Source organism: Fundulus heteroclitus, chromosome 23 (assembly GCF_011125445.2).
Source record: "Fundulus heteroclitus isolate FHET01 chromosome 23, MU-UCD_Fhet_4.1, whole genome shotgun sequence".
NCBI lineage: Eukaryota > Metazoa > Chordata > Actinopteri > Cyprinodontiformes > Fundulidae > Fundulus > Fundulus heteroclitus.
The window spans coordinates 9,529,916-9,674,094 of record NC_046383.1 but is presented as its reverse complement, the minus strand read 5'-3'; the positions used below and the strand labels follow the sequence as shown (position 1 = coordinate 9,674,094).

Sequence of the window (144,179 nt, the reverse complement as noted above, 5' to 3'; positions counted from 1 at the left end):
TCCGATCTGCCTTACAAAACCTTGGACAGCTTATATCAAGACACTCACTGTCTTACGTAAATATTTAGTAAATATGTTTGTAAATTAAAGCATAAAATATAGTATAAATGAAATATTAAATATGATAATCTGTGGTATTGTCAGAACCTGTATTTTCAAAAGCAAAAGGCTTTAGTGAGTTTTAGAAAATCCGTTAAATGGAGCAAAATTATTGCTTATTTAAAACTACATGCTAGACTTTTATTAGCTTTAATGAAAAATGATTTGAAAAACTTTCATTCCTGCAACAAAAAAATATATACATATATATGCTTTTTTATTTATATGATTTTAAGTCTTGTGAAATTTATTAGCTTTGAGCCATAATCTTCAAAAAATAATTTAAATATATGATATCATTCTCCATGTGACGAATCTATACAGTCCATAAAGGTACCCTTTTGGGGATTGAATTACTGAAACTAACATTTTAATGATATTCAAATTTATTGACAAGCACCTGTCAATAAAGGAAACATAAAGTGAAAGGAAATAAAAAATAAAGCAAGAATATGTGTGGGTTTGATTTTTGGAAACACCAAATTATGTCCACGGTTTGTATTTGCCTCCAAAATTCTTGTTGAAAGCAAAATCTTCTTTATTTGCCAAGATTGTGGCACCAGCCAGAATATTGACTTCAGTTTAACAGTCTCATAAATTCTAGAGGAAAATAAAAGACAAAGAAACAATATGAGCATGTATGTATATCCAATTATTCTTTACATTATATCACAGCTATTTAAAATCACTTCTTTCATACTGACAAGCCAGATTGTGAGCATTTATCATTTTAGAAGCCTGGCCACGATGGGACATTACAAACTGGTTCCTCACTCAAGTTAAGTCTTGAATCCTCTCATGCTGATTCATTAGTTATTGAACGGCAGCAAATTATAGTCTCACGTTGGCGTGGACAGACCTTTTCAGTTTATGACTCATCAGATAAAAGGCACTGACTTGTTGGTTATTCACTGTATAATGAAGCACCGTCTTAGTATCATTTTTAGAACAAATATAGTTGCCCACAAAATGACTCCAAACAACCTGTTTTATTGTGTTGGGGCTGTTTTTTTTTTTTGCAATTTTCTTTTCAGTTTTTTGATCAACATAACAATGACCAATGTTATCAATTCAGTAAAACAATGTAAATCATTGCATCGCCTCCATCTCCATCTTAATGCCTTCTTTGTGCAACACTACCTGCTACCTCACGTGGACAGCCATGACTTAATTGGTTCGCAAATGGCCTCAGTTGTTACATTTTGGAATGATGGATTGAATAATGGGGTATTTTTAGATGTTTAAGAAGTAGGAAGTTGCTTTATAACATAACCCAGTTTTAAACTTGTCTGGAAACTTCTACCTGATGTGTCTGGTGTGTTCCCCTGTATTCACGGTGCCATTTCTTCACTTGATTCTCTAAAATCCCTTCATAAATGCAACTGTTCTGTGAAGACAAAACAGTTGCATTTATGCTGAGAATAAATTAAATACAAGTTACCCATTAAGTGGCTTTTGGTGGCATCGGGTTTACTTTAGAGGTATCGGAGAACTAAGTACAAATTCTAGCTTCACTTCAGATTCTTTATTATTTTTATAAATTATTTTTTTTAATTCCTGTGTCCTTTTCCTTCTATTTAATTTAATTTGCAAATCTTTGTGCCTTTGTTTCACTTAAAATGCCACCAGATGATTTATCCTAAAATCCTCCTAAAAGTAAAACGGATTATGTGCATATGCTGATTACAATATTAAGGATGACAAAAAAACATTTTATACTCCAATAAGAAAATCCATGATGGTTATTTTGAGTAACTATAATGTTCTTAACACACTGTTGCACTTCTGTTGCTGCAGAGGTGAAGCTCTCCTTGCAAATATCTGGAGCCAGTGTTGAGAAGGAGCTCAGTGAGACAGGCGTTCAGGCTCTAAAGGCTTTAGACAGCACATCTTCTCGAGTCTCAAAACTCAACTAGAATACTAAACAGTATTCTTTTTACATCCCTTGGCCTCTAACTCAGAAAAAGTATGGCACATCACAAAAGGTCTGATTCACACTGAAGTATAAGGTAACAAGCAATGCTGGTGCTGTGTTCTCTTCCAATCTTTTTATTTTGTAAAATAAAAAATAATGATCATTTCTTGCAGAATGATTTAAGAGGTAGGCCACTTTATTTAGAAACAAAAGCATTATTTGTCTACTAGAAGATTCCTGTTTTCCACATACACACTGAAAGCAAAATGTAGATCAGTCTGTGCCCCTCCTCCTGCTCCTAAAAGAAGTAACACAGTGACCTCCAGGTTCTTCTGACATTTAAACTCTACATGTGGATCATTTGCTCCAAACCGCCAAAACAACTTCAAACAATACTATCTCACTACCTAGTCCCCTTTGAATATTTAACCACATTGAATGCAGGGTTTATATCCAGATTTGTCTGCTTTAATGCCATGTAAAATGCTGCCAAGCTGCTCTGCCAGCGTCAGGGATTTGGGATGAACTGGAGGTCCCACTGGTACCGATCAGCAGCACCCACAGCACACATGAATCTTTAAAGAGGACGGTTTGCTTTGATGTTCATCAGCGACAGTAGGATGACTCCTCTGTGCATTTCAGTCAGGAGTGGATTTCCTCTTCACACCCAGAGATTGCTGTAACCAAAAACAACCCGGTTCTTTTATGTGCTTGTAGCCAGCAGATAAAGATAAAAACAACCCGGGGTCCAAGTATGCATGTTTTCTAAAATAATCTGCATAGATTAAGACCTGTGAGAATAAAAGATATAAAATAATAATAACAATAAAAATAATGCATTTTATTTCAACGCCTTTCAAAACACTCAAGGACACGGTACAGGTAAAAACAATAAGTGGTAAAAGCAACATCTTCATAATTAAAAGAAAATACACAAACTTCACACAGGAAACTAACAGAAAACCATAATGAAAAGGCAAAATTATATATATATATATATATATATATATATATATATATATATATAGAGAGAGAGAGAGATAGATAGAGATAGATAGATATAGATAGATAGAGTTTTTACACACACATTATCTATCTTTCTACTGGGAGTGAAATACAAGCACGGAAGCCTGATTATTTAATGTCACTTTGCAGAAATCAGCACTTGCTACTCAATGCTAGTCTCACACAATCCCCTCTGCACATTTTTGCCTTTTCCTGATGAAATGTCACATGTATTTCCAAGTGGAAATAATCTGCCTATTTCTTTAGTTTAAAAGATGCTCTGACCCATCGTTTCCCATTTCTGCTCCTGCTGCAGTTTCTCTAAGCTCCTTATGTGATGCACAGGAGGAGCTGTCAGCTGCAGTTCAGTTTCAGGAAGCAACGATTACTGAACTCTGACTGCAAGTTAAAATAGTGTTGCACATACTGACCGAAAAAGAGGATATTCAATAATACAGAGGCCAGTATTAAACATAGCGCTTCAGTATGCAGCTTGGTGGGACTAAAATGTTGTTCAAGAAACCATAAGATGGATTACTTGTGAAAAACAGTTCCAGAAAGGTTGTTTGCCAATGTGTCAGTTTATACCTTTAGTTGATTTCCATGCAAATAATACAAAGGAGCACACCATCTGCTGTTATAGGGTTTCTTCTGCTGCTAGAGCTTTTAATGCCTGAAATAATCTAATGTCAAAGGTGGATGTATATGTCAGACCCAGAGCGCCTATAGGACATTTTCCCAACATTCCCCAATCAGACTTCAGTTCCTCGTGTCTAACAGCACAAGTTGTTTTTACCCAACATAAAACAGTAAAAACAGTAACTTCTAACTCTACCAGAACGTTTCGAGAGACACTTCCAATTGTCCATAATTTATTCCAGTTTAATTGGGAATCATAATTATTTTAACAGAGGATGTGGATTTGGCAATATTGTAATGGCAGTTTTAGTTATTTTACTGAAAAGCAGTTAAATTTTATTTATATAGCGCCAATTCACGATACATGTCATCTCAAGGCACTTTACAAAGTCAAATTCAATCAACTGATACAGATTGGTCAAAAAGTTTTGTATCTAAGGTAACCCAGCAGGTTGCATCAAGTCTCTCCAAGCAGCATTCACTCCTCCTGAAAGAGCGTAGAGCCACAGTGGACAGTCGTCTGCATTGTTGATGACTTTGCAGCAATCCCTCATACTGAGCATGCATGAAGCGACAGTGGAGAGGAAAATTCCCCTTTAACAGGGAGGAAAAACCTCCAACAGAACCAGAACCAGGCTCAGTGTGAACGCTCATCTGCCTCGACCCACTGGGGCTTAGAGAAGACAGAGCAGAGACACAGAAAGTACAGAAGCTCACATTGATCCAGGAATCCTTTCTATGTTAGATGGTAATAGCAGATGATCTGCCTCCCCTGATGATGTCACAGCTAACAGAACGCCAGACCAGGCGTTCTGTTAGCTAACTCTTTCCCTTCTGACCTTCCTTCTCACATTTTTTTGTTGATTCTACCCAATTAAGAAACCACGTGGAGACAATTTATAGTTTAAATAAACACTTTATATCATGTACCTCTTTGACAAATTATTTTCTGGAACATTACCTACTCACCAACCATTTATTAAACAGGAACCAAGAAATCAAATGTTTTCCTTTATTCCATTTTCTGTTTGGGATCTTCAAAGGACTTTAATGACACTTGATCCTAAAGTATCATCAGGCACAGACAATTTATCTCCTCATCCTCAAATAATAGAATACATTTTCCTTATTGGCTGTCTAATGCATGTGGCCACAGGTTCCCAACGATCATCTTTGTAAGCAGTAGAAATGCTTACACAAACAAAAACAATCCAAGTGTCATGATTTAAGTTTTTGCTTATTTGTTTTGGACTTTTCTACAATCAGCCCTGTCACCTCTTAGCTACCATCCTATCAGCTCTGTCCACTCCTCAGCCACCAGTTATTATCCAATCAGTTCAGTCTCCTTCTGGCCACTGTTGATCACATCCACCTGCTGACACTAATTAGAGTCAGCTGCTCTCTCGTGTTCACATACCTGCATCTTTCGCTGTCTGTGTGCTGCACAAGTCTGCTCTGTCTTCCTGTGAGTTCCAGCTGATCGCTCTGCCCCTTCTGCTGGTTTCTCGGTCTGGATCACCAGATCTGGTCAGCTTCTGCAGGTCTGGTTCTGCATGCCTACCTGTTTCATCGGCCAAGTCTGTTTCTGTCTTGTCTGCATCTTCATCAGCCACTATTCATCCATTTTAATAAACCTTTTTAAATGTTACTCTGTGTGAATATCGGGTTCACCAGAAGTATTCATTACACCAAGAGAGAAAAAGAAGAAAGAAGATTCTCTCAACTGATGTGAATCAAACCTGATCAAATGGACACATCTTGAAGGCATCGTGCGCTTTTGGTTCGTCTTTGTAGAGTTCCTGCAAGGAGCTTTGTCTTTTTTCTTTTCTTCCCTGCCGCTTTGTGCTCAACACCGCTCAGTAGCACCACTCCAATGGAGTTTATACTTCTGTGCGTTGATGAGGCACAAAATCTGTCATCTTGCAGAATTGGCTTTAATTTGGAAAACACAGCAATGTGGGATATCACAGTCTGCTCTTATGATTTATGAATGACCAAAGGAGTATATGACAGAGATTTTACACTATTCACAGCATAGCAGCTTAATAGCAGCTTAATGTTATATTCAAAATGTGGTAGAGTGATAGGGTAGTTCTGTGAGTATTCGCACTCATAGAAATGTATCTATATGGAGCTGTTTCATGTATTGTCTGCACAGTGGTGCGGTTGGCAGCAACTGGGTTGCTGTTTCTGGTAGAGCACTCGACTGGTTTAAATCCTACTTAAAGGACAGGGACTATTTTGTGTCCATAGGTAACTTTTACATCAGAGACGGAAAAAAAAAATCACATGTGGGGTTCCTCAAGTTTCCATCCTGGGTTCCCTCCTATTCAATATCTACACGCTCTCTCTAGCACAGATCATAAAAAATAAAACACCAGTTACCAAAACTACGTAGAAGACGCATCGCTTTACATCACCATGTCATGAACACATTCAAGCTCTGAGTAAATGCTTAGAAGAAATCAATGCATGGATGTTCCAAAGTTTTCTTTAGTTGAATAAAAGCAAACTAAAGTAATAATTTTTGGACCAACAGAGGAGGGGATCAAGAGTTAGCACAGAGCTTCAGTTGCTTCAGCTGGTAACACTGATCAGGCAAGAAATCAATCTGGATGTAATGATGGACTCAAACCTCAACCTTCTAAGGCATCTCAACAAAATTACGAAGTGGGCCTTCTATCACCTGAAGAACAGTTCCAGGATTAAAGGACAAATGTCTCAGCAGGATCTGGAAAAACTAATACATGCGTTCATCTTTAGTTGAATCGACTACTGCAATGGTGTTTTCGCAGGACTGCCTAAAAAGTCTAGAATGCTGCTGCCCGCCTCCTCACTAAGACTAAGAAAGTAGAGTACATTAGAATAGAGTTTTAAAAATACTTCTGTTAGTCTATAAATCCCTGAATGGCTTAGCACCTAAATACCTCACAGACGTGTTATCAGTGCATCAACCCTCCAGACCACTAAGGTCTCCTGACTCCAGCCTCTACATACCCAGAACCAGTACCAAACATGGAGGAGCAGCTTTCAGTTCCTATGCTCCACTTACTGTATCTGGAACAACGGGAGAACTGTAAAAGTGTTGAAACAATGAGTTCCTTTAAATCAAGGATAATAACCTATTTGTTTAGTAATGCCTTTAAATGTTAATGCTCCATTCAAACTGTTCACAGAAATGGTAAATGGCTTGTACTTGTATAGCGCTTTAACTAGTTTGACTACACCACAGCGCTTTAAACGACAGTCATCCACCCATTCACACACACATTCACATCCTGACAGTCACACACTGAAACATCATTAGATTAAGTTTTAATCCAGTTTATCTTGACCCGCTGCTACCATTTCACAGCAACATACTTTCCTCTGTATGCTTTCTTTTCTTATGTTCTGTTCATGTATAGCACTTTGAAGTTTCTTGTTACTGAAATGTGCTCTACAAATAAACTTACCTTGCTTTGCCTGCGAACCTGCACCTCTGTGTTGTTATATTGTTCATTAGACTGTCACAATCCCCACGTCTTTGATTATTTTTCAGGCTCCTGGGGATTATGCGGTATGTTAGTGTCTTCACCTCTTCAGTATTGTTATTTGTCTCTGGATTCGGTTCCTTCCCTCTTGTTCCTGTCATTAGTTAGTTTTCTGCTCATCATGGATTTAGTTTATTCTTGCTTCAGTTAGATCTTTGTTCTGCTGCCTTTTTTTCTGTTCAGTTAGTGAGTTTATTTTGTCATTGTCTGTTATTTTCTGTCTTCCTCCCCATCTCCTGCCACCTCATTCCTCTGCCTCTCCTTCAGCTTAATCACTGTTACATCTGTCACCTGTACTGATTATGCTTACCTGGTGCTCCCTCTGTTCTCTCCCCTATTTAACCTGTCAAGTTTCTCTCCATAATTTTTTTTTCATTTTTCAACAGAATGTTTTTGCGTTTAATTAATAAAAGATTTTGCTAGATGTAAAATATCTCATTAGTCATCACTTGTTTAAAATATTCAACAGTGTAGCTCGCTGATTAGATTGACTCCCTCAGACTGATTTGTCAACAGATATGAGATACATTGATTTTTTTAGAAACAGATTATTCTTAATGTGACTGAAAAATTCTTGACACGATAATATTGTTAAAATTAGCACATCATCACTTGAAATAAATGACTTAAAGAAGCTGGGAACAGCTCTGTTTCTTGGTTTTGTCGTGAAACAAAAAATGCAGGTGCATCATGGCTGTGATATCACCCTCTTCTCAGCCACTGGCAGAGGACACTTGAGCTGGAAGCCAGAAAGCCAGGCAGCCGAGGGAGACGATGAAATCACACAAAAAAGAAACAAGGTTTATTGTGGCGCTGTGACAATTCAATCAGAACACATTTTTGGAAACAAGCCTCTGATGGACCACGCAGCAGCTGTGTTTAGCTGTCTCTTTGCAAATGTCAGGGATGAAGCAGAAATGCCAGGCTTCTGTGTGTTTCTGGCTGCCTCGTGTCCTGCAGCAGGACAATAGGACAGATTTACATAAACACGGTACCAATATCTGCCGCGAACAAAGCTTGGCAGCATCAGCCTTAAACAGCAAAGACCACATCCATTACAGACAAAAAAAGGACTTTAGTCATTTCTTTAAAAAGCACGTTTAGCACTCTGATCTCAATCTCGTTAGGTGTTCAGCCGTTGCATGGATCTATCGGGAAAATAGGTCTGTTTTTATGGCACCACAGCATTTTGTCTGCTTTCAAAGTAGGACTCAATTGTGAAAGTTAGTGAACAGATATTCCCAATGAAGCGAATACAAGCAACAAACCATTCTATTGTATGTTTTCTACGTTCCTGTGAAGCACTTCTTATGTAAACTTTTACTCAGCATAACATGACCTCTAGTATGTTACAAAAACACTGTATTTCTTCATTGATGTACCTTACTGATGCAACTTATTGTCAAGTCTTAATATGCTAGTCTAATTTACATCTCACATTCATAGGGAAGACTGCTAACTATACACTTTTCCAGCGGACTCTCATTGACGCTGTCAAAAAGAAGGGTAAGCTACAAAATGTTGCTAAAGAGATTGGCTGTTCAGAGCACAGTGTCTAAGTATATCAAAGGAAAGTTGAGTGGAAGAAAAAAAGGTGGTAAAAAATGGTACACAGGATTGACAGCCTTGAGAGGGGTGTTCAGTAAAGTCAATTAAAGGAGTTTGGATGGTATTAACATGGCATTGTCTGTAGCTGGAGTCAGAGCTCCAAAATGCATGGCTACACAGATGGACATGGGCTGCAACTATCACATTATCTCAAGCCACTCTTAAACCAGATACAATACAATAGCCTTCCTCTGTTTGAAATTATTTATGTTTATCTAATTCTACTTAAGCCTGCCTTCCAGGTTGAAACACGTGTTGGTCTTCATACCAACCCCAGATCCTTCCAGCAAATCTCTCCATAAAGATCATTCTAGGATGTCCATCCACTCCACAGTTGTCCACTGCAGCTTCACTATTTCCAGGCGTCACCTGCCCGCTCGCTCTCCAAATTCACTGCCCGACTTTCGAGTCTCCATCTGCTCCGCTTTCATTGGAATTACTCCTGGAACAGAACTGAATTACCGAAATAAACGCTTCAATAATGTTCTAATCTGTGATGGACTGACGATCTGTCTGCCTCTCACTCAATGACTGCTGGAGCCACTGGAGATTGAGATGCAGCAGTATTAAACTTGGGGAACTGCTGGATTTTTCTGGACTGTAAAACCACAACATTTGTGATTATTGCATCTTTTAAAGTGTATATTCAGGCTTGACAACACATAACTGCTTACTCTCTGCTAAACAAATGGTACTCTCTTCTCATGACAAGGGTCTAAAGTTAATCAGAGGTTTGTCTGTCCTAGAGCTTTATTTGGTAAAATACAAGAAGTTAAGACCCTCCAATTAGAGAAATGGGTTTTCTTAAAATAAACAGAATAATCTGTTACTAATCTGTTAATAAACCTTTTTAATCTGTAAGAAAAAAAAATCAAAACGGAGAAAGGTTTAGAAAACCTAAAATGTATTTCTTCCTTTGGGCAGTCTCGGTTGAAGAGTCCAGGAAAAGCGCAATTTAAATTCCTTTTAGGTAATAAAACTTTGCACATTGGAAATATGTTTTTTGTTTCCTGAAGAGTTTTGGTTTGAATATTTTGAAAGGTGCTGAGCCTGAGGGAAATTTAAAGAACTGAAAAAAAAAATGTCTTTACTACTTTCATAGGACCAGCATCGCCACCCCATTGCTTTAGAATCTCATATCTTAGAATCTCAAGTGATCCAGATGAAATTGGTTACCCTCATCATTGTATTTAACTCCGTGCAACAAATATAGACTCAAGCTCATCTCTACCTCATGGGAGGTGTAAATGAGCTTTGTTAAGATACTCAGTAATGGACAGTCAGCAGGCTTTTACAAAACCCTGTCTTAATATGACTAATCCATCTTTCAGTTTGACATGCATTGAGTGTTTTAAAGCCTGGACCATTCTGATTGCTGCTGCAGAGGGAACCACAATGATTGACACTGATGGACATGTATTTTACATACCCTGCCCTTTACGCAGCATCACTAGATATTTACAACCAAAGCCTGAGGGAGTTCATGTTCTTGAGAAATGTTGATTAGTTTAATTCATGCTTTGGGTTGCTGAACTAACTGCATGAAGTTGATTGATACTACGTAACTGTAGGAAGAAGGAGATTCTTAATATAGGCATACAGTTTATTGCATAAGTATTCATACCTCTTGAACTTCCATGTTGTTACATTACCACATACCTTAATGCATTTTAATGGAATTGTATTCAGTAGGCCAGCACAAGAGTTGCACATAATAATGAAACTGGAACAATATGTATGGTTTTCCAAATTAATAAGAAAACTGGAAGTTTGGCATGCATATATGTTCAACCCCCTTTACTCTCATACCCCTAAATAGAATCAACAATTGTGCATTGTGATGATGTAGCTCAGCCCAGTAGGAAAATCAAGCACAAAATTGGTAATGGTTCAGATTATCGGGGTGCTTTTACAAGCACAAGTATGAGTACTTGACACTGGTATTGGGCCGGATACTGAAACCAGTATCGATATCGGGACACCACTACAGCAGTCAAGGGAATGAGAGGTGGGATACATTCTGTACAGGTTGCCAGTCCATCACAGAGCAACACAGAGATTTTTTTTTTTCTTTTTCATTGGCTGTTACCTTGGATCCTGGTATGGTGCTCTGAGTTTACGCTTTAGATTTGAGAACCTAAATGATCACAAGGATTTTAAAAGCAACATCACTGTAACGGTTTGACAGAAATCTATAGAATGCCCTGTTATGAAAGTATTTATGACACAACAGGAAATGTTTGTCACATTCTGTTGAAGTTTACTTTAAAACACTACTTTAATTCTTTCTAATCAGCTTTTTTTGCCTTTGTTCTATTCATTCACTAACCCAGTCTGCCAAAAACTGCATTCTTATAAGGTGAACAAGACTAATTAGAAGGTTGGTATGAGAACAGATTATAAATTATCATCATTCTTAAATCCTTTATGTATTATTTGATTGTTTCCATTCAAGCAGAACCAACAACCTAAATATAACATTTATTTTAAGCAATTACTTTTCATTGCTGTTAAGATCATCCTTTAAGGGCAGATAGTCTGCCTTTTCTTTTGAATTGCCTGAAGGAAGCCAAGCATGTCTTTGATGTTTTTTTTCCTGTTTCACATTTGAGCGGCATTAGAGGGAAAGGAAGAAACCAGAGAGGTAACAGTTTAAAAAAAAGAAAAAACACCAAAGAGACTTATAAGTTTGGTCAATAACATGAGAGCAGATTTTTTCATTTTAATTATTATTATTATTATTAATAAAATAAAATAAAAATATATAAAACAAACAAACAAAAAAACCAAACAAACATGAAAACAGATTTAGGATATGAAATAAATTATCCTACAAAGCCAAATCCTTCAAAATTTGTAGGAAATACTGAATCATGAGAATGTCCTTCAGTATTATTCCTAAATAAAGAAGCTGGAAAATTGTCATATATCTATAACCATAGTGAATTGAAGAGAACTGTCTCTTTTCTCTTCAAAATCAGATATTTTTGCATTTAAGATGTTGACTTTTAAAATTTCTAAAAGAAATTCCTGCATAAAAAATATTTTTATTGATGTCTTAGCTTCCTTTGTTTTATTTGTACCCCAATGTTAAATAAAGAGTTAACCTTAAGCACCCATCTAACAGAGCTACTGGCATCAAACTTTAATTCTGACTTTATTCTTTTGCATATGATGAATTGTCCAGCTTTTAAATTCTTAAATTACAAAGCTGTCGCTTCATGCTTGCTCGGTATGAGGGATTGCTGCAAATCCATGGACAATGCAGACAACTCTCCCTGTCGGCTCTACACTTCTCCAGTAGTGAATGCTGCTTGTCAGGACTTTGATGCAATCAACTGGTTGCCTCAGATAGGAAATTTTTTGATCAATCTGTATAATCTGATCGAACTTGATTTTGGAAAGTGTCTTGAGATGACATGTTTCATGAATTGGCGCTATATAAATAAAATTAATTGAATTGAAAAAGCGATTGAGTAAGGAAGTTTCCGTTTGAAATTTTTTTAACAGTCCAGATAAACCCTAAATCTACACTGTTTTGTTTTTCAAAATGGCCACTGGGGTCAAAAATGTTGGTAATTCTTCTCAACACAGTCATAACTTGTTTAGGAATGTTTTTTTATTCATTTGTATTTAAACCAATTTAAGTTTTTATTAGGGATGTTCAAAAAAATTGTAGGGTGATGGGACATATTTCAGCAACATATTTATAAATATTAAGTTGTAGCTTTAAGGATTTCGCTAATGTATGAGTAAAAATAATTAAGTATTGAACGTTAGTGATGCAAACTTGTTCCAGTGAAACTACAGAAGTCTAGTCAAGGATTTACTTATTGATTACAATGAAACAAAATGAGTTATTGTAGTTGCAGCTTTAGAAAAGTTGGACACAATTACTGTTTATTTCTTATTATGAATAGAAACGATTAAGTAACTGATTTTATGCTTTTCATGTCCAGCACTTTAATCGTCTTGTTACTGAAAAGTGCTTTATAAATAAACTTTCCCTAACTTGCCTTGCCTACCAGTGGACACAAACGATGTCAAAGGTCATTCAAAAGAAATTGTATAATCTGCAGATGCATGTCTGCTGATGATTTAGGCTGCTACAGGGAGTGAAACTTTAATAGATATCAGGAAGGCTAAACAGAGTAAAGCAACGTTTCTTTTTAATTATATCCCTTTGAACTTTGTTCCATCTGTTTGCAACAGGCTGACTTAAGAAATGTTTTCTGCCTTTTTGGAAAACTAATAAAGCAGAAGGATCTGCATTCTGTACACAGAAACCGATGTTTATCTGAATGCTAACAGTGCAATGCATGATAATCTTAAATATAAGATGCTAAAGACAGTTTAAACATTAGCTCTGTCATCATTATATGCTTGTTTTAAAGTAATAACAAAACATTATTGTACACTGACTCATCTTTCACACAGTACCATATTGTAGCCTCTCCTCTGGATGAAAACAATAAGTCCTCAAAACAGAAATGGGAGCAAAGCCCATTCTGAATGCTGTTCTGAGCTTTATAAAACCCCCAAAAAGATTTTTTCATCATAGATTTTGAATGCAAATGCAAATCTATTAAAGAGCCTTAGATTTTCTAAAGTATATAAATGTGACACACGTAAACACAGTCACTAATCTTCATCTCTAATATCTTATCCAGAATTGTCTGCGTTAAAAAAACAACAAAGACATAAAGTACAAAAATGTATGCAGATATTAAGTAGATTATTCTTGGTTACAAGATGGAGAGAAATGAAGAGCTGGACACCAGTTCAGTCGAAACTCCATCCATCCATCCATCCATCCATCCATCCATCCATCCATCCATCCATCCATCCATCCATCCATCCATCCATCCATCCATCCTCATGAGGGATTGCAAGACATTCCCAAGGCAGTGGTGAAGTACTCTCATCAGGCATAACATTGTGACAGCTCACAGGTGATGACAAAAAACACTGATTATCTCATTATCATGGCACTTGTTAGAGGGTGGCATAAATTAAACAACATCCTGCTCTCAGAGTGGATGTGACAGAAGGAGAAAACAAGGGCAAGTGTAAAGATTTGAGCAAATCTGACTGCTTCTTAACAGTGATGGTGAGCCAAATGGGTCAGAGCACCTCCAAGACTGTAGTTCATATGGTCTATTTCCAGTCTGCAGTCTGTAGATTCTGTCAAATGTGGTTCCAGAAAGAAAGTATGGTAAACTTGCAACCGGGTCATGGCCAAGGCTAACTAATGCACTTGGGTATTAAAGTTGTTTATGCTGGTTCTGATTGAAAGATGCCAGTGTGCATTAAAGTTTGTTTGGTATGGGGCTGCATGACTGTAAACCAGTCAGGGTGCCCATGGAGACACCTGTCCAAAGCTCCAACAATGGGAACACGAGCATCAGAACTGATCCCCAAAGTCACGGATGAAGGTAAACCTGTTAGGTTGAAATGCGTTTTCTTTGGCAATACCTGGATGGTTGGGGTGCATATTTGCTTACCTGGGAAGCACATGTGACATGGCACTCTTACAAGCTGAATATTTTACACAAAGTGCTTGAATCTATGGGCACATCCTCTGAGAATTTAATTATATATTGATGAGACAATAGAGCCCAAATTCAGGAAAGAATATAATACTGTCGACACACACTCAAACTTCCATCCATCATCTTTCAGTAGGCTTTCTATCATCTTTAAGCAACACATTGTTACTGTAAAAGTGGAAACAATTTATTTTCCACATAGAGATAAATAAAGTGTCGGCTCACCCACTCACATCATTCCTCTTCATCAGCAGCTGCTTTTCTCAGTGTTTTAACAGCTATGAACTATCCATCATGTCTTTCTCTCATATTATTTCTCCTGAGAAAAAAAAACGCTGCTTTGCAGTAGATCCCTTATCTTGCAACAGCCTTATCCTGTGAATCAATGTGAGTCGCATTTGCTTGGGAAAACAGCAACATACTCTAATGTGTCCTCCAATCATAAGTGAACATATTTTTATCCACGCTGTTTGTTTCTGAGCCTCTGCTTCTTTGTACAATATCTCATTGTTCTCGGTCTTTTGTCTGTGATAATGAGCCGTTTTGTTTTCCTTGTTTTTTTCCCCCCTTCATCCATCCATCAGCTCTGCCTCTTACCTAGTAATTCATCTGTGGGGTTGTTTTCATCAAAAACAGACAGCAGTGCCCACTGATTAATAAGCTTTTAATTAAAAACATCAGACAGCCTTTGAGGTAATCCCATGATAGTTAATCTAAAATGAAACAACCGAAAATGTCTTGCTCTGTTTAATAGTCTGGCGGAGATTCTTCTTATTGTTATAATGGGCCATATTTACGCCAAAATCGCCGTTGAAACAACATTTTATCTGAGTTTTTTTTTTCCACATGGCATAAGTATTTATAACGTTTTCACAAAACCTCAGTGGTACCTTCATGGAGGAGGTAGTGGGCAGAATAGGCAACTTGGCACTCTCAGCACGGAGGTGGCAGAGAAGCAGGGAGCTGTTTGGCAAGAACAGAACAGCTCTGGGTGAGCTTCATGTTCCTTCGTTACCCGGAGCCTCGAGCTGTCTCAGACAAGTGGAAAGATTTTCCTTCCGTCATTTTCCTCAATGCACGCTACACTGGGTAAGACAAGCTTATTTCTACATCACTGTCAAGCAGTGAGGCCACTGAAATAGCCTGCACTCCTGTGAACAGGGCATCGTGACAGGAAACAAAGGGAACTCAAGGTAAGATGAAAGGAAAATGTTTCAGGGCAATAAAGCTTTAGCTTACATTTCAAGACCTCAAAATCCTTGGAAACTGTCAGTATGATGACAGTTCAGAGCTAGTAAGTCAAATACTGAAGAATGTAAATAAACTTGGGTTCCCAGGTTCAAACACGGTCACTCTGGTAACCGTTTCTTAGAATTTGGGATGTCTTGATCTGAGCTCACATATTGCTACAACTAAAAAAAATGTTTTGTGAAGAACCAAAGGTATCTTTTTAGATGGACTGTGGTGTGACGTCAGACACCATCTCTCTGTGTTGTTCTCCGGTCTCTTGTTTACAAAGCTGGGCCAGCCGCTCGTGCTGGTATGTGCACGTGAACAGCCGCCACTCCATAAAATGCCACCGCCCTGTTCACCCGCAGGCGATCTGGACCCATTATTACCACACAAAACAGCGGTCTCTGCCAAGGAAAGAAGTTGTCAGATAAGGAAAGAGAATAAGTGAGGATTAACATTGGCCCCGTGTTTCCGAGGTGAAGAGCATAGACTTGTGTTACACTACAGTTGTGGCATGTGGGTTAATTGTTGGAGGTTGACCAGCAATGAGCCAGACGTTACTGTTATGTAAGGCGAGTAGCCAGTAGACCAGCTAATATAGTTAGCATTTTTTCAATTCAGCCCAGCGGGCTTGAGAGCTGCCCACCGTGATCCTTGTGAACATAAATTTTTTTTTGACAAAAAATGTAAAATTGAAACACATAACTGGGCCGGTGTTTATATTTTGGAGATAGAGAGAGGCGTCGCTTGCCACGCATCTTGTTTTGGTCTACTGACAGTGCTCAAAAGCCCACCTAGTGGTCCTTTAAGTTAATTTTGCATTTAATTTGGAAATAATTGTCCTCCACCTCGGCCATGTAATTATTTTTTGCAGGTTTTTTTTTTTAAGATGGATGAGACAGACTTAATAATGGCCGTGTAGGAGGTGATCAGTTCCTCCTGAAGAAGGTTGTACTTCTGGAGTTGTCGTAGGAAGTACAGTCTCTGCTATGCGCCCTTACATGGGGTCAATATGTGAGGACCATCTCAGGTCAGTGAGGGGGTTTCTCCAAAAGTCATAACAAATAGTTAAAGGCATACTATGCAGCATTTTTCAGTTAATTAATGTGTTCCATACCGTTTTGGATGATTAAATGAGTCATTTCAGGTTGAACAAAGGTTTTCTCGGCCGCCCTGGTGGTCTGTGGGGGAAATCCCGCACTTGCAATGCGGTACCGCGCGCGAGCTATTTTTAGAAACACAACGTCACGATGACGTCACATCACGTGGTACGCAGTGGGGCAAACTCCGGAAAGCCGCCGTTATTTCGCTGTAAGAGACGTGCGTTAGCCTAGGTTTTACTCGGTAAACGACTGCTTTTTCCAAATCTAAGACCATGGTTTTTAAACATTGTTGCTATGGAACGTGCAACAGCGACTCGAGTTACGCTGATCGGCCGCATATGAAGGATGTTTTCTTCAAGACTGCCAAGGAGAAATGTGTGCGCTTGGAACACCGGGGCGGTCGGCCTACACAACAGTTCAACCCGGAAAAAGTTACCAAATTCAAGTACATATGTAGCAAGCATTTTGTCGGAGGAAAGGGCACAACCGAAGAACATCCTGACCCAATTCCAGCGACATCAAGTCAAGGTAAGAGTATTTTGGTGGCCGACATGTTAATAAAGTAGCGCCTGCTACCATGATCGCATATAGGCTATCATGGTAGCAGGCGCTAACATGATAGCCTGCTACCAGGATAGCTTACTCAAAAACATTTCAAATGAGACAAACATTAAACATATACCCATTCCTGGACGGTGATTGCAAACAACAACAACAAAAAAAAAAACGGCCGACGCTGCCATGATCGCCGCGCAGGAAAAAAAAAACAAAGCTTACCGTTCATCAACTCGGCCAGTTTTCCAGTCTTTTTAAGCCCTCGACACTCAAGCCATCGTTTGAGCTGAAGGTTGGTGTGTTCTTCGACAGTGCGACCAGTAATCCGTGTGCCTGGGACATCGTCTTGGGAAAGTTTAACGGCTGTAAAGTCGGTCATATCTGTTATCCGTGCGTTCTCTCCTGTATGCGTTCTCTCCTGTATGCCCTACCTAAGCGGCAAAAGGGGCGTTGCTCTTGAGACGGTGACGTCACGTGCGCGGTACCGCATTGCAAGAGCCCTCGGCCCGTACACACAGGCTCAGAAGTCTCGTGCTAGACCGCAAGAGTCATCTTGCTTTACGGCGAGAACTCCATGTGTTTTTGCCCTGCCATACACTATATGCACGCACGAAAGCAACAACAAAGAACCGCGTGTTAACATCAAATAAACATGCAAGCATATCGAGTTTATTATTATTATGATTATTATTATAATATATATATATATATATTTTTTTTTAATGTTGGCGAGGCGATAGCGCTGCGGGAAACCCTGATGTTCATACTTTCACTGTGTTAGTCATTGTTTGTACTGCCATTTTTTCGACTTTTTGTTGCGTTCGCCTGTCTGCTAAGCTCAAAACAACCGCGCCTGGCTTGACGGAGAAACCAGAACAGCTGAGCATCTTTAGGACAGTGCACTTTTACTTTTGCACTCTGGGGGGTTGATTTTCGCCAGTTGCATAGTATACCTTTAACAACGTCCCACAGTCCAGTGTTGTGTTCAGGCAAAGGCAAATATATATTGTATATATTTGCCTTTCGACTCTTCATTTCTAACGAGCCTGCTCTACACAACGTGTCCCCTGCCAACCCCCATAAATGTTGAACATGTGTAAATGTTTGTGTCTGATCCCCCACAACGATGCTGGGTTTACTTCACATGAGCTCTCTGTGCACGCCCGATGTTTTTTTTTTTTTAAATGTTTCTGTTGTTGTGTCACAGCGCCACCAATGGGCCTGGCATACCAACTGCAGTGTTTTTAGTGGCGCTGTATCCTCTTGTGTGGGTATTTTGTTCATCATTGTGTGGACAGCCAGGGTCTGATGGAAGAAGAGTAATTAATATAAGGCAGCTGAACCAAAATACAAAGAAACCCTCTGTTTTTGGTGCTTGAAAATACCTGTAGTCTGGTAACAAGTCTGCAGATGTAAAGAAGTAATTTCAGGCAGATCTTTAATCACAGCACTCTAGTTTTTTTTTTTTTTGACTTTTAGTTAAAACATTCAATAAAAACAAATGACTGGATGAAACAGTTGAAGGTTGATGGCTGTTGTAACAACAGCTTTAGTTGATCTATTCTCAATTCAATTTGCAGACTAAAGTTTTTTTCCCCTTCATATATTTGAAGCTGCAGCTGCAGATTTAACTGAGCTGAAAAAAGAACCATGAAAATGGGAACTGCAGTGAAAGTGACTTTGATGTCTTTGCTGTTGTGAGATAAGTGATTGTTCTGTTGAAAAAACATTCATATAGGAGCTCTGAATTTAAATTAGCTGAACAAAGAGAAAAGAAAAAAGCAAAGCCCAAGCGTCAGAGAAACCTTCTTTAATTTATTTGCAGATGTAGAATTACTGGAGTTGTTCCTGAATGTCTCTGTGCTGTGCTTAAGTCATAGGACAACATCTAATTATGTTCTTTAAAAATGGCTGACATTAGGAGTTGCGTTAAATAAATGCTGTTTTAAACGCTGAGATAATTACATGAACTCCAGCACCTCTGTTTTTTATACATGAGCTCATCGTAAAAAAGTAATTTGAATTATGATAAACACAAAGTATTGAAATTGTTTAAATTTCACTGCAATGGCAAACAAAATATTCAAGTAAATATTTACTTGAACCCCAGATTTCCCATGAATAAGCTACAAAAGCTCTTTATATACTAATTTTCCCAGTAAAACTAACTTTTAAACAGGGCTCAAACTGCAAAGTTTGCACTGCAGATGTTGACGAAGGGCGCATTTCTGTCCTGATCATTTTTGTGCTTTCATACTTGCCATATAACTTAGTGTTAGGCTTGTTCCTTTTTAGTTTGCAGGGTCTGTGCTCAGACACCAAAAGGCATGCACATGTGCTGTTAATGGCTTAAGTATATCAAATTAACATCTTTTGACTCGCTGCAGGACACAGTTGGTCAATTGAGGGTTATTTGCTTCAGCAGGTTACAGAATTCAAAGGCACCACCAGTAGAAATCCGATCGGGAATCAGCGCCTTTAGGAAGATTTAGTCAGCAGCTCTGTTGGCCACCTCTGTAATGTGTTGTATGACCTTTACGAGCGGGGAAGACAGTTAACAGCAAATGTAAACTGTGGAAATGAGCTGACTGGATTAGCTGCCTCTACACTGAACGCTTTTTTTTTTTTTTTTTTTTAGATATAATTTGGCAAGATAAAATGAGGAGGGAGATATGGCTTAGGGGAGCTGTGGAGCACATGTAGGGAGACCTATTTCTGCCTCAATTACTGCTCCATTGCTGTTCGTCTCGTGCTTGCATGGTGAGAGAGAGAGTGCACCAAGATACAGCAGGCAGGGTGAGTGCACAGCACATCCTCAGGCTTTGAGGGACTAAAACATCAGATGAGGATTAGAGTTCAAAGGCTTATGTCGTCATCACAGAGAACTCCCTACCAGGTGTGTCACCTGCAAAGACCAAAGCATGGAAAATGTTCTTTCTCCTTTGTGAGCCTCTCGTTTGGTGGCTTAGAAACATGTTACTGTAAAAACACTTTCTTTTAGAATATGTATTAAATCAAAAGTAGTTCTGTGGACAAGCACATGTTTAACCTTGGGTGACCAAGTGATCCGTTTAAACAACATCAGTTTTCTTTTCCATGACCAAAAAGAAGAAGAAAAAAAAAAAGAAAAGAACCAAAATTACATCAGAAATGTTTGTTCTAAACCTTAGTAGCTTTAGTTTAACAGAGTTTAAATATTTGCTTTGTTTACAGTGCCCTTTTTCCTTCTTTTTACCCCCATTGCAATAACAAACTTTAATGTGTTTTATTGGGATTTTATGATACCAACACAAAGTAGCGCATACTTAAGAAAAGAGAGGATGATGCATCATTTATGGTGTGGCCATTTCTGATGATATTTGTGGATTGTAATTTCTACCAGTTTAGTTTTCTTTATTGGGTAGTTAGAATATATTTAAGTTATTTTAGAACCAAAATTTGTAATCAATTTTTAGATTTGGAATTGTTTAGATTATGTTGTTAATTGTTAGACCCTCCCATTAATTTGAGTAATTAAGAACATACCGGGTCCTTAGTGCAGGGCTATTGTTTGGTAAATGTCTGGTGTGTTGATGGGAGGTTTTGCAAATTATTTTTTTACCACTTTTGAGAGTTTCAAACATCAAATTGAGATTATTTTTCATTTTCGACTAAGTTGCAAGACAATTTTAATAATTATTTTGTCTCTACTTTTAAAATAAATAAATCACATATATTTTTTACAAAACAATCAAGTCAGAAGTGCATGCAAATCAAACCACCTGTTACCACCCATGGCCTATGTTGGAAATTTAAATTTTTGGAACATAGAAGGCTGCGACAATTGAATTGTTTGTATAAATAGAAATTTTTAAAACTGTCCAGATTTGGGGGAAATGTCTCTACTACCTTCACAAATCTACAGATACTTCCTGTGTTTGTGTCCAGCATAGCCTTCCTGTGTCTGCTGAAGAAATGCACCCTCACAGCATGATGCCCACCATGTCTCACAAGGTGGATAGTGAGTTCAGGTTTCTTTCAAATAGTTGCAAATGAATCATTATTGCTTTTCTCAACAATGCCTTATGTTTTTTTCTCTCTTTCTTAGCAAAATGTCCCCACTTGGTGAGCCGTTGAGCACTGTCTGTAGACCAAAACAAATTGTGTGGCAAGCCACGCCTCTCTACCTTCACTGCAGTTGCATCTCGGCCCCCACTTTCCCCTCCCCTTCTCACCCGTTGCTTCGTATGCGGATATTTGCAAAGGATAAATAATGGTAAATGGCCCACGCTTGTAGAGCGTTTAAACAGCATCACTTTTTGGAGGAACATGTCTAGAGAAGAAGTAACTCATAAATATTTATAATATTTAGCAAAATAACGTTTTGATCCAGTGGACGTGTTTTCCACTTTTTTGCTCCTATGCTACACTTTCTGATGGTGGCATTTTATGAGCAGGGAGGGGCTAATCCCTGAGATGCAGCTGGTGGTACGTGCACGCGTGGCCGGCCCAACTTTGTAAAAAAGAAACTGTAGATATACACAGAGATGGTGTGTGACGTCATAGTTTAACAGGCCTGATTATTTTACAATGGCATATTCCATCTAAAAAGATGCCGTTAGTTCTTTACGTCACTATTTTTGAGTTCTTTCTATCTAAAATAATGAAATTTCACTTATTGCTCCTTTTAAAGGCAACATTTCTGGGGTGCATGGTAAAAAGTGGTAAATCGGCTGTACTCGAGCTTCATCAAGTCCGAGGACCCAACTCACTCACATTCACGCGCTGACAGCAGTGAGCCACATTGTACCCATAGCTGCCCTGGGGCAGACCGACAGAGACAGGGCTGCCATACAATCGACACCTTCTGACTAACAACAGCAGGAAAAACGAGTGAAGTGCCTTGCCCAAGGACACACTGCTTGTATGGTCGGAGAGGGGCTTCGGAGGTTGTGAATCACTGCAGGCCCCTCCAGGATTACTGGTGGCGTGTTGGCTGCTGCTCTGTTTAATCCTCTCTTTGCCCAGCATCTCAGTTTAGGGGGACAGTCATGTCTTTGCAGTTGTGTCTCTCATACGCTCCAGCTTGTTACAAAGGCCGGGCGATAAATCTATTTAATTTTCCATTTTTTAAGATTTCATTTTTGGAAAATCGGAATTCTAATAAGACAATAGGCTGCAGTGGTGAGTCTATATTAAGTAAAACATATTAGCATAAATATTGTAAAGAGAAAACTTTTTTTTTACCATAAAACAATGCACATTAATTTACACATTTACTTATTTTTTTTAAGGTTAGTTTGAAGTTCCATAAGTGAAGTGAAGACTGTTCATTGTGTGATACCACTAGCACCAAACATGTTGTTACATTTAATGGTTTATTATAGCAGTTGTATTTATATTTAGTTGCACTTTGAATTCAGGCCAACTCCCAGACATAATGTTTGACATAAAAGCAAGTTTTAAAATAAATTCTTTTTTTTTTTTTAAGAATTGGAGGGGAAAAAAATCCATTGATTGGATTTGGTATTATAAAATCTGAGATTTTATTTTTAAGCCATATCGCCCAGCCCTGCCTGTTACATAGTAACTTAACCCCACCTTAAACTTCTCCACAAACATTTCCAAACCTCTGGGTGTCAAAGAACATCTTTACCTGTAATACTCTACTTATTAGATTACATTTGAAGGTAGTTAGTCACGCTGGACTTTATTTAAGGATATTAAAGGAGATGAACACGGGATATGCATGCCACATTATTATATTTATAAAAATAAAAAAATAAAAAAATGGAGATCAAGGTTTTTTTTCCTTCCTTCTCCACTACTTTGTAGCTTTCATCACTTAAATAATAAAATGCATAGAAGTTTGTGGTCATAACATGAAAAAAAAAGGACATGTCGAGTATATTTAATCACTTGAATTATCAAGGGTGGTCTGTTTGCCTTCTTTTAACGATCAAACGCAAACACTCTGTACAAACTTCAGAGTCAGAAGATTATGGTAAACGTTATCCTCTAAATATTGGGTATATTGAGTTTCACCAAAAATATTTCACCCCAAAAATAAACTTTTTTGCAAAGTAGACATTACTGTATGTAAAGTGTTAGGAAGTTACATTTAAATCTCAAAGAAGGCCACAGACAATAAAGCAGATTTGAAAATCCTACAGAAGACTGTATTTTCTTCATATTACAAAACCAACATCAGCTATGAACAGTGACATGAACCAGTTACATAAAGATTTGCATTAAGTTGCATAAGGAATAAAATACCCTTAAAAGACTGAACTCAACTCAAAGCGGAAAAGGTTAAGCATACATCTGTGTGACTGTAATTATGCTTCCCCTTCGCTTCAGCTCTTTACATTTTGCTTTGGAAGGTAGATATGAGAGAGTGATGAAGGACAGTCTGTGCAGCACTACATGCTGTGTTTCTGCATCTGTTTTATAGGTTAAGAAATGTGAATCTATTCTAAAAGAGAAAAGAGAGACTAAGATAATTCTCCAATTCAGGGATGTTAGAAACAAATTTCGGTGAGAAGGATATTTTCTTATGTTTCATTGTAAGTGAATTGGCAGCAAGTCTTAGATTGCAACGATGGATATGCACTTTCTGTGAGGCACTTTGAAGAAAAGCAGGATGCGCGTCATTATTTCTTCTTATAAATCAGTGTTTTTCTTTGTGCCATGATCAGCAGAACCAGCTGGAGCCCATTCACAGGAGTAATTCACACGAGGGAAACAGTCAAAACATAGAATTATTAAATGTTTTCTCGTCTATTCAAGACATTTTTGCTTCTACAGCTGTGATGAATGAAAGGCTGTTTCTAAAACATGAAGACACTATTTTACCCTTTAGGTTTGTACTCGCTTTCAATTTAAGCAAAATTAATGAGCTTTTTCAGTGACGAAAACAAGCTCAACCTGTCAGATTATTGTCTGACACAGCAGGAGTTTGGGCAGTTTTGGTTGTGTGAATAATGTTAAAATTATGCCTACATGGAAAAACAACAGCAATGACCTTAGAAAAGTAACAGTTACTGCTCATCAACTTGGGGAAAGGTTAAAAGGCGGTTTCTAAACAATTTAAAATCCACTTTTCTACAAGGAGAATGAGTATTTGCACATGGAAAACCATTAAAACAACCGTAAATCTCTCCACGAGTGGAAACCCAGGTAAGTTTAGGTCACCAAGTGCAATGCTGTGAAAAAAATACAAAAAACCCAAGAGCTGCGTGTCAGATGCAACACTCCTCAGTTACAATGTTATAAGTTGCAGTTAATGACAGTATAATGAGCAAAGAACTGAACTGTTGTATCATAGGTTAGTAGAAACAGAACAAAGTAAAACATGAATGCACATTTGTACCAACTAGTGTTATGAAGATGGTTGCAGTCACTGTTTGCTTGAGCTTTGCCATACATAGAACCCACTGCAAATCGGCAGCAGCACCCCCACGGCCCTGCAAAGACAAGCAGATACAGACAATGGGTAGATGGGTGGATTTGTAGCCATATTATTATGATTATTATCTATTATCCCTTAAGGATTATAGGAGTCAAATTCTGGTTCAAACATGGAAGGTTGACCTCTTGCTTCTCAAATATTTTATTATCTGTGCTGAAATCAGTGAAACATGAGCCAAGTATATTAATAGCAGCTGATTAATAACATCAATCTAAAATTTGCTGTTTTCTATTCTTTAGGATGCTTTTAAAAACGTTTGGGTTTTGTGAAACCCTACAGTGGAAATCTAAACTTCATTTACCAACTGTGTTTTTATTATCAGTGTAGATGGGATGTTTGAAATGGTCTGTTTGCTGTCTATTAAACAAATTGATTTAAACGTTGTTTGCCATGCTGATTTACTGATCAGAATCAGAGTGGGCCTTATTGCCAACAAGCATTTTACAGGTATGAGGAATTTGCTTTGGCGATCAGGTGCTGGCATAAGTAAAAATAGAAATATTTAACATGGACTAAATTAAAGAATTGCAAGTTCTATGAGAATAATAGAGGAATAGATGAGAATAATACAGCTATGTTTTACAAATGATGACAAAGATTGCCATTATGTGATGAATAAATTAATGTCCAGAAAACATCCACTCAAAAGCTATAAGCTCACTATAAACACTTCACAATCTTGCTTTTGTGGTTGTTTTGTGAGCTCTAAGTCATTGGTACTAACCCACAACTCTAAATCAGTTCAATTTTCCTGTGTGAACACAAGCATTGAAAGATATAAACGGATTTGTACGGCACAATGTCCAAGATGTCTTTAAAAGCCCCTCATGTTCTGAAGGTGACCCGTGTGTGAACTGCCCGGCACCCAATGAGCGAAAATTGCTTCTGAAAGACGCTGAGTGATATGAAGAGAAGCTAATTTTCATCATTGACTGTAATTTCTCTCTCTCCTCCTGACGGCTGGATGAGAATTGGGAGGCAGAGAGCCATAAATCAATCCACCGGAGACTGTGCCTCAAGACAATACTTTCATGGCACACTGCAGTCACAGTGTTAAATTGGTTGGATAAGGACAAAGACACAAGGAAGATTCAATACTTTTCATGTAGCCTGCAGTCGCTGGCAATGACAGGGACAAAGGCTTGTGACGAATAAAACTCCTCTCGGTCAATGTGCAATAAGGAAACTGGCAGACACGTCCAAATAAAAAGATCTCCAAAGTTTAACTATATCTTGTTGAGCCATGGGAACAGAGCATGGAAGCTGGATGCTGCTGCATGTTCTTCTCCAAAGAAACAATTTTGTTCTTGGAAAGCAAAAGCAACTATTTTATCCAATAACAGCCTGTTCTAGTCAACAAGAACAGATATTCACAGCAGTCACAGAGTACTCACCGTAATCATTTAAAATAATAACTTCCAGATGTAAATTGATTTGTATTTTATTTGTCTTGTTAACATCTTAAAAGAAAATAGTTTCCTAATGAAAAGACGGTACAGTAATTGTGTTAAATGTGCCTTGAAAAAGTATTCATAGTCTGAACTTTTTAGATTTTGTCAGACAACAGCCATAACCTAACATGTATTTTTATTCCAATTTCATGTGATAGTTGAAAACAAAATAAGGCACCATCTTTAAGTTGGACGAAAATCATTTATGACTTTAAAAATGTTTTACTAATAAAAACCTCTCAAGTAACCCATATATTTGTTTTCCGCTGTCCTGAGTCAGTATTTTCTAGAACCATGATAATACTAACAATTATTTTTATTTGTCACTGCAATATACATTACAATGAAAACCATCCTCTGCATTTAACCCATACCTAAGGGAGCAGTGGGCGCCCTGAATGCATTCTGGGGCTAAGGGTCTCACTCAGGGACCCAGAGTTGCAATCAGTGGGATTAGAACCCAGGACCTTGCTGCTTCTGCAAATCTCTAAACACTGGGACAGCACCACCCCCCTCCTGCACCCTGTCAGTATTTAAAAAGCACCACTCATCCTATATGCAAATCAGTATTAGCTAATGAAATTAAAGGTTTTTAATGAACAAAGTGATTGGTGTGATTCTTAAAAGCAAAAAGATTGTTAAAGCAGGAGCCATAATCCCAGGGGTGAAAGAAGCATGATTTCACCGTGAATCAGCCATAGATGCCCCTCATAAGATTTATGACAGTTGTCGTAGGAATGATACGGACAGTGCAAAAGAGTACTTACAGAGAGCTTCAGAAAGACCCGGAAACAGCAGGTACAGTTTTTCCCATGAGAACAACAAGTTATTAACTCAAACGCTAAAACCCCACAGTCACTGCGCAAGACTCCACTTTAGAAAAAAAGCATGAAAATGTAATCTGGTCAGATGAGGCCAAAGCTGATCTCTTTGGATGTCACTTCACAGACCATGAGGAAGAACTGCTCTGCACATCACCCAAAAAAACATCCTGCCAAAAGTAAGGTTGGCACGAGAGAACTTAATGTTTTGGTTTCTCTTACAGCAATAAAGCTTTCCCATTATAACATGACATATTTTATTGTTAGAAACATAATATATGTTTACCATAAACATTATGAAGTAGATGGCAATAACAGATAAGCGGTTGAGAAAATGTCTGCATGAACTGTTTCTGTGTCATGCTTGGATAAAACCATGGAGAGATTTTGCTGTTATTTAGCAGCTTGGACAGGATTGTGACAATCATGCGTAAATTTAGAGTGACCTTAAAATACACGGGGATGAGCAGGATGAAGAATGAATCTCATTAAACTGAATTGGCAGCATTTTTCATTGATCAACTCAAGTTTTTTAGCCGCATTCGAGGCTATCAAGATGTGTAGTAGTTGTATATGCCACACAGTACCGTCCTAAAAAGAACAACTGGAAAGTTGCTTTTAAAAAAACCATCGTGATTTTAAATAAAAACATTCCCAATTACATGTCACCTCAATCATTTGAAATGCATGAGAGTCCTCCTCCGTTTACGTTTGAAAACTAAGCCAACTGCATTGCACTGCTCCTCCTTCGTCCACATTTGTTCACCCCTGGGCTTGACTTCGCACAATATGAAATGCATCAGCTTTTCTTTTTTTTTTAAATAGCTTGAAGGCGATTATTAGGTCTTTCCTGGTCATTTCTGCCTGCATACTTTGGCTGTATTCATCCTTTATTGCCCCACAGTGGGGAAATTCAAATAAGTGCAGTAAAATAAGAGGAGATGCAGTGTGCAGAAACAGCAGACTATTACAGTGTGCACTAGACCAAAAAAATGTGTTTCTTGTCATTCCTTGTCATGAAAAAGTAATTTTTTCTCATCTTTGTTCCTGAGCCTTAGGGCAAAAGTCTACAGTTCCCATCCGAGTCCCTAGTTAGAAAGATTCAGTAGATATACCTTAGAAAGAAACAAGCTCATGGAGCTTTATGAAAAGCTGGTGTTATGAAATACTGTTGGGAACAGTAGAAAACTAGATGGTGGACAGAGTTTTGGATGTGTAAATGTAACTGTTCATGAGAACTTAGTCTTTGAAAGACCCACCACATGTTTTTTTAAACCACTTTACTTTTGAGTCTTCTATGAAGAAAAATGCTTTACATATTCTTCATAAATAAGTTTCCTTGGCATACCTTTTCAAGAATTTGCATCACAAAAACTGCCACAAAAGATTTTTTTTACCCTTTTTCCATGGAGTCCCCTTGGCCTGGCTCTACTTGGCTCGGCACGCCTTGTGCGCATTTCGATTAGTTATTTTTTTGCTCACCAGGCTGGCTTTTTCCATCCCTCCTCAGGAGGTAGTACGGCCAGAGTTGAGTAGGGCTGAAATGTGACGATAACAGACTCCTGTCCTCTGATTGGCCATAGGACGAGGAGAAAGAAGAAGGTTTTCTTCTAGGAAGTGCAGGGAAAAGTTAAACTGAAGAGCGACAACATAAATATCAAGGGCCACCATGAATGAAGTGGATCAAAACGAAATAAGGTTTTACTACTTTCAAACCATAAACCATACCTGAAGGAAACAAAAAAAGATAAAGGACTCTTCAGCTTTCAATATGCAGACTGGCATGCTTTATTTATTAACTTATATCATCTCCCCTCCTCGCTTCTGTCACTCCCGCCCGAAATATTATATTGGAGGCACTTTGTTACCTCCTAGTGGTCAGAGATATGCTTTTGTAGCTATTTTGCACACTTAGCACCGAGCTATATTTTTGTTTTATGATCAATATTTAAATGACAAATGTATATATTTTTTTTCTGTTTCTAAATTAATTAAGGCAGTTAGTAATTAAATTATTAAAAATTTAAGAATTTTCAGGGGTTAATGGGATTTTAGGAATTTAGGACTTTCTAATACCGACTTTACTGAATGGAAAAGACTTGGAAAGGAAGAGTTTCACTCTTTAAAAAAACCACAAATGGAACTGACAGAAGGACGAATTAGACAGATTTCTAGTTGGACCAACAAAAAAACTGAAGTCTGTGTAAAGGCTTCTTTTTAATTCAACTGCGGGGACCCCCTCAAACATCGATAAAATTATTGCTGAGAAAAGAGCTCTTCCAAAATAGTCTAACTAGATCTATTTGTTGACATTGTCATGCTTATGACACTCTGCGGCTTCTGTAGTAGTGATTACTCTCTTAACAGCGAGGCCATTTGTAATTCATTCAACGCACGGCTAGATTGATGGAAATCTTACACACTGGGGCTTTAAGAAATTAAAATAATAATGATGAAATTAATCAATTCACTAAATAACTTAAACCTTGCTGAATTTCTAAATGAGCAAAAATAAGCTCTTTATATGAGGAAGGACTCTAACATGTTCTGACATGCACCTAGACAAGAAATACAAGTATAACAACTGTAGGAACAAGACAAAACAATCTAAAATATTTAGACATCTTCACATCAAATGCAGAGACAAAAAGCTTGGGTTGACCAGAACATTGGCCTCACAATGGGGACTAGTACAACGATACAGTCAAAGTATACGTCAAAGTTCACGCCTACAGAATGCAGGCCTTTGCTTCGCCTCACTGAAGATGCCAGGAGAGCTTCCCACTGATGGATATTGACTGCTCATAACCTTGGAAAAACTTCACAATTTTGAACTCTACCCATAAGTAAACATCTACCATCAACTCATCAGCCCTTATCACATCTATCAGAAGGCAATAAAACAGCCAGCACTAATATTGATTCCCCGAGGGCAGACATTGCAGATGACGAACACCTATCCATCACCTTGCTTTTCACACATCACCAGTGCAAAGGAGCTGGCATGCCATGTTGAGCTGAAAAGATGATCTCTCCACAGGCCCTGACTTGGCAGCAGCGCATTTAAACAAATATGTGGCCTGGCGGCTTCTTGCCTGTGTGTTGCGAGTAGTTAATGACTAGGTTTAATAACTGTTACTAAATGTAGCTTGATTTGAAGCATCTCAAACTCTATTTACACAGTTTGCCACATAAATCTAAATAATATTTAGTTATCACTGACTTATTTCTGCTTTCTTTGCACGTTTGCACAACTAAGTTTTGTATGAAGAAAATATGGTTTCCAAGTTGTTAAACATCTGGGGTTTCAATCACATACAAGCATAACCGGACCTATTGGTGAGTCCGGTGGGAGTGAAATGTTCAGACACAGATGGGGTGCTGCCTGGTACGGCTGCACTCATGCCGACTGGCAGTAATAAGCCTGTCAGAGAGCTCTAGTGGACTTAATCTTGCCAGGTGCAGCTGTAAATTTAGGTTAAAAATAAGTCAGTGGAGGTCCATTTTATTTTTTTCCCAGCTAATGACCTCACAAGGCTTTTCTCCCTTCAGGCTTTGAGATGACAGTGAGCGGCACTGTGACCACTGATGTATGTAGCGCTCCAGTCCATCTTTCAAGGGCCATGAGAAAAAATGGACTTTGGGTCCAAGTATTGCTTTGGGAAACTTTGTGCCTGGCTGAACAACTACATATTTTTCATTTGGACCCACCGGAGGCAAATTGTGATTTGAAACCTTATAAATCTTTTCAGATCATTGGAGGCCAAAAGCTCCTCTTTTGTCTGTTTTTGTTGGACGATGCCAGTACAAGGAAGTGTTACTATCCCTGGTGTTGGTATCTGTTTGGGATTTAACAAATCGTCACTTCCAAAACAAGTCTGCAGTGTATGTTTGAAAAATAGGACACTTTATTGGCATCGTCATCATGGATCAAGTTTTCTCTAATAATTTTAACTGGGATGCCCCCTGAAGGCCAGTGTTCTTATTATCCAAGTTCAACATCTTCTTTACTTCGATTTAGAAATGCCACCAGTAGCAACTCTTCAGTCCTGGAAACAACCCTAAATTAGAAATGATTATAAATTATCAGAAGGTATCTCTGTTTTTTTTTTTTATGTTGTTTGGGATGGAGACAATGTCTCCTTGCCGCTTCTCCATTTTAAAACCAGCAAAGTTGACATTTTGAATTTAGGATCCTGATGGAAATACAGATTCACTCCCCCATCAATGTTTAGAGTGCAAATTAATCATGTATGTGTGAAACTACCAATAATCCCAAGAGCATCAAACCAGACTTCAAGGATCTTTAAGTAATACTGACACCTTGTGACTCATATTGGTACAACAGCTTGCCAATCACAACATTCTAACATCACAACATCCCAACAACATCACAACAATCTAACATGCCGTTTTTAAACGGTGTGTTGCTGTTGTGAATCTTTACTTCCACAGGACAGGTCTATGATGTTGTATTCTGCTCTGTTTCTCTCACTGGCTTCCATGTTAGCAGGCTGCTGCTGTATTGCCAAAATAAAATACCACATGCTGTGCTCTGTTTTGGGAACTCTGGGAACTTTGATATGATTGGCTCAGGAACCAGGAAGTAAACATGGGCTACACTCTGAACTAAAGTAGTTCCGGACTGTAGCTCTAGGGTTGAAAGGAGAAAAACTTGACTAAGACATTGTTGATGGAGAGGACCGATTGTTTAGGGAATGTTACTTCCATCCCAGGTGAAAAGTCAGAATGAATTAGCTTGATTTTACTGTAAATATCTTACCTTTAAAAAAACTAAAATTGTAAAAAAACCAACAACAAACACACCTTTTCAACCATTTTGTCCCACCAGCAAAGCTATTCCTCTCTTCTACAGTGCCCATAGGTTACATGCATCTGATTTATCATGCACATTAAACATTAAATGATGCCATTTAGTGACTCCTAGCAACTTTTACGACAGCCAACAGTTAATTTGCTAAACTGGGATTACCATAACACTCTTTGATGTGGAAGCTGTACTGATTAAGTCCATTCAATGTGAGTTATTTTCAGTACCAGTAACATATTTAAAAATAACCCAAAGCAAACATAAAGGTGTACTCAGCTATTTAAAAGGAAACAAATTTATAATTTTTTTTAAATAGGTCTTCAGTTTGGTCAGACTTTGAGAGAGTCTGAGTTAAAACAGATAACAGGAAGGCTGAATGAAGTCCAACAAGGTTGCTCCATTTTATTATTTTGAGCTTTCATGCTTTCCCTCATTGCTGGACTCGTAAGTGTTTGCAACTGTTTAGGAATCTCAGAGTTTAAGAGAGTGCCTGCCTAGTTGCACTTGTCATGGTATTTGCATGCATATTTATGTTTTTAAGGACAACAGCCAAAGACTCACTGTTTGCATTATTCCAACCTTTGCTTGCAAAACAATTGGTGTAAGTCGGATTTGAGTTAATCAAATCCAAATTATAGCCCAAAGTCCTGGTGTAATGGTCTGACTTCCCCTTTTCTCTTTGGATCACCAGTATTCATTCATTCTGGTCCATTGTTAAGAAGGCAAAGGAAGGACAGCTTTGGTTTTCTTAGGGTTGATGCAGTCGACTTTTGCTTTTGCTTTTAACCAACTAAAACAACATAAAGCAGTAAAGTAACATCAAACTGCAGGAACATGCAGAAAATGCTTTAAAGTGCAAAACCATAATTGAAAAAGCAAATTAAGAGTGTTTTCCCCATTGATGCCACAATGTTGTCAACACTCTTTTATGTGGTGTTCATTGACAAGATCTCAGCAACTAGTCAGGAGAATAAGGGTGTCTCCTGTGGGAACTTGAGGAGTTGTGTGTTGGTTTATATAGATGATCTGGTTCTATTGGTTCTGTAAATTAAGCCAGAATGTTCAGTGTGCATTGGAGAGTTTTGTAGCAGAATGTAAAGCTCCAATGAGACGAGAGTCAGTTCCACTATGTCTGAGGCCATGGTTCTTAATCAGAAAAGTGTTGACTGTTATCTGAGTCAGGTGACAGCCCTGCCTCAGGTGGAGAGGACCAAACATGATGTCTTGTTAAAATGTGATCGTACACAGACCCTGCATGAATAACATAGTATAGATAATGGATGGATGGATGAACTGCCAAACAGAGAGTTGTCTGGATTTCAATTAGCTGATCTCAGATATGTGGAAGACAATAAATGGGCGGATGATATATTTTCTCTGGTCTTCTTAAACAAAACCAACTACTGACTGAATATCTTTATCTTTGAACAATATATAGATAGATTATGACGTATTTGGATTTAGTCGAATGTGTCAGAAATCTCATTCTTGAAATACAGTGTCACTTTTTAATGAGTGCTGTCTTCTGATCATGTCATCTCCAGACACTGGGGTCATCAAAGCAGAAGATCAGCCATGAATGAATTAGTCATTGAGACACCTCAGTGCTTCCACATCAAACATTGCACAACTAATTGGGTACCTTAAAAGGAATGAACAGACACCGTTAGCTTAAAGCTGTCTCTCGGAGAAAGAAAAAAAAAAAAACCTCAACGTAATTGAAATGCAAATCAGTAACCCCATGAGGGTAATCTACACCTGAAAATCTTCCTGGTATTTTTACTAACCTTTATCAACTCAACAGATGAGAACCATGAACTTTTTCAGTGACCTTTTGGTGTCATTTGTTAACAGTAGAGCACGGAGTAGGGAGAGTGAAAGTTGGCCAACAATTTTCAATTTGTCTCACTTTGTGAGAAGGTCAGGAGTTGAATGTCAGAAAGTTTTAAACTTTTACGGTTCTTGAGCTTCAGCTTTAGTAAATGGCACAGAAATCATTCCCTCCACAGCTCCACGCTCACTGTATTTCACTCTTTAGGTAAAAGGATGGTAGTAAGGCTGCAGTCATGCATTCTCCCTCATTTGTCTGATCATCTCACAGATTAAAAGTAGAGCTGGACAACCACACGGTTGCACCAAATTTTATGATCAGATGTGATTAATCTGTTGCTGAGATTTTAAAGCTAAAACAGCTTCTGTTTACCTGATGAAATACGTTGTAGTTTAGTAAAGATTCCTAGTACAGCACAAATAACTGTGTTGCCCATTTTTAAACAGATATACTTGTCCAATGGTCTTAAGATGCACTAGAGTACTTTTGTTGAGCATCTCTGAAAAGAATCAAAACATGTAGAGACATAACACATTTCCATAAGCGAACCAACACAATTTTACAAGATGTTTCTCTATAACAGCTGCTGTCAATGCATCATTAAACAAAGTCACATGATTATTGAATTGAAAATAGAGTGTATGACTACACAGAGAGGGAACTATGATTAAAGGTCTCTTGTTTCAAAGTAAAACTAACAAAACCAGGGGTTCTGCACCTTAGTGGAGACTAAATTCCTTACTGGAACATGTTGGAGTTTAAATGGGTCATTACCAGACTCCTGCAGAAGATGGTGACCAGCTAAGAAGATTATTTAACCATTTGATTCAGACATGAATAAACCAGAAGAATCTATAAGATGCATGGCACCAGCTGTTCTACACAGATGCCCTCCTTCACTGAGCCTGATTTAGCTGGTGGTATTTTCTTGTTAATGAGGAGTCATTCCTCTGAACTGTCACCTTATGCTTACTCAGAATGCAAGATTGCTGCAAGGTTAACAACTCAATGTGATTGGCTTAAATTCCTTAGATATATAACTTTTAAACAGTTAGCATTATATGATTAATGTTGTTATAATGTATTAGAACTTGGACTGAGTTGATTGTATGTAAGGAGACCTGACTGATTTAAACTGACTTAATAAGATTGGACAAAATTGGAAAGAAATTAAAGCTTTCTCTTGAGATATTTGTAGTGAAATGACACTGTTCAATACACTCAATGTTTTGATCTATTAAGGTCAATTTCATCTTCCTTTATTGTGTTATGTAATTTTTCAGTCTTTTTTGTTTTGTTTGCTCATTCAGTCCCTTAATAAAGTATTTATAGCCTGTCGACTATTCCACCTTTTGCTACAGCAATACAGTTTATTGGATTTAAACATCAGTTAGTTTGAAATATCAACATAAAGTAGTACAAAACTGGTAAGAACGGAAAAGGGTTACATGACAAAGTTTTTGTTCCTTACAAATGATAGCTTGGGAAGTGTGACATGCATTCATATTCAGCATCCCTGAGTCAATATTTTGTAAATACTTTGTAGAACCAGAACATTAGTGACTAAACGTCATCATGGAGACTGAGACACATTCCCAACGGGTCAGGGATAATGGCATGGAGAAGTTTAAAGCAGGGTTAGGTTATAAACATTGATAATATCCCAGGTTTTGAACATTCGTTGGAGTACTGTTCCATTCATCATTTGCAAATGGAAACAAATTGAGACGACTGCGTCAGATCCATCAGACAGGCAGAAAAAGCAGAGTATTGATCAGCGTGGCACCCAAGAAACTCATGGTATCTCTGGAGGACCAGAGATCCACAGTTCAGATAAGGAATCTATTAACAGGACAACTAATTGTTACCCAAACTTTGTCAATTCTTGCATTTGTCACAATCCAAAAGTTATTTATTCCAAGTGAACTGCATATCTGGTCCCCACTGAATCATAAAAAAATATTTCAGCTTCATACAAACATGAAAACAGCAAATGTTTATGAAAGACAATAAAAAAAAAGCATCTAGGAATCTCAATAAACTCATTTGGCAATAACCTTTGTATACGTAAGGTGAACTGTAAGTTACAAGCAGTAAATGTGATGTTTTCAAAATTTCATCAAGTTCAGTAAATCCTCACTTAAAGGATTTATTTTAGTTCCCGAGTGCTTTTTCCAGTTTTAGAAACCAGTTTGTGATGACGCTTCTGAACAAAAAGCTTGATATACAGATTTTTTTGGTTTGTGTTTTTGAATAAAAACAAAAAAAACAATGGCATTGTATAATCTATAATTTTTTTGTTAGAGGGACTAAACATCCAGCACCCTGAGGGACACTACAACGATGCCAGAGGTATTTTAAGAGCCTTGCAACATTAATTTCCCATTTCCCTCTCAATCACATCTCAGAGCGTGTGTTTGGAGCGACTGTGCTTCACGGGGAATCGATTAAATTATGCATGGGAACAAATTGATACTCTGAGCTAAAGGTGGTCCTTGTCATTAATTCCTTTGCTCTTCATTAGCCTGTTATGATTGAAATGAATAATAGAAAGGTCTATATCTTCACTTGAACCAAAAACGCATCTGTGCACACTCTCAGCCCTTCTGTTTTAGCTGTTATGCATTTCTCTGGGTATAAGGTTTGAAAGAACAGACATTTTAAGGGTGGATTTAAAAATCATCTCTATCATATCTGTCTTATGATCTGGGCTTGGATGCTATATCTCTGTAATAACCATCACCAGTATCATCACCACTGCTGCCTTGAAGAGAGAATATTGATTAAAAAGTCCTAATGATGTTTTTTTAAACCTCTTTTCTTTTTTTCAACACATTTCTGAGAAGGTGGTTGAATTTGCCTAACACAAACCCAGAAAGAACACAGTTTAAAGTTATTTGTCTCTTACAATTTTATCATGAAAAGTATGGTGACATAATTAGCTTTGTCTCCAGTACTGGTGCCAAAGGCATCACTGTCTCCAAGTTTGCACTTAACAGGGAATCATCTCCAAAGATGTTTCCCTCTCTCTCGGCTTCATTATGTCCCAAAAGCAACCTACAAACTTTGGTCTTAATCTATGACTGTTGTTTGGATGATAAAATATAATTTTCCCTATTTAAAACATTGCAAACAATTCGATTCATTTACACTAACGTTTAAAGGTTTGGGCTCATGTAATGTTTTTCCAAGAAAACTCATATTTAAAAAATCTAATTAGTTGCAAAATTAATTCAAAATATAGTCAAGGGTTAGAAATAATGAAATATTTAAATAGAAATAACTTTGCTTTTATCAAAGAATGCTGAAATTTCAGCAATTACAGCCTTGCAGACCTTTGGTATTCTAGCTGTCAATTTATTTATTTAAGCTGCTCCCAAAGCAGCTCAATAGGGTTGATATTTAGTGACTGTGCAGACCACTCCATTACCAACAGAAAACCACAGTAACAACATCTAGACAATGTATTTCTGATTATTTGTATGATATATTATCCTGGATAAAATTGTGTTTTTATATTGGGAATATACGGACATTTTTAAGTGATCCCAAACCTTTGATTGGTAGTGAATATAGCACAGTCAAGTTTAGTTTTTTATTCAAATTGGTAAAATTCTTTAGCACTTTTTTTCTATTAAAAACTAGATATAGGAGATAAACACAGCTAAGCACATAATCTGATACAGCTTTCAAGTCTATAGGAGGACCGTTAGTAGTAAAAGCTCCTTCAATGACCATGTAATGGAAAAAAATGGGGCGGTGTAATACTTCCAGGGCTACCTCTTGGAAGTGAACGCCTCTGCCTTCACATCTGCTTCACTGTTGCAGACACAGGAAAAGTAGGAACATCATAATAATACCAATAAATAGCTGGAGGACATTGAGCCTTCCAAACACAGAGTTAGCCAGAAGTGTGTAGAAGCACGTGTACAGAGAAAAACGTGTCCCAGAATGTAAGGAATAAACTTGTAACCTATAAAAAAAAAAAAAAAAAAAAAAAAAAATCTGTGTTCAGACAGTTGATGGAACTACTGACCATGAAAAACAGATCTGGTGTGAAAAAGCAAGAGTTAAACTAGAAATACATTTGTCATTTTACATATAATAAAAAACATAATGAAACAGTACATTTCTTTGCTTTGAAGGACTTTAATGAAGTAGTACCTTCCTTTAGATGCTCGGGTAGCAGCTATTACTTTGGCTTGGAAAGCAGGTGTCACAAGCATGCCGAAGCAGCAGTGTCCATTCTTGTTCAATAAAGTACCTTTGTCTATGGTTAGCATGTATTTGCCAATTGATCATAGTGGACCTCACCAGTTTCCTTACTGCCTTGAGTCTTAAGCTGCCCTCACATCTAAGATCTAAGACAGGCAATCTATGCTGGAGCACTAGTGCTCTGTCATCTGACGTTACTGGCAGGTCTGCAACGATAGTAACTTTGATATAGACATTTTACTAAAGAGCCAATGAAAAACACAACTCTGGCTTACATGCAGATAGGCTACATGTACAGCTGCAAATAATCAATCATGTTATCCAGGTTATGAACATGAGCAGAAAAGAGCAGCAGTGTAATTCTTTCCTGAAGCTTTAACTTGTGCTTCTCTGTCAGAATAGTCAGTTGGCTTTCTAGATCCTCCTCCATAATAAACCATCTATTAATTTTCATCTCCACAACATTACACCTCAAGAAGCAGCCTGAATTGTCAAAGTAAGGCAGGATAGACAATTTTTTTTTATGTCTTTTGGGTCAAATTCTGACCATGTCACATGAAGGTCAAAGCTGACATCGACACTCACTGGACCAGGCAACATTCTTCCTGCCTGTTATTGTCCATTTTTTGTCAGTCTGTCCACATTTTATTCTTATTTTTCTGCTCTTAGCAGACAGGACTGGGTTTCAATGCCATTACTTTTTTAAAGTGCAGTCACAAATGCTTTATATTTGAAAGAGGGTTTACCGCACAAATCATTAATGTAGATACACCAAGCGCAGTGCCATTCCATCAGTTTTATTTCACCAAGATTTATCTCTTTAAATCCATCTTGTATTTATAACCCTTTAAATTATGAAAGGGGCGTAAACGCAAATGTCTTTATTATTGTTCCGTTTGTTTATATAAACGAGATTCTGTGAATATTTATGAGGATTAGGTAATCTGATCATAAAACTTTAATTGCAAACAACAAACTATTTTCATGTGTTCTGGAGCTATAGCTCAGCCATTTCCAACCATGTGATGTGAAGCAGACTGCATCACAGACGCCAGACAGCAGAAAGGGGGGCAATCAATGAGAGAGAAGCAGTGGGCGTTAGTCAGCGTTAGGAGGCAGCAAGCTTCACTGCGTCACTCCATCAGTGGGTTTCCAGTCTTCACCACACCCACTGCATATCGACACAACGGGTGATAGCATGGTTACCAGGCTCTCAGGATGTTTGATTTCAGAGCGAGCTGTATGGACTTTTACTTCACAGACAGCAAGGTACATCTTTAGTACCACTCCAGTTGTCTTGTAAATAATTTATTTACCATCGATCCTGTGGGAGCTCAACTAAATGTAGGCCAACATGTCTACCAGCATCATTAAAAACCTTCCCTCTGTGTCATTGTGGTAATGAAGCGCATTTGGCTTTATAACATTAGATGCAACCCAGCTCTATTTCAATTCATGTAGTCATGACTTTGGTTTGAGTTCGTTTTATTTTCAAAGGTATTTGTTTCAAAAGGCAAACATGAGTGAATCTGAGTAATATAGGTTTGAGAAAAAAAAGTTTTTAGGGGCATTTCCATTAACTTTTAAGGTTGGATAAATATAAAACATGGCTGTGTAGCCCCTCAGTCCGAGAGTTTTGTATACTGATAATTATACTGTGAAAGAAAATTATTAAAACATTAAGGAAACAAGTCTAAGAAATTGGATTTTGTAGGTTGGAGCTGGGAACACTTGTTCATTACCACCCTCCATGGTTAACATTTTGGTGCAGCCCACTTGTTGCAACAGGACAACCCTTACTCTTTTCCAATAACATTTCAAAAAAATGAAGAGCACAGAGAGAGAGGAATCTTTGACCTTTACACTTTACACAAGCTCTCACAATCTTATAGAATCATGGGTCCTCTGCTTTGTTCTACTGTCTTCACCTCACACCTCAGGTATCTATTGAATTTATCTCCAGGGAGTGAGATGACCGTGATAGAGGTTTTATTTGTTTTGGATTATTATCCCAATGAAAGACCCAGTGACCCATTTTCAGTATTCTAGGAGAAGCTATCGGATCCTGGTGAGGTCGGAGACTTCAAAATGCCAATATTTGCTGCAGTTCTCTAACAGGTTAGGGGATGTAAAATGTTCTCAAAAACTATCCTCCTCCTGCAGTGGCAAGAGGAGCTACTTTAAAATTATTACTCTGACTGCAGATGTGCAGGTTTAGAAGCAGACTGCATCGAGTCATTGATTTGCAGTATATGCTCCTCCTAAATGAGAACGTGGCAGGCAGTCGCTTGGATTGTGTCGTTGACTTTGCAGCAATCCCTCATACCACGCATGCATGTAGTGACAGTTGAAAAGAAAATCCCACCTTTAACAGGAAGAAACTTTCAGCAGGAAGAAACTTTCAGCAGAACCACATAGTGAACGGCCATCTGCCATGACTAACTGGGGATTACCTACAAAAAGAACGCAGAAGCAATGATCAAACTTTCTATATTAGAGAAAATTAAAGGGGTAATGGCAGTACTAGCTCCATGGGGCGCTCTATCTCAGAAAGGAACACAGCTAAATAGATAAGTTATGATCCTGTTTTCATAGCCAGTAGCTATGTCTAGGAAAGAAAGATAGCTAAACACTGAAAGACAAGGCCAGGTGTATCATCTATAGCAAGGATCACTAACATTTTTGAAACTGAGAGCTACTGTACTTCATCGGTACAGGTAACCCTCATACAAAGGGCTACCTGTACTTACCTTTGAACTACACGAGTCTAAGCTCACCTTAATATATGTAATATAAATATGCTTTTAATGCTTTTGTAATTTTTAACTCTATGTAAGTACAAGTATGATTAAAAAGGAAGAGCAACTAAATAAAATAGCATTTTAAATGCAGCTCACTGGAGGGTTGTGCTATTGTCTTGAACAGGCTTGTGGGCAACACATATGGTCCTTGGGGTCTACCTGGTGCCATGCTGATATTTCTGCCCACACCTGCAGCCACCCACTATATATTCTCGACTCTCCCAGTGTGTAGCTGCCAGATTCTTGACAGCCTTCATGTAAGTAGACCATCCAGCATTTCTTCTTTGCCTGCCTGTTGTGACCAGTTGAAGCCTTGTGGATTTCCTCTCTTTGCCCATCTCAGGCTCTTTAGCTGGCTTCTTATTCTGGACACCAAAAACCTGAACCACTTTATGACAACTAACATTTCTTGCCTTCTTACAGTGGTTCCAGAGTGCACTCCAGTCAGTTTACGATCCTGCTACACAAGCTATGTTATCTGACTGAATTATTGAGTCTCCAGCTTCTGGTACATTACACAGTTCCTTAACACTCTTATTAAATTGAAAGTAAAATGACTGTACCACCAAAGATTTTGCAATAAAGCAACAAGCAATAATGTATGTTTCCCCCCAAAAATACAGACAAACAAGATTAAATGATTTTTAAAAGATGTTTTCTATGTGAGATTGCACTGTTGCAGTAAACTGTGAATTTCTTCTCTTCTCATTTTTTCTCTTCTCATCTTTAACAGTCAAAGCCATTGAAATCAAGTGTTGATACAAAAAAAAGCACACAATAAAACACATGATGAAATTTGAAATGAAATGAATTAACAAAAATAAATGTCTTTTAATGGAGGCCACTAAGTCCACTGAACATAGCTGTAGAGGTATACCGCTCTGCAGCTTTGTTGCCATGGACTGAAAGCTTGTTTTGCCATATTCAATTAATTCCCCGTTGTTCACTATTGTCATTAGTGTCTTTCCATATTAGTTCCTTCCTTGTGCTGACATTCTTTATTTCTTTTGTTCTGTATTGGTTTCTTCTCTTGTATTATTGTTAGCTAGATCCTTTTTTGTCTAGTTAAGCTCCCTCTGTGTTATCTGTGTTTATTAGCCTCCTTCTCCCAGGCCTCATGCTCAGTACTCTCCCTCGACTGTTCAACATTCCACTGATTAAACTCTACTGGTTCTTTTGTCATTCATCACACCTCCTTTGTAAATAAGCGCCCTGGTTTCCACTGTTCACTGCTGGTTCCTTCTGTTATGCTGCCCATGCTTCATGCCCTGGTCATTATTTCTTTTAGGAAATTTCCTGTTTTCATATGAAATTTATTCACTGTAATGTGGCTTCCACAGCAACCTCACACACAATGACACAATTTTGATGGTCTCCTCTCTGTTATGGTTTGATAATTCTTCAATCTGTGCATGACAGAATCAAATATACTTGGCAGCTGTCACACATCATCAGGGACAGAGAACGAGAGATCTTAAGGGTCCATGTTGGAAAAATTAATGAGATCTCTCCACTATGCCGTCATAGTTTTGTCACAGCTGGACTCACACTGCTTCAGTGCACTCATTAGAGATCCGGCACTATAAATCCTGTTATTTGCGCATTAATGGATAGCTACGGCACACTATGTGATTGAGGTTGGCCATATGCTTTGTTTAATATAGTGGAATACAATCAAAACTCCTGCAAACATGTAATCCAACTAGTGGACCTTTGATTCTCACATCATATAAAGACTTTACCAAGGTCTTTATATGATGCGCAAACATATTCAGGAAGACGGATCCTCCCTGAGGTGAACTCTACCATAAAAGTCTTTGCTGAGGGTGACTACTGTTCCAGCCAAGGGAAAAGAACATATATGCCTTCCACATCAATGTTTTAGGATGTGTTCACTCTGCTGGTCCCCACAGAGAGAAGTGCACTTTTGATTTTGCTTCAGGCCACCAGCGCACGGATCACAAGCTTCAGAACTTGTTTTTCTGTAAACTGCTTTGCACCGTGAGTGATCATTTTGCAAAAAGCTCATGAAGTGATAAAGGAAAACAAAATACAAACTTTGGTATTCAATATTTTAGATTCTGATTCCAACAAAAAACAAACACAACGAAAAATAAATTAAAAACTGTCAAAATATTTGGAGTACTCTGTCGGTTTGTGGGGAGATTTTTGTTACTTCCCTGATCTTTTCATCCTCAAACTTTAATGTAATCATTTGTAATGTTATGTTACAGACCAGCTCAAAGGACCACTTAATTATGAAGTGGGGGGATTTTCATAAGTTCTAATCTGAAAAAGTGTGCTGTGTATTCGTATCACCCTGTTTACTCCAGTAACGCTTAAATAATTGAGCACAATTTAATATGGCTTGACCATTTACAATTCAATATCTGTAGAAATATAGTAGGAATTTCTGCCCCCAGTGTGATGTGTTTGGTGATTTAATTTACGTTGCATATCTATGTTTCTACATAGAGCAACAATTACGCACGTTATTAATGTTGGTGTCAGATGATTTGCCTTGCCTTCAAGATGAATTCTCGCGGTATTTGTGCGTTTACAAACACACGAAAATCCATCTTGTACCGCTCCAGCTTCAACTGTTTGTGTCCAAACTAAAAACGGTTGGGGCCAATCATGTTGCAGTATTGAGGTTTAAGGCGGGACATACCGGTGTGACAAAAGCAAGAGCGGCTGAGCCTACAGCTATACCAACATAAACATGGAGGGCGCACACGTAGCTGCTGCTACTACATCTGTTTTGTAAGAATCAATGATTTCTTCTTTGATCGAAGTACAGCAAGAAATGTATTGACTAGTTTAGCTTATTGTGGTTTCTGATGACGCCTGCTGCTTACGTTTTAATTTGATACCCTGATTGGCTAAAACCAACCTTTAGTAGGCAGGCACTTGGTGTCGCTTCGCCCAATCAGCTCAGAGAGTTCTGCTGAATGTCCCTCCTTTACCCAAACAACTTCAAATGGAGCAGTTCCAGATTGATAATGTGCAGAACGTACTGCAGATGTAGTGCTACACATTATCAATCTGGCTGGCCAGGTTATCAAATGATAAACCAGTGCAAAACACCTCAGAGAGACCTCAGACCAAAAGGAGGGATATACTTATGATGGGATTAAAGCAAGTTATGCTGTAAACACGAGAGTATTTTTCATTGTCTTTCAGTCTTTAATAGGATCAACAACTTGTTTAAGGAAATTTGAATATGCTATGTGTGGGTATCTGACCCAGGACACTCTTGCATATAAGTGTCTTATTTATTATGGACACAGTACCAAACCTGTTGAGATATTTTATATTTTTAAATAACTGTATTTCGCATTTGTAACATTTAGGTGTGTTGAAGCATCACTGAACTGTAATAAAAAAGGAATAAATTTCATTTCTCGTGTCATTTAATTACACTTGATGTTTAAACTCTCAAGATTAATCAGGATAATGGAGAAAAAAATGAATATTTATGAAGCCCAAGGATAGGTAATAAGACATTATGCAAGAGGCAAATTACATTTAAATGAGCATACTAATTAAATACAGTATATGAGGCCTTCCTTCACTAGGGTAAGAAGTGCTCCAAGAACTGGCAAACAATCTTTTCTTAATGTATTTACTTTGTGCTGAGAGAGCTGCTCCACTGCTTTAGAGCATACGACTGTGGTTCTATTGTTCTTTTTGTAGTTGTCAGTATTGATCTAATTAAAGGATTTATAAAATTATGATTTTCTGTGAATTTGGATCATTAAAATGTGTCTTTGTGTAATCCCTGGGCAAATCCCTTGTGACTCCACAACACTTCTCGTTTGGAAAAGTAGAATCAATCAGCACAAGTCTAGACATGAAGACCAGCAGCTCGCAGAAACAAGATGCAATTTAATCAGCTTCACAGAAAGGAAGCTAGAAGATGGCTGTCAGGTCACAACCAGAGACTGAGACCTTTCAAAGAAATTCAATTAAAAGCAGGCACTAAAGAGACTAACGAGAGATGAAAATATTCTATGTAACACCTCTATACAATAAAGGCTATGGTGTTTTTTTCGCCGTGGCACCAGGGGAAATAAGGACCATTTGCAGCTGCTATTATCAAAGCCAGCAGACTCTTTTATGTGGAGGGAATGTGAATCTCTCTCTTGGCACAAAAACTCTTTGTTTTATGTCCTCAGTTTGTTTTCTCGGGCCCTATTTGGCAGTTTCTTTTCTCTGAAGGTAGCATGGGAAAGGTAAGTGTAAAAGAGAGATGCTATGGACTAAGAACATTTATGTTTCATATTATCAGTTGCTGTGAGCAGAGAGCAATTTAAAACTTCGCCATGGTTCCCTGTATGACCTTAAATATGGATGTGCAGGCATTTTATGCTTTGGGCCAGAATGGCACCAAACCATGCGGAAAATAACAGTCTTCCTGTCGAATGTTAAGGGTTTGTTATCAAATGAAACAAGAACAACTGTATTAGAAATATTTGTTATTAATTTATTTCCAACATTTTACATTCCAATGAAATTTGTCCTCTGGATTTAACCCATCCCTTAGAGAGCAGTGGTCTTCCACTGTGAGAGTGGCAAGTTTATTTAAATAGCACTTTGCAGTAACAAGACAATTCAAAATGCTGTACATGAACAGAAAAACATTACAGAGGGAAATATTACATAGGAAAAGAATAAATTACATTAATAAAGCAGTAAGCTAAGTAAATCCTTGACTAGACTTCTTTAGTTTCACTGTAACTAGCTTCATCACTAACGCCACTGCTCTTCTTATCAGCCAGTGTCACCACAAGGTCTCGTGCTTTTGTTCTGGGGCTCATTCACACACACACACACACACACACACACACACACACACACACACACACACACACACACACACACACACACACACACACACACACACACACACACACACACACACACACACACACACTTCTGATATCTTTGCTGATTTATAGATTTTACCCATTATAAGGAAGCAGGGTTTTTGAGGTGATCAGATTCTTTCCCCAGTTACAATAATCTTAGTATGTGCAGCCTTATATGACCATAAAGAAACTTACAAAAATGTTCTAAAATAATTAGCATTTTTCTGGCATTTGACTAATTAAAAAAAAACATTATGCTGTAAAACAAAATGTTTAGTCTGATTTAGCTGTGTTTTTTAATAAGTCTAAGTCTAATAAATATGTGGTTTTAACTAAGTGCATAATAAAAAATAGATAAAAGTATGCAGTGATAGATATAAGTTTCCGACTGTACATGTATTACATATCAAGAAAGGCCCACCAGTTCTCCTCAACTGAAATTTTCATTTCAAAGAGTAATACAAGCTTTAGAAAACATGTTGCTCCTCAGCATAAATATTGGTCCATCTGTAGATGCAACACTGCATGTTTTAAATTAAATTTGAAACAATCAGACAGCCTGCTACATTTAAATTGTCTTCTAAATGGATAAAAAAAAAACACAGCTCAGTCCAGGAATAAAGGGCATGTGGGTGGATTAAAAGCTGCAGCGTTAGCGATGGGCTAAGGCGTCCCATATGTTTAAGCTAACATGTTCATAATAAGAGCCAGTGTGATTTTAATAACACATTTATTGCATTTTCAGCCATAGCTTCATGGTAAACCCTATTCTATCCACAGGCTGATTTAATCTATACCACTTACTGCCAAAGCTGCTTCAGAATAAAAATTCAGACATCAGCTCGGGGCATTGCTTTCTGTTATATCAAATTTCCATACATGGGTGCCAGTTCAATTTTGTAGCTCAGCAGAGCCTAATGCAAAAGAGCACCTTCTAGGGAAGTACAGCTTAGATTCAGCTGAATGAACTCCTTTTACATGTAATGCATCATGTTTGAAGAGGGAAAACACATCTGCAACATTAAAACAGAATGTGTTGTTTATGTATGACACTGAGTAGGTTTTTAGAAGGGCAGTCAAACAGGGGAGATGTGTGATTAAGAAAACAGCAGTAGGGCATTCTCTCTCATCTGGAAGTTAAAAACTTAAAATGTAAATTACTTGTATATGTCCTAGAAGCACTGAAAGGCAACTTATGATGTCATCATGTTATATGTACCATTCAACCACAACATCACAAATTAAACCACTTGTAGTTCATAATTATCAAACAATTTAACTTCAATTTAGTTTTAGTGCTAAACAAAATACAGTGTTTTTTTAACAGATTTTCTATTTGTGTTGTACTATCCTAAATGTAATTTATTTTTACAATTTATATTTTGAAATCAAAATAATTTTCAGAATTTTTTTTTGCTGTTTGATATTGATGACAATTTCATGTAATCTCCGTACTTGTTCCATAATTCTGCTCCACAAAATCTAAACAAAAATTGAACTTGAGATTTTTTTACATGGAGGAAGATGATTAGAACCAGATTCATTGCTTGTCTGGTTCTATAAGAATGAACTTGACTTTTTTTTTAACAAAATAATTACAAAAGCTATGTGTAGATTTACCATGCCGTACCTTATAAACAAAAGTGTATGATTGATGAATGTATTTACCGCAGCTTCCTCCCACAGTCCAAAAACATGACTGTTATGTTAATTATCCTCAGGTGTGTGTGTGTGTGTGTGAATCATTGTTTGTTCTGTTTGTCTCTGTGTTGCCCTGTGATAGACTGGCGACCTGTCCAGGGTGTACCCCGCCTCTCCTCTTCCATTCATCCATCATAAGCATGATGGATGAATGGAAGTTGAAAACCCATAAAATATTACAGTTAGTTAAATATGGATAAATCAGGGTATAGTCATCATCATGTCCTGAAGCTGAAATTTTGTAACAGTGATATAATATCACCAACTTCCTAATGTCAGGAGGACCAAAATGATCTAAAAGTGGAAAGAAATTAATGGTGTTTATGTAATTAAATTTTTTATCCTGCTGCCTAAAGTGCCACCGATATTTGAAAAGAAATCATTAAACCGACAAGCATTTTCATAAGGATCAGACAGAGTGGAATCGCCATCAACAAATATTGAGGGAAATTTTACGTCTGCCTTTTTCCTTTGAAGTAGCTGATTCTTCATGTATTCTTAATATCACAAAACTGATCACTATAGTATCTTTTCTTTGCTGTTCTCAAAATTTGCTGTACAAATATGTTTTTATATGATTTGAAAGTAGCCAAGTTTAGTGGGGTTGGAGATGAAATATATTTTCTGCAGAATGAGGTTTTTTTTGTCACAGAAGACTTTTTCAGCCTTTTAGTGTAAACCAGAGGTTAGTATTTTTCCTCCTCCTATTACCACAGCAAGTTATTAGTGGAAAACATTAGATAAAGCATTGATTAAACAATAAATTCATCATAAGCTAAATTTGGACTATGTATCAAAAGAAGTTGTTACTAAAATTTTATTTTTATTTTAAATTGTTGAGTTCATTAAAATGTCTATAGATTTGAGGTGCAGTATTTTTAGTTTTCCAGTTGTTTTCGAGAGATACAATTTGCACAATTGGAAAGTGATCAGTTATATCTGCAAATACTATTCCAGAATTCCTTTTAAAGTTAAATTTATTGAACAATATGTTATCAATTAATGTTGCTGATTTACCTGTTACTTTTGTGGGTTTTGTAATTGTGGGGAAAAAGTAGTTTGTATTAAGCATGTTTACAAACTCCTCTGTGTGAGCATGAGTTTCTCTCTTTAATAAATTAGTACTGAAATCACCAAAGATATGACCTATTTTTTCTTCTGTAATATTCTACTCAGGATATTGTTCAAACTACCATTAAGTTAAATAATATCAGTATCAGGGGGTCTGAAAATATTACCTATAACTATGTTTTTACTTTTACCAGTCATAATCTCGATAATATAGAATCATCATCCCCATCATTACATTCTAACACAAGATCATCTCTTCTTATAAACTGAATATTACCTTGAACAAAAATAGAAACTCCTCCAACTCGATTCTGCCTGACTGAATGAACAGCACTATATGAGGGCAATTCATTAAAGTCTGACTCTTTTGACTTTTCTATAAGCCAGGTTTCATTAAGACCAATAACTGAGAATGTATGTTTCAATATAGATCATAAATTAACAAGGTAATCATACGTTTTTTGAAAGCCACAAATATTCAAATGAAAAACTGAAAAAAATGCAGTCATTAGATAGTAATTCTCCTAAAGAATTGAACTGCTCTTTATTGTAATATTTACGTTGCTGGGAATGATCATTATCTGAAAAAAATATATATCTGGGTCAGATTCTAAATTATGACCATTATCCAACATAGAACACAGAAGAACATGCATCACAAAACCATGATAAAGACCAGATTCTAGTGTCATTTTTAGGGATAGATGTACATTTTAAATGAAGACTTTCCTTGCAGATGAAACAAAAGATATCTGAATTCATGTTGTTTTGGCATTTAGAGCATTTGATATTGTGGTCCAAACCAGAGGTTGTTCTCACTTGTGTCATTTAAAGCATTCTGTTGCATCACATTTAAAACAACAAATATAGTAGCTTCCTTACTCCCTTGTTTGTTTCTGGGAGTATGGATAATGAGCTTATCAAATCTCGGATAAGGAATATCCATTCTTTTTCTGGCTTCTTTCATGGAAGGAATAAGATCATTTCATTTTGTCTGAAAGCTTCGGAGTAATCTTCCTAAATGAAAATGTTAGTGCCTTTAAAGTGCTTCGCTTTGTCCACAACAGCAGTCTTGTCCTTAAAGCGAAGAAAGTTGGCAGGTTGTTTTCCAGAGTGACGAGCACGTTCTACTTTCCAGTGTGCCTTTGGTTAAATTTAAGGTATTCATTCAGGATTTTTCTGATTTTGTGCTCAGTCATCATGTTTTTTCCTTTTGGGTGTAGTGAAGACTTGCCTTAAAATCACATAGATCCTTCAGCGTTCAATTGTTGAGTGAATCCATAAGCATTTGCACAAAGCCTTTGTATGTGCTTTCCTTTTGCTTCATCAAATACAAGATAGAAACACTTTTGCTGTTCAAGCATAGCACATACCTGGGAAGAGGAGACAAGCTCGTCATCATTTTTCACCTTTATAGACACGTTTTCTTCAACGTTCAAACAGCAAAATGATGGTTGTATTTAATACTAGTATGAACGGTCACCTAAAAAAATTAACAAATCAGATTTCAGCTGATTTTCAGCATCAAGACGTGCAGTGTGAATGTAGCCTAAGACATATGTGTATACGATTTATTGGCAAAAGAAAAGTCGATTTAGTGCTTGATGGGCTAGACGTGCCAAAAGACTCGGAGCTGTACCAGCTGTGTAAGATGGTTCATTTTGATAAATGGGAGCTGAATAGAAATGTAGGACACACTTTTCAGATTTTTGCTTTTGTACATTTTGAAAAAAACATGTTTATTTCCTTTCACTTAACAGTTGCATGCACTTTTATTTTTTTTGGTCCATCACATATGTAAAATCTAAATAAAATACGTTTAAACTGTTGTTTTAACTTGACAAAATGTAAAAAAGCTAACAAGCATGAAGAAATATGCACGGCACAGCAAGGAAGATAATCTCTAATGCAAAGTAATTCTTAATTGGGAAATGAGTGATGCATGGATTTTCTCTGAACACATTATTTAGACATTTGCCACCTGAAACATGATGGGCAGTCACAGTATTGTGCTTTTTTCCTATTATATCTCTGCATGTGTGAAAAACAAGTCAAAACAACAGTTTCAACCATCTTAACACTTTTAGCTTGAAGCTCCGCTACACCTAGTTTCCCGGTGATAAGCACAACAGTGCATGGCTGACAGCTTCGTTCAACGAAGAGTGTTTATTGCACTGAGAGTATTTATAGACTGAACAGAACATTGTGTTTGCATCCTCATAAGCTTCACCGTGGATCCTACAATATACATACCTTCAGTCTATCATGGTTTATTTGCAGAGTTAAAGCTGATGAGAGCTGTAAGCCAAATCAGAAAATGTGGATGTGTGCCAAATTCTTGGCATCATCATGTACCAGCTAGCAGCTCAGACCCAAAGGAGAAAAGCTCACTAATTGAGGTCAGGAGTTCTCCTTTCTGGGCATTTAAAATCCGTTTTCAGCCCATCTAGTCTACACTTTCTAACACAGCAAAATGGAGGATTGTCCCCTTGGAGTGCTGCGCTTAAATTAAATGCCCTATAATACGTCAGACCTCTTGTCACCGAGGTGGATGAAAAAGCAGTTCCCGTGCTTGTTGGTGATGTGGGTGAGCAAAGTCTCAGTGCTACTTTATTCATTAAATAGACCTATAATAGCTTCATCTGAGGTGCTGCGGCTGCTGAGATTTCAAGTCAATGGACTTGTCAATCAGAGTCTCTCTGGGATGCGGTGATAGCTTTTCAGGTCCTGTAGACCCGTTCAAAGCTGGAGGGCGGTGAAAGAAGCATTTTAGGTGTCACAGCAGTCAAGCGGCTGTCTGAGTTGATATATGACTCAGATTACTTTATAAAAGTTCATTTGAAAAACAATATATGCAAATAAGGGTAGAATTAGTATTCATAGGTGTTTGGTGGAAACAGTACAAATACACAGGTAGGCCTACTTTTAACTGAATGTTTGTCAGCCTCTGTGTATCGGTTTTCTAACAAAGGTATGAACCACACCAACAGTACTACTGTGGAGGTAATAATTATCCAGTATTTTAATTTGTTTGTTTGTTTATTAGTTTATTTGGCAGGGACAATGTACAAAATATGTTATTCTTTCAAACAAAATATGTTTTGTGCCAGATTTAGCTATTGCTAATTTCCATCTGCAGTCCCTGGGCAGTTTTACAACGTTAAAAAACACATTACATTATAAAATTACATTCAAAATGTAAGGTAAAGGGAGGTCATGAATTATGAAAGTATTTGCAGCGGTTGCAGTTAAAGTATATAAATATTATCATGAACATTTTACCTGGATTGATGCAGAAACAGTTGATTTTCTCTTAAATATTTACGTAAGTTTTTAGAAAAAGTTTTCAAGTCAGCAGACAGCTCCAGACTGACTGGGGGCTGATTCCACTGTTTATATATGAAAAGGTTGTCTGTGCAAAGGCAGAGGATGTTTTTGGAACGGCACAGTTTCTGCGAGCTGTGGAGCCGGACTTCTGAGCCGTTTGTTCAAAATAAACTTTAACAAATAGTTTTAATGTGGGTGGGGAAACATTATTCACAATTTTGAATACAGTTTTAAAATTTGCATATTGTATTTAATTGTCAAAACTAAGTAATCTATATTTGCTGAGAATATTACTGTGATGACAACAAAGAGGTTTTTTGTTTGTCCAATACCTTCAATGCCTGATTATAAAGAGATCTGAAAGGTTTTAGTGTGGTTTCGCTGACTTGTGACCAACAGGACAAACAGAAAGTAGGTGTTGAAGTAAGTGAAAGATGCCTCAGTTGTTAAACTTTACCTAATATGCCTAAACACAGACAGACTTTTGATAGAATTGCTGAGTGTTTATTGAAGCTTAGGGTTTGGTTCAAATGGACACCATTTGAACTATTTTATATTTGTCACAATGTTTATTTTTTCTCCTTTAACATAGATATTGGGAGTTTCTATGGAAGTGTTTGACAAATGATAGACAAATGACTATTCTGTAATGTTTGATCAAAAATCCAGAAAAAAGACATTACTCAAAAGTTAGAAAATAGATTTCTGGTTTGTCACAATGTGATTTACATAGTTAATCACGAAACACCTATTTCTGTGTTGCCTCTTGGCAAATCTGCTTTCAGCTCCTTATACTTCTGTACTAATTTTAAGTAGGATTCAGGTCTGCAGACTCAGGAAGGCTACTTCCTGCCTTCCTGAGTCATTGTTCTGCTGGAGGAGGGATTCACGACCCATTTTCAGGGTTGTTCTTGATAAAGGAAGTTTCTCATTCAGGGTTTTACAACCTTTGTAGCTTTTGATGTGATGGAGTTGTCCTGTAACCGTATCAGCAAAACTCCCATGACTTAATATTTCATCCTCTTTTCAACCCGGCGGTGCTTGACTAAGGGGATTGTTTTGCACGTCTTTACCTTCAAACGTGGTGAGTTGAATTTTATGCTCAAAAGGTCCGACCTGGTCTCGTCTGACCACAGAACTTTCTCCCGAGCAGTCTCCAACTCGTTCAGGTGTTCAGTGGCAAACCTAAAACGGTCCTGAACATGTGCCTTCTGCAGGTTGCAAAATTTGAAACTGAAACTCATTCATTATATAGATTCAGGCTGAGATATATATTTCAAATTTTTAAATCACTGCCCAGGATCATCCTGCATTGAGCTTGCACGTTCTCCCCATACATGCACGGGTTCACCAATGCTCTGTAAGGTTAACTGGTCTGTTAATTTCCCTTAGGTGTGAATGTATGCCTGCATGGTTGTCTTTCTATAGAGGACAGATGGATCGTTACTTTATGTCTGTCACTACATGACCAAAGTCCTCTGGAGTCATACAATCGCTGTCTATAATATCAAGCAGTGGGGATGTCAGAATATTTCTGGTTTGATTGCGAAAAAAGACAAAAGTCATTGTTTTGGGTCCTGATATAATGGCTGCACATCACCCAAAATGCTGCCGCTAGAGTCCTGAACAACACCTGAAAAATGTATCATATTACATCAATCCTTGAATCCTTACACTGGCTGCATGTTTGTAAAATCACTGATTCATCCTGTTATTGTTTCATAAGACACTGAAAAAAATGTCTTCACTGTGATTGTCAAAGACATACATATGGTCAGTGCCGTCGATTTCTTGACCAGATCTATCTTTGCATTGTGTGATATTTCTAGCTGCAGACACTATGCAGACATTTCAAGCTGAAACTCCAAACAGAGGATTCAAAATGGTCAAAAGCTTCCAAACTACAGCAACAGTCAGTCAGTTTTTATAGCCAAAATCTGATCAAGAATCTGTGCTATCAAAACAAAATATTTCAACACAAAAAGAGCAACCTCAAAATGCTAACACAGAATTAAAAAAAAATCAAAGTTAACAATCGTTGAGATTGTAATCAGCTTTATCAACTCCTAAATGAACAAAATACTAAAAATAAATTAAACGCTGGTCGGTGCCAGCTGGGTTATATGTCTGCGAGCCATTGCCCAGCGGAGAGCGATTAATTGACAGTGACTGTTTCATGTCTACAGGACAGCAATAGAGCTGTGACTCTCCTGCAGATAGAGTGCTGTTCAGAGAGTACAAAGGCAGCTTGGTCTGAAAAGGCTACCTCAAAGCATGAATACTAATGGAATTGATTTATACCTCCATTTCCTGCTGGGGGACTTGAGGAGGCGGCGCTCTCGTGTGTGTTCAACAGCCTGGAGTGGTGAAAAGGCAGCAACGCGGCCAACCCATCAAACACGTTGATGTCCTACTGCAAAAAGAGCAGCCGGGTCCAGAGCCATAAACAGTGTTCAGTGGAGGGGAGTTAGGGGGAACATCAAACGGTGAAAAATTAAGCAGAGAAAATGTTGCTGATGTGGATTAGTATCAAAAGGTAAATGTGAGACTGGCTGCAAAGCCTCAACAAATCTAGATGTGGAGTATATTACCTTCATGAGGTAAAGACAGTTCAGAAGTCATTGAGACATTCTCAAACATCGTTTTATTTTTGTGCTGTTTGCTACCATAGAAATATCAACTGTTACATTCTTGAGAAGCCTTGGACAGTTTCCAAATGTTTGGATTATGGAGTGTTTGAAAGCAACTGTGCCATTAAGGGGGTTCACCAATGGGGTCGAAAGCCAACCTAAAAGAAATCCTCGCCCACTGCTCCCTTTGGTCAGTCCCATCGTTAAGATCAAAATTATTCACACCCCAAACAGATTTTGGCTTAAACAAATCTTTCAATTTTACCAAACATGGCTTTCTACCTAAAAGACATGTTTCTATTTTAGAGTGGTCCATTCAGAGTCCGCAACACCCCTAGGTGACCTCCAGAAGGCCACAGACATGAAAGTCTCTGACCATTAGAAACAGATTTAGACTATGCAGGCAGGCAGATGCAGGAATTGATACCATTGACTGGCCTCCAGGCTCCTCTGACCCAAACCCAATACAACATCTTTGGGATATCATGTTTAGGTCCAGCAGACGCCACACGATTGTACATCAGACTGTCCAGATCAGTGATGCCCTGGTCAGGATCTGGGAGGAGATACCCCGAGACATAAGGTCTTATAAGGAGCTCCAACGTTTGTCAGGCAATCCCACAAATACGCAGGGACGATACAAACTACTGAGAAGCAATTGGAGTATCTGCAATGACATTCCAGCAAATTCTATCTATCTATCTATCTATCTATCTATCTATCTATCTATCTATCTATCTATCTATCTATCTATCTATCTATCTATCTATCTAGATTCTCTGGTTTGTCATATTTGCAACACACGATTACAAACAAAATTTCACTGTAGGAATAAACACCATGGAAGATAAACTAAAATTAGCATTTATATGACCAGTGTTATGCCAGTTTTGAAATAGCACAAAGCTAACAGTTGTAACAATCCCGACTAATTTAAAATTCATGGCATGACAATCGATTAACTTTACTTTTAAGAGTCCCTTTCTGTGCAGCAGTAAGCCAAATCCAAGAGTCGTGATACTTAATCTTTGCCTGGCTTTCGTCTTTTATGGATGATTGGCTAAATGTTGAATTTTATTTTGATATTCTCATATCCCAGACCCACTTACACAAAAACACACTTGGCAGAGCTGCTAATGGCATCACTTTGATGTCTGCATAGTCACACATTTACAAGTCAGGTCTCTCTTCAGTGATGATTTGAACAACATGATGCTTTCCTTTTACAGCCCTTTTCACTTTTATTGATGTTAAAATCCCAGTTAAAAGAAAAAAAAAGAAGCCATTTTGAGATGAAAAACAGGATAGACCAACAGAAAGATTAACAATTGATTTACACTAAAGGTCTTTGCATACTGATCGTCATGCATTGGGTCCAGAAATGAAAGGCTGAGAGTTAGTCTCGCAAATGAAGTGTGATCTTTCACAGAAACCAGAAACATAGGCCTCTACCAATGACCTCAAAAATATAAGTACGCATAACAGCTTGAGTGGAGAAACACAGGACTATGAAAAATTATATGAAATCACTTTATTCTCAGTGTGCGGTGATTCCATTTTTGCAGGAAAGTTACATTTTGAAATAGTTGTCTAAAACAGCATGCAGTGAGGCTAACAGGTGGGGCTTTAAAACACAGAGAGGACACGAAACGTTTATATCCACAACCTTGCCTACATCGCACACCGAAAGCATGCATACACTTTTATCAACACATAAGGAGGATACAGAGAGGAAGAGGGCGGGGGGAAAGGTGAGGAGATTTTTGCAGTACAAAATATTGTACCAAGTAAACATAGTTCTTTTTTCTTTTTCTCAAAAGACCAGCCACCAGAGGACAGAAACAGGACCGACAATTGACAAGGAACAAAAACTGCACCAGAAATAGCATCTCCTCAACACATACAGAACAGAGAAAAGACAGATGCAAGAAGAGAGGAATGTCAGACAGTTACATTCAAGTCACATCAAAGGATTATTCTTCTAGAAGCCATGTTATTTATATTCAGGCAGTTTCTAAAACCTATTAATGTGTATGAGTGACATAAATAAGTGGCTTCCAACTGTTGTGGGCTTTTGACGCAACATTCGCAACATGGCAAAAAAACTGAGCTTCCCAAGGACTTGGAGAGTTTGTTTGGGCAGTAGGAAAAAATAGATTTATAAGATGATGATGATAAATGTGTCTATGATTGTATTTAGTTGTATATTAAATAGGGGACAATGATTGGATCGCAGAGCATTAGTTTGAAAAATCATTTTGAATACACTCCTGGTGTTTGCTAAGACATTGTTGCTTGGTATCATTGACAAGGGCAGTAATTGTAGCTTTCTAAAATATTCCAAAACCAAACACGTCCAAAAGTTAAATGCCACTGTGGCCTAACTAGAAGCAAGAAAACAAGGTTGCTAGTGATGAAACGGTCCATTTTAAGGCAGTGATTGCAGTTTCAAAATTAATCTGAGACCTCAGATGTTCCAAAATGAAAGTTGCTGTGATGCAAATTACCTTACTAGCAAACAAAGCAGGTTGCTAGTATTTAAGCTACCCATTAAAGCCAGTGAATTTATCTTTTACAATTTGACCAAACTATAAAAGTTTTTCACCATTGATAAAAACAGATTGCTTGCAAATAAACTGATAAGCTATCTAACATATTACTGGACAAAACATTCAAAAACCAAAGTTAACTGTATGCTAACTTGCCGGCTAACAATGAAACTGTGTCACAAGCAATGGCAGTGGTTGACTTAGAGCAGTAAATGTTTCTAGTTTCCAAAATATTCTCTAAAGAGATTTAAAAACTGAAAACTTGTTGGGATGCTAGTTCGGTTGTAAACAATGAGACTTGGCTGCGAGCAAAAAACAACAACAAATAAAGATCTATTAAGTGTTGCAGCTTTGGACCCAATCTAAAGGAAGGATTTCTTGCTTTCTAAAATACCTCAATATTTAAAAAAATCGCCACTGTATGAAAACTTCCTTGCCACCAACTAAACCACATTGCTAGCTATCAAATTGATCCGTTTACATCAATGAATGATAAAACATTATTATAATGTTGCTTTTTTTTTTACTTGGGCGTCGCTGCCTAGCAGTATGGTAGAAAACCAAAATTTTATTTAGCTCAACAAAGTAAAAAGTAATAGTAGATCTTGACTAGGTAAATTGATAGCAATGAAACTAATAATGTATTTTGTTATAGTGATGCTAATACAACACCGGCTCTAGTTAATTTCTATTATTCAAACCACAAACTATAATACCTGAGTATTTACTAAAAAATAAAAACTGTTCAACTAAATCTGCTATCAGCATCACTATTCTTTGGTATAATTAAATAACTGCTCTTATGACAACTATCTGATGGTTGACTGCTAACATATTTAAATAGCGGCTGGCAGTTTACAGACGCACTGAATTCAAAAGAAGTTGGATAAACGTGCTCCATGGGTTACATTACAGCAAGGCTGTGTGTTGTACTGTATTCTAAATAATTATATAGTTTACAAAGCACAAAAGAGAAACTGAATCCTTTATAGAACAGACAAGGATACACATGGTCTGTAACATCGAGGCAAAATGTGTGGTTTTGAAAACCTCTTTTACGACTAAACCTACTGTGCTCAAGTGGATCACAAAACATTTAGTAAGAAAATGTACCACAGTATCTAAATAACTGTTCTCAGAAGCACATTGATGATTACATAGACTTGATTTTGGACTTTTCTGTACAAGGCAGCTAAAATTACCCTTTAATTAGCTTGGGCACTCATGCCTTTCACTGTAGATTAGAGTCGATCTTTAATTTGATTTATAAAAGCACAAATTGTTTAAGGTTTGCATTGTGATGTAGTAGACTTAAAGGCAAGGAAGGTGTTGACTCTGGCCCACTGTAATCATTATCCATAATTAAATAAGTGGATTACCAGCATAAATCTGGTGGAATGTCGGAAATATCTGGAATGTTTAACAAGACACTCTGGAATGAAGGACATTTAAAAAGAAAGGCATACAAAAAGAAATGGGATTTAATCCTCAAGTCTAAATTTGTGCAGCTTTTTACCAGCACACCAGGGCAGAATGTGTGATGCAATGGTAAACATTTTGCTTTATATGACCATGAAGCTTTCAGGCAGAGCTTTGTAATTGTGTTAGCCCCGTCCCATTAGAGTGCATGGTTTAGGAATGCCGGTTGATGAAAAGACTGTTATGGCACAAAGTAAATTGTCCCAACTTCCCTCTTTTTGCTGCTTTAATTAAACATGTCTAACTCACAAACGTTTCACTCTTACTACAGTATGTTGACACAAATGTGCCTTTAACATTGAACAGCACATTTAGGGGTAACTTTGAAACACAAAACAATGAAGATTGTCTGTTATTGCTGATTTGGGACTACGCTCCCGTTTGTTAAACCAACAGACACAGGACAACTTCATTTTGAACAATATATTGCACTATTGTCACTGTCTGTTCACATATAGTGTGTGCACAACTTAGTTGTGTTTGTGAAATTTCTTTTCTTTGTTTTTACAATAAAAAACACAAAAGTACGTATTACATACAGCTTCAAATTAACCAGCCACGTCTTGATTCAAAAGAAGACTGAATAACACAGGCAAACACAAAACTGAAGATTTTTATCAGCCACGATCAAATATAGTATAACCAGTGAATTTTTTTTGAACGTAAAGAAATTTACCCTCCTGCTTTAAGACAAGTTTTACATATGAAGAAAACATTTCTCCATGGAAGAACATTTTGGACAATTAGTCAGTTATCTCCCCTAATGTACATTAAAGTTTAATTGATGTTTTAATCAAATAAAAGTCTTGGAGGACCATTTATTGCCTGAAATACCAACATCTTCTCTTTCATCAGTACAAATTAAATTGAATCCATATATGCACAGCACTTCATAGAAATTACCTGCATGCATACAAAATAAACAAATCATAACGTGTTTCATTACAAATAAAATCCTCAAATTTCTGTGTTATACACATTTCTAGTGCTCAAGTTACACACTCACTGTGAATCAACGAGAACATTAACAATTTAACCAGGGGCATGATGGAGAACCCATAAAAAACTGAATCTATGTACACTGTATGTAATAAATACTAGCAGGAACGTAAAAGGAAAATGTAATCAAATTTGATATGATTTGGATAATTTCCTATAAGTTAAAAATATGGCTTATACTCTTAAATATCTTGTTATATGTCATATTTCACTCATCTCTCTCTATATATATAGTACTCTTTTATATTACTGAGGCTATTTACAAACAAAAAAAGTGGCTGTCTGTAATGTTTGGACCAATTCTGAGCAATGGACTGAGAAGATGTTATCAGATTAGCTTAAAATAAAAGGATCTCTGTGGGTGTTTTTGTCATTTTTAAGACAGGATAACAGATTTTCCTGTCAGAAACACTGTTCGTGACATTAACAGTATGAACCACTGTCTGAGATTGGCCTGCTTAGCTCAGACACAAAATCATGGCACGCTGCGTACTTCCAGGACACTTTGTATTTTGTTTGACGGGATGGGACAAGCGTGGAAGAAGAGTGTAATGGCAGGTAGGAGTGGGACAGGCTGGTACAGCATTAATTAGAAGAATGTTGTAAGGAGTTAACCGTATTTCCAACAAAACCCCTGTTACTTTTTGTTAAACATATCCATCAGAGGAGCCGGGATGAATTTCATGACTGTATCCACGATGCTTTCCTCTTCCTCCTCATCACCGCAGCCGGTGGGGACGGCCTTTTTAGGGCGGGTAAGGCTGCCCTCTGAGGCTTGCTCCATGGCAGCCGCTGCCTCTGCCTCCTTCTCTTCCTTCTTCTTGATGCCGTACTGCAGGAACAAAAGCGGAAAATAGCAGCAGGTTAGATTTGAATAGTTAGGTTTTATTTGGATTTAGAGAACTGCTCACTGTATTCATGCTTGTTGCTTTATGGAAAAATAGAAAACAAAGGATAAAAGAAGGCCTTGGGGCATTCATTCCTTTGCCAGTTAGTTTCCCCATTTAATATCTGTGCATCAGTCCTTTTGTCAATTCCTGCTTGCATTTTATGCCTGTTATTAAAGAATTACATATCCATATACTTCAAAAATGTGTGTTTACCACTTTCCAATTTGAAGTATTTAAAAGAATAGTGAGGAAAATGGCCAAATATCATGTTCATTTTGCTGGTGAAGATTCTCAGTCATCCAAGTCACGGTCATTCCAAAAAAAGTTAAAGAACAAAACAACTGGAATTTTTTTTAATAGTCCAGATATAACGTTCATTTATATCTATATACATAATTGTGTCCAGATTGTATTTTTTACATCTACTTCTGTTGGGATTTGCTTCCCTAAATTTGGCCTATTTGATTTCTAGAACTATATAAGTTTATAACCACTGATCAAACAAACACAAATACCTATCAGTGACCTCCTGTTGGTACATAATATTTATTGGAACTACATAAACAGTATTAATTTTGTTATTTCAATAAAAATTATCATCGTGCCATAAATGTGTGGTACTACCTCAGCACAAACCAAGCTGTTTCCCAAGGACCTATATTTTTATTATTATTTCTTACATTTAATACTTTTATTCAGAGAAGGCTTTCTCAAATCTTGGAAAATGAACAGAAAGCTGCCCTTAATTTAGTGCTTTCAATTGGGAAAGTTGAAGATTTGCTACCAACCCTGACCTCCAGATCCAACATGGCTGCTGTGCATTTAGCTGTAGTGAGAGTAAAAACAGCTCTTTTTTACTCTGGTAAATTCATTTCCTGTTGAATCCTGTGCACATGTGCTGATATTCGACAAATTGACATTGGGGCCGTTGCTACATAATTTGAAAGTAGTAAATGATAAGAAATAGACCATTATTAGTTTTTATTACAAAAAATATTTAGCCTGATCAATGACTATATCAATTAGCAAACCTAGCCAGTTTTGAACTTGCAACATGGTTGGGCTGTATTTTGATTTAACTACCAAATCCAAGTACTTCAGAGGTACAACAGCTTAAGTAGCCACTTACATGTCACAGCTGACTTAACACAGTCAGATATAAAAAACACATTTATCTAAATCACGTACCCGGCAGTAGCTGTTACATCTTAAGTTATTAGATAGATACTATAGGAAAATTCAATAAAAACAGCTACAAATTTCAGCAATAAAGTGAAATAATCCCATCTGGTCATAAACTTTGTTCAAGGAGTTTGAGAACTAGAATCAACACTCAACCTGGACACTGTGTCTAACAGTGAAAATGCCACTGATGCGATTGTTCATTGATATCTCTCTTTGCTACTCCCTCATGCTGCTTCAACTCAGCCTCCTCCAATCTGTCTAGTTCAAACTCTCTCTCGCTCTCAGGCTTATGCCAAAGCAACAAAAGGCTTGCATCAGTTGAAGTGAAGACCATCACGCTATAGTCAGCCCCTCTCCACTCGCTAAAATCAAACACTTCTTAAAGATATGCTGTCAAAGCGCACGTTCTCTCCCGTCTCTTTCCCCCCTCTGCCGTCTTTAAAGCGGAGTTCAGAGCAGATTCCCCAACTCTTCAAAGTGTGCTCCTGTCAAACATTTACTGCATTATTAGCAGTGTCAAGACTAATATTATACGAAAAGCTGGAATCACCTGTAGAGGGTAATTAAATATTGAACACAAGTGTATGAAAGACAAGACAGTCTTTAATATACAGTATGAAGAATCATTAGTAAACAAAATAAAATATATCCCTTTAAATCTTTAAAGGACTAAATTTGGTTTTATAAATAGATAACTAAACTACAACTCACAATCTAGTGTTATGTAGCAGTTAGATTGCGGAGAAAAAACAACATAAAGCTGAGGAGATTGACAGTTCTCCATTTGCCAAACCGCCGCTCTGGATCTTTATGGCACCTCTCAGTTACCGACATAAATCCCCCCGAGTGATTTGCTTTTATTCGCAGCTGTAAGTCAGAACATCAAAGCACAAGTTGTCTGATGCTGTGTTTATTGAAAAGAAGACATAAAAATCCTTTTATAAAAACAAAGTAGCAAAAAAAAAAAAAATCTGCATTCAACCCTTGAATAAAGAAATGGTTCCATCTGCTTGCTGGTATTTTACATGATGAACCACATCTAAGTGGAGGATAGTTGTGAAGTGAAAGGAAAGGTGTACATGGTTTTGTGTGCATTTGCATTCAGCCGAACTGCAAACCGACTTTTCTGTGTTTACACAGAAAAAGGTAGAGATGGAAATCTTGGCTTAATCCTCTTTGACAAATAGCTCAAGCTCCATCAGATTGGACGGATAAAGGCTGAGAACATCAGTTTTCCCGTCTTGCTGTAAATTGTCAGAGAGGTTCTGATCTGAACTTTGACAGGACCACTTTAACATCTGCATATGCTCTGATTTAAACCATTTCATTCTAGCTCTGGCTAAATGTTTCAGTTTGTTAATCTGATTGAAGGTACATTGACAGCCTGCAACAGCTTTTTATTTAAGAATTTACCTGCATTTAACTCTCTCCATCCTTTCAACAACTCTGACCAGCTCCCCTGTCTCCGCTAAAAGAAAAGTATTCCCACAGCATGACGTTGCCACGAATATGTTTCACCCCGGGGATAGTATATTAAGGCTGATGTGCATTGTTAGTTTTCTGTCAAACATATTAGAATTAAATCAGACAGGTTTAACTTTCGTCTCATCTGACCAGAGCATTTTCTTCCAGATCTTTGTTACCATGCAAAAATGGTAAATGGCCTGCACTTGTACAGCACAAGTTCTGAAACCCCCAAAGCGCTTTACACTACATTTAGTCATTCACCTATTCACACGCTGGGTTATGCTCTACTTTCCTGGCCAGTCAGTTTAAGCAGATTGCCATACCTTGGTAAGTTTGGTTGTAGTTGTGCCAATTTCCTTTAATTTTGTTGAACAGTGCTCCATCAGAGGTTGAAAGACTTGCATATTTTAGAACCTAACCCTCCTTAAAGGAGCTATATGTAAGATATTTACTCTAAAATCAACCTATATCATTTTCATTTCTCACCTGGGATGGAAGTGACATTCCCTATAAACAATCGGTCCTCTCCATCAACAATGTCTTAGTCACGTTTTTCTCCTTTCAAACCTAGAGGTACGGTCCAGAACTACTTCGGTTCAGAGTGTAGCCCGTGTTTACTTCCTGGCTCCTGAGCCAATCATATGAGATTTCCTTGGATTCCCAAAGCAGAGGCAGCATTTAGTATTTTATCTTGGCAAAAGAGCTGCAGACTGATAACATGGAGGACAGTAAAAGAAGCGGACCAGAAATAGAACAAAATACAACATCATATAACTGTCCTGTGGAAGTAAGAATTCAGTTGAGCTTCACACCAACTTTTGATGGTTAAGTAAATGGCGGATCTTCGTGAATGGCACCGTGTATGTGTTGTTCCGATTTTAACCACTAGGAGTAAATTACCATTTACTGTTCCCTTAAACTTTCAGAACTTTGTCACAGATTTCAGTGTTTCTTGTTCAGTAATGAAAAGGCTTTACAGAACAGATGGATTTGTACTGAGATCAAGTTTCACACAGGTGGACCTTATTCATTATTTAAGTAACCACTATAGGCACTTGGTTGCACTGGATTTTTTTTTATTATGGGTATCATAGCCACTCTTGCCTGATTTTTATTTGTTGATAGTTTAGGAAAACATTTATCCTTTTCTTATGACTTTACAAGTCTCTACCAATGTATTGGTCTGTCACAGAAAGTCAAAATAAAATACATTGATGATGTTTGTGGGTGTAACGTGAGAACATTTTAAAAGTGCAAAGGCTATAAATAAAACGGTGATGGTGAGGATTTCTCTTACCAAGCTGTTGCATGTTTACATTTAATTCCCCTAAGGGTGACTCTCCAAGAAGATTGATCCAGCATACCTGAAGGAATTGTATCTATTATTTTAGACTGGACATCAGCCCTGCACAGTTTAACTATGAGGGAGTTTCCAAATGTTGCAGAGAGGTAAAACTGACTAACTTTTTATATTTTTTTCTTGCAAGCTCTTGCTGTCAGTTTCAGTGGGAGATGGAATGGTAAACATATTTGTTTCTGCCAAAAAAAAAGTTTTATATGTCTCCATTTGCAGAGCTGGGGTTGCAGAAGCCTGCAGCAGTTAATTATTACCAGGGCTGGAGGTAAAACACTCCTACAGCTAGTTTGAATCCATTTAACAGAGGGTTGAATAATAAATTCATTGCACTGAAAGAACCAAGTCAGAACATATTAATAGATTTCTTTAGAAAACGAAAAGTTCTTCCAGGGTTTCTGTTTCATTAATCAATGTGTTGCTTTAGGTTGTAATTACAAGCTTATTATGCAGTATTATTTTGCCAGGAATATAGACATTACAGAATTAGATGTGTGGAAGTATTTTCTTACCTTGTCCCTGATGCCCTGTCGGATATTTTCTCTTTCTGCTTCCATTTTTGCATATTTTGCTTTCCTCTCTTCTTCTTGTTGCCTCAGTGCTTCTTGCCTCTCCTCCTCTTTTTTCTGTGCATCAGGGTCCTTCTCCTCCTCTCCACCAAGCATTTTGCCCATGTCTTTAGTGGCCCCTGTTGATAGAGGTAACAGAAAAGGGACATTAATTTCAATAAAAGAAATAAAGACACATTATTTCACGAAGGACCCTGGGATTCCAAAATAAGTGCTATAAATTGCTTTCACTGATTTCGGTTGCTCTACAATTTACTGGATCCGTGGCACATCTGAGAGTTGGCTAATTGAATAGAAACTGTTTTGTATTTAAAATTTTAAAATGGTAATAGAGGAGCACTTTCTCCCCTGGACATGACCAAAGACGAAAGGACACAGCAATAGATGGAACAAGTGCCATGCTCACGACCCGAAGATAAGAGACGCTGCAATCTATTATTAACAATTTTCCTGATTGCTTTGTTGTCATCTCCAAGAGAAATTTGCATTCTCATACAGAGTGTACACTTTGACCATGGATCAAGGCTTCGGAATAAAAGGTTTTAAGTGATTTTAAAAGGATGATAACAAGCAGCCATTGCAGCTCATCATCTTTAAATATAAAAAAAACACAGATCACCTTCAGAAGACATTCAGTAAATTTAGTCCAAGCAGTTTATTGCCAGTATATGTCCAGCTGTTCTACAAACCTCAGAGGTTTGCTAGAGAGCATTTGTAAACACACAGCATCATAAAGATGGAGCAGACAGGTTAAGGATAAGGTCGGGGAGCCGTTTAAAGCAAATTCTCAAACTCTGGGCACGTCTTGGAGCATTGTTCAATCCAGCATTAAAAAAGTGAGCTGAAGGTGGCAAAGCTCACCAAGACATGGCTTTCCATCTAAACTGGCAGGCCAGGCAGAGAAAACTTTGATCCGAGAAAAAGCCAACAGAGGGAAGAATCTGTCAACATGCCAACTATATGATGTGCATCCCAATAATCCGTTTTTATGAGACTGTGGCATAAATAAGGTGATTGTTGACAGAAATAAGATATGTGTAGTTTGCAGTATACGCATAGAGGACACAAGAAACACGTATAGGAGTGTGCAGTTTAGATGAGACATTTTTTTTTATCTGTGTGGCATACATTCAAAACAGTTTAAGGAACAGGAGGATAAACAGTAACACTAAACATCACCGTGAACATACCATCTTCACAGTAAAACAAGGCGGTGGGGCAGTTTGATGTGGGAAAATGCATGGAGCTAAATACAGGGCAGTCCCGGACTGCAGAAGATTTGAATGGAACGGTTTAGTTAAAAGCATATTTATGTGTCTAAATGGCCCAGTCTAGGTCTAGATGAGTGGCCGAATACTCCAGTCCTCGAAGGCAGCTGTCTTTTCGATGCATCTCTGCTTCAACACATATTACTCCAGTATGAGCTCAATAAGCAGAGCTCTGCATGCTAGCAAGATAGTTTAACCATTTGAGTCAGGTGTGTTGGGCAAGGGACACTTCTAAACGTTGTAGGACACTGGCCCATGAAGATTTAAATTTGAGATCACTGGTCTAGACCAAAATATAATGACGAATCTGTGGTGGCTTGAAAACTGGTGTTCACGGATGTTGTCCCTCCAAACCCATTACTTCAAAAGACTTGCAGCAGTATAAAGTGATCCTACAAAGTATTGACTCAGGGGCTTAATTCAAGTGGATGCCACTTGTTTCAGATTTTTCTTCTTAATGTGTCATGTATGCCTTTTCTTTCACTTCACTAATATGCACCACTTTGCGTTGGTCTATCTCATCAAATTTCCCATAGAAGACATTGAGGTTTGTTGTCATACTATCAATAAATGTAAAAAACGCTTCAATGGGTTTAAATGATTTTGAAAGGCAGTGTTTCAGCTGTCTTGTAATCCTTAGGATCTTTTGAATGAAATGCTATTTTATCATATCAGTTGAAATCTTTAAAAATTAAAGATGGAGTTCTTTGTTGAAGATACAATCATGTCATTAGAGAGAACCTAGATAAAACAGATCCCAGAAAGCTGAGCAAATGAAGTCATTACTCAAACAGTTTAGGCTTATTACAAGATCCGCAGGCAGACTTAAAGCTGTGTCATCCACTACTCTATCCTCACTACTAATTGTGTTTTTCTGAAAACATCCTCTGTTTGCTACTGGTTCAATTTCTTCCTTCGACTTTTCTCTTTCAAGGGTCGCTACAGAGAGACATCTGTCTCCATCTAACCCTATTTTCTGCATCTTCTCTTAACTCCAGCCATAAATCTCCTCTTTGGTCATAGGCTTCCTGTCTGCAGTTCCAGCCTCAGCATCCTTCTACCGATGTGCTCTCTATCCCTCCTCTGTACAAAACCATTTCAGTTTGGCCTTCCTGGCTGTATCTCCCATACATCTAACGTGAGCTGTCCCTCTGATGTACTCATTCCTGATCCGATCCATAATTGTCCCTCCCAAAGAGATCCTGAACATCTTCATCTCTGCTACCTCCAGCTCTGCCTCCTGTCTCGTCCTTAGTGCTGCTGTCTCGAAACCATCGCTGCTCTCATTGCCAGGCACAATTTCACATGCCTCAAGTGTTTTTCCTAGAGTCTTTTTCTGTCTCAGCTCCCCTAGAAATTATTTTTTATATCATATTGACCGTTGTAATGAATGCATGTCAGTTTGTGACTTTTATGTAAGCATACTGTAAGTCTGTTAGGTTATAAACTATAGTAGAACAATCATTTTAGACAAGAAGAGCACTGACTGTTTAATAAATAATTATTAAGTTTCAATTCAGAAAAATCCGTCCGTGAAATGTTTTTGTTTTCTATTGTCTATCTCAATATTTTGAGTTTTTGATTTAATTTGACCTTTAAATCATGAAGTGTCAGAAGTCTTGGCTTCACTGTAAGATGTTCCACTGATTTTCCACACGGACATTCATCTATTACACCTATTGTATATCCTACATTGATTTTGTATAATTCAGTGTCAAAAGATGTACCGTTCTGTCTGTGGTGGGACATTCCCGTAGCCTCTCTCCAATATTTAACTAAAAACCATGTCTTGGTGGAAGTGAACAACATGCAGTTGAAAAAATAAATCAAAGATTCATTTTGATTAGGAAGCAACGATGGCACCCATTAAGTCCCCACTTACTGTAAAGGATGGCAAGCTTCAAAGGTTTTATAACAATTTGAGCAAATAAGATACTGCAGACCTTCTCACAGCCATTTTTTTTTATTATTACCTACATAGATTCAGCAAGCTGTCTAATATTAAAACCAGTTATATCAGAATCAACTTTGTTCACCAAGTATTTGGGTACGAAACAAAAAATTTGACTTCGGTTTCCAACGCTCGCTTATATTGTAACAGAAGCGACAATGAAATGAGCATCGAAATACTTTCTGAGGCACAAAATAAAGCGGAAATTTCATTGTAAGGAGAGCAACTTCAGAGAAAAAGAGACATAAAGGCTGTATAAACTCCCCTGAGAAAATCCAAACTACCAAATGGTGCAGATCGTATAATTACATTGCCTTTCAATTATAGAAGCTATTGTTTACTTTAGTGAAAGTTAGTTGGTACATTGGAGTTTTCAGTACTTTATACAGCCTCTAAAAACTAGCAGCTATCCAAAATCATGATTTTGATAACTGTTTTCATCTTTATAAAGAAAAGCTAATTTATCTATAGAGTAAGTTTTTGCTAACAGACTCAGGATGATATTGAAGTGATTTACACCCAGTTAAATAATTCCTCCAAAGGGTGAGTTTCTGCATGTGGAGGAACATATTTAGATCAAGTTCAATAATACTCTTCAGGTAAATGTCAAGGAGCACAATATAATGATCTGTATTGTGACTTTATGATCTCTCTTTATTAGACCACCCTAAATTTGTCTCCCTGTTTAATAATTTTAGAAGTAGAGCTGATGAAAATACCTTAAAACTGGTAAACTCCTGCCAGGATAAGTTGAGCTCTACAAAAATGTTACAGCAAAATTCAGACACCGAGAAATAGAGTTTACAGGACATGTTCTTCAATTGTGAGGGTCTGAGTTGTTGTTTGCTTCGACGAAAAACATTCTGTGGCAACAGGCAAAGTTTTAAACTGGAAATATCAAGTGAGAAAGCTAGACAGACTTGTCTAAAGAGTCAGCCTGCATACAACGCTCATTGCCTTTACTTGGGACTCTGCCTGTGTGCTCTTACTCTTGAGATATTGGCTCTTCTTTCCAGCTTAATGCCTGGAAACAAAGCGGTGCTCTACGAGTGGTCAGACGATTCCTGAAACCTTGTCTCTGCACTCACTTTCACCCCACTCAAAAAAAAGAGAATATAATGAGAACTGGGCCTTCTTCAGTACACTGGGCAAATTTGAAATCTATCCTACTCTCACTGACCTCAGTCCAGCACTCTTCTTGTCTTTATTAGGGCCTTTGTCTCCACCCTTGTCTCTGCATGTCTCCACTGTAGAGCCTTGCAAGCTCTCTGGAGGAAGAACTCAAAGACAGAGCCATCTGGCTTTGCACAGAAATGGATGAGACAGTTTTAACCTTGAGGTCCCCTGCTGACATCTTGAGCTTGCCACATTGTACCAGGACAACCCCCAGTCATTCACAAGGGGACTGCTAATTAATTTTTCCTACTTTAGAGAGACTGACCCAGCATATCTTGTATCCTACTCCGTTAACAATGTATTACATTGAATAATTTAGAGACTTTAAGCCGGTGAAAATATGATTTTAAATGCAGGTGTACAGTGTTCAGTCTCACAGATACTGGCTGGTATTTACTGCACCTCTACAGTAAAGCCTTTGCACCATTCACAGTAAGATCATTCAGTCACTTTATAACATCATAATAGTCACTTATTTGAGTCAGTCCTACAGTAAGTAGATATTCCTACTAAATATTAATGATGCCACAATGTTTCCACCTGTAAAGTTGCGGCTAGCAGTGTAATTTCACTTCTAAACATGGTGTGGGCAAAGACGTCACAATAATTCAATTTAGACCCCTTTTGATAAGCCTATATCCTTCCACTTGTTCATTGGTTTGATCAAATGTTCTGTTGCAAACATGAAACCAATTGCAACATGCTTTCTTTTCAGCACTGGAGCCTTGTGTGATGAGCGTTGATGGCATTATTTATTGTTTTCATGGAAAGTGATTATTATTGGTAGTTTATTTCAAGTTTTCTGTGTAAGGATCCAGGGGTTTATGGTGAAATTATGTCATTTCTAAATCTGGATCAAAGATTCTCTCTCAACATTCAGGAATTCATAAATACATCTCTAACCCATCCCATCAGTATGCTCTGTAACAATAAGGTTGTAAAGGTCTTGTGAGAGCACTTTCACCCATCATGAGATGTGTCTTGTTTGATACCTTGACAATGAAAAACAATGCCATCGATTTGAACTAAAGTAGCAGAAATTATTATTAATAGTAATAAAAGTTACCACTGAGGCAAATTTCTCTCAAGGGAGACTTTGAAAGGAGCCAGATTTGCTTTCTAAGTCTCACTGATTTCAGGTAGTCCAGATGCTGTGACTTGTCCTCATGTTTGCATAGACCACAATTCTTAATTTAAAAATCCACAGTTATGCCCTTTCAACATTAACCTTCAGTCCAAGGAGGAGTTAGACGCTCCAATATCTAACCTAAGATCCTGGTCTAATAAGACATTTTAAGAGCTTTACCTTAATTCAAGAATTAATTGTTACAATTTCCTCATGTCTGGATTTTTAAGGTTGTTGCCCTTGACATTGTTTCTTTTCCTGTCTATTAAAATGTGGCGAAGTAGTTTATATGTTGTTTCGTTAAAATCACTACAAAATTCATTGACGCATCAGATGCTGTCTCAGTTTCCTGCCGCTGTCATAATCTCATTATTCTGTGTTTAATCACACACTTTGTATGGAAATACCAACTTACATTATTAGCGTGTTTCTGAGCAACCATAGAAACAGCAGAAATTCCCTCAGGTTGCAGATAACACCCATAGGACCAAATTCTTAAACATTTAGCTTTTCTGTGTGTTGCTGGAAGACGAAGGAAATCCACTGAAATGGAACATAAACGTCTTCTGTCTCTGTTCCTGGGCGCTTGAGGAGATTTACCGAATCTTGCATGAGCAGAAAACTCATGCAAGATTCAGGTAACTTCAGGTATCCGAGAAACTTTTGAAATGAAAACTATTCTATCCAGCACCCGCACGTTGAATTATGGCACGACACACAAAGTGACATTGTTTGAGCTTATAAAATGAATAATAAATAAATAAAAATGTATAAGTCTTTCCATTGTGCATGCAGTAGATGCAGAATTTATAATACACGCTGGGATATATAATTGGATTACACTGGAGCATTTTCATTCTTGAATTTAGACACGTACATAAAGGCTGAATTAAACCAGAACAGATTTAAGGAAAAGTTTTTAATCACACAAAAAACGCAATCATGCTCGCATAAAAATTTTAAATGGAATGCAAGTTACATTCATACAGCAGGCAAATCCAATCCAAATACGATCTTTTTGCCCATTTTCAGTCCATAGCCATCTTTTTTTTAATGGCAGTATGAACAGCCAAATTTCAATTGTTTAATGTCTTTTATGTCTTCATTCCTCATACAAGTTGTCTAACCTTGGTGCATTCATCAACATGTAACTTACTTGTATGCCTTCTATATGTTGTTCATATTCCTACATTTACTTGTGAGTTATTTTTCCTCCTTTTTTCCTGTCTTTCCCGTATGCTGCTGTTTATTTCAGATTTGTCTCTCTCGAACCTCCACATGACTGATCTGATGCTCAGGGCTAATTAGCTCGTCTGATTGTGACAAACTTGCTGTGTCGAAGTCTGTGACAGTCGTCATTCCCAAAAGCCTCGGAGTCATCAGAAGCTGCCTGCTGTGGAGTTTGTTCTCTGGGAAAGCTCCCAGTGAACAGAGTAAGAGATGAGAGCCTCAGCTTAAGTAAAAAAAAAAAAACCAAAGAATCCAAGATTTTAAGCACTTAATTAGAGGATATAATGAGCAACTCAGTGTTTTGCTTGTGTATACGCTTACTTGCTTTAAATGGTTGTAGCTGGGAGAGTATAAGTGAAAATATTAAAACACAGAAAAGATGGAAATTATTCCTAAACAGCACACACAAACCAACCACACAGTATATCCCCAATAAGGCCACAAACTTTTATCCTCTTTATGCACCTTAGAAGTGGTGTGCTGAACATCCAGATACAGGATACCAAAAGACAATTTGAGACCTAAAATAACTGAGTGTAGCAGCAAATGACTTCAGGTTGTGCTTATGTTCATGATAACATATTGTTTGGACACATACAAATATGGACACATACAGGTATTCTTGTTCTATATTTATTTCATTACTGAGATAATCCAAACAAATAAAAGATGGAGAATATAGCAGATTGATGGATGGATGGATGGATCTCACTCCTCAACCAGACCATAATGGACTCAGACAATAGCAGCTGCTTAAAGTAAGTTAATGAAATAAAAAAAATGCAAACCAGTGTTCAAAAATATTGAGATGCACCTATATCCTTGTCAGTTTCAGCTAAATGAGGATAGCTATCTAGGTTTAAAACAAGACCATGGACAACTTAAATATGTAAATGGTTTAGCAATGACATCAAAAATGTACTATTGGGCTGGCAAGTGAAGCACTGGTAAATACTTCTCACTTATAATCAATTTGGTTGACAAGGTGAGTCGTGTAATAAAAACAACATTTTAGCATTGTTGCAAAGCAAAATGATTTCTCCGGGTAAAGTTCATTCCAAGTCAGTTCCTGAATAAAAACCAAACACACCAACTGTACGGTTGGGTTTTATGAAAATTAATGTGTTTTAACCCACTAGGATTACTGTATCAGACCTGTTTCAGTGTCAAACACACTCAGTTAGCAATGGTTGCTAACTCATTTCAGCTTTGAAGCAGCTTTCTAGGTCAGCTTGAGGCCTCGGGACTAATTTTGAATTCGGAAGAGGCTTAGCTGGAAGAAGCGAGGAAACTGAAAGAAAAAAAAAAGACATGAAGAAAAACTCTTAGAAGTTATGGATGGCCGGATCAAAAAGTGGATTAGAGTGTGAGCATTTACATAAAGGCTGGGTTTTAATTTAAAGAACATGTGAAAACACGAGAAGATAGCATTATGTTTTAGGGAATGAGCCTGAGCAGAATGAGAACAAAATATTGAGCTCTTGAATCGCTGCTTGGTTCTGTGCATGGATGGCTTTGCCTCCATCTTGTCCCTCTGCTGCTAAAGCCTGATGGAGTGCACGTCCTCCAGGTGCACCTGGTCTCCGGGTCTATTTCTGCTGTTTGCGCATATCTGTGGGAGTTATAGCTGCATGCTCTGAGCTGAAATTACAGAAAGTGAGGGTTTTCTCCCTCAATATGCAAAGGTTGCATCAAACAATAATCCAAAACGCTTTTTTTTTTTAAAGAATAAGCTTGAACAACACCATTTTTCACCCAATAAAATGGCTCAAAAAAACAAACGTGAATCAGAAACAACAGAATTTAGATTAACAGAAAGTAGGGAAAATCATGCGAAGCAAATCACAAGATCTACACGACAAAGGAAGGAACATTAGAAAGATTTAGGCAGAGGAAGAGAAACATAAAAAGGCAACTATTAGAGTAAGAGAGGTAACTGAAGGCAGAAAGACGAGTGATAGTAAGACAGGGGAAACAGCGGGACCAGCTCAAAGACTCTGTGTTCCTGCTCTCCCATCTGTTACCAGCCCTCAGCAGGCACACGGCAGCAGAGCAGTATGTCCCTGCTTCAGCACCCCCGGCCCAGACCAGCCGTGCAGACCATCCTCATTGACCTACTGCCCCAAGCCAAGCAGAAAGGTGATCACAAACCCCAACAGAGAGACCACCAAGGGAACCAAGCAGGCAGTATTGTCCGGCTTAATGGAAGTAGCCTCAGCTATGTCTTCCTCTTTTTCTGCTGCCCGCAATTTAAATGTCACATCCTTTTCTGGCCAGATGTTCTCTAAAGCAGCTACAACGATATGTACAGAAAAGCTTCAAGGGGTGTGCTTTTTACATATATGACCCTTTAGCAAGTCTATATTGCCCCACTGGCACATCTGGTACAGATGTGCAAAAAAGAAAAGTAAAAAAAAGATAGATTTTTATTGCTGCGCCATAATTTTGCACAGAAAAGTGTTAGAAAAATCCAGCTTTATATTTGATATTTCTAGTGGGATAAAAATGACAAACAAAAATGGAAAGAAATGACTATTTTTTAAGAAAATCACCAGCGGGCCACTTATCAACAGCCTTGAAAGCACCAAGTCTTTTCCTGTAACATTTCACATGGTTGCAGCACACAGAGACAGGCGTCTTTAATCATTCATCCTTGCAAAACCTCTGTAGATCATTCAGAATCGTTGGTCTACTCATATGCTCTGTTTGGTTCAGCTCACCCTACAGATTTTCTATAGAATTTAGACCTGGCGACTGAGATGGCCAGGACAGTTACCTTTGGCGAGCCATTTTCTATTTTTTCTTTCGGTACATGTTTTGTATCACTGTTCTGGAAGAGAAATAGACCAACAGCATCACGGCTGCCATACATCAAAGTGGGCATGAGGTGCTTTTCTAAATATTCATCCTTTGCTTAACTCCAGACTCACATGGAGAGAAAAAAATGTAACTTAAATGGGTTGTACTTTCTATGTTTTACCAAGCAAAAGCATGCAAAAATTGGATTTGCACTAAAAAATCTGGGAATGCAAATGATAAATTATGCTGATATGATCCATCTTATCAACAGAGGTCTCACCTTGGAAAAACGTCTGTATTTAACTGGTGGAAATCTTTGTAAAGAAAAATATGCCAGAGTGCAGCACTTGCTCTGTTGCCCATTGACCGTCATTGCCATGTGAGCACTTTTTAGCATTTAGATTGCCTCTGGTGCCAAGGTTTGCTCAAGTAGGTGTCGATAAAGTGAAAAACAAAGCCAGAGCAGAGAAACCTTGACAACTTATTAAAGTTTGAGAAGACGTCATGGATACTTTGTGATGCCTTGAAAGAACTGCGGCTGTTTTTCTACTCCTACACGAGGTTTCCTCAGTGGCACACCTTAAAAAGATCCTTTGTTAAAGCGGCACTGACTCACTCTTCACACTGAGCTGTTCGTGCTCACCCTGACTACTTACTGGTCAGGATTTTTGGAGCACAGCTGTCCTTGGAGAGCTCAAACAAAGCATTGGCTGAGAAAAGAGAATAAATAAAAATATTCTTCAGACAGAATTTTGCCTTGCTTTTCTGCGGGGAGACTAAGTTTGATCGTGAAAGGATTTACTCATGTAAATGTCGTGTGTGCCCCAATAATACAAGACATTTAGCCTTTTTGATCTAGTTAATAATGTATGGACAAGTACATAAATAAAAATCAAACATGAAAACTTATTCAATATGTATACATCTGAACAGTGCAAATCTAGAGGGGGAAAACTAAAGGCTATGATAATGTTTAAAGGTATATAGCCACATTATATGCTTTAGAAAAGACCAAAAACGATTTGATCATGATACAATAAGGGAACATAAACCAAGCCTCCGTCCTCATAGTGTTTTGATGGTTCTTTTTGTGGATGAATATAGCATCAGCACCAGGTGCGATGACCAGATATACACAGACGTGGCACCATCTAGTGGCAGTATCGCTGAACTATCATAATGCCGGTTTGCTTAATTTATAAATCAATTGTAAATAATGCCAGACCGGACCTGATCCTCTGCAATGTCTCGCAGTAAAGCGGCAGCTCGGCGTGATTGAAGACCAACCATTTTTAATTAAATACACCCATCTAACAGCAACTTTAAGAGCCTCCATATCAGAATATTTACTCACGTCAGTCAACTCTGCGGTCACATCTGAGCCTCGGCAGGTTTAACGTCCGCTTCATTAAACACCAATGTTCATACTGTATTCCCAGTGACATTCCAGTCTGTTCCCTCTTGGAATTATATAAATTTTTGCGTTTTTTTTCCCCTCCATCTTGGAGCATTCTGCATTATTTCACCTGGAGATGCTAATAGCTGTTAGCCACATCCTTGTTTTAACCCCTGCTGTGCATGTGCAGTACGTACTTCCATTATAATCATAATTAAACACAAAAGGCTTTATTTACTAACAAACTGAGCAAAAACAAAGCATAAAACACCGAAATAACAACTAATACGCCATCAGGACGTGATAATCTTACATGAAAACTTTGTATGTAACCCGAGTGAGCTGCTGATGTATCAATAAATATAAAGTCAAATAGCATGGCTATGTACCTTTAATGTTACACTGAGAGCTCAATAGGTGCTGTATATTGAAGGGGATATTAAAAAAACAATGCACTTTGCTCCTTTTTGCATGTTTAAGCATAGTCTACTTGCCTTATTCATGCACAAAATTCATGGAGCAGATTGCACTAAATACTAAATACATGCAGATACAAACACACCCATGAAGTCCAGCAGCTCAGACTAATCTTCATGCAAACTCTGATTTGCACATGGAAGAAGCTTCAGGACTTGAGTGTTTTGGCAAGCCTATTTCCATTTCTTTGCATGGCTAACATGTGCACTAAGTACAAGCATGTAAACTACTAAATTGTCAACATACAACATACTTGAAAAATAAACTTAATTGGTAAAATGTGTCTTAAAATGCCATTCAGCATGTTCACACCATAGAGATAGACCTCACACATTCTGCTGACATAAAAGAAAATAGTAAGTTTAGAGAAAAGTGTTGCAAAAAGTCTATTTTCTGTAATTGTAGTTGATTTAAACAAATGGCAAGAAAACTATATGTTGAAAATTATACTGAGAGAATCTGTATTAAAAAAACTGTTGCCATCTGGGATAACTTCCAGGAAAACTTTTATGATGATAAAAATAACACTATATTTATATAAATAAAAAGAAAATTATACAACGGGGAAATCACAAATTATGCAGGAATATGAAAACATCCTTGTGCTGAGTCTTCAATTTAAAACTATCTTTGAATGTATGCTTTTTCTCCCTTTCATATTAATTGAAGCTTTATAAACTTGTTGTTTGTAGCCTTAACGGGCTACCTTGAGAGGAGAAATTTCCCTCTTTATGCTGAATTAGTAATGAAGTATGGGATAAAAATGGCAAATACAAATAACATGAAGAATATAAAGGTAGGCTAGGAGAATGATGTCATATATTTTTTTCACACATGCAAAAATGTGATCCCAACAACTCAATCGAAACAGAAGAGTCGGGTCAGATATCCAGCCAGATTTATGCCTGGACAGTGATGATGGCTACAAAAAGCATGTAGGTAAAGGTAAACTTGCTGTGGGACATTCATCCAAATATTATTGGAGGCATATTTATTTGAAGCTATGATTTTAAAGAGAAAAATCTTGAGTTTAAAATGCATTAATGTTTCATGTAGTTTTCACATTTCACTTCAATAAGAAAAAAAGAATGGAGACATCATTGAAAACCCCAAATGACCATGACATTTACACCGATGATGTGTAAATTTATACTTGCATTGTACAGGACATTTTTTACTGATTATTTTAGGTCTCATCATTGATGTGGATGGCTCTTCGGTCCTCTGACATTAGATTACTTTCACAGCAAGTGAGATTACATTAATTTCCTGCCTGAATGCATCCAAGTTCTTACTTTGGGGTTATAATTCATATTTCACTTTGAGTGTCATTAAAAGATAAAATGAAATCAAGTAACTAAAATGAACTTGATTAAAGGGTCAAACATACTAATATTAACAATTATGCCCACCAGTTTAAAAGAGAGTCAGAGCCAGTGGGCAGATCTGGAAAACCAGACTACATTGGCCCTCTTTTCTTTATGCCCATTGGAAACTATTGAATACACACTAATGATATGTGAGGGTTTTTATTTCCTTCCTACCCTGCCTGCTGTAGAGCTCAGTATATCTCTGTGGCATGTGGGAAAAGGTGGCTTGGGATGTTTCTTTTGTTTGGTTTATCACCAGTTCACCACCATTATCAAAGGAGGACAGCCTCAGAGAGTCTGACCTCACTGATGAGCGAGCAGGACAGATCGCATTTATCAGTTCTGAGGTCGGCACCAAGGACAACCTGAACCGTCCACGCCTGCACACACAGGCGCGTGTCCACACACACAGAGTACAACCAATAAAGATTTACTGTAATGTTCCTCCAGTATTCGTTCACATTTGCAGAGAAGGGCAAATTGCATGTCAAGCGGATGCTGTTAGGAAAGGCTTTAAAGAGGCTCTTTGTTCACCAAAGATACTCCCCTTTTAAAAGGCTTTGATCAGTATAAGCAGTTCTTAAACCCTTTACATTTTGACACAAAATAAAACAATGATTACATTAAGAAAATGAAGTAATTTCCATAGTTTTTTCCCCTTTAATGTGGCATTTCTCCTGTAAAACTGAACTGAGAAAGAAACACCTTTGTGTTGAAAAAGGTGCAACAACTTGGTTGCATAAATGCTCACACCCTGAGCTATGTTGGGGTCACCAAACTCTGGCTTATGTCTAGCCCAGCCAACAGGTCCGTCCATCCATCGTTTTCTGCTATCTGAGATCAGGTTGCATAGGGGTAACATGTCCAGGAGGTAAACCCAGAAATCCTTATCTCTCCAGCTCGTTCAGGAGGATCCCAAGGCGTTCCTAAGCCAGAAAGGTATTTATAGTTGCTCCATCGTGAAGTTTTATGGCCCAGGGGTCTCCTCCCAGTTGGAAGTGTCCAGAAAAATGTCCACAAGGAGAGGTCCAGGAGGGATCCGGATAAGATGACCATATTTTACTGCTTTTTGATGTGAAGGAGCAGCAGCTCCACTCTGAGCTCCCTGAAGGAGGACAGAGCTCCTCATCCCATTTCTGAGGCTGCCAGCTCATTTCAGCCTTGCATATTCAGGGTCTTTTTCTTTTAGTCATATCTTATGGCCATAGGTGAGACTCGGTACACAGGCAGGGAAGTCATGAGCTTTGCTTTTTGGCGGAGCTTTTTCTTCACATCATACTGGATCATGACTGCAGACGAGGCCCCAGTTCTTCTATCCATCTCCCGCTAATTCATCCCACATCCAAAATCACATTTCACACAAAATTTAAAGCGCTCTTGTTTTTCTGTTTTTATGGTTTATGTATATGAATAATTTTTAGAATGTAATTTAGGGTGACCTAAATTTTCACATGAAGGTACACAAATTTACAAACTTGAAGGTTTTATCTCTGCTTTCTTGTTCTCTGATTTAGAGAATGATGCAACCCCTTTCCGTAAGCATTGGGTATTTTCTCTGCAGCCACACACCAAGTTGTGCACTGAGGCTGATGTGAGGATTCAGCGTTATATCAAACGATGCTTTAAGTCTTGCCAGAGATGCAGATCATCTACAAACTTGAAGATGATCACTGAGCGTGATGCCCCCTTTTCAATCCGAACAAAGTATAACCTTTTCTCCTCCAGGCAATCAATAAAAGATGTTTGTGCATCACTGATTGTAATTAATTTAGTCAGAGGGCCTTTTATACTTAGATGGTAATTATTATTCACGTAATTGTGAGCTTTAAGACTTTTCTTTCTTCTCCAGCTTCTCTGTTCACATACAGCGATCAAATACGAGGGCCTTCAGAGTTTGAGCAACATGTTTGGTCCAATTAAACAGCTCATCTCATTAGGTAATATAAAGAAAGAGCACATTAGTTACCAATAAAAGTACAAATTCTCCCCTGACTTACAACTAGTCAAAGGTTTCAGTGTTCCAACTAATACTTTCTAAAGGCCAAAAGAAGCACTGTTTAAAAGTGGCACTTTTTTCATGTTCAGCTTTCCTGTCTGCTTTCTGTAGCCTTTATTTTATTTCGAACTATGGTCAGTGCAATCAACAGTTTTCATGAAGGAAATCAAAATTAAAAAGGTGTGGAAACAGTATCTCTTGTTGCGTCAGTGGGTCATATTTAATCTGTGTGCATTCTGAGTCGGCTCTGTCTCAAAAATGTCATTATGGTAACACATTACGACAAAGTTTCTTGGTTCCTGATGGCTTTCTGTTTTGTGGGTCAAACAAATAAAACAATGTGCAGGTGGAAAAAGCTTCATTCCTCGTTGAAGCCCTTTTAATTTGAATTGTTTTGGGATTTTGCTTTAACAACAAACGCTTAAAGACTGACGTGTCCTGTCACTGTGTTGATGCGCATCCAGGTGGTTGGGTCGAGCCAGACGGCTGATAAGCTGTGCTGCATACTGAACAGATGCCGGCTACACGAAACAAATACTTATTTCCTTAAAATATCCGCTGAATAATTAAAGTCTTAATGATACAGCACAATGTAAAATTAAGATTAAAACACAACCATGTCTAATGGACATCAATGCAAAGGTTCAGCCAACAACCTTTTTGTCTGACTCCTTATCACAGATAAGCACCATCGCCCTGATTTCATTCATAAACAGAAGATATATATATATATATATATATATATATATATATATATACAGAAAGCTATATGCAGTTTATGAAGTTAATGTGTGTTTGGTATCAGTCTAATATAAAACAACACTTTTAATTTTTAAGCATGACTCCATCTTGGAGGAATGGTTGGCATCTCCTAACCACTGATGCACCTTTTTCTTGTTACTAAAGTTTATGCTTTAGTGATCAAAAATCCAGACTCGTTGTGTTCAGTAAAATTTAATTCAGCTTTCCATAAAACACAGTTAATTAAACTTTGAATCAAAGCTTAAAAAGGGGATTAGTCATACTTTCCCACTGAGCCAGGTTAGTTAGAGTTTTTTTCTAGTTTTTAAGTCAAATTATCATTAGATGTCTGCTTTAAAAAGCAGACATCTAATGATACTCTATTTTAGGTTGATGATGAAACTACACACGTTAAAGGATCTGCTAAAGAAAGTTTAAACATTTAGATTAGATTAGATTCAACTTTATTGTCATTACACAGGTACAGGTACAAGGCAACGGAATGCAGTTTAGGTCTAACCAGAAGTGCAATAGCAGCAAGTGCAGGATAAACAATGGTTCCATGTGTACAGAACATGGGTTATTACTGAATAATTATAGAGATGTATACTATTATAGACAGAATTTTACTGATAGATTTTTACCTATGAGTATAATATATAGATAACTAGTATTGTGAATTAAATTTACAGCTGGATATGTACCGAATATAATATACAGGTGGATATTACTATGAATAGAGTTTTACAGATATGTACAATAGCATAATATACGGATGATTGTTATTATAACAGAGTTTACATATACTATGAATATATGTACAGATGGCTATTACTATAGGCAGAATTGTGAGCATGATATACAGGTAGCTATTACTATAAAATGAATAAATAAAGTTTGGGCAGAAGCTTTATTTATTCATTTTATTTATATTTATTTATTAATTTTTAAGCTGTATAACAGCGTAAAAGATTATTAAGGAGACATTTTTGGGCTTTATTTATTTGAAGCTTTGTTGTAACTTTCCCTGCCAGTCAGTGCAATCAGTGGAGGTCATGGTGGCTCATTCTATCAGTAATTAGGCCTATTCAAAACCTAATTATTTCTGGTTTGTTGTGCACTGCTGCTGTTTGCTTTGTTCTGTCAGGTAGGACTCCTGAAAGCAATTATGTTTGTGTCAGATGTAACAAAAAAATTGTTTAACTATTTATGAAGCTGAATAATAGATTACTTGTCCAATACATTTGTATAAGTACTACATTTTAATTCACATATCAAGATGTCCAGAGCCAGTGACATAAGGAGAGCTTCAGGTGTTGACAAATGTCTCCAACCTATTTGCAGCTGGGTTGTTTTTATATACTGTTCACACTTTTAACCTACCTGAGCTGTGACTTCTGACACATCTGAATTCACACCAGAGCTAATTAGCAGGTTACCTAATTAACAGATTCCTCTGCCTTCTTTGTATGCAGATGAGCAAAAAAAGTGACTCAATTTTTCTTCAATAAAATTGGCGAATAACAAATCCATCTTCTGTTTTTACAGCCAAATTGGGAAACTAAATTGAGTATATCATGTACAATATCATGTACATTAATGCTCTTAATTACATCTAGAACTACTGTGGTTGTTTCAAAACATCAATCAATCAATCAATCAATCAATCAATCAATCAATCAATCAATCAATCAATCAATCAATCAATCAATCAATCAATCAATCAATCAATCTTTATTCCAGACACATGGTTGGTCCATAGTAGACTAAAATCAGAAAGATAACAACACATACAAAAAGATTAATAAGACAGCAGGTTCTAAAAAAAAAACAAAAATGCATATTATTTGCATCTATGCATGCAGCCATAGTGTATTAGGATTCTATTTGACAAAACCAAAATAAAAGTAGGGATTACTTCTACTTGGGATGTATTTGCCGTCGTGTGAACATTTTGTCCTCAAAGTGGATGTGATGAAAGCCAGAAAAATCGATAAGCGAGAGGCTTTCAGGGTGTTTGACAAGAACCAAAAATGTGAGCGCTAGATGACTGGTTCAGAGCGTCTTTCAAGCTGCAGGTCATGTAGCTTTTTCCTGGTCTGCAGAGGCTGGTGTTCACACCGTCATGTACTAGGAGAAGATAACAAGTCGATAGGAAACCTTGGGTCCAATTTTCAAACACCTTCCACCTAAAGCCACACACAATAGCAAACCTTCAGGGGGTCTAATAAAGTCCATACCCTAACAGGTCAGGGCTGTTTTGGCAGTAAAAGGGGTGTTTGAACACACTATTAAGCATGGGTTCATAATGTTATGACTTAAAGGTGTATAATGCACATAGAATGCACACAGGCTTTTATTTAGTGCAATCAGATGGAGAAAGGTTCAATACTAAGGCATGCTACACCATTTTATGTCATTTTATGTACCTACGTTTGATGATTTATTTATTGCCATCCCCCAAAATATCATACATTTTATTGTCGCAACCAAATGGGAAAAAATTCAGGGAATACATTTAAGGCACTGTGATTGTCATTGGAAAAGGTCCCTCCTTAATTTTGCAGCCAGAGCAGATTAACATAATGAATCTGCCCAACATTTGCATTTGTCTATAGGAGTCTTTCCCACTGGGCTAACAATACTAATGCAGCTCCCTAATCAGCTCTGCAATAAAGTTCCCCACCAGCTATTCAGCTCACAGGCTCTTTGATTATTCGGGCTAAAACACCTTATAACATGACTTTCCTTGCATTTTTCAGTTCCATTCCTCTAAAAAGCAATGATCCGACAATAGGAGGATTACATTACCAGATAAATGTATTTGAGTGTTCCTATAAAATGCAGCCTTTTACAGCAGATAAACCGATGTTTAAGAACATAAACCTCAAGCAATCTACCATCACCAAACTGGGGGAAAATAAGGGAAAATGAGCCTAAAGGCAATGTTCCTCAATTGAAAAGTTCTTGAAGTGGGTCAACAACTTTTTTTTTTATTTTTTTTTTTTAGTTGCTGGCTTGTTTATTTTTTTTTAGGTGAAGAACTGGGACACTGCAGAAATCCAATTCTCTGTCGCAAGTCTTTTGATAAAAAGCTGACTTTTAGATGGGCTACAGATAAATTATACCAAATGCAATCTGAAATATAAGAGCCTAAACTGTATCCCGATATGCACTGTGAGTTTCAACAAAAGTGAACATTTTAACGTCTTGAACTCAGAATATACCGCAATCCTTTGCCTGCTCCATGGAACTAAGCTTGATGTGATTCTTTATGATCAGACATCTGCAGCCGATATGTACCACAACTGATCCCTAAAACCCAGGGCTGGCCTCCCCTCTCAACCCAAAGCTACGCTTGTTAGCTCTAATTTCACCTCCCGGTTCTGTGTTAACATTAGGAGACATTAGTCAGTCCTTTCTGCCTCCTGATGATTTTGGAGAGCCTCAGCGTGCAAATTAGCTTGACAGAATCGTGGCTTCCCGCAATGCATAATCACCCTGGCCTCATCCTCCCCTGCCACTCTCTGAGTATACTCATCGATCATATGGGGGAGATCTGATATCAATGATAACCAACACCATTATTCAAACATGAGATCACGCCGACCGCCGTGCTGCCACATTTGGTCTGCATCTGTTTGAGCATGAGAAATATGAAAATTCAATTCATACCAATCCCTCTTGCAACATGAGTGGCCATGCAAAAGAAAGAGGGCAAACAGCATAGATCTAGTGATCTGCATGTCCCAGAATACTGTGATCTGAGTGTTTGGGGGGGGGGGGGGGGGGGGGGGCATTTCCATCAAATTCTGTATAAATAAAACTCTAAGGCGATAGGGAAGAGGTATAAAAGTGACTCACATTTTAAGGTTTAAAATCACAGGTAGAAATTGAGTTTCGGCCGATATTGCAGAAGATGCAGCAAACTTTCATGCGGCGTTCCGTTATTGAGTCACTCACCATTATCTGATCATGAAATGAAATGACAGCTGGTAATAAAAATACAACTGAGCTGAATCACAGAGGAAGCCTCAGAATAATTGCTTTCTCTCCCCGAATCTTCATAAAAAAACACTGAAACATTGCAATACCTGGTGGTAAAACAATTTCTGTTATTTCACAAGTAGGAGACACATTTACAAATAATGATTTAACTTATATATACAGTAATTTTTATAGGAATTCAATAACAATTAGACATTATTTAACTTTATCTTGTGTAATTATGAGCAAAGCAAGCCGCTATGTGATCTACAGACACCAGCTCTGACAGGTATGGGGCCTTTCTGCATGTGTGGGCTCTCTCTGGGTACTCTAGCTTCCTCCAGTCTAAAAACACGACTGTTATGTTAATTGCTCTCTCTAAATTGGCCTTGGGTGTTTGTATATGCCTGGTTGTTTGTTTTGTCTGTCTCTTTGTTGCCCTTTGACGGACTGACAACCTGTGCAGGACGCGCCTTGCCTCTCACCAAACATGACCCTGCACGGATAAGCTGGTAGGTCAGAGGCTTTTCTTCTGCTCACTTTGAGTCTGTCAAATATTATCGTTATTGGGAGAACATGTTATAAATCTACAATTAAATCCATTGCCATTGTATCTAAACAATAAACATGCTCAAATGTACATTATTTATTGCAATAAATCGAGCTATCGGCTGTGTAATTAGGAAGACAGTAGAATGTCAAATGTCAGAATAATAAAAAAAACAGGAAGTGCTTTTATTTTCACAATTTGAGCCAAGAGTGCCTATATAATGATACAGCAAGCTCGGCAAGATAAAGTAAGAAGTAAGTTAGGTGGATTTTATTCTGAAACGACCCAAAACCTTTAATACAAGGTTTGGTTGGAAAGATGTCTGGGTGGCAGACAAATCTGCAATACCTACATGATGCTATGCTGTCAATGCAGAGCATAATCTCTGAGGAATGGTTCTGACATTAAATTCATGGCAAATATTCAAGGCAGTTCTGTAAGCAAAATGGGTCCAACCCAATACTAACAAGGTGTATTATAATTATGAATAATAACCCAGTGTACGTTACTATGATTTATAATGTCAAATCAAAACTGAAACACTGGCAACATTGCCAGTAGACTGTAGCTAGCTTGACCACTAGCACCGTTCAGCCATGACAGTCTGGAACTTGGTTTAGATGAAAACTCAAATGAGAAAGTATAAACAAATCATTAAAATAAAAATTCTATTTTTTGCTCAAGATATTAGAGAAATAAAGGTGAGATGTAACTTCAACTTTTTAGATCTACAGTTCTTGTATGGTTTATACAAGCATGTTAAATACATTTGTAGTTGATTAAGAGATGAGTGGAAAGTGTAGACCCTAAGATCTTATTGATAGGCAACACCCCCAGGAATATTCAAATGTATTATCAATTACTGTTCTCTTTTTATGTAAATAACAGCGAAATCTCATTTTATTTAGAAAGGTTCGCCCTGTTCAGCAGAGGTGAAATTTCTGTTTTTAGTAACAAATCTACGCCTAACTCAGCAGCTGTTTTGTTGCACAGAATTTTTTTTCAATTTGTCTCCGAGCCATCTGGAGACTTCTCATCAGAAAATTGTATAGAAAATAAAGCACATATTGTCAAAAACTCAACTACTGATTGTTCAAACATTTTTTGAATGAAGCACGTCAATCACTTTCAATATTTTTTAGATAAAGGAATAAGCCTTTAGACAGCACTTTGCATAAATGAAACGTTCTGACCTTAAAAAGATAGACTGTTTTATGGTAGTCTCATTTTGAGATTCTTATATTGAATTCAGAGAGTAACAGAAAACTAAAGCACAGTGCTTATGTACCAGGAATTGCTGATATTTTAAATGTGAAATAAGTAGCGGTAAGGAACCAGAACATCATAGTTTCCAGACTAGAACAGCCTTTTTGACTTCAACATCTCTCCATGAAGGCAACTCCCACTTCTCTCCTCATCTCAGCGATAAGTGGGTGTAGTTGAGAGAAACATATTTAAAAAGCAGCAGAATCATGAGCTTTCCTCACCACGTACTCTTTGATTTCACTTCTCAGACTTCACTGAATTATTTATATTGAGAAACGCGTGAAGCTGCAAATATCAAATATCAAAGGTATGTTAGCCTTTTCACAAAACACTACTTATTTTTAGTTTAGCCTCCTCTTGACCTAAACTTTCACGAGTTTCACGGCTCTATAACCACTGAGTTGTGTATGAAAACCGCTGCAGAAGGAAATGTCACTTATTCTCAGTTATGGAGCAAACCTTGGCATATTGTCAGGTTGGGTTGAGCATTCCTTGCGTGTTCTCTGATGTTCTACAGGAGACCAGTCGCCTGACTTTCCAACAGCTCTTTGAAGTTCGTGTGCGAAAGGGAAAAACAGAAGAATAAGAAGCAAGCGGAGAATTTAGGTCAGCTTCGGATTCCCTGCCAGTCTTACTTGTGGTGAGGAACTTCCTGATCTGCTTCTGCAATTTCCTTCTGAATTTCAGGAATTTTAACAACCATGTGAGAAGAAAGAGCACGAAACAGGAGTAAAAGGAAAGTCAAAGACAGCAGGAGGGAACTGAGCGGTACGGGGAGAGAAAGGGATAGGGAAAAGTGGAAAAATGTTGAGAAAGAGAGGTTGGGAGTTAATTGTGATGGAGGAAGACAAGGAAGTAGAGTGTGACGGCGGGCTTTGTGCTGCTGACTCATCTGTGTCACTGACCTTGGCTGGCAGAGGATGGAGAACAGAAAGGAATATCAACGTTTTCTCCTCTCATTTAGAGTGGCGAGAGATGGGCCAAATTCTGCAAGTTCTTAGCTCTGTTTGACAAGTCTGGCTGCAGCTCACAAGGGCTTTGGTGAATTAACTAAAATAAGCAGTTCGGGAAAGCCTGTAAAAAAGCCAGTAATGAAATTCACAATTCTTTTTAAAACACAGTCTGATTTAAGATGTTAAAGGTAGAGTGGACAACCGTTTTCGGCTTTGAGTTCTGGGGGTATCACCTTATCTATTATTTGCCCCACATGCCAATCATTGTGCTCCCCTAACGGCGATGAGTGTGTACGTTCCGTGCTAGTTTCCTCTTGCTGACCACTTCTAGTGTTTATGTATCGTTAGCTTTGGTGTTAGCCATTCATCGTAGCTCTGCTACTCTCACCGTATACTTTAAAAATGGCTGAGAGTTGCAAGAAGCAAACTGACTTTCTAGTTTATAAGAAGAAAGAAATAAGTATTTATGAGATTATTTCATGTGAACCCCTGAGGAGCGGAAAAGCAGGTAGGATGGTCTTGCGCATGCGCAGTTATTCATAAAGGTACTTGGGCGATTCTTACCTGCATTTCTGGAAAAATCTTCTACGCTACCTTTAATTAAACATGTTATTTTCTATCATGCTGCCCTGTGGTATTATGTAATGTATGAATAACTCTCAACTCAGTCACATTATTCAGAAACGGAAATTTTGAAAACAGCATTTTCTCTGCCATAGCTTAGCAGACAGTTTGATAACATTCTGCTGAATCAACCACCGAGTCCAAGCCAAACCTGGGCCAGAGCATGTCGTCAGAGAGCCACCCTGTGTTCCTATGACCTAAAATGTCCATCCATGCATCCATCTCTCTACTTACACAATTTATCAAGATAGTGGTGCAATCCCCCCTTGGGCCAATGCTTCAACAACCATGGTTGTCATCTACACTTTGATCAGCCGACTCCAAACACAGCCTCCCCAGGCCCTTCTCCTGATCTCTGGGGATTTTAATCATGTCTCCCTGTCATCCACTCGCCCTACCTTTATGCTGTACGTTACCTGCCACACCAGAGAGAATAAAACCTGGACTTGTATGCCAACACCAAGGAGGCACCAAGGCAAATTGTGTTTGGTCAATTTATTCTTTGTTATAACAATGCCACCTGACAATACATTTTATACTTTTAGAAAGTCTTTTTTAACCAAAATGTTGCCACGTTCGCTAGGACATGCATTTGTTAGTTAGGTTGTGGTGTGTATTGTAGGTTGCATCCATGAAAAACGTTCAGCAAACAGTTGACACCTGTGGAGGACCTCCGATTTAAGCCTGTTTGCTGTTGCGATGAACCTGATGATTGAGAATTTGCACCAGCATGACATGAAAAACCTTCAAAACCCCAAATGCCAGCGCCACACATCTTTTGGTGCAAACGAGATTCGGCAACCAGTGGCAAACTCATACATTATCTCCACACTTCGGGACCAAGCTCTATGTCCAAGGTTGTCAATGCCTGCCCTCGTTGAGTAGTTTTTTTTTAGAGACTACCTCCACAATCAGGGATTGGAGAGAATGAAGGGCCTAACAGTTCAGACCTCAACCCAGTTTAACACCTTTGGGATCAGCTTGAGCCTTCCGTACTACTAAGGTCCCTGTTTCTTAAATTAATAACTCTTAGCATTCCAGCATTGCCGGTATGTCTTGCTTATCTGAACTTTAATTATCCACTCAAATGACCAACGATAACGGAGAGTGGTGGCTAGTGGTTGGAGAGCAAGGCGCTTCCATCCTAAAGAGGCTGCAAAGTTCTGGGTTTGAATCCCACAGACAGCCACTGTGGGTCCACAAACAAGACCCTCAGCCTCAGAATGCTCCCTGGGTTCCAGCCCACTGCTCCTTAAAGGATGGGTTAAATGCAGAGGACTAAATTCATTTGGATGCATGTTGCAATGACAAATAAAGATAATTGCATGATTAAAAAACAACATCAAACAACATTAGAATAAGCTGTCTGGTATTGGCAATGAGGATTTGGCAAGTGTTTAATGGTTGAAGACCACATAATCAAACCTGCTGCACAATCCACAAATAAATGTTCCTTACAAAAGTGTTCCACACCGTTTACAGGGAAATAAACATTCTGTGAGTACAATATTCACAGTTTTGCTAAGGAGGAGTGTAACAACAAAGAAAAAATACTCCAAATTTCCTTACTTTTTGTGCCAAGCATTGGTCAAAAAATGTAGTCAGTGGAGTTATGATGGAAGATGGACCAGATCACTGAGAGACAACAATGCTACTTTCTTAAACCTTGTTCCCGCTAATGGCATAAATGGGTTATTACCTTCTTCGTTTTGGCAGGGACTTGAAAAGTCTTTTGTTCAGTTTTGTATTACCTTTAGAAATAAAACACATTTCAGGCTCATTATCTGCTTTAAAGGCAGTCCTAAAATTGCCCTCCACTTGTATGATATTAGGAAGGGCTAAGTTTTGCACTCTGTTATCTTGAGTTTACTCGAGTTGACAAAGATACTCAATTTGGTCACAACTGGGAGTCTATTTTTTAATTTAAACCATAAAAATGAACCTGGACAGAAGAATCTTACAAACCTGGATGTTGAGGATTATGCTGAAGAGAATAGTTACACAAAAAGACGGATGTTGAAGTTTGGAAACCTAATACTCTTGGAGTACATCATTAGTGTAAAATATACAATTGTTAGCATATAAATGGTGATTGTTTGCTGGTGGTTTTTAATCAGCCAAGCTTTCCCCTATAGAAGCTACAGCGAATGTTAAACTTCTGAAAAATAAATTCAACCCTTAATTCGAGTACATTTCCGGAGTGTGAAAAGAAAATCCTTTATTAGACTAAATCACTAGTGCCACACTAGTACTCCTGCTGGTACTACAGCACCCCCTTTACCCTGCTTTCTCTCTAGATCTTCCAGAGTCCGGGGTCGTCTCTCATGCCCTCTTTTCTTCAGCTCATCACACAGGCTCTAGTTCTGGAGAATTTTGTGTTGATTTGGCAACATATTTTGGATCATATTCCTGTTGAAAGAGCCAGTCATGGCCTATTTTCAGTTTACTGGCAGAGTCACTGAGATTTCTTTTCAAAATGTTCTGGTACTTCAAAACGTCCATGATGCCATGCACACTAAGCAGGTTCAAAGGATAGAGAAACAGAGCAACAGCGTCACAGGTCCTCTACCACACTTAGCAGTGCCTGAGTGGGGCTTTTTCACACATTCATTCCTTGTTTATACCACACCCACCTGCAGATTTTGTTGTGGAAAAGCTTGATATCACTTTAATCAGACAACAGCACAGCGTTCCAATTAAAGTGAAAGCAACCTTCACAAACTTCCCATATTTTTGATGGTATAAGACAAAATGCTTTCTTCCTGCCATGCATCCAAAGCAGGTAGATGGCATCAATTACTTGTCATGGAGACTTAGTTAGGCCCAGCTCCCTGAAGAACCACTTATTTACCTAACCGTGTCACAATCTCCAGGTGTCTGATTATTTTTAGACCTCTGGGGATTGTGCATTCTGCCTGTTTCCACCTTTTTAGTGCTGTTTATTTAGTCTCTTGATTCTGTTCCTTCTTTCTTGTTTCTTGTGAATTAGTTAGTTTTCTGTTCATTATGGATTTACTCTTGTTTCCGTTAGATCCTTACTTCCCAGCCTGTCGTCAGTCCAGTTAGTGAGTTTATTTAGTCATAGTCTCTTTATTCATTGTAATGTTTGTATTATTGTTAGGTTCTGTTTTTGTCCTGTCTCTGTTATTTCACTGCGCTTCCTCTCCTACAGCTCATTACCATCATGCCAATCACCTGTGCTAATTGCTTTCTCTTGCCTTTCCCTCTATTTCCTCCCCTATTTAACCTGCCAGTTTCCTCTCACCCATTGTCGGCCTCTCTGCTGTGATATCCTCATTTATGGTCACTCCTTGTTTCAGCCGAGCGACAGATTTACATGATATCCCTATGCACAGGTGCAACCCAGGAGCAATGCGACGCTAAGTGGCAATCCTAGCAACGCAAAACATGCGATTTTTGGCAATTAAAGTGAAGCCAGATAGACACAAAACCTGCAAGGGATGCGAAGCGACAGTTGTTTGAGTTGAAAAAGCTGAAGTTTCATGTCTTGTCACGTCAATCAATCAGGAACTGGATGTGGCTGCGACGTGGGTTGAAGGACTGCAGCGTAAATTAGGCCGTTTTCATTCAATATGGAATAATTCTGAAAAAAAAAAAAAAAAACGGTCTGTGGTCGGACCGAGTTGTGTGACTTAACCAATTATTAGTAACGAGACAAGTCCAGCTTCACTAGCGCCATTGCACTGCTATATATCTAGCTTGTCGCCCACTGTGTAAATGGCCGGTGATAATGTCAGGCGAGCGACAGCAACCAAAGTGGCCACATTGTGGCGTCATTTGCGTTTGAAACGAATGCTCCTTTACCATCAGTCTTGCCTGTAAGTTGTGTTATATTTCATTACATCATCAATTTCACCTCACTATGTGGCTGCCTAGTTGTCTGCACTTTAGTCCATCTACCACTAATAACATGACAATGTGAGCATGTTTCCATATTCCTAACTATGGATAGATAAACATGGGTTCTCAGTTCCTGTGATTTTACTTGTTGTTTCTTTGACTGTAGATATGAAGTTTAGGTGATCAGCTATTTTTCTTATTATTATTTTTTGCCATTTCATGAGTTGTGAAGACCAACACGCTTCTTTCCTTACTTGAATGGTATGTTCTCTTGTCTTTCCTGTTGTGAAGCATGGCTTAGTGAAATGGATCTCTGTGTCGCACAATTGCATCAACTCAAAATGTAAACAATAAATACCAGAAATCCTCTGTTATATTTATTTTGTAAGAATTGTTAGGAGAGCCAAAAAGTGTGGCAATGGAATTTTTTGCATTCTAAATGTAGTTTAACTATAGATTGGATATAAATATAAATCACTGTGGGATAATGCTACTCTAATACAAAAACAGCCTTTGAGGACGTTTTATACATTTTAGCAGAGGTACCAATAGTTGCGCAATGCACTTTAGATGTATATTGTAATACAGTTGAATTAGGTTTTTTGAAGCAATCAGTGACGCATTACTGTTGTGTTTAGCCTCAGGCTTGGACAAAGTACAAAACTAGCTTTGATAGAGGCAACGTATATCTAGGCATCTCTAGTCAGAGAAAAAGAGAGTTTGTCATCCTAAAATGAGGAATAACGTGTTTTGTAACCATGTGGCCTTTCAAGCATAGCTGTGGTGATCATTTCTAATCACAATGAAGCATGTCAATAAATAGAGCCAACACACTGTCCAGACACAAATCCGCTGGATTACAGAGAAAATGCTCCAGTTTCTTCAATCAGGCAGAGGCAAAAAAACGCTGTGAGGCACAAATCCACCTTCATCATAGTCCCCCTTGTCTCTGCTATCCCCCTGCACCTTATCCAGAGCTAGTTAGTAGCAGCAGCAGTTAAACCAGAGCTCAGTGAACTCTTCTGACAGGCTCGATGTCTAAGAGTCACCCTGAATCATGCACGAGTCATGACCACATAAACTTACCGCCTGGAGCCGCATGTGATCCCACACACAGCTGTAATGCTGTTTATGAATCAGCACGTTTAGGCATGAGACAGGAGCAGCTCACTTGGAAAATTAACCTTTATTCCCCAGGGCTGAATGCCAAGGACTGGTCGCTGGCAGACCGTGTTAAAGCCCGGTAGGAGAAACTCACAGGTGCTGGGTTTAGGGGGGTAAGTAGACCAGAAGGTGCAGGTCCAGAAGATGGAGAATAAACAGATGTCAGAAAAGCTTAGATCACTCATATGGCTGACTATTAAAGCCTGTCGACTCTGCAGGGTCAAAATAAGTGCAGGTCTGCCTGGTGTAATCAGCTCCAACAGAATATTTTTAATGCAAGATTTGGCTCTTATAAACATTGCTATTCTTGCCAGACTTTTATTTGCTACAATTTGTGGGTTTGTCACATTATTTATATTTTTTATGATGAAAAAAATCGAATTTCTCCAACTTTATGCTGAATCAATTACCTCCCAAAATGCAACTGGAGGGCTAGTGAAGAGCTTATTTACACTCATTATGGAGATGAATATCATCATCATTTTGGGAACTGATGATATGTTATTTTGTTTAAGTTAATATAAAGCGCCAGAGTCCAATGAAACTGGAACTTAAACCAACCAATATAACTCTGCCAATCCTGCCAAAAAGAGTGGTCAAAAATTAGGCCAACCAGTAATAAGTAGCTTTTACCTTTTAATCCCTTTTGACTCAAACCGAAGCCATTTTGATGTGAAGAAACATACAAAATTTACAGTCTTTCATTTTTAGAGCAAGAAAAAGAAGCCAATCAAGACTCCTTATGTTGAATGACTGGATATCATCTTCATTCTCCCTTCAACTAGAATCCCCAATAATTAGCAGCCTCACCATTTGCATAGCATCAGCAGGGCATTGAAAATTGGTCTCTCTCATTTGCATGCTGCTCATCATGTCTTCACACTCTCATTAGCTTTTTTTTCCTCCCTTTCTCAGCCTTGAGCTGAGCTTGACAGGCACAAAGGCACACGCACCAGCCACACACTTTAAACCCAACCTGTTCGCACAGAAACGTGTGAAATTTGTACTTTTTTGCAATGTGTTCATGCAGAATCTAGAACATTAGAAACAACAAAGATAAAAATGAGCATTGTCTCGGCAAATAATTTTTCTAATCCACTGTTACCATAGCAGACATACAGAAATCAAAACTTTCAAAGACTAAATTGGCATTGGCAACGTTTTTGCTTTTCCTGAAACTGAAACAAGACGCGTGGGTCTACATTCAAGTGTTGAATCATTATAATTTGACTTTTAAAATCTCATTTTGTAGGCAGATGCTTGTGTTTATTTTTTTTTCCATTTCCATTAATAGCCTTTTGCTGAACTTTATATATCTACTTAGGAGAGCCATTAAACTATTTGAATCAGGAGTATTGACGCTGGGACACATCACAAACAATTAGGGCACCAACACAGACTTAAGCTCTGGAGGATGGCTGTTTTACATAAATAAATACCTTATTAAACAAAAGCCTGCACATTGGGGGTATTTAAAAAACAAATGTATAAAAGTACAGTGCTGTGGCATTAGCCCCGAATGTAAACAAAGGTAAAGCTCTGACAAAAGCAGTGGTGATGAGTTAGTTTTGTGAAACAGAGGAAAATACAAAAGTCAGGTGGTGATTTATGATCATAATCCTGCTCTGGAGGAAGCAAATAGCAGAATCAGCTAAGAAAAACAAGAGCTATCCAGGAAGTCAATCAACACCACAACATTTTGGACCAAAAGTATCATGAAACCTGTATAAGCAAAAACAGAAAACACTAAGAATAAAAAATAATTAAAGTCAAAACAAAATAATAAGAACCCCCCCCCCCCCCCCCCCCCAACCCCAAAAAAAGAAATACCAAGTCTTTGGTAGGAAGGAACAAGCTTGTATTGGTTCAAAGGACAGATCATCTGGGATCCACTTGTTTACAGTGCGGGTGAGTCTTTTTACCAAAGGGCATTTGATAGACTATCTGTTCTTTAACAAGCCCATGTAAATCTTATTTTTCTACCAAACGGGCCGTTTTGTTCCATGTAGATCTATCCGACTCTTTAACAAGCCCATTAAATTTTAGACATTTATTTAAAAAATCGCACAGTTCTTCCTTCATTGGTGCAATGGAAAACTACAGCACCAAGATCTACCTGGCTAGCTTGTGCTCCATCGTGCCATCACATATAGACAGGTGACCAATATACAGTACTCTGAGGACAATTAGATGCTTGAGCCACTCACCTGAAAGGAGCATGCCAACATTAACCAGGTCTAAAAATCCAGTTGCTAAATTAACAAAGTCGAATCATGCTCAAGTTGGTTCAAGATAGCTGCTGACAAAGCTGACATCAAACATTAGAAACTTCGTCTTTCCTACTGTTTTCCATCACTGTGATTTTTTTTCCCGATACTTCTAAATAAAACATCCTCACAGGGTCTTCTACACGCAGCAACACAATTATGAACACAGATGCTCTACTGATTTATTAAATAAGCTCAGAGGGAAGTCAGATAACCAGACTATTATCACAAATTTCTTCCTTCCTGCAAGTGACACATTTAACTGTCCCCAAAATTGAGGTCTGCAAACTAATTAGAGCTCCATGGTGTCAGCTTGTTTCAATTTTATCTTTTTTTTTTTTAGTTGCTATCTTTTTGCTGGCGTGGGATCCTACAATTTAATCAGCTCTGTAAACAGGCCTCCATTGAATCAGTATTCCCTTTTGTTTATAGCCTTTCACAGAGTTAGTCCATGATGTTTACTGAGAAAATGCTATAAACAGGCACAGGATGCCTGAGAATGAGGGCATTACAGAAGTTAGCTCAGATTCCTCCTTTGCTATTTTCATTCATCATTTTTATTTGTTATTATTTTATTTCAAGATAATAAAGTATAACAAGTTCCTTTATTGTCCCACAATGGGGAAATTTGGGCGTGTCAGTGGCAAAGACAGACAAAATTACAAACAAATGATAGTGATGATGAAGAAACAAGCTAAGCTAATCTAAAGTTAGTTCTGACACAGAATGAGCTTTTCAAAAAGGCCAAAATAAAAGTAACAATAAATACCAGAGTTAATTCTGTAGAATCATTGATAACACAACATGCTCAGGTAAAAAAGATGAAATATTCAAGTTAAACGGAAGAAAAACACCAGCCTATTTACACAATGATGTGAGTTGGTAAAGTTTGTCAGTCACCCAGGTCATGAACAATCCAAAAAAGGTTAGAAAAATAAAACAACTGGACTTCAGCTTCAGATTAGAAGTCAAGTTGTTTTAGTTTTTAACATTTTTTGGATTGACAATGATGTAAGAAAATATGCATAATGCCTGATAGTAGAGCAATATCTTGGAAGAGCTAAGGTGTGTGCAAGTGTTCCCTAGCATATGAGAGCCTAATGATAATCAGATAATAAATGCAATATTCCTTTAAAGAGAGGAGACGATTATGAGAATATGCAGTATGCAACATCTCAGAGTAGCTAAGGCACTGGTCTCAAACTCCAGTCCTGGAGGGACGGTGTCCTGCAACTTTTAAATGCATCTCTGGAAACTCACATGTGAGTCAAATCCAGGCCTAAGTGGGCGTTCACTGCTCCCCGGAAATTGTCTTAATTTCCATTAGATGGGCTTTGCTTATATGTCATTTCACACAATGGATTGTGGGATTCCTTAGAGCCGGTAAGGGAAATCCTGAGTTCCCTATGCTAAAGGAACTTTAGCATACTCATTTACCTACCTCCTTCTTTACTAACTGCACTATTCGGACAGCACTTATCATGGCGACCGCTGATGCACTTTCGCTTTGGCTGAACAGTCCTTTTACCAATTAGACGTTTTCGGATGCTGCCCTTGACTCTGTGCTAGTGAGGTAGTTTAGCCATTTGATTCAGGTGTGTAGGGCAAGGGACAAAGTTGCAGGACATCGGACCTTGAAGATTTGAGTCTGAGAGCGCTGAGCTGAGGTGTGTGCAAGTGTACCGTAGCTTCAGAGAGGCAGTGTAAATAGAAATGTCTGAAGCACTGCTGAGAGGACATGGTATCAAAGTCCGTTTAACCTGTGTCCCAACTGTGCAGGTAAGAATAATGTGACATGTTTGCAGCAATACCTGCTGCTGCTCTTTGGATGTAACTCTTCAGGAAGCTTGATAAAACTCTTTAGCAATCAGAAGTTCACACTCCCACTCACAGAAGCCCAGCAGCCTTTTCTGAACACCCACAGCCTATGTACCTTCACAAAGATTCAGTTATGATGCCTAACATTTCCAAAGGCCCACAGAGAAACTCAAAGGAGTTATTGTCTGTTAAAAACTTTATTTCTGAACCAAATATTGTGCAAAAATCACTTATCACTATATAATAACCTAATTTACCATTTAAAGCTTGCCTCTGGTGCAGCGTAGATTAATCAGATAGATTTCAGAGCGCAGCATCAAACTATTTTGTATCTGGTTTTGTATTTTGGAGTTGTACGTTTTATGGTGCTGTTTTGGCCAGGTGAGTTTTGAAAAAGAGGTTTGAAACCTTGTTTCAGTTTCAACACCCCCCCCCCTCTTTTTTTCTCAATATATACTAAAAATAACATGCTTAAATTTAATCACGTTTTATTCAGCAACTACAACCTCTATTTAAATAGTCGTGGTTAAATTTTGGATAATCTGTGGATTCCAAATTGTTTAACAAGGGGAACTTCCAGTAATGTACCAAGTTTTTTTTAATTGGTTCAATTCCTCCGCCAGATCTGGGGGCTGCTGGGCTTCAGAAGACATGCAGCAACATTCTGCACCCTCTCAAGCTGACACAGAAATCACTATTTCCTCCATAAGGTGCGCTACATTAATCCAGCCGAGTGGGACCAAAGGTGTGGAGTGAAAGGACTGTTTGGAAATACCACTGAGAAAGAATTGGCTCATCTTAAGCCAGCTGCCTCAGAGGGAAGAAAATTAATTAACTACTGCTCTGATGTGATTTTTCTAACTTTAGTCCAGTACCCACTTTGACCCTTAGCTCAATTGTTCTCATGTAATGGGCCAATATCTACTTTGGGTTCTCTGTGGTGCTTCTAAAATGACCTCAGTTGTTTTCTTCGTTTTTTGTTATTTGTTTTTGATCAATTAAAACTCTAAACTTGCAAGGAAATATACTGAAGTTTGTGCCTGTAATTTGACAAACTGTAAAACTCCCACTGGCACCTGATACTGTACACGTGTGTGTGGTCCTGATTGCAGCCTTAAACTGAATAATAATAAACATTTTAACATTTTAAAACTGCGGTTTTGTCTTGTAGAAGTGAATCTCTTGGGCGATCACTGAGGTTTTGTCTGTAGTCGTCCACCAGGAAAATGCATGTAGATGCACAGAGCCCCTGCTGGAGCCCACTGAGGACAGCAAATCTAGCCTGAAAGCTTAGCATCAACTTCAGGGTTGCTGAGCTGATTCCCCAGTCTGAGCTGGGGAATCTGCCATCACCTGAACTCAGGAATTTGATGGAAGACACATTAATCATGCCCTGACTCAGTGCTTGAGGGATATGTGGCGAAGTCTTTCACAACTACAACAATAATCTCAACACATGTACACAGGAGAGTCAATGCACAATTTGAAATACCAAATAACCAAGTGCTGCATGTGGATCCATTCAGCTTCATATTGCTACAGGCTGAATTTTAGAGCTGAAGCCTGGTCCCAATCTAACCTGTTCAATGATTAGGTTGTTGTAAAATAAATATATTTTACTTATTCAGGTAAAAAAAAATGCTTCACTGAGATGAAAATCTCATTTCACAAGAGGCCAGGGCTCAAAGGCAGCACCAGAGGAAACACAGAATCATGTTTAATAGAAAACAAATGAACTGATATTCAGCATAGATAAGTGCACACCTTAAGCAAAACAGAGCTGCAGAAACATCAGAAACAGTCACACTGACTATGTGAACTTTCTCTTGATCTATTAAAATCGACTTACCATCCCTGGAGTAACTGGTTCTGAAAATTACAACTCCCCATCAGCACAACGGATGGTAGAGGAAACTAAAATGTAAAAACTGCAGGTGAAAATGGGAAAGCAGAAATTGCCAAACAGTTGCATCTCATTGTCTGAACAGCCACAGTCTGTAAAGAAGTGGGACTTCATTAAAATAAGTAGGTTAGAGCAGCCTATTGACCAAACCTTGCCCCATATTGTATACTCTATGCAAAAACTAAACCACCTCTAAATAAAGTTTTCCTGAGTTGTCCTTTATAATTTTGAATTTAGTTGAAATATAACAAACAGAAACCGTACCCCACCCTAAAGCTGTAAAAGCTGGATATCACACTTTTATGCCTACAGCAACTTAAAAGGAAAGCTTCAACTACCAAAACTATTAAGCTTTGTATACACCAGAAGGATGTACAGTTTTATTAATGGTAAAACAGACAGACATCTTTGTTTTTGGCTGTTTGAGATATTTAAGACTTAAGACTAACGTCAGGCTCGTATTCAAGCTTAAAACCATTTCGGCACATTCTTTATGAGTAATTTGGTGGTCTGGCTGTGCGCGTGCACACGTGTTTACCTGTGAGTGTTTGCCTTGCAGTCACACCTGCCACTGCATTTTATCTCTTTATATTCTGCTTCTATTATGAGGAGGAATTTCCCAGCAACAGATGGCGAATGACGTGTTGTGCGATCACCATCCCTGCCTCGATCATGCTGTCCTCGTCCTCATGCCCCACTCTGTACAGCCACGGGGCCAAGCGCCACCACCACCACCACCACCTATCACGCCACAGCACCATGAAAGAAAACCGTGAGCGCATACATTTTCTGCATGGCTTGGCCCAATAGGAGAGAAAACCACAGAAACATTGGCCGTATTTTGAGTGTGAGGGATTTTAAGGCTACTTGACATATGACGACCAGCAGGATGAAAAGCTTGTTCTGTACAGACTGAACCATGCACTTATAGATACCAACTGACTTTAAAAAAAATGTGAACGGGTTTGGAAGACAAACAAATGGAAGCTCTTAATTAGCAGATTAATTACACCCAAAACGTGTGTATTTTAGGTGAACTTTAAATTAAAACGACAGAGCAGAAATTATTCTCCTCGCTGCTCATGATCTTGATTGTTATTTATATTGCTGGCAGCTAATCAGTGACTGAAACACACTTGGGTTGCCTTGTGAACTGTAAAACATTAGGTTTGATGCTGATGGATGTCTATTCAATGAATGTGAATGATTCATATGGTGCATTAGCCTGAATCGCCATGCCCTGGAGCTTGATTACCCTGAACCCTTAAAATCAGCTGTTTGTTTGTTCAGCGCGTATCAGCAGCCAGCTCGATTAACTTCCAGTTGTTTGGGGTAAAAACACATACTTATGTACCTAAGGAGATTTTTATCGCTGCTTTCTCTCATTTGGGTAAAAAAAAATATTTCAATGTCATTTGGACTTCCTGGTCAGAAAAAGATAAATTAATAAATGACCATTCCCCCTGCCACCACGCCTCCAGAAGGAAAAAGGTAACAGAGAAATCAGAACAATAAGGCATTAATGTAAGATTGTGTGAGAATGGATACGGAGTAAAGCGCGTGTAAAAGCTTTCAAACACTGTGGAAATCTGTAACATTTGTCAAATAGGTTGAGCAGATTAAAACATGCTGAGTGGGAAAGAGCAAAATAAGGTTTCTGTTGTCAAAATAAGGCTGGACGATAATTCAGTAACGATAGATATCGATCGATAGACGTGTGGTTCAATAGAAAAAAAGGGGTCTGTAAAAAGTTCAATAGAAGAACAGTTTTCCTTCGTTTTGCATTCTAGCCTATCATGTAAGTTAATACCACAGTCTTTACATCCTCCCAACCAATGACAAACCCAGACCCAGATAAGCTCCTCCACCAAGTTCAGATTCAGAGAGCGTGTTCTTTTTTCCTGTTTACGACTTACAATTTTTTTGGTTAAATAAAGGCTTGCATTTGAATTCAGTGTTCTTTATTTAAAAATAGCTCATCAAGCATCAGCATAAAATGGCTAGGGCTGCACTTAAAATATTTTTTTAGAATTTTTTTGATGGTTATCAACATCGATCAATCTGATGCTTTTTTTATATATATATCTTCCAGCCTTATGTCGAAATTTCACAATCTTCAGTAGTCAAACAATTTACTGTGGCTTTAGACTCTATAACTTACACAAAGTTGTTCTCAACTCCTTGTAAATTTGTAGCATTAAGGGATTTTCATTATGTTTCCAATTTTTTGACTTTACTGCATTGTGGCATAGAAAAGATGAGTCGGTTTTCTGATCGGGATCCCAAACTTGCTTCAAACATGTTTTCGACTATTGCCTCACTTTATAGTGGCTGAGATAAGTGAATCCAGTGTAATCTCTGCAGTACTTCTATTTCATCTGTTGGACTTTTATGCCGATGAACGCACCTCAAGCCAAGACAGAGATGGTGAAGAATCAGACGGAGCAAAAGTTTCATTTGCAAGACGTTCATCTTTACTACTTTCATCTACAAACCACAATGACATGTGGATAAAGACATTTTAATTTATACATATCATCATCATTTTTGCTTTCACTGATTGATAAATATAAATATAGCTCTGCAAAACCATCCAATCATTGGATTGGCAGCTTCTGTTTTTTTTTTTTTTTTTACACAGAGAGAGAAAATGTTCTGAGCTGGAAGTTTAGAAAAGACTGCAGCTGAAGGAAAAGGCAAACATGGCAGAAGCTGCATTCATAATTTCTTTGTTATGATGCAGTCTACCATTAAAATTACACAAGGAGCTAAGACAATATGCTAAACATTTGCCTCATATTGTTTTGTTGCTGTCCTTTGTTGTTTCCTATAAATAATCCTTAATTCCTCTTGATTGTATTAGGAATTCTAATGTCTACAATCTATTTCTACATTTCCTCTCTTGAGATGTTGTAAGTGCTGCGACTTTGAGATATGGTCGTTATTTTCCACTCTTTTTTTTCTTGATGATAATATTTTGTTCTGCCAGGAGAGTTGAGATAAGCAGCTTCATAACAGCTCTGCTTTTTAGGATGAAAATCTGACCACAGCTTCTACTGACAGCACGGATAAAAGCAGCAGCCTTGATGCAACCTTGACTGAAACCTCAGTGGGTGTTCGGCTGCGTGTCTTTTGATCCGCAGGCTCTCAACTCAACCTTGTGCTGTATATCAAACAGAGTCACCGCTCTGAAATGTTCAGATCCACATCAGCACCACTAAACAACTCTGAATGTATCGGTTAAGATGCCCAAAATCTGCAGGGATTATTATTTTTATTTCTCATGGAAGGGGCCCTTTGATTTATGAGGCTTCAGAACAAATGGAGTGATAGAGTTTAATGGACCTACAGCAGCTCAGTTTGCAGCGTAGATAAATGACCCGCTTGTTTGTTCATCATGGGAGACCACATACATATTTATCACGGCTTTCTCTGTGTGCTTATGTGCGTAAATACACAGCACAACTCAAAGGAAATCACTCCCTGTCTTCCAAGAGTTTGCTGGTGATTGCGTAGCCGCAGTCTGGGACAGCGATTTCATGCCAACATGACATACGGCACAGGGCGGCCATTTTGGACTGTCTTCAAGAGGGTGCAGTGAAGGTCGGCTGTTGGTTTTTGTTCGATGCCAGAGAGCGACACATTGTTCTCACTGGGCAGAGAAAACACAGCATGCTGCACCAGTCAGCCAAGTGGAAAATGATCAGTGATTATCTAAGATCAGAACACGTCACAGGGGTTATTTTTGGTAGCAGAAGTTCCTTTACATAATCAGCAGCAATGTTTGCATGAAATGAGTGTAAAGAATCCAACGTACAAAAGTCATCTTAGATTTGTAAAACTGTTATTTGATAAAGATGTAATTGTATTTAGGAAAGAATTTTGTCTGCAATATCTTGGTGAATTCCTTTTTTTACTTATCCTTATGTTCAGATTAAAGCTAATCAAACCAGACCCTAGCCTTACTTGGTTTATATATTCTATATTATTTCTTAAAAACAAGTTTTTCACTTGTAAGCTCACCATTTTTTTTGTCTGCTGTGCGTTTGGTGCCCCGTGTTAAATGGTAATTTTATAGTCTACACAGTCCCAAATGTAGGGCTGCAAAGGGTTGTGCATGCAGAGTGTTGGCAGACCCATAGTGGACCGGTACAGATAACAAGATTTATTTATTTTTTGCTTGTTTTACAACAGAGGCCCAAAGATAGTGGCTCATGATCAAGGGCTTACTCATCCAACTTGATCCACAGTTGGTACCTTAAGTTAAATTTCTTCAAGCTCCACATATTTCTTAGACAGACTGAAAGATCTGCTTAAAAAATTGAAACCAAACTACAATTCAACCTGAATTCACTGCGCCTCAATGACGAACAGTGTTCAGAGAACAGGAACCCTTTGGGAATAGCTTAACAGATTACCCCTGTAACATGTTTTTTTTTTATCTTTTTGTTCTCATTGAGTGCTGATTTCATGGCAGAAGTGCTTCCATATTTCCCCTCGTCAATTCTTCTCACTCCAACTAAACAGTGCCGTTTGATGTTAAATCGGTAATAAATGGACCGTGGAAGTCGGCACAGAGATATTGCATAATGTAGGTGCAAACATCCAGGCCAAACAGATGACTCATTTCCTCTCATCGCAGTTACTGCAGAGGTGGAGAGGGAGCCCATCTGGGGTGTGCATTTGTGTCACTAATGTGCTGCTCTGTGAGCCTCTGTACACATACATGTTTAGGCTAATTTTTGTTTTCATTTTCAGTCTGTTATGCATGCATCAGTGCTTTGATACAGTACTGGTCACTGTATGTGAGCCTAAATGTGGATAAATGTCATAGTAGTTTTGGGCTCTCAATGGTGCATTAGCATGGCAATGCATACATTTTTCAAGGTGCACACACACACACCTATATACATATACATATATACACACACACACACACATATATATATATATATATATATATATATATATATATATATATATTCCTACTTTGTTGAGGGTTGGTTGCATCATGAGCCTTTGGGAGGCACATCGGCGCACATTACTGATTCCTTTGATTCCTTTTGTCCTCTGTTCATACAACAGTGCCTCTGCCAGTTTAGGTGTATTTGCCAAGTAAACAGCTGCTGACCTCTGCAAAAAGTTCTGAATGCTGCTGGGCCAGATGACAGAGCGTGCTGGCCAAAAACATCTCGTTGCTTTCCATCCACGCATAAAGTCACGGCTTTGCTTAAAATGCAAACCACACACTGCATTAATTTATACATTGACAGCAGGCTGACCATATTGCCATATGCACACTACGTTTAGTGTTTTTCAATGCAAAGCTGCTACACTCAACTTACCCATGCTTTATACATATACAGCATCTTGCAAAATGATTCATATACCTTAAATGTTTTCATACGCTGACAAGTTACCACATATGTGTATTTCTTCGTGATTTTATAGGAAAACAAAGTTATGCATGTGAAGCTCAACAATTATGCAGGACATTCAAATTGCTTCGCATAAAACATTTGTAGAACCATATTTTGCTATAGTTACACCTGCATCCCTTTTAGTTTATGTCTACACCAGCTTTGCACAACTAGACACTGAAAATTCTGCTCATTCTTTGCAGAATAGCTGAAGTCCAGTCAGATTGCATGAAGAGCATCTAACCAACTACTTAGATCCTGCCACAGATCTCAATTTGATTTAGGTCTGCACTTTTACTGCGCTATTTTAACACATGATCCTGCTTTGAACTTAAATATAGAGAGGATGTTTTTTTTTCCAGAAATGTAGGTAAGGAATGCCCATGTTACCTTTTTGAATAACTACGCACGTGCAAGACCATCCCACCTTACTCTTCCGCTCCTCAGGGGGATCACGTGAAAGAATCTCCCAAATCCACTCTGGTCTTATTTCTTTCTTCAGAAGACTTCCTCTTCTTCTCATAAACTTGTAGCACAGTTTTCTTCTTGCGACTCTCAGCCATTTTGAAAGTATACAGTGAGAGCAGCAGAGCTACAATGAATGGCTGAAACCAAAGCGTAGTGGATACATAAAGACTAGAAGAGCATCAGCACGGCAAGAGGAAACAAGCAAGGAGTGTGCACGCACACTGGTGTTAGGTGAGCACGTCAACATGATCGGCATGCGGACAACCAATAGACAACATGATCCCCCGGAACTCAAAACCGAGAAAAAACATCCACTTTGTAGCTCTGACTGTATGTTTAGAGACACTGTCTTTAACAGCTTCAATGAGGTTTTCTTCCAGGATTTCCCTGTATTTCGCCTAATTTATCATTCCATTATCTTTTACCAGTCGCCTAAGCATGCTGACAAGATGTATTCGGCTAAAATGATGTTGCCTCGACCCAGGTAAATGAGGATTATGTGTGGTGTTAGATTTCCCTTGGACATCATTTTGTATATAAATCTAAAATTACACCTTTGGTCTGATCAGACAGGTATACCTTTCTCCATGTCTTTATTATGAAAAACCTGACTTCTTATGGCTTTTGTTCAAAATGACATTCTTTTTGTCTATATGTTAGTAGTTGACACAGATTCTCCCACCTGACCTGTGGATCCATCATCAGAGCACTAATGATCGGTTAGTAGCCTAACGGACCAGTTTTGATTGTCACCGTTAAACTTGTTGATCTACTATGCGAAGGTACTGCTCTAAAGGCTGAGTTCACCTGCAACTCCGCAGACTGAAGAAGTCCTTTGAAGAAGAGACTAAATGTTGAAATGAGATGAAACGGACCTGCTTAATTTTTTTTTCTTTGCCAAAATGTTTTGCTTTGGTAAATGAAGTTTAAAAGAAGGTTCAAGCTGGGAGACTCATTTCCCTCGGCGTACCTGCTTCCACTGATTGCCTTGTCAAGCATCCGTGCACCAGCCAATCACGCCAGGACCTCATCCTTCCATCCCTCAAGACTCTGCTTATAAGGGCCCCACTGATGGATCCCCCTGCTCGTCATCTGAGCTTCGACCTTTCTCCACCCCATCTCCTCCTTCACGCTCTGAAGCTTCACCTGACTACTTCTCCCCTCCGCCACCAATGTCCTGACCCCGGGGGGAAAACTTCACTAATCCTAATCCTAAAATGAACATCCAAGCTCACAGACATTTTCAGCTTTCACGTCTTCTGCCGTGGTCCAAGCGCCAAAGAACTTTTCTAATATATGTCAATAAATCTCTCTAATTGCCTCTTCTTGTCCGTGTGAGTCTCTCCAGATTGAAATATGGTTTCAACACAATATCCAGCCTCATCCATTATTTGTCTGGGATGTTTACTCAAGCCACCTGAAAGCAAACAGCAGCACAGACATGGCATCCATTAGCCACTCTTGAGCCACTTATAATGGAGAATGCATGCTTGCTTTTTAATCTCATTAAATATCCAAGGCTTTGTGAGAAGCACTAATGGGCTGTGAGGGCCACTTCAACATTGATCCAGAGACATTCATTTCTGGACTTGAAATACTGAATAATAACTTTTCTTTTTTACAATATAAGCCTGATCTTTTTCACAAATATTAATCCGGTAGCAGCAGAAAAGGTAACAACACACTGAATGGAGGTAATAGTTGTGCACTGACACAATTGGTGTAATATTGCAGCTCAGATTATCTTTCTTCTCCTTTTGTACTTAAAGAGGACACACGCTTTTCAGTTCTCCCTTTTCACATTAAAATCATTCAGTTGTGGTCTAAATAAAGTGGAACTGCAGTACGTTGGTCTGAATTCCTCGTTAAATTATCCCCAGGTTCCCCCTTTTTACCCCTGTTCTGAGGTACGTCTGCCAGTAACTCGTTTTGGTACCGTCTCTTTAAATCTAAAGGAGGCACATCACACCCACCCTACTCGAGGTTGCAGTGTTCCACTCCACCCTATTCAGCCATTTTTTGTTGTACGCTGGTGGACGGTGTTTGAACTGATGACTTATCCACCCGTAGTTTTGGCATCTTTCAGCTTGGGCTACAAAATTGCTAAGAGAAATGAAAATGTCAGATCTGCATGACTGGTAAACTGGAAGTCCATGACCTTGTTTAGAAGATCCTCAGCAAATACTGTAACGTAACTGTTCAAAAAACGTAACAAAGACAGAAAACTGAACGGCTTGAAAAATTTTACCCAAAAAGAATATAAAGATCTCTATACTGCTCCTGGACAGACTACATGCACATTTTCTGTACTCTTAGAGACTCCAAGTGCACAACAAAATGAATTAAAAGGGCCATGAAATTGAATTTTTCTGAGGTTTTGAGGGTATAAAATGGTCTTGTGTGCACTGATAAGGCCGTGTTATTGTCAAAACTGATTACAAAAGAATCTGCTCAGGGGTGGTTAGCTTTTTTGCTTTTGTCAAAAACGGTTAGATCAGAAAACGGATTGTCTTTCTATGTAGGTTGTCTTTCTACGTAACTCATATTCTCCAAACAGAGCACGCTATCAAGATAACGGCCTCCCCTCCTCCCAGCTGATACACACGGCTAAGTCGTGCTAGCATGTCTGACTGCTCCACTCCAGTGGAGGAAAGTGGAGCAGCGAGGGGATCAGCCTCCCTGTATCGGCTGGAACAGGAGGCAGTCACTACTGAAGCCGCAGAGCGCGAATATGCCATATTCATCCTCAAACCAACTTCACAGCGGTTACTAAAATGGGTGGTCTAATGTACATGCAGTTTCCACTTACTCCCAAAGGCAGAAAGAATCACAGAAGAAGGGCTGAAGTTAATTTATGGAAACTTTACTAAAGTTTCCAGTGGGAGAATTCAAGTCGTGGTTTTGAACAAATTGATTAAAAAAAACAACAACACGGAAGGTGGCGACCATAACACTGTCATTACCTATAAGTTTATATCATCTCTAAATGCTGTCAAATGTGAAAAAAGTGTGTTCGTAAATGAAAAATCATCGGCATGGAACTGAATCCCTGCTGCATGTTCCTGTGTGGCGGCAAGGAACTCGCTTCTCTGCCGCGCCACGGTCTACGTGGCTATTTATTTCAGTCCCGCTGTGTTGAATCCATCGCCTGTTTAAAGCCTTTGGTCAGCTTGCTCGCCTGTTCGAAATCCTTCAACACAAACACGTCCACCAGCCAGAATAATCGATTTGGCTAGTGGAGTCTTGCGCTGAGAAGTGAGGTGTGGACGGATAGGGGAAGGGGCGGGGCAGGGCGGTTTGACCGGTTTTCCAAATATGGCTGTACATCATTACCACAACCAATCCTTTTATTGAGGAGAGGCATTTGGCCTGACAAAACAACAAGCTGACGTTATCTTTCTTATGAAATTCTTTAGACAATGTACATATGTGGCAATATCGAGTACAAGAAATGGTTTATACAGTGATGTCATGGCATCTTTAAAGGCTAAAAAAGTGGATTTTGCATATGTCCCCTTTAAATCCCAGCTATTAACTGAAAAGAAAGAAACATTTGACACGGACACTGGTCTATTTAATTCCACCCACCCAGCAGCCTGGAGGAGCCTGGCAGAGTGCCATCCAGTGTTGTTGAAGATGCAAATAAAATCTTGTAAAATTTACGTACAAAATCATAGGTCTAAAAATTGCAGCTTTAACATTTTATCTTCAGTTTGATTCGTCTGTAACAATTCTGCCAGGCAAAGCAGTGGCTCACTGGAAAACTCCCAGAGGGGGGTAAAAAAAAAGCCAAGTGACAACTGAATAATGATGATTCTGCACAAGCAGCACACAAGCAAAATGGATCTCCATGACTCTAATGTGCAATCCGGCCATCCTCCTCACAACAGCGTGTAGTTAAGGCATCACGCAGCCAGAGTGTAAGCTATTAACCACTTTGTAGGTCAAAGACTGAATCACTGTACGCATCAGTGACTGTCATGCAGAACAGTCTCTGAACACCATGACAATGCAGGTGTTTCAGTATCCCAAACTCCTCACCGAGAGCACATTAAAAGGACAATCCATTAAGAGATGTAATTAGCAATGTGAAGCAAAAAATATATATAGTGCTTGTAGGTTTAGCTTCTTATGTCTGCAAGGATGGGTGAGTGGGATGTAAGTTTATACTTGCTTGTGTGTGTTTATGACGCTGAATGCAATCTATGGGAAAACAAATATTCTATCGTAAGGGCAAATATGAATCTATTTTGCTTCCCTAGCTAATTAGTTGTAAAGTACAACAATTCAGTAGCTTAAATAAGGTAAAGGGCGATACAAATAAACCCCCAAATAATTTAAAATGTAAAGTAACACTGGGATATCTGCACTTTTTAAAAAAAATAGGCTTCTGAGTAGTGTTGATTATTTAGTATATTGTGCACACTGTAAAATACCCTAAATTTTGCTGTTCAAATATCACTTCATAGGGGAGCAGACAAAATCTGACAGTGGCCCACCAGTCACTAATATACTCCGGCAATGATGTGATGTCATATCAGTCATAAAGCAATCCAATAAGCCGAAAAAATGTCAAACCCACCACAGCTCTTTATATAATGCCATAAACCATTTTTTGCTTGATGTTTCTCTGAACGGCCCACAGTAGATCCACTACCTCCAGATGATATATACTTGTGCTTGTGCGTATTAACTGTCTTTTATTAGTCATCAATCTCTGAAAGGTTTAAAAGGACAGAGAAATACGGAAGACTTTTCTGTGCTTAGCAGCGGTCCCAGTTCATGGCGTAGCACACATTGGGAGAACTGTGCACTTGAGAAAGTAGCTTTATTGGTGCAAATGTTACATTTATTGCTGAAGCAATCAGAATTGCATCCAGGAGCATAACCATCAATATATGCAGACTTTGGAAGTCAAACTCTTTGTTATAACAGCCAGGAAGCACCAGAGCAGGCAGAGTGGCCAGGGAGAAAAGTGCCAATTAGACAGTGGATCAGAAAAGCTCCATGAACAGGATCACTCAGAAACAGGCAGGTAGAATGGCTCGATGCAGTTGGAGCAGATGTGGAACTTTGCTGTTGCTGCATCCAAAATGTATCTTTGGCATCTTTCTTGCTTTTAACTTTACTTTCTTCTTTTGTTTTTAGCATCTAGGGTTTTCGTTTTAAATCAGCTTTTCTGGACTTACCCATCAATCACCCATCAATCAACATGGTTGATGCTAAAAGGGACCAGAACGTTTAGCATTTTCTGAAATCAGTCTGCTCACTGAAGGAAACCACTGAACTACAGAAGCAAGCTGTCATTCAAAGAGTGAGCGTTTGGGCTTTTGCTGTGTCCAGAGCAGGTGTGCGTCCTGCCTTATTTTTCACATTCCTTTCATGTCAGTTCACAAAAAATGCTTCTGCACAGTGGATACCTCAGGGACATTTTGTGTTAAAAATGAAAAGATTTGATCGACGGGCACCTTGGCCCCACGGGGATTACCTCGGCAGCAGTTGGACTATTTGCCTCCGGCATGCTGTTGAAGGGCAGAAAACCCCCACAGACTGGAAAATGTCAATTTATTGTCATTATAAGATTTACTTCTATGGCACAAAAATAGTGTATAGGATGATGCCGAAATTTGTACAGGAAATAACCTGACAAATATAATGAATTTTAACATGAGATGCAGCAACTAGTGAAAAATATGAACATTTGTATTTATTTTGTATTCTATTCACCTTATTTTTCAATTTTAAGATTGTAAATCTATTTGACATTAAATCCTAAACGTTTAAAATAATATAATTAGAATGTATAAGATATTTTAAAAGGGCATATATCATAATTGGTATGCTATCTTTTTAATTGTACTATTTTTTTTGCTTAGAATATTCATATTCAGTCTGATAATTAAAATTCAGAATCATCTCAAAAATTATAAAAGCAAAAAAGCAAACACCAGAGGGATGACAATGCAACCAAAAGTTAAGGCCCATGAGCAGTGCTGTAATCTCTGGATATCCACATAAAACAAAATTGTTGATATCAAAGACTCTAGATCCAATTTCAGATTATACAATATTCACGTTTTTGGGGGATTATTCAGAGAGGAGGAGAAAGTAAAGAAAACTGTTGTCTGAAAGCAGTAGCTTGGAGACCTAACAAACCAGCACCCTATGGAGGGATTTAAAAATACTCTGTTGAGTGGCTAGTCTGCCTGTAATTCCACAAAGGGCAAATTGAAAAGTAAATAGTACATTTTAAATAAACTGTTCTGTTAGGGAGCCCTGCACAGAGAGGCTGACTTTTCCTCACACAAGTGAAGTCCAATACAAGGATGTAGCCAATAAAAAAAATATTAATTCTGTGTGACAACACAAAAAAGGGGAATTCTGTTGCTATTTTTTTGCATGATACCACCTTAAATGAATTAATGTTGAAAAACTGCATTCATGTTCAAACATTTGTTGCCGTATTCCACTATGATTACAAGTTCTTTAAAACTTAGTTTGGATTTGGGAAACCTTTAGTCTATTTGTGAAAAAGAAGATTTTACGTTTTCTGAAAATGTCATTGTAGTCTTGCCTTATTCTCATAAAGCCAGTCTCACATTTAGTCTGGTGAGCTGAGTCTATTAGTACATGTCTAGAGAAAAATATTATTGATCGTGGAGGCCTCTGGGTGATTTCATCAAAAAGCCTGTATCTGTGGACCGCAACTTGATTTTTTTTTAATCCCCCAGGTCTCTCCCTGTCACTATCTACCTGATCAACACAAAGATGGCACTATAAGTGTGACATGAAGACCTTCGGGGCTGAGTTGCTGGACTGAGGTGACAAGTGAAAAAAAATCACAGTATCAGTCGTCTTCAAACTGTCATTTTCTCCTTTGAAATGTCCCTTTCAGGAGAGTCTGGTAGGGAACATATCTGCTCTAACATTATGACCACTGACAGGTAAAAGCAGAAAACTTCTCAACTCATTATGAGGCATCACTCTCCCAGAAAAGCCTGCAGGTTGGCATTCACATCGGTGTTACTTTGACATTTATGCTGACCAATCAGGTACATTTACCAGTTCCTCTAACAAATAGGACTGCAAACATTGCTTGAGAATAACTTTAGCATCATGACTGAGTCTGGTGTGCTGACACAGCCTCAGAGCTCCTCAAACAGAAAAGAATAGAGCAGACTAGAACGCCCAGATGTGTCAAAAGTATTCACATTTATTACTCAAGTAGAAGCATAGATACTAGGGTTTAAGACATTAAGATGTTAATGTTGAAATACATTGAAATTGGCTGTTTCATCCACATATATGTCCATTGAAAAATGAACCATTGAGTACAATGCAAAAATATTAAAGGACTATTTAGGTGCTTTACTGAGTATCAACATATGGGTTTGTTGGAGGAGAAAATCTGACGACTGGTTGCCTATAAGTATTGTTGCAAGAAGTCAAACTTCAGAGACATATTATCAATTACCTCTTTTTTATTATTATTGGAATTTAAATAGACATCCAAGCTTAGGTGCAGGAATGCGGTACCGCGCACGTGACGTCACCGTCTCAAGAGCAACGGCCCTTTTGCCGCTTAGGTAGGGCATACAGGAGAGAACGCACGGATAACCCAGCTATTACAAGCGCAATAGAACCAGCGATATGACCGACTTTACAGCCGTTAAACTTTCCCAAGACGATGTTCCAGGCGCACGAATTACTGGTCGCACTGTAGAAGAACACACCAACCTTCAGCTCAAACGATGGCTTGGATGGAGTGTCGAGGGCATAAAAAGACTGGAAAACTGGCCGAGTTGATCGAACGGTAAGCTTTGGGTTTTTTTCCTGCGCGGCGATCATGGCAGCGTCGGCCGTTTTTTTTTTTTTTGTTGTTGTTTGCAATCATCGTCCAGGAATGGGTATATGTTTAATGTTTGTCTCATTTGAAATGTTTTTGAGTAAGCTATCCTGGTAGCAGGCTATCATGTTAGCGCCTGCTACCATGATAGCCTATATGCTGTCATGGTAGCAGGCTCTACTTTATTAACATGTCAGCCACCAAAATACTCTTACCTTGACTTGATGTCGCTGGAATTGGGTCACGATGTTCTTCGGTTGTGCCCTTTCCTCCGACAAAATGCTTGCTACATATGTACTTGAATTTGGTAACTTTTTCCGGGTTGAACTGTTGTGTAGGCCGACCGCCCCGGTGTACCAAGCGCATACATTTCTCCTTGGCAGTCTTGAAGAAAACATCCTTCATATGCGGCCGATCAGCGTAACTCGAGTCGCTGTTGCACGTTCCATAGCAACAATGTTTAAAAACCATGGTCTTAGATTTGGAAAAAGCAGTCGTTTACCGAGTAAAACCTAGGCTAACGCACGTCTCTTTTACAGCGAAACAGCGGCGGGTTTCCGGAGTTTGCCCCACTGCGTACCACGTGATGTGACGTCATCGTGACGTTGTGTTTCTAAAAATAGCTTGCGCGCGGTACCCCATTGATGAGGGCTACAGTGTTATCAAAATGGATGATTAATCCAACTGGTTAATGAAAAAAAACCAACAACAAGAAAAATAACTAACAATCTCACAAATACTATGTTCTTCTACTTCTACTTCCACTTTCTTTTTCTTCCTCAGACTGATTTCATTAGACTTTTGTGGGGCGTTTGGCAAACAACTTGGTGCAGTACTACGCCCATCCACAATCAAATTTACTCTATCTAGGTGGCGCTATTAAAATCTAAGATTTTTTTTATTTTTTTTATTTTTTTTTGACAAGCCAGAAGAAAACCAAGCTGAAATGAAATAGAAGTAACAAGACTATTTTCAAAATGTAAGGAGTAGAAAGTACAGATAATTGTATTTAAATTTAAGAATTAGAAGTAAAAAGTAGCCTAAAAAATAATTACCCCAGCTAAATCTAAATAACTAAAATGTATACTTAATAAAGGTAATAAAGTATTTCTACTTAGGTAATTGACACCTCTGTGAATGCCTTTATTATCATTATGCACCACTGGACAACAACACGGATTCAGCTGCCACTGTTTTGTGCAACAAACAAAGTAATGATTTAAAAAGCAAATAATAATTAAAACAACAGGTCCAACATTAAACAAATAAAAGTATAAATACATGTATACATGCACACAAAATAACTATATTTATTAATAACTCGTAATATGTCACTACAATATTTTTTTTTTTTTTACAATGAAACAGATCCCATGGGGCTATTGGGAGAGTTTAGGTGTCTAATGGGTAACAGATAATAACTATTCTCCTGTTTGTTTTGCACTTCTCAGACATGAACTTCTTTCCAGAAAGCAGAAAGTTGTACATGATGTCCGGGGTGGGAATCAGAGCCCTGTCAGGGGAAGCTGGAGCTGGCCATGTCTTACAGCCAGAGCAGACAGCTGACCATAATCTTCTCCTGTAGAGCCATCCTGTCAGCAGAAGAACACGCAAAGAACCAAAAGGAGATGCTGTCCATCAGCACCAATTCTATGTTGGACCAATAAAAGGAGAGAAACAGGTTCTCCTTCAGATGGTTCCCTGATAATGTATGTTGGAAATGGAGTCTCTGCTGGGCCTTTTTTTACTGGTTCTGATGTGTTAACAATCCAGGTGAGGTCCTCAGAGATGGAAGGAGGCCACACTCATCACCTGGGCTCCATTGATGGCTAGTAGAGCATAACCCCACCTCTGTCTCCTGAAACCAATGACCATCTCTTCGGTCCATACAGATTTCAGCTCCAGGAGATTCTCAGTACACCACTCTGACGGTACCTGGATCTCCTCTCTGTAAGCTAATCCATCAATCCCATGATCAAACCCGCCATGGTGGCGTCATCTGCAGATTTGATGATAGAGTTCAATGGGTGAGAGGGAATACAATCATACGAGTAGAGAGCATGCAGGAGGGGATTCAACACATAAGGTGTCCAACACCATGGAAAGTGCAACAGAATCATTGCACAAATGGCTTTATTTTTGCAAACTGTTACATGCTGGGTTCTAATAAAAAGCTGTACTTGTGACTCTGGTTTTAGTATACCAAAAGCAGTCACAGTGCTTGGCTGAAATAATCATGTCATTTGAACTTTATTTTTCCTATTATAACCATACATTTTTATATATTAATGATTGAGATGTGAACAGCATCAAGTATTACTGTGAAAATGAAGGAAAACAACATGAGTTTTATATTCCTTACAAATAAACATCTAAAAAGTGTGATGCGCTCATGTATTTAACCCTCAGTGACTAAATAGTTGTTAAATCACTTTTTGTTGCAATTGCAGCTGCCAGTCATTTAGGATGCGTCTCTAACAGTTTGCTCCTTACTGAAATTGTTGCCCAATCTTCTCTGCAAAATAGCTCAAGGTCAGTTAGATTGCATGGAGAATATGTTTGAACAGCAGTTTTCAGGATTTGCCACAGATTCTCGATTGAATTTAAGTCTGAACATTAACCAGGATGTTTTAACTGATTGAAATGCTTTGAACTAAGCCATCTAATTGTAACTCTGGCAGTGTGTTTAAGGTTGCTGTCCAAAGCCTAATTCCCAGTGTTATTTAGCCTCCAAGAGCTTTCCTTTTTGGAGAGCTCTTGGAGGAAGAAAAGTATCCCCACAGCATGATTCTGCCAGCACCATGTTTAAAATTTGAGGTGATGTGTTCAGGTTTATGTGCAGTGTTTATATCCTAGAGCTACATTTGTATATGAACTTAGTTAAAGTAAATAAGATGATATGAATTAAGATTTTATCCAGTATTGTAATCTGATTTTATAGTTTATGTTTTTTTTAATATAATTTCTATTTTTTTAATTCTCATATATGGGGTCTTTAGTACTGTGATAAAATGGAAAATGATGAATCACTCTTAATGCCAGAGAGCCAGAACTACATCCTCTGGTAAGTCATCAGTATATTAGAACTGAGATTTGTCCTTTTTAAAATCCAATTCAGACACGATGAACTATCAAAGGTAGAAACCTTGAGAGAAAACTCCCCAAGGAATGAGGACTTCGATGGATAGAGTTGTCTCTTTTGCATCCACTCTCCTTTTTTTTACCATTTGGTTTAAGGAAAGACTAATTAAGAACATTACTTCTATTCTAGTAGAGGATCTAAAGGCTTGGATTAAATCTATCTTTGCACAGCAACAAATCATCTCCCAAGTAGAGTGGCTTACAGGAGTTATACATGTTCATTTTAGATTAAAAGGAGTCTTGTCTCCTATTCATAGATTATGCTTAAATCTTATTAGAATATCATGAAGCTTCTAACTAGATTAGAACTGATTGGCTTTTTATACAATCAAGAATATGGATCTAATGAAAGTTGGCTCATTCTGAGAGCAGCTTGTAAAAATGTGAATAATTTAGTCCCTCTATCCAACACATTCTGCTTTCCTTTAATGAGACAGCGACTGAATGGGTATTGATCTTGTCTGTCTTAGTGCCTGGTGCTTGGAAGTTAAATTAGGATGTAGTGATGTATTATCTAGCAAAAAATATGACTTTGTGAAGAGTAGTAAGGAAAAGACATGCACAGAATTTCTGAATAGTTTGGGTAGTTCTTCAGAAGGATCAAAAACAGTCACAAATAAACACCAGCATCCTTTAACATTTTCTATGATATGTTTTTAAGATAGTCTTAAAGAGAGAGGTGTAGCTGAAGGTTTTGCTTTTTATCTGACTCACATTTCAGCCTCAGAAATTCTCTGCCAATTCTTTATATGATAAAGTGACCACTTTAACATAAAACGTAGTCATCATAATGTAACTTTTTTTGTCAAGCACTGAAATTATTTTCTGAGAAGCGTGTTTTTCCTAAATTCTTGTTTATGTAATACCATATTCTACCAAATCTCTATGGCGCTGGCCTCACCTAAAAGCTGCCACACTTGACTTGATTTCACATTTTCTAAATACAATCAAGAATTATTTTTAAAAATTCAATGAAATTCAGGGCACATGACTTGACTTGAAGATGCATAATCCCTTTAAAATTAGATCTATCAAAAATTAACAGACTTTATTTCTCAGAGGGCTAAATACAAGAGAAAATGTAAAATATCGATCAGATTTCTTATATCACTGAATTAATAGAAATTGTTTATCCTTCAGGAAATCATATCTTGTATGAACCAAAGGGAAAAAAGTATTTATTTTTAAGCTTCAAAAAGCTAGGAGTAATACTGACATCTTGTGGCTCTAATCGGTACAACAGCTTGCCTATCACAACAATCTGATATGCCGTTTTTAAATGGTGTGTTGCTGTTATAAATTTTTACTTCTACATGACAGGTACATGCTGTTGTATTCTGCTCTATTTCTGGTCTGCTTCTCTTACTGGCTTCCATGTTAGCAAGCTGCTGCTCTTTAGCCAACATAAAATACCAAATGAAGAGGACTGATTGTTTATAGGAAATGTTACATCCATCCCAGGTGAGAAATGAAAATGGCTTAGGTTGATTTCACAGTAAATATCTTACTTATAGCTCCTTTAAGTTTCATACTATTTGTACATGCAAATAACCTTTAAAGAATTGAGAAAAAAATAAATATAGAAATTAGATTCATCCTGAAAATATTGTTTTCCCACCCTTTTTGGCTTCAGTAAATGATGTTGCAGTGCAGTTAAACTCTTAAGAGAGGAACATGTTGAAGAAAGAGTTAAGAGGTAAAAACATCACTCACAGCATTGCAATGTGCCACGTGTAGCTGGAGCTCACCGCAGTTTAATTTGTTCCTCCAGAATGAATGATAAGCATACTTGGCATTGCTGCACCTCAGTTTATCTGAATTACATTGCTTTCTTTATTGGCTCATTTATTCAAAATGGGTCAAAATGGGATGATATCCACCCTGAAACATTATGATTTTCTATCATCTCAGCTGCGAGGCAGTTCAGTGTGAAGAAACCAATCAGAATTGCTCACTGCTTACCCAGTCATGTGCAAAAGTTTAATATGAAATCCAGCAGGAATTGTCTGTTAGGCTGAAAAAGGAATTCATGTTACATAAACTTGTGGTTAGAGAGAAAATAACTTGTAAGGTTCACCACATGTTACTGGTCTGCTTGAAGACAGCAGCAGACAGACCTTTGCATTAGTCCAGCAGCAAAAAAAAAAAGAATCATCGGAAGAGAAAACTGATTTGAATTTGAGTTGGGTGATGTTTTACATTAATTCGCAGGAGCAATGAACTGAAAGAAAACCACCCATATTTTCCTTAATAAATGGTGCGAAAAGTTAAGGTTGTACTACAAGAAGGTCTAACATAGTTTCTTTGGCAGCAACATAGTGAAAGAATAAAATAATGTGCCCTTAATGTGCTCTTTGCATTTTGGTAAAAAGACAAAAGATTTCTAACAGTAACTCAAGTTGTGGATCCAAAAAAATATATAAATGAGAAAAACATCCTCTCAATGAAGAAGTAAACAACCCTTTCTCCAGGGGGGTTTGAAAGGTCAAACAAGAGTTGTGTATCTCCATATAGCAACATATCCTCCAGAGTTCTTCAGCTAATCCTAATTAATCCTTTAGGATAATAATGTGCTATCTCCTATGTGACCACACAACCACAGCACAGGGAATTCTGCTCTGCTTTTTCACGCTTACACTATCAATATTAGTCATGGCACTTCACAATTAATGCATGGATCTAACATCACACTGTCTATTGTTATTACACACAAACATGACCCATTACACCCACATTGCTTTAACAAATGTGTATTTGTGTGACTAATTGTGCCAGCAGCTATCAGGCCTTTTATGTTCGACAGACTCCACATTGTCACCAAATGAGCTCATGTATCTCTTCACAGAAGCCACCCAGCATGTTGACGTGTTTACTAGTTAAAACGGACATTGTTACAAATCTAAATATGCAAGATCTTTTCATCAAAAGAGATGGTTTCACTGTTGAGCAGCAAATACTGTTACTATGTCCTTCAGTTTGATTATTTTCCTGCTGGATGTTGCAGCATGGAGATATTTACAATTAGAAGTCATTCCTTTTTTTTAATGAACCAAGACATTTTGGACAGAGGCAATTAGTTGCAACATGCTGAAGATGTTGCTATCTGGGTCTGTCTGTGGAAGTTAAACATGTTTCTGCTACTGTTGCAAAATCAATCTGATTAAAAGTCAGTTTGCAGCCTGAAAAGTCATTAGTGTAATCCAATATCATCCAACTCTAATGAAAAATGGGTTTCTCAAGATAAACCTAAAGACACAACAAGCTCTTGGCTGCAGAGCCAATAAGAGATTGTTGATTGATTTTGTGACCTTTAAATGCACCCACATCATTTCAAGTTTAATCTCTGTTTCTGTTTATTGCTTATTTATCGCTTGAGTACAAATCAATACCAAATGCATGCTGGGCCAACAACATATCCGATGGTTTCACAGGAAGTCCACCAGAGAATAGTAATGGCTTCTGTATGGCACTGACGTTTTTGTGTTTTCAAAAGGATATCTTAAGTTCCTGGTCAAACATTCATTACCACGGTTATGTTATGCATCAAACAAATGTTTGACGTAAGCGAGTAGGCTCAGGGTTGTATGAGGTCCTGAACAAAAATGTCGGGGCCAACTTTTAATTTAGCACACCAGCATCACTGACTTACCATTTATGTGTTAATCATTTCTGTACTTTTGAGGAGTAAATCAAACATTATTATTTCATTCTAAAATTTTCTATAGAATTAAACAAAGCTTTTCTGAGCCTGGAAGATGGCTCTAGGTGAAAAAGACCAAATAAGATTTAATTTATTGTTTATTTGGATGGTGAATACGAGCAAAATTGTGGTCTCAATATTTTTTTTCTGTGACTGACACATTATTAGAAATTATGATTGTTTGAGTGTTCCAAGGTTAGCAGGGTCCCCCAAGTAGCTGCATATTTTGCTTCTACATCCCTGTTTGTATGTCTTGTAAATATTTTTGTAAGAGGGAGGAATTGGTTTAATTTGCATGCAAAAATTTGGATTTTTAAATTCTTAAAATGGAAAATAAAACTATTATTTTTTTGACTGCCCAAAAACGTAAGTAATTTATTAAACTTTTATTACTAGTCAGTCTCCTAAAATGTATTAAAAAGATTAAGAGTTGGATATTAATATGTTGGATGTGCATATATAAATCACAAGTCAGAGTCCCCATTAAGCAGGTACAAAACCTATGCTTTTCAGTTATTGAAGTCTTTAATAGTTCTTCAAAAAACATTAAGCTTCAGTTTAAATATTATTTTGAGTAAACTGCAAACTAAATCAACACAGTTCTACAGACATTTAGTCTTATTTTGATAATTAAGGTCTGATTAAAGCTTAATTTCATTGCTCAACATGTATGCTAAAAGAAAGGCTATCATCAAGCCAAATTCATAGCACGATCTTCTCAATAAAGTGCCCCCCCCCCCCCCTTGTGTATTTTTTCCCTTCTTTGAGGTCTGTGGATTTAAGAAAAAAACATAACAAAACAATTTTAGTCTCAACATTAAGCTATATGGTGTTTCCTGCAGCAGGTAAAAGAGAATCTGAGCAGCCAGTTGAGTAAAGCACACTGTCATCTGCATAAAGGTACATATACATTGTAATCATGCTATTCCAATGTATTTATCTAATTAAATTATAAATTAAGCCTTTTTAATAACTTCAGAAAACTAGACTTCCAAAGTAAAATTTGTTGTATCTGAAAAGTGTTTTAAAAGTGTATATAGTGACAGCATGTAACAATACAATAACTTCTAGATCCGTTCTAAATCTTCAGAAACATTTCCTGACATGTCAAGGAACACATAATATCATGGCTGATAAACTGTTGTTTGTTTGTTTTTCTATTTTGTGAGTCATATCTTAAAACACCAGATCTTATTTCCATTTAATGAGTCTGTAAACGGTTCATTTAAATGGTTAGTCACGTCATACATGCAAAGCAAAGCAGAAGTTTTCATCGCCTCTTAGGTTCACAGAATGGTTTTAAATTTGCCGCATGAAAAATCTGAAATCAGTTGACACCAGTATTGACATCCATCAAATAATTTCATAATGTATGCATGTCTACGCATTTCCTAATTTCGTATTCATTGGGACTGTGTTCAGTATTTCCTACAGTAAGTAGTATTTTCTATTTCACAGAGGTTTTTTTTCTTCCTTCAGGGATTGTTTATATGTTTGCCCAGTGGTTGTGTGTAAATGGCTCAGCTGCAGGCTGCTATATCTGCCCTGTTGTGGTGCTTTTTCTCCCTCCTGTGGTTTCCAGCAGGGCGGGAGGTCTGTCGCATCCCACTGATTGTGATTCCCAGCATGCGTCTGTGTGTTTGGGTTTGTTTATCAGTATGTCAGGAAGTTTGAAATTTGATGCCTTTGTACTGTGTGTGCATGTGTGTGTGTGTGTGTGTGTGTGTCTGTGTGTGTGTGTGTGTTTGTGTGTGTGTGTGTGTAGCCTGCCTCAGATGTGTGCTTTTCTGTATTTGTGTTTGCATCTCCTCAAACAACACACACACACACACACACACACCCTTACACTTTATCATCTAATGCCAGGTAAACTCAGCTACTAAGGTCCATCTAGTCCCTCACTCTGTCACACACGCAGCTCTCTTTCCAACTCTCCATCCATCTCTCGTCACACACAAGCAGACACCAAATCACGCCTGCACACACAACCACAGCCTCCCCTGCGGCTGCCTGATTGAGGTTTTCTCGCCTGAACCTTTAGATATACTGTAATAGTAGAACGGGCGAGGCAGGAAAGAATGGGAATAAAAGTTAAACTGTATGATAGAAAAACAAAGGGGAAGAGAGATAGAGAGAGAGAGAGAGAGAGAGAGAGAGAGTGATGAAGTGAAAGCAGACAGAGTTAAGGAAGTGCGGTAAGAGGAAAGCAGGAAGAGTGACAGAGGTGGCAACCCAGGGGAAAATAAAGGTGAGGAAAAAAACAGTAGAGAGTTAGGTGGAAGGAGTGTTAGGGATGGAGAAAGAAAGAGGAAACTCAAAGCAGCCGAGGACAGAAAACATCTCCCATTAAAGTGCGATTATAGCCTCTGCTGGTCCAGACTTTACAACCTCTGCCTCCAGCAGCTGATGATATAACACCCCATTTTAAAGATCAATTTGTCACTTTTCATCTCTTCCTACACCTCATTTCCCTCCTCCTTTCACTCCTGGCAAGAAAGGACAAGAAGATGAGGGAGCGTGGAGGAGCTGTTACCAACAGCGATGGGCGAGGCCGGGATGGTGTCTCTCTCTATTTACGTGCATGTTTGATGATATCATCTGTTACAAATCTAATGCTCAACCATGTATTTCTTTCCCAGTCTCTGAAACCCTCTAACTAGCACAGACATACACTGAATCAATGAATGTTCCATTCTCCGTTTGCAGAAGGGGGAAATCTTTCTGCCAAATGTAACTAATGAGCTATGGTCAATGTCCAGGAAGTTCTAAACCAATTTATGAAAAGCTCTTAATCAGTTTTATTCTGCCATGAAGACAGACAAGAAGCAAAGGGAACATTTATTTGCTCACAACAACAATCTCATGTTCCCACTTTGGCTTCACAGTGCCTTGTAAATGTATTCATACCAGTTGAACTTTCTAACAAGATTTTCCTGCAAAAACTGCAAAGTTCTCTTGGTGTTATTTGTATTTTACACGATAGACCAACACAAAGCAGTGCATAATTGGGATGTGGAAGCAAAATGATGAATGGTTGTCAAAGATATTTTACAAACAGTAATTATCAAAGTATGGTGCAGATTTGTATTCATGGCATCTGATTCAATATTGTAGAACCACTCTTCACTGCAACTGCAGCTCTATGGCAGTACCTCTACCAGCTTTCTACTGCAGGCTTATGTTTATGCTCATTCTTTGCAAAATGGTTCAAGCAGAGCCATTTTAGATGGAGAGATTCTATGCAGCTCAGCTTTCAAGTCCTGCCACAGATTCTCAATTGGCCATTCTACCACAAGGATACTCTGTGGATCACACTGCAGCTCTGCCTGTTTTTGGCTGTTGTCCTTCTAGAAGGTGAACCTTTGCCACAGTTTTTTGTGGTTTCTAACTGGCATTCTTCACAGATTGCATGGAGCCAAGAAACAGTAATTAATTATTGGATATTTGAAATAATTTTTTTTTTTATAAAACCCTAGTTGAAAATGCGAAAGTCAAATTTGGATCTTGAGAGCTGAAAAAAATTGTCGATGAGAAAAAAAGGTGAAACTGAAGTTTTGTTCAGTTTTAATAAAGCTTTAATTCATTTCTTTTTTATTACACACTTCTGTGTTTTGAGCAGTTTTGAGCAGCAATTTAAGGTGAGACAGATAAGAGAAGATGTTTTAAATGTTCCCAAACCAGACAGATATGACAGAGGAGAAAATATATGTCCTATCAGAGCCCCTTAAATATTAGAAACGGGCTGCTCACACTTTATTGAGTAGCCTGTGACAGGTTTATTGTAAATGAAATGTTACTAAGTACCAGCTACTAACCACTTTGGTTAAAACTATGCATTTATAGACTTATGTGTTATAGACACATAAAAAGACCTTAAACTCTCATTGAACATATGTGTACATCTTGAAAATCTTTATATCTCTATCAACAGCCATACAAAGCTAAGTTACGGTAGGCAATTCTTTTGTCTGACTTAAATTGTGCACATTGTTTTTTTTTCCTCACTTCAGATGTTTTTGAAGGTGGACATCCAACATCGGTTTGGTCACTAAACTCAGTGAAGAAACAAGTTTGTCTCCTCAATCTCCTGGATTTGTTGCTTGATGCGGACAAGATTTCTATAGATTTTACAGTTGATAGAGAGCCTTGATCTGGAAACAAGTTTGTCTCTACGAGCTGGATTGGACTACTCCTGGATTCGTTCTCCAATTTGTTCAACACGGAAACCTGTGGTATTATGAGATACACAACTTTTCTATTCATTTAGCTGTAATGAAGTTTAGATGTAATCATATCTTTTAGACCACAGAGCACGTTTGTAAAAATGTGTTTAAAATGTTTAAAAACAGTTTAGTTGTCTTATTTCTCTTGAGAAATGTTGAAGATAATTCACAGAAATTACCTTTTTATTTCAACCTTGAATGGCTCATGGTTACTGCCACAAATCACAGTTTAAGCTGAAACTGGGGAGAGTCTAAAACATGCTTTTGACCTGTTCGGTTACTGACTCAAGATGTTCAGCTTTTTATTGGACTCGTTCAGTAGGACCTCCTGCTTTTTACACTTGGAAGTGTGGACTTCGCAAAGAGACAACAGGGTAACAAATGCTTTTAGTACTGGGGTCTGCTTTTTATTCCTGTTTAAACTTTACTCCTGCAAAGTCCTTTTATATTGAAAAAAGCAGCGGGAGATGACTGTTCCCTCCGTGGCAGAACAGCAGATAGACGGTGGACCAGCTGCTTTAGCCACATGCCCTGGATAAAATAGCAGATATTTGAGTAATTTCAGAAAAAACAGTTAACTACTTAGATATTTATTATGGTAATTAAAAGTCATGATTTTTATTTAAAATGATATAGACTACTCAGGACTGCTCTGAAGTGTTGATTACTGTGGACCAATTAAACTTCACCAAATGTCAGACACCACCGTTTTGTAATTAACAACTTTATGATTTCTTTGATTTCTATGCAGTTATCGAGTTCACTCATTATTTATTAAAGTATTTGATAGATTTAGATACATTCCTTGTCATAGATTACCTAAAAAGAGCACCATCCAATTTGGCACTAGAGGGCTATTTCACTAATTGTTTACAAGCTTTAGTGTCTAATCTACAATTTAACCAGACGCAAATACAACTGGTTAGTCTGATCTACAAAGGTGAGTGGGTCATGGGCACAGATGAGTGCTTTTTCGATGCACAGTGAGGCGACCTTTTCCATCACTGAATAAAAAAGGCAGAAAGAAAATGTACAGGTCTAAATTGGAGCAGATGGAGTGTGAGTTTCTCCCCGTCGTGCACAGAGAGATAGAATTGAGATGATAGCCCACAGCTAATCCACTGCACACCAAAAACTCATTATTCCTTAAGAAGGAAGTATAAAAACTTGCTCCCCAGGATGGAAAGCATTACCTTCCTGAAGGTGAAGATCCTGGCATGAGCTGCCTGATTTTCCCCATGTGTGAAATTTCTTTTGTGCACACTTCCGCGGGTTTGACTCGTCTTTATTGGTGCAAAGCTGCATAGCAGCCTGGTGATGGGCACCTGCTGCTCCTTGGACACCCACTAACATACCAAAAAGCACTTAAACAACACGATGCACACAGAGAAAAGGAAGCAGCAACTTCCACTTCACTGAGTTGAGCTTTAGCTCCTTTCATTGTAGCATGCAGTGGCTGACAAACATCGATATCTGTGTATCACTAACACAAACTCACCAACAACAGCTGTGTAAATCTTTCCCGATAAGCCTGAGAATAATGTGCCATTCAATAGAAAACAGGAAGGCAAACATTCAGCAGCTTTGTAACAAGAAGAGGTCTTTACATTTTTTTTATGGTATGGTGGAGATTAGGTCGAGTGTATTTTCTGTCTTTTGAAAGCAGACAATAAGAGGAAACTGCTGCAGTGTCTCAGTTATACAACGGTCCTCCCATCACAATTAAAATGACACTGAAAAGCCCAAACTAATCAGTAAATTTGGGGGTTTCCTCATAAAACATGAAGTGTTCAATAAAGCCATTTGTATATGACCTGAACTGTTTATTCTAAGTATAAATTGATTTGAATGTTATAATTCAGTCTTATAATATTGTTTTTTCTGCCTAATATATCCAAGTACATTACAATTAGTGCATGTGGTTTAACTTGTAATTGAGACACCACCAGTAATACACGGTCTTTTCAAGTTTTCAAGCTTTAAAGGGAGTAGATTTTTTTGTGATTTAATATGTATCAGCAGGAAAAACATCTGGGCCAGCTGTGGAGCCTCTTTGCTGTTCGGGGGCCCAGTGGGTTATACCCTCAAGTTTTTCTCATGCTCTTGTGACAAAGTCGTATCAGGCTCCCATGAACAACCTTTTTACCCATCTGGATTTCTAATGAAACAAAAACAATTTCAAGTCATTTGAGATATTGTGGTGCTGCAGGAGAACAGGGCTCACCTGGAAAACGATGACGTTGCAGCGTACTACAAAAGCATTCAAGCATCCTTAATGTTACCACACTCTGTCATCTACAAACACACATTTTAACATGTTTCATTACAACTGTGTGAGATAGACTAATTCATGGGAAAGTGGAAGGAAATCCCTGGAATTAAAAGTAAAATAGAGAAAATTTGAAATCAAAAAAGCATGTCATACATTTGAATACTGCTCAATTTGATTCCCATCGATAACATTCAGAGCGACAAACTGCCTTAATCGCCATGGAGACCACCTGCGTGTCATTTGCTCTCAGCCTGAGAAGTCCTCAGAGATTTGTTAGAGATCATTAGCGAACAAACAGCATCATGAATGCCAAGCAACACAATGCACAGACCAGCAACAAAGTTGTGGAGAAATTTAACACAAGGTTAGGCCATATCCCAAGCTTAGAGCGTCTCACAAAGCTCTGTTTAGTCCGTCCTCTGGAAAAGGAACCAGTTTGGTACAACTGCAAACCTACACCACGACATAGCTGTCCACATAACCAACAGGTTGCGCAAGTTCAACATGATACAGAGAAGCACTCAAGAGGCCAATGATGACGTTGGTAGACTTGCGAAGGTCTAAAGCTCAGGTGGGAGAATCTGTTGACACTAAAACTATTAGCTGTGCTCTCTAGAAATTTGGCTTTTGTCAAAGAGTAGCAAAAAAGAAAGTCATTGTTGAAAGAAAGACATAAAAAGTACTGTTTTTATGTTTGCTACAAACCATGTAGATGATACTACAAACAAGTAGAAGAAGGTGTTTTGGTCAGATGCGTTATGGTCAACATAAAAAAAAATGCTGTGTTACTACCAACACACATCAGCCTAAACACTAATCTGCCTCTTGGTGGTGGCAGCATCATGCTGAGGGAAGGATGTTTCCTAACAGGGACAGAGGAGCTGTACAGAGTTGATAGAGATATGGATGAAACTAAATACAGGGCAACTGTGGAAGAAATGTTCAGCATTCAGCAGCATACCAACCCTAAACACATCCATAGTTACAACCGAATGATTTGTAGTAAAGCTTATTCATCTGTTAAAATGACGGTCAATGTTTCAACCTAAATCCAATAAAAAATCTTGTGGCAAGACTTAAAAATTGATGTTTGCGGACACTTCATCCAAATTGACTGAACTTCATTATTTTGGAAAGAAGAATGGACATAAATGTCAGTCTCTAAATGTGTAAAGCTGCAAGAGACACCCTACAAAAGACTCAGAGCTGTAATATTGTGCAAAATATGAACTCAGTGGGGCTCATTCGTGCCCCACATGACAATTATGCACTATTTTGTGTTGGCCTGTCCCACAAAATCCCAAAACACATAATAATTAAATGATCATTTTTATTGACATGTCCCAAAATAATAATTAAAATTGTGTGTACTGATGCAATGAAAGCAGTTTTTTCTGGTCCAGTTTTTCTTGTCCCTGTTTGCTCAGAGTAAACGGCAAAGAAGATTTTCTTTTCAGATTATAAGTGGACTGATTCTCTCCAAACAAAAAGTCACCCTGCAAGGACTCTTGCTCCTTTGTGAAAACCACTTAAAGTCCTTTCACTTTCTGCTGCACGATCCCCACAGTCACACAGGACAAGCAGCTCATATTCCTTCAAAATCCATTAATCTGTTATGATAATCTCGCGTCCAGGGACTCGCTGCAGCACAAGCAATTAGGAACTCATTCACGTGCCTGAATGCCGGAATGAAATTATTCAAGATTAGATTCTGTCTCGATTAACGCCCCCATCTCCTCCTCCTCCTCCTCCGTCAGAAGGGAAATGCTCACTCTGCATGGAGGGACAAGAGCCACTGCAGCGTCCAGTCAAGACGCACCAACGTCTGATTAAAGATACGACTGTATAGACATGCCTTAATGCATCTCGCTTTGCACTGACTTAAACGTGGAATAGTCACAGGGGTTAAAAAAACAACAACACAAAGCAAAGCCCAGGACCCCCTGGGACCGACAGCATCTTGCGGGTCAAGAAGAATTGGCTGATTGGCAGAGATTATTTAAAAGCAATACATGTGTATTAAAATTTAAAGTAAATACTTGGATTAAGTATTAAAAGGTTGGAACTTACCCCCCAACGCTTGCTTCATAACGAAATTCATGATGATGGCTTTGGATTCCTTGCCTTCCTTATCCGATCAATGTTACATTCAATAGTTGCAGAAAAGTAGAATCCTTTGTTTTGAGATCTGGGGGGAAAAATTAGATCAATATATTGCCATTTGTTGGAAACTTTGTTTTAATTTTTTTCAAAAAACAAATAGCTATGTATGTAATTACTGTATATGACCTCAATCAAGTGTAGGAAAATGAATGCATGGAAGATGTAATTGGGGTGTGAAGCACAATCTGAAGGACATAAAGGTCAATGGCTTAATGATAATTAAACTGCACTCTGAATCAGGTAATACTTTTCACTATTTAATTGTAAATTCTATTTAAAAAAAAGTATTTTGAAATGCGGCTTTTTTAGTGTAAGCTTTGACCTGAGCACTCGTCAGGCAATGATCCCCAATCAGACGAGTTGTTGTAATGATTCCTCTCAGCTTCACGGGAAAGCCCGTTGCCACGCATGTGGACCAAACCACTCCTGTATATTTATCAAGATCATGTGGTAAAACTTTCCATTCTCCATTGGAGGGAACCTGGACACAGCCATCCCACTACGGGAGGGAAAAAAAACTGCTCCAAAAGCACGTTAATTAAGCAAAAAAAAAAAAAAAAAAAAAAAAAACTGCCTGATGCTTGCATTCACACAACTCCACATGCAACAAATACCCTGCAAATGTGTTCCTAGAATCGATATTTGTGCATGCCCGTTGCGTGCCACGCAGACGGTGTAAAAGGACACATGCACTTCCTTGTCTGATCAGTGAGTGGTTTCAGCACCAGCGCCGCCGGATAGCTCCACATGCGAGCCGCCTAACTGAGCCGCGTCGAGCACCGATTTACCTCCGTCCGGCGACCGGTTTCCAGTCCTCAGACACTCGCGCAACGAGCGGGGATCAGAGAGCAGGGCTCGGGCTTCAAGACCAGCGAAGTTCTCCTGCGGCGGGCGGCAGCGGTGAAGGGCTAATGACTGCTCGTCCCTCGCATCTCGGGCTCCAGGGGCTCGAGAAAAAAAAAAATAGGACGTCCTTGGTGCTTCCTCCTGCACTCCGATTCGTCTGCGCAAAAACTCACAAAAAACACACGTAGGAAGAGAGAGAGAGAGAGATGAGAAAAGGAGGAGGAAGTGGAGTGAAGTGGAGTGGAGTGGAGGGGGCGGTGGTTTGCTGGGCAGCCGTTTACGCCGTGATTGGACTGGATCACATGCAGGGAGAAGCGTCCCACCATCGTCCTCCTGACCGATACACAGAGATCAATTATTCAGCCCGGAGGCTTGGCTGCCTGCTTTGTTTCTGCAGCGAGGACATGCAATCGCTTTACAGGCCACCTTTAAAAAGAAAAAGAAAAAAAAAAGCAGGATCTAGACTGTGGGAGGACGATGGCTGAACATGTTGGCGTCTCTCGCTTTTTCCGTCTTGTCTTGTTTTATGAGGCACATATTCATTTCGCTCCCAGCTGGTGCTGTTCAAGAAAAATACACAATGTTCCAGTTGGGTGCCTTTAATGTTGCAATACGGAGATCTGCTGGGTTGGTGCTGTTATATAGCCATCACCAGCACCATTCTGTGTTAAATTTAAATTACATCCCACTGTGTGACTGAAACGGAGGCATTCAAGATTCCCGACCCTCTGACACAAAATGGAACAAAGAAGAGAAAGATTAAAAAGAATGCTTCTGGTGGAGCTTTATACCCACGGAGAAAGACTAAGAAGATGTTACTTCTTAGTCTGACTGTAGCCATCATTTAGACCTACATGTCCACCTTCTGGTATGCTCAGATAAGCCCTCACACCTTTGTTCTTAGTACATTAAGATACTGTCTGTAATTCAACCAAACATCAGAGGATAAAGTAGAAAACCTTTAGAGAGGACTGTTTTTGTAAGGTGAACCCTGCCTTTCTTGTTGTTAAAATGCTATTTTCAAAATTAGCATTGTAACAACAGATCTGGCCAAGTCACACCAAGATTTGTGTGTTTACTTGTATTTCCATTCAGATTTTGTTATGCACATTTACGGGGATAACATTCATTAACCCAATGTGAATACAATTTTATCATATTTTTTTAAAGGATAGAATGATTATGCTTCATAAAAGTTTTTATTTTTTTAAGAATTTACTGCAGAGGTTTAGATTTGTTTGGAATTTTTTCTAATTCACACAGGGTCACAATCCCCAACAGCGGCTCAAATATTTGGTTAATTGTTTATCATCAAGTTGTGGAATAACTCCTATCTTTTTGTAGCCATTATTCTGGCTGAATATTTGATGACTGCTCTTCTTGGCAAAGCTCATTTAAATGGGTTGGTATCATGACATGAAACAAGCTTAGAAGCAGTTTTTTAATTTTTACTTTTTGAAGCCAGTCCTTCTTTGACATTAAATCTAATTCATGCATCGCACCGGTACCTTTTATGTAGCTAACATTTTCAGTAAAGTTTAAAGATGTTTCTTGTAAAACACCTGAAGTAAGTAAAGTAAGTAAAATTGTATTTCTATGGCACCTTCCATAGACATTGAAATCACAAAGTGCTTCACAGGAGCAAATACAAGTTAAAACCACAAAAACATGCTTAAAGGAGCAATAAGTGATATTTCACCACTAGGTGGTGCTTGAGACCAAAACAACATCCGTGACAAGCCACGCCTTCGAACCATCATTTACCTTTTTGAAACGTCGCCTTCTATGTGCATATTTGATAAAAACACAGCAAAACAGCTTCACCTCTCAGAGGAACATTTCTAGTGAAGAAGTAAGTAACTTGTAACTTTGTAATGCTGTTAGCAGGAGAACATTTTGATCTGCTGGAGGTGCTCTCCACCATGTTACTCCAACACTGCGCTGCTCTGATGGTGGCATTTTAGGGCAGGGAGGGACTAAGTCCTGAGTGGCAGCTGTTCACATGCACGCACGTACACGCACACATGTACACGCACAGGTTCGGCCCGGCTATGTAAACAAGAGACTGGAAAACAATATAGAGAGCTGCGGAAATTTCGCTTATTGCTTCTTTAAGCAAATGCATGTATAAATAACTATGTCTTTAGATGTTTCTTAAAAGAGACAGTGGATTCTCTGCAGCATAGAGACATGGAGGAAGGGGGGGGGGGTTGCGCTCCAAAAGCTCACAGCCACTACCTGAAAAGCACGATTGCCGGGATTTTTAAAACGGGTCTGTGGTACCACCAACAACATTTAGTTGATGAAGTCCTAGGCGGAGAAAGATGCTTCTAAAGATCCTATATATATTTAGGAGCATTGCTGTGGATGGCTCTAAACGTTTTGTTTGCTTCTCTGTGGACACTAGTGACACTGGTGTTCAGGATACGTCAGGACTCAGGAGCCTTAATTGAATTGTGCCTCAGCGGCTCCTGGGCTATACTTCAACATCCTATCCGATTTCCTTTCATTTAATGGTGACATTTTTAGTCAGATGGTTGAAACTTGTTATGGCCACAATTGGCTGGAAGAACAGGGTAACATAAAATGAAAGAGTCTAGGTGGTAAAATTGATTAAAAGTTTATTGATAAGGTTTTTAAACAAAAAGAGACAAAATCCTACACGTTAAACCAGATGAAACACAAAAAAAGGAAATTAACCATTATAATAAATAATACAGTTTCTCTGCAAAACAAACCCAACAACAAGAAAACACAAAAAGGGAGAAACACTAAATTCAACATTTTCAGGTTTACAGAAAATAACCTAGCCAAAACTAATATCTAAGTTGAGCTTTTCAAATTTAACAAGTTTAAAAACTAACAACCAGTCAAATTGCAAAATTGAGAATATTCACAAGGTTCCCAAACAATAGTTATTTACAAAATCAGCAAATAGCACATGGGAGCAAACAGTACTAACTTCAAATGCAGCCCCACTGAATGTGGCTTTGAGTGTCTTCTTGATTGGTTCATGGAATGGTCCGCACAGGAGTATGGTATGTAGTATGTCTCAGTATGTCGGAGGTGGGTTCAGTGTCCTTACAGCCAATCCCAGGCACCTGCTAACACCATCCAGTTTATTCTAGTGAAGCCACGTCAGACTAATGAGTGAATAGAATAGAATAGAATATATACTAGTTACTGTGGGAAATTGTTGAGTTACAACATCAGCAGCAAAGAATTGAGAACAACATAAGATCACAAACAATAGAATGCATGATATGGAAACAGTAGTAGAACAAACTGTATGAGGAGGGCAGACGGTCTTTCATCCATCCATCCAACTAACCATCATCTTCTGCTTGTCCAGGGTTGCAGGGGTGTGATGGCCAAACCCATGGCCACACCTTAAAAGTCGGTGCCACACATGCACCTTTTCATTTACCAATCAGTATACATACACCTTAGTTTGTAATTAAACTTTATTCTTAGTTTAAGCACATGTGTTCTATTTGTAAGCGTGCACATTCAGTTCACTTTTGTACTTATAGCCACTTATCCATATTGTCTTTGTGTTTTTGTTACTAATCTTTGTTTCTTACCTTTCATGGTGCCTGGGAGTTTGGCCAGACAAAAGATGGCAGCCAGGGCTCAGATCAATTGAATACAGGGAGGGGAAATTGGACTGTTCCACCTGCTTTTGCTGGAAGGGGGGATTTGTATTTCTCTTTCTTTGTTTTGTATTTCACTTAGGGTTTGTATTTAGAGGTTGGTGTGTTTTTCATTGTTCTTAGATTAGTTTATTGCCAAATTTAACTGTACTGCTTTGTTTTGTTATTTGTGAGTGTTTGTTTGGTTTTAATTCCCCCCATTGTGTTACTGGTCTGATCAGCCAGTGTATATATACCCTTGTGTGTCATTTCTTTGGAGATCAGCTATGTTTGCTTGTGCAGTCAGTTAGTTTGGGCACAGTTTGCTTCAGTTAAAGTTTGTTTTTCTTTTTTGACCTCTTTTATGACTCTGGAACCCCCCATTTTTGTAAGTTTGGCTTTTGGGTTAAAAATAAAAAACACAACTTTTGAATAATTTCCTGTGACTCCTCATGCATTTTTACCTCGGTCCATCACAAGGGGCAACAGGTCCGGGAGAGAAACCCAAACATCCCTCTCCCAAGTGACATCTTCCAGCTTGTTGTGGGGTGTCTCAAGATGTTCCAAGGCCAGAAAACTCTGGTTTGGGGTCTCCTGTGAGTGGCCAGGAAAACCCCAAAGGGAGGCCCCCAGGGGGCATCCTGGTCAGATTCCTAAACCACCTCAACTGATCTTTACACAGTATAACATATATGATATATGGCAACAATGATTTTTGTAAGCGCAACACTTTAAGCAAGTTGCTACATGTCATATTGGTTTAAATTGAGGTGTTTTTTCACAAAAGACTGATAACTTGGAGGCTGGCATAATGGGCTGTAATGAACCTTTTCAGGGTGCAGCCCTAAGTAAGCACATGTGGTGTTGCAATTAATTCATTTCAGTTAATTAATTTCAGCTTCTGTTAAATAAAGAATGCAACACTGAAAAGCAAGCAATGAAACTCTCTTTTTCATTTTCTTTAATTAAATCAGTATTTAAGCTGTTTAACCATAATCTGTCCTTGTCTCATGAACCATGATAACACACACATAAAACACGTTTAAAACCTTTGTACTAATCTTAGGTTTTTCCATCACAACTATTCTATAGATATGTGTCTATATTCTACTTCTGGTCACGAAAGAATAAAAAAAAACTTTCTTTTTAGATACTTGTAAAAGTTTTGAGCAAAAGTGACTCATCTGGCCAAGCTCTGAATGTAGCTGTTATTCCAGATTGTAGTTCGCACCATAAAGCTAACAACTATTAAGAACTGTGGAACGTTCTGCTGTTAAAGGAGCAACAATACCAGGACCTCCGTTTTTTTTAAAAAATGCGCTGTGGTTGTAAGGGCAGTATGGAAGAGCACATGCTGATATTTTTGGTTTATTTATTTGTTAACTATAAACAACTTTATTTGCATTTGCTTTTAGAATGAAATCTCAAAAAACAAGGATGCCAAATAGAAAGTTGCATAAAATTACTTCTAGTAAGACAGTGCCAATAGTGCAACAATGTATTACATCAAGTTGGGAATTATGTTTACTTCAAAAGGTAAAATGATCAGAAATCAAAACAAGTCACAGGTGAGATTTGGTGTTTTCCTTACCTATTCTGCCTTTCCAAAAAACTACATTTAGCTTTACACAGATTTCCTCCTTCAACATTGTTTCTATTCTATTTTTACTCGTTAACCAAAAGCTCAATCATTCTAAATGGGTTTTTATTTTATATTCATCAAATAAGAGCCTTGGGGATAGCACAGCTGGTAGCACTGTTGCCATGCAGCAAGAAGGTCCTAGGTTTAAATCCCAAGCTGGGGTCTTTCTGGATGGGGTTTGCATGTTCTCTCTGTATGTGGGTTATCTCCAGGTACTCTGGCTTCCTCCCAGAGTGCATAACCCTGACGGTTAATTGGTCCCACCAGGATGCCCTTAGTATGTGCGTGTGTGTGCGTGCATGGTGTTTGTCTGTGTGTTTCTGTGTTGACCTCTGGACTGACACCTATTCAGGATGTACCCTGGCTCTCACCCAATGACCGCTGGAGAAAGGCACCGACCCCCTTCCCTCCACCGACCCCATGCATCATAAACTCTTGCGAATTTCAATACATTTTATTCGAAAGTTTTCAGGTTTTTTTTTTTTGGTGAAACTGAGAACTTTCAGTTTGTGTTTTCAGCAGGATATTGATCTAACCCATAAAACCAAATCAACACATCCACGGCCATTCAAGTCTCCAGACCTATATCCTGTAAAAAACAATTTGAGAGATTGTCTGAAGAAGAATCTTTTTCAGCTCCAGCCTTGTGAAATCAGGTAATGAGGTTGAGGCAAATTAACTGCCGTCCTCTTAAAAAAGGGGGTTAATTTTGTAGGCTTTGTAGGTCGTTCCTCAATGAGGGCAACTGTGGCTCAGTGGTTAAAGTAGACTTTCAATCAAAAGACTGTGGGTTTAATTCCAGCTTACTCCTGTTTCATGTTGATCTGCCCATGGGCAAGGCTCTTAACCCCAAATTAGCTATTCTTATTTTTTGTTTATATATTTTTACCTTTGTGTGTATCACACTTTGTCACTTTGCTCCTGGTACACCAGAATTCCACACTAACGGAGAATAAAATTATAATTCTATTTTATTTAAATGTTTTGTTACAACTGGAAATTTTGTTAACTTTTTGCAGACATAAAATGAAACCCAGCTATTATTATTATTATTTGATATTCACCGTACCTTTATTGTGTGGAAACACGATGAAGTCTAGTGTCCTAATGCTGAAATTCCTGTTTTTTGCTGTAATTGAGAGCTGAGAGTTTTTAAATTATAGATCGTATAGTATTTTCTTTCAGTGTGTAAATCCTACAAACATGGAGTACAATTTTATTCATATTCCCCAAACATCCAGCTGCATATATTTGGTTTCCTTGGCAACACATGTGGTTTCTAAAGATACATTTGGTGGCACAGTATAAATGTGTAATTATATATGTGTACCAGTGTCTGTTGGATACTTGACTGTGGCCAGTTAAATCCAACCTAAAATATTATTATTGCTTGTTCAACTATCAGTTCTGTTTAAGATAATTGCATCATTTTAAGGGCTTGTATAGCAGTTAAATTTGACATGTTGTGAATTGGAACCAATACATTGAATTGAATTAAAACTGAACTGAATAATCATTCCAAAAAATAAAAATACATAAAATAGATATAATACGTTTTGGTTGTAAGAGATATGGACAGGCTTTTCTGTCTTTTTCTGAGTTATGAAGAGTTACTGTGGGCTGCAGGAGCTTTATGATTTCCACAGAGAACCTCCAGCAAGTTCACTTGAAGGATGAGCAGAGATGATGAACTTTCTGGTGTCAGTTTTTATTGCCTGTAACCCTTGCTCCAGTCAGGTCAGGTGAAAGAAAGCTACTCTTAAAAAGAAAAGAAAAATACCCCAAAGCTCACTTTTAAGCTCTCAGAGTTGAAGAAAATGAGAAGAGGTATCTATGAACTACAAGATTCTCTATCTGAATTATTTGCATTTTGTGTAGCCCAATTTATAACAAATGGGCTTTTTCACATATCTTTAAATGCTTATTGTTATTGGCAAAGCCTTGGCCATCCGTTTTTTTTCTTATCATTTAGCATGAAAACAGCAAGACTCACAGACTTTACAAGTAGGCTAAATTAACAAGTTCCACATGTAGTTTGAAAGTCATAGACATTGGTTGCCTAATCATGTTTTTTTTTTGTGCTCAGTTATTTACACATTTTTTTCAAGGCACTGAATAGGTAACAGGCGACTTAGCAAAAAAAAAAAAAAAAAACAAGTTAGGCTACGATCTGTGGAGTCATATCTTTTAATGATCAGTAAAATAATGTTTCCTTGAATTATATGTGTGATTGCAACCGAGGTAAAGTCTTTGGAGTTGAACTTATGCAAAAAGATTGGATTTGGATCGCATTTCCCTTCAATATGAACTTAGCCTTACACAGTTTGTTTTATTTCAATCTTGATGATCAGATGTAACATATTTTGTTGATGATCATATGTAACATATTTTGTTGAACGTAAAATAGGATTTTAGTGTCAATAGGGTGATTCCCAAAGAGCTGTTAAATGAAAACTTGGCATGTGGTAGAGGATCAGATGGAGAAAAACACTTTTTTTCAGGTTTTGTGGACGGTCCATTGCTGCTTCATAAAGACACAACTTTCTGCTACTGTTTACCTGCTGGAGTTTTCCAGAACATATTACAAAATATTATACAAGAATGAGCGTGGAAAAAATCCTCTTTGCAGTTCTTACATCTTTAACTCTTCTGGGAAGGCTTTCCACACAGGAGTGTATTGATGTAATTTTCTGCCCACTCTTCCATAAGCACATTTGGGAGGTCAGACTCTGATATTGGAAAAGGAGGCCTGGTCCGGAGTCTCTGCTATAATCCATCCCAGAGGTTTTCTTTTGGGTTGAGGCCAGAACTGTGTGACAGCCAGTCAAGTCCTTCCATACCAAACTTGCTGATCCATGATTTATGGAACAGCAAGGGCCACCAATCTGTCCCCACTTTAGGAGTATGTACTTATCAAAATGTTTTAAGATGCTGAAAAATTAACACTTTAATTTACTGGAACTATACTGAAAAACTGCCTCAAAGTAGATTAAACAGACTAAACAGAATAAATTATAATCCTCTCTCAGACAGAAACTCAAACTGAACGTTCTTGTTTGAAATCTAAATGCTGTAAAAACTTCCATAATATCTAATAATAGTGTTTTTTAAAACCCAGATCTGGTGTGATACATACAATGTTTTCATATTATTTACAACATTTTTATTACTCTAGGGTAAAGGATGAGGACATTTTTGATGTTTTATTTCATAAGCCAAACCTTGGCCCCAACTAGGTGATGAAAACAGAGACGGGTTCCCACACACACCATTCTCAAACAGAATGGCTGAAAAATAATGAAAAAGATTTAGAAATGTATCTGTGGTGAAGTTATTTTTATTTGCTACAAGTCCAGCTTTTTGTTTTTAATCACTGCCCCAAAAACCAGCTTCTCATTTAATAAATATGTAAAGTGGCTTACGATGACATATTATCTCCAAACCGTATAAAAAATAAGTATTAAGGTTTTTTTGAGCTAGAGGAGAGTTAATGCTGTACACTGTCATGTTTTCAGCTCATTCCAGATTCACCACTGTCTGACATGGTTGTTGATGTTTCATTGTTTTCTGAGGGAAACACTTCAGGGACTCAGTTAAGCTCAAACTGACAGAACAGAAGGAATAGATATGAAATATTAGAGAAGATGAGCTTCATAGAATAAAATTAGAATTTACTAATTCAGGAAAAGGTTTTATTTTTAATGAAAATGTAATATTTATGGCTTATTTTGGGGGTTATTAAACTTCTAACTGAAGGAGCTTGTGCACTACATTGGTTTTCACAAGTCCTGACAGACAAAGGTTAGTTCATTTCTGTTTACAGCTTCATATCTTTTTAATTATGTCTTGTTTTTCACCAGAGGCCATTTCTTAGAACATGGCAGGGGAGGGGGGGATTCCTACTGGGGGTAGATATAAAAACTCACATCTAATTAAGTTCATATAAAGTCTTGCTCTGTAACTACTCATACTACAGATTATGAAATAATGAAATTATTTTTCTAGCAGGCCGACTTTTAACTTCGCTGGAAAAAAAGAGGGCTCTCCTGGTGGCACTCGAGAAACAGAATGTTGATTTTAGCGGCTGAATAAAAATGCCAAACCGCAATCAGCCTTGGGAGGCTTCTTGTTCTGTGTTTTATTTTTTGACTTCTTGATTGCTGGATTCCCTGCAAAAGGTCTAAAACAGACCAGTGTGAAACCAAAGAGGCTGTCGCTGCGCTGCAGTTGGTCTCAGTGGGATGTGGGGCCACTGATGACAAAAATAAATAGTTCAAACAGAGCTGACGCATTTTGGCTCATTCCCAGAAGACAGAAGGAATACTCCTGACATGCATGAAAAACGGGCTCAAACTAACATAGGCTGGGATTTCACCGTAAATATGAAGAATAATGAACATGAACAGACTAAATATCTACAGAACTAACCAGATTTTAATCCATGTAAAGCTTTAAAAAGCCTAGAAAATCTGCTTTTATTAATGCTAACATTTAATTTAATACATTAAGCATTAACAAAATTTCCAGTGTCACAATTGACACCTCTTCTGTTACTTTGAAACAACTTCCTTTTGCCAATAGGACAAAACTTACCTCTTTTTCAGTCACATTTCATGCTGTGGGGAGCTTTAACAGTTCCTCCTTGAGCAATTTCTCTAGTTCTTCCAAAGTCCTGGTTTCTCTTTTGCACTCGTCTGCAGCTGTCACTCCACAGCATTTTAATGGGGTTTATGTCTGAGGGTTGCCCTGCGATTGACTGGCGACCTGTCCAGGGTGAACCCCGCCTTTCGCCCATTGACAGCTGGAAATAGGCACCAGCACCCCTCGTGACCGCAATATAGATAAGCGTGTTAGAAAATGGATGGATGGATGGATGCCTGAAGGCAAGGCAAGGCAAATTAATTTATATAGCACAATTCAGTACAGAGACAATGCAAAGTGCTTTACATGATTAAAATATAGGAAAATAAAACAGAATAAAAGCAAGTAGGGATAGTGTAGAAACAAAAAAGAACATTTGAAAACAGTAAAACATTTTAACTTGAACATTCAAAGGCAATTCTAAACAAATGTGTTTTTAATCTCGATTTAAAGGAACTCAGGCTTTCAGCACTTTTACAGTTTTCTGGAAGTTTGTTCCAGATAAGTGGAGCATAGGAAATAAATGCTGCTTCTCCTTGTTTAGTTCTGGTTCTAGGTATGCAGAGTAAGCTGGAGCCAGAAGACCTGAGTGGTCTGGAGGGTTGATGCACTGATAACAAGTCTGTGATGTATTTAGGTGCTAAGCCATTTAGAGATTTATAGACTAACAGAAGTATTTTAAAGTCTATTCTCTGAGATACAGGGAGCCAGTGTAAGGACTTTAGAACTGGGGTTATGTGCTCTACTTTCTTAGTCTTAGTGAGAACGCGGGCAGCGTTCTCACTAAGGGCTGATGTGGCCCTAGGGATGGTTGTTTCGAAAAACATTGATTTTGATTGATTGGAAACATTGATTGGTTTTTATATAAAAAACTGCACAAAATAAATAACAAAACAAATATTATTATTAGTTTTTAAATTAGTTTACTAAAAAGTTATTTTTTTCCAATCTAATTTCAAACAGTGCAGTTTATTTTTTATCATCACCGTCAAAGCCCTTTTTTGCTCCAATGTAGTTAAAGTCACCTCAGTGTGTGAATACATTTACCAGTATTTGTAATGCAGAGAAACATTGATAAACAGGCAGACAGGAGACAGTTTATTTGATTTCAAAAGGCAATTTTCTTAAAGAAAGCAACCAGAAAACCAGGAAACACAATCGTATATGGATAATAATGCAGTATCTGTAATAGTTTAAGAATGCTTAACAAGAAACATCTCAAATGAATGTGTGGCTGTGTTGTGTAACGTGGGATTTTCTCATTTCCCCACCGCCGATGTGTGAGTACTTCAGAGAAGGACTCTGCTGACACGGACTTGTTGAACAGGGGGAGATTTTATTGCAACAAATTCAAACTGCAGAAAGATTCCACCGTTGATCTTTAGAAATCTCTTTTACGGAGATGTATGTGCAGCTACAGATACATGTGCAACACCGTGTTTAGCTGCATTCCTTTTAGGCATGCAGCTCTGACTAGAGAACATTTCTTCCCCACGCACACACTTTCTCCATCAGCATATAGCTCCAGACCATTTCTAAATATGTCCAGGGATCCATAATTTACCTTTTATGATCACTCCGAGTGTGAGCGCCTGGCTTAGGTAATGTGCTCCAAGCCATTGTATTATCTGACAATACAGCCGCTTATCAGCAACAAAGAAAAAGATGTGTTAAGCGTTTTTGCTACAAAGATAATCTCTACAGGAAACGTGGGTGAGGTCCATGAAAGTAAACACGGATGGGGAGGATGGATTTCTTCTCACCAATTAAAACCCATCTCTCAATTTTCCTCAGAACTATAAAACTATTGCTATCTCGGATTTAAGGGAAGCATCAAACAAGGTGAAACTAAGAGGACACAGCACTGTGTATGTCATGGCTACGACTGATAGTTCAAGCAAAGCCAGCGCTGCAGTTGTTGTTGTTTGTGAGCATGAAGTTACGGCCAACTAAGTTTAGCTTTGTAGTCTTTCTTCTGCGTCTGAGTCAAATTAAGGAGAAAGCGCTTGATTGCAGATGCCTTCTAAATATTTTGAACTCCCTTCCAACCATGACATGTGTAACATTAGCTTGAAGGGTAATTTTAGGGCTAAACGTGTTGTTGCAAGAATATTAATTGTAGCCGGAATAACAGACTTCGAGTCGTGTGACAGGCGAAGGATATTTCAATAGCTAAATTACTGTAGTGCAGTCAAAGCTTTATGAGTAACACACAAGCTGATAATGTAGAGCAAATTGACACTTGCAGAGCTGCTGCATGGCTCCCTGATATAAAGTGACAGTTATTAGGAGAAATAGCAGTACTTAACCCTGTATATATCAGAACAACAGTGTTAGTCAGAAATTAATTTTAAGGCTACTGCAATCCAAAACCCCACCGGGAGTAAAGCTAAGAATCTGACAGAGAGTGAATGAAGACCAGGGCCCGTATTCAAACAGAAGTCCTCTCAGATAACTCCTATGTTAGCCTAAACAATCCTGCCAATGAGTCTTAGCTTAAGAGTGATCCAGGTAGCTGCTGGGAGCGACAAAAATGTTATCTCACTGAGGAGGTGTGGTTGACCCCACTGTCTTCTGAGTGCTGTGATTGGTTGATACAAGAAAAAGCTAATAAACAAGCAAAATAAATCACAAATGTGCCTGTAGTAGCTTGATTAATGGAGAGAAATGAACAGATTAGACTGGATGTGTGACATGATGATGAAACTTAGCAACAGTAGTGTATATTTATAATTTTTTTAATTACTTTTTCCAATTACTCTAAAATATTTGTTATTGAAAGTATTTTCTGTAAATAATAAAACCATTCTTTGTACTATACTGCTCAAAAAATAAAGGGAACACTTGGAGTTACATTGTGTTTTTTAAGTGTTCCCTTTATTGTTTTGAGCAGTATATATTCTTTGTACATCTCTCCGATTTTTATTCATGATTATTAAATATTTTACCTATTATTTATTCATAGTCAATAAAAGTGCGTTACAAGAGTCGCACCTTTAACCCAGATTAACTTCCCTCTATGGGATAAGGTTTATTTTATCTACATATTAATAATTTTATTATTGTTTAAGAAGTTTATGTGCTCATTTCCTCCATGTTTAGATGGTGGATCAACCAATCAGCTCTCCCTGTTTCTTCCCCCGTTTAAGACACCCTTAGGGTCGCTAAAAGTCCTCATCACGACTCCTAACATTTTTTTCACTTTAGGAACTCTCTTAAGGCAAAGGGTGCTTTGTGAATAACTTTTATCTTACTGAGGCAAAGTTCTAAGACTAAAAGTAGCTCTTAGTGATGTAATTTTAGGAAAAATCTTCGGATTCTTTGAGAATACGGGCACAGCAGAATAAATAATGGTGTTGGTGTGATTAGAGGAATGGCTAATGGGCTTCACCTGACGGTACAGAGTCAACTGCAGTAAACTAATGGAAGGAGTGAATGGAAAAGTAATGAAACAAACAACAACAACAACAGGGAAACAAACAAGAGGAAAGGCTGAGCAAAATAAACACTCTAAAGGAAAGTAGACAGAACAAAATCATTAAATAAATAATCCATTATACTCAAGTCCTTGATATCACCAAAGATATACGGTAGCATGGGAAACAATGTCTTATTAACTTTGACCATAAGAAATTAGTTTTATTTAAACATTAGCAGCAAAGCACAACTATCCTTCCAAGATGAACTCAGATGATGGGTAAAAGCAGAGAAATAATTTCTGACACTGACAGGGGTTCAGCAGCCAGAAAATGCATTGTCAGATAACATCAAACAGTCCCTATTTGATTTTGGAGGTTAACCGTATTATACTTTCTAATGAGGGACCAGGACCCAGAACGCACGGTGCAGGCGGAGGCCTGTCTGGCACCTTGTTTTGCTGACATTTCTGTCTGGGCTCAGGCTTCACGGACAGGGACAAGGACTGTAGAGGAGGGCAGAGGAAAGAGAAACCATGCAGGGACAATCTCACCTGATCCACCTTCCTGCTCTGCTTGTTTTTCGCTGGAGAAACAGCCGACCGAGAGCACAAGCAGGCTGCTAATGAGGGCAAGGCTGGCCTGCCGTGACTCTTTTATTCATTCTAGACGCTGCCGTCATTACCTGAGCGGACGACAAAATAAACGGAAGAAATTTGTTTTAAATGAAAGAAAATGTATCATCATACTGGAATATTGTGCCATCACATACTCTCAGAACTTGCATCCCTCTAATTCACTTGGAATGATGCTTTTTACTCGGGTCTAGATCATCACATGGTTTCATGACTCAGTCCTCTCCATTTATAAGGTATTTACACCGTAGTGGTTGAAGAGTTTTCCATTATATGTAAGAGATAAAAGGTAACAGGCTTCCACCAGCAGTGAGTAAGCACTTTTCTGGAGAATTTCATTGTGCTTCAGTGTATGACAGAGTTGAAAGGGTTGCTTTGTCCTTCTGGCTAATGTATGCCATTAGAGATGAATTAAAGTGTCAACGAGGCTAGACTGAATTAATGTATTAAAATAATAAATTATACATGCAAAACTTCCCAGAACGTACAAACGAACTAGAAAGATTTTAATTCTTGTATCACTTATACACGTCATTTAATGCAGATGATGAAAATAACAGAAACATAAAGAAAAAGTTTAATACACAGTGGCTGTTGCAAACTTCAACTTATGATCACATACATATAGATAGACAGACTGATAAAGATTATAAGAAGGCTGTATTCATTTCAATTCAATTTTAATTATATAGCACTATTTCACAACACATATCAGGATCCTTTCCTGTGGAACCAACTCCCAGTTTTGGTCCGTGAGGCAGACACCCTGTCTACTTTTAAGACTAGGCTTAAAACTTTCCTTTTTGACAAAGCTTCTAGTTAGAGTGGCTCATGTTACCCTGAGCTATCTCTGTAGTTATGCTGCTATAGGCTTAGGCTGCTGGAGGACATCAGGGTCTATTTTTCTCACTCAGAGTTCAACTCCAATTTGTATTGCTTGTCGTCATTTCAGCTTTTAACTTTTTGTTCTCTCTCTTTTTTTTCTTCATAGTAGGTACTCCTGATCTTAGCTGTGACATCATCCAGGGAAGACAGATCACCCGCTTTTACCATCTAATGTAGAACAGATTACTGGATCAATGTGTGTTTCTGTCATTTTTTTGTCTCTGCTCTGTCTTCTCTAAGCCCCAGTGGGTCAACGCAAATGAGCGTTCACACTGAGCCTGGTTCTGGTTCTGCTGAAGGATTTTCCTTCTCTTTAAAGGGGAGTTTTTCTTTCCACTGTCGCCTCATGCATGCTCAGTATGAGGGATTGCTGCAAAGCCATCAACAATGCAGACAACTGTCCACTGTGGCACTACGCTCTTTCAGGAGGAGTGAATGCTGCTTGTCAAGACATGCAATCAACTGGGTTCCCTTAGTGAGGAATTCTTTTTGACCAATCTGTATAATCTGACCCAATCTGTATAATCTGATTGAATTTGACTTTGGAAAGTGCCTTGAGATAACATGTCATCTCAAAGAAGAATAAAAGTACATA

The 144,179-nt window shown here is 38.1% G+C and overlaps 1 protein-coding gene across 2 annotated transcripts; it reads right to left on the bottom strand.

Moving 5' to 3' along the window:
* Window positions 1-58,764: 58,764 nt before the first annotated feature.
* On the bottom strand, window positions 58,765-128,940 carry LOC105925809 (complexin-2). 2 transcript variants are annotated; one of them, XM_012861836.3, is made up of 4 exons: window positions 128,676-128,940; window positions 127,795-127,912; window positions 64,675-64,850; window positions 58,765-60,098 (listed from the first exon to the last, which is right to left on the bottom strand). In XM_012861836.3, the coding sequence occupies exons 2-4, from the start codon at window positions 127,823-127,825 to the stop codon at window positions 59,904-59,906; spliced, it is 402 nt and encodes a 133-aa protein (XP_012717290.1). In that variant the 5' UTR covers window positions 127,826-127,912; window positions 128,676-128,940; the 3' UTR covers window positions 58,765-59,903. The 2 variants fall into 2 exon arrangements, with proteins under 2 accessions (XP_012717290.1, XP_035982829.1); XM_036126936.1 differs by lacking the exon at window positions 128,676-128,940 and adding an exon at window positions 128,210-128,233.
* Window positions 128,941-144,179: the final 15,239 nt, after the last annotated feature.

Excerpts from the sequence above, each read along its gene's own strand:
- LOC105925809 (XM_012861836.3), bottom strand. The coding sequence starts at position 127,825 with ATGAATTTCGTTATGAAGCAAGCGTTGGGGG. Across the intron at positions 64,851-127,794 it reads TATGAAGCAAGCGTTGGGGG|GGGCCACTAAAGACATGGGC; the intron begins GTAAGTTCCAAC and ends CTCTATCAACAG. Across the intron at positions 60,099-64,674 it reads GACAGGGCATCAGGGACAAG|TACGGCATCAAGAAGAAGGA; the intron begins GTAAGAAAATAC and ends TTGTTCCTGCAG.